Below are 139,857 nucleotides of genomic sequence, written 5' to 3'. Positions count from 1 at the left end.
TTGATTTAAGTGTCAGGAAGTCGTTTCTGAAAGTATTTGTATGGAGTGTAGCCATGTATGGAAGTGAAACATGGGCGATAAGTAGTTTAGACAAGAAGAGAGTAGAAACTTTCGAAATGTGGTGCTACAGAAGAATGCTGAAGATTAGATGGGTAGATTACATAACTAATGAGGAAGTATTGAATAGAATTGGGGAGAAGAGGAGCTTGTGGCACAGCTTGACTACAAGAAGGGATAGGTTGGTAGGGCATGTTCTGAGACATCGAGGGATCACCAATTTAGTGCTGGAGGGCAGTGTGGAGGGTAAAAATCGTAGAGGAAGACCAAGAGATGAATACACTAAGCAGATTCAGAAGGATGTAGACTGCAGTAGGTACTGGGAGATGAAGAAGTTTGCACAGGGTAGAGTAGCATGGAGAGCTGCATCAAACCAGTCTCAGGACTGAGGACCACAACAACAACAACACTGACCAGGTTGTCTCAGAGTGGGATAAAGAGATATAACAGTTACTTTTGAGACAATAAACAGTTTACTTACTTCTTTTGCCGGCCGTAGTGGCCGAGCGGTTCTAGGCGCTGCAGTCTGGAACCGCGTGACCGCTACGGTGGCAGGTTCGAATCCTGGCTCGGGCATGGATGTGTGTGATGTCCTTAGGTTAGTTAGGTTTAAGTAGTTCTAAGTTCTAGGGGACTGATGACCTCAGAAGTTAAGTCCCATAGTGCTCAGAGCCATTTGAACCATTTGAACTCACTTTTTTTCATCTGTCTCATTTTCACTTGACTGTCACTTAAACATTAAAACAAGTGATATCAGTCAATACGCAGGACCATCTTCAGGTAATAAGTGGTACCAAAACTCCGTAATCACGCCCTGAAGACAGACCACGTTATGTCGACGCGTGGCCGTGTCATACTCTGCCATGTGCTTTGGCTCTGAGCACTATGGGACTTAACACCTGACGTCATCAGTCCCATAGAACTCAGATCTACTTAAACCTAACTAACCTAAGGACATTACACACATCCATGCCCGAGGCAGGATTCGAACATGCGACCGTAGCAGTCACGCGGTTCCTGACTGAAGCTCCTAGAACCGCTCGGCCACCGCGGCCGGCTCCATGTGCTGTCATGTGGATGCAGGGTCAGCACAGCACTCTCCCAGATGTTGTCAGCTTATACCTGGTAACCAATAATTTTCAAGCAGCTCCTCAGTTGGCATCAGAAGGCTGAGTGCACCCCATTCCTGTCCTCCTTGCAAGGAAAAATCCATGGAAGTTCCAGGCCCTGGGGCCTTCACATGAGGTCAGATGTGCTGACGGCGTGGTTATTGAGAATGGCCACACGTGTTGACTAAAGAGGAAAAATCATAGAATTAGCAAAATCTGGAGCTTATTCAGCGAATGAAGTCTGCTTAACTGCTATTTGTTCCCACGCAACACTGCAAACATTCTGTATGTAAAATATTTATTAGTAACCTCCAACAGTGCCACAGTAAATAAAATCTAAGAAACGTTCTGAAGAGCAAGCGGCATATTCAGTTATGTTCTGGAGAAACAAAGCTTTCAAAATGTTCTGGAGCATTTGGTACGTGCTATTTTGTCAAAAACTGACATTTTGAGCCCGTGACTGTGTACAAACTATAGGTTGACTCTTACATAGAAGATAACAGCAACTAGCCACTTCTTACAATGCTATTTATTTATATAAAAAGCGCCGTTACCGGTTTCGAACTGACAAGTGCACCTTCAGACGGCTAGTTCACGTTTTACATTAGCTTTCGCATTTTTTTCCCCAACTGACGAAATTACATCACTTAAAACTGTTGTGAGGCACGATTACAGTTAAAAATACGTCTCACATCTTGTTTTGGTTCTAGGGCACCACAACCCCAAGGAAATTTCGTCAGTTTGGAAAACAACAGGCGAAAGCTAATATAAAACGTTTGAAGATGACCCTGTCTGTTTGAAACCGGTAACGGCACGGTTTATATAAAAAGTGGCTGGCTGCTGTTATCTTCTATGTAAGCATTTGATACAATTTCATAATCTACAATACCCAATTACCGGATCAGAATTCGTATCATGCTGCTTATTTTTGTAATTGTTATTGTTGTGGTCTTCAGTCCTGAGACTGGTTTGATGCAGCTCTCCATGTTACTCTATCCTGTGCAAGCTTTTTCAGCTTCCAGTACCTACTGCAGCCTACATCCTTCTGAATCTGCTTAGTGTATCCATCTCTTGGTCTCCCTCTACGATTTTTATCCTCCACGCTGCCTCCAGTACTAAATTGGTGATCCCTACCAACCGATCCCTTCTTCTAGTCAAGTTGTACCACAAACTCCTCTTCTCGCCAATTCTATTCACTACCTCCTCATTAGTTATGTGATCTACCCATCTAATCTTCAGCATTCTTCTGTAGCACCACATTTCGAAAGCTTCTATTCTCTTCTTGTCTAAACTACTTATCGCCCATGTTTCACTTCCATACATGGCTACACTCCATACAAATACTTTCAGAAACGACTTCCTGACACTTAAATCAATACTGGATGTTAACAAATTTCTCTTCTTCAGAAACGCTTTCCTTGCCATTGCCAGTCTACATTTTATATCCTCTCTACTTCGACCATCATCAGTTATTTTGCTTCCCAAATAGCAAAACTCCTTTACTACTTTAATTGTCTCATTTCCTAATCTAATTCCCTCAGCATCAACCGACTTCATTCGACTACATTCCATTACCCTCGTTTTGCTTTTGTTGATGTTCATCTTATACCCTCCTTTCAAGACCCTGTCCATTCCGTTCAACTGCTCTTCCAAGTCCTTTGCTGTCTCTCAAAGTTTTTATTTCTTCTCCATGAATTTTAATACCTACTCCGAACTTTTCTTTTGTTTCCTTTACTGCTTGCTCAATATACAGAGAGAGGCTACAACCCTGTCTCACTCCCTTCCCAACTACTGCTTCCCTATCATACCCCTCGACTCTTATAACTGCGATCTGATTTCTGTACAAATTGTAAATAGCCTTTCGCTCCCTGTATTTTACCCCTGCCACCTTCAGAATTTGAAAGAGAGTATTCCAGTCAACATTGTCAAAAGCTTTCTCTAAGTTTACAAATGGTAGAAACGTAGGTTTGCCTTTCCTTAATGTTTCTTCTAAGATAAGTCGTAGGGTCAGTATTGCCTCACGTGTTCCTACATTTCTACGGAATCCAAACTGCTGTTCCCCGAGGTCGGCTTCTACCAGTTTTTCCATTCGTCTGTAAAGAATTCGCGTTAGTATTTTGCAGCTGTGACTTATTAAACAGATAGTTTGTTAATTTTCACATCTGTCAACACCTGCTTTCTTTGGGTTGGTTGGTTGGTTTGTGGGATTAAAGGGACCAGACTACTAGGGCCATCGGTCCCTCTTTCTTTGGGATTGGAATTATTATACTCTTCTTGAAGTCTGAGGGAATTTCGCCTGTCTCATACATCTTGCTCACCTGATGGTAGAGTTTTGTCAGGACTGGCTCTCCCAAGGCTGTCAGTAGTTCTAATGGAATGTTGTCTACTGCTGGGGCCTTGTTTCGACTCATGTCTTTCAGTGCTCTGTCAAACTCTTCACGCAGTATCATATCTCCCATTTCACCTTCATCTGCCTCCTCTCCCGTTTCCATAATATTGTCCTTAAGACCATTGTCCCTGTATATACCCTCTGTATACTCCTTCCACCTTTCTGCTTTCCCTTCTTTGCTTAGAACTGGGTTTCCATCTGAGCTCTTGATATTCATGCATATCCAAACTGTTCCTTTACTGTACGCAGTACACACTGCTGTATGCTGTCTCCATATTCTTCATCACTTTGCATATTCTTAAAGTACAACAATGGCACCACGTGGCACCACCCCCTCACCACAAAAAAATCCCTATACTATAGGACCACCTCCTCATGAACTTCAATCTACCAGCCAACGAACCAATCACCTCCTTAGTAATTCACTTTTCATGATGGCATGTAACTTCTCCAGGCATTTGCGAATCCAAACTCTTACATCGAATTGCTATAAGGTATAGAGTGATTCATCGCTCCAAACCACTTTTTCCAGTCATCTGTTGTCCAGTGGTTTCGCTCTTTACGCCACCTCTAGCGTCGCTTAGCACTGTGTACAGAAAATTGTGGTTCATGAGAAGCAGCTCGACCATTGTACTGCATAGCACTCCTCAGGTATAGTCATTGTGCTAGCTAGACTGTTAGTAGCACTCTTCCGCTGATTTCATGCGATTTTTTACAACCATCCACTGCAATTGTCGACGGTCTCTGTATATGGGGTCTGCCTGGTCTTGGTTTAGCCGTGGTTGTTCCGTCGCGTTTTCACTTTACATTCACATCACCAACAGTCAATGTGGGCAGCCTGAGAAGGGTTGCAATGTCCCCAATGGATTTTTTACTCAAATTACGTCTCAAGACTAGTCCATGTTCAAAGTGATTGAGGTCTCCTGACCGACCCATTCCGGTGTTACTGATTCTCTGCTAGAACACAAAACTTTCCACCTCCCTCTTTATAATGCCGGGTCCGCCTCTCGTCATGTCTAGTGGTCAGTTCCGCACTAGATAGGACTCTTCCGATAATTCTGATCAGAAAGTGTAACCTTTTGATTAGTTAGGAAGCTTCAGAACACCGTAAACCCAGCTGCAGAGTGAAACGTCAATCATAAATTTAGAAAAAATTGTCTATGGAGAGCAGCGAGCTGATGCCATATTTAGGTTAAAATGAACAGTAGAGATCGAAATAATATTTCTTTATTTATCGGTGTCAGCTTATGTTAAAGCCATCTTCAGAATTTTGTGGCCCCTATGGCTGCTGCTGTCAGCTCCTCGGTTTTCTCGTGATATCACGATGGTACATTCAAATCGTACGATCGTGGTATCACGAGAAAACCGAGGAGCTGCCAGCGGCAGCCACAGGGGCCAAAAATTCTGAAGATGGCTTTAACATAAGCCGAAACCGATAAATAAACAAATATTATTGCTATCTCGCCTGTTCATTTTGACCTCAAAAGTCAATTCTCGGAGAATGTATGAATTATCTCCCAAAATAGATAAGGTTTTATCCACATTATACTATTGTGGAAGTGCATGTTGAAATTGAGCTAAAATGTCACAAACGTTTTTCAAAAATATTTGTGGCTAATTGACAAAAATAAATTTTACTATAACTACGCAGAGACCTTATTATTCTGAAATCAGCAGGTATTGGCCTCACAAATGCTGATTTGCTGAAGTCCACCCTTCGATTAACTGAAATCCTTTGTTTTAAAATTTCGGCTATTATCAGCAAATTCATGCCATACTGGTGCAAGATGAAATTCTACCAGTTTATAAGTGCATGTTTGCCTTTCTCGTGTCTTTGAAATGATGTATATAACCATGGGTAAAAAAAATTCAGGGTGATACAATTACTTTGTTTCCATCCCTAGACTAGAAATTCTAATATAGTCGTTCTTTTGAACATGAACTGTACTTTCCTCGGCCAACTTTTTCACTGTGTGGCTTTGACGTAAATTATAAGTTCGAATTTACAGTTTCATGATTTTTACCTCTAGCAGTATAGTTTAAAGAAATTCCAAGTTCAAAATTACAATACAGGCCAAAAAACTTCACAAGAACTGATTTTTTGACTGTCGTACATCCGACCTTTGTATCTGCACAGTGAATGTACCAATTTGTGCAAACTTAACTTACCACTTAGCGCGCAAATGGACGAAATATCTGAACTGTCTTCTCAAGCCCAGGGTGTCAAACAGGCATGTCAAACAGACGTCCTAAATAAATATGAACTTGGCTCTGTAAGGCAGCTAGTATCAGGTGAAAATCATAATAAAAAGCATTAGAAATGCTGCTGTCACATACCTAGAATGCATGAATTAATAAAAGTGAAAGTTTGGGGTCTATCCTAGAAAGACAAAACAGCTATTCCATTTTTTATTCTACATATAATTTATCAACTGTTGCTTTCAGGGGTCAAGTGATAAACAACAATCATGTTCAATTACCTTTGACACTCAGTAACAAAATATTTACGTCTTGGACATATTGAAATGACGATGATTAAAATCGTTATCTCTATACATGAAAATCTTTTATAACAGGAAAGAATGATTATGAAAAATCCTCATCAGCTCATTTAAATCCTCGTTGTCGTAGCTGATCAATGCACTGAGTTGGTGGAGAATAAATTTACTTTTTGAACCAATGAAAATCTCTCATGTACTCAATGTGAGGGTAGGTTAGTATCCTAGCTTTTGATATTCAATGGTCAAAGCGTAAGCAAGTTGGAGTGAGCAAAATCTAGACTCAACATTTACTGCGGCCTAATGTGCGATGGTACTTTACCAAGTGGGATCTGCAACGGCGTTATCCATGTGCTGGATCTGAAACACTAATTCCCTACTCTGGCCTTGACTGAATTCTCTCAGTCGCAACTTTCCTGCATTCCGTAGCATGTTAATCTTTTCCTAGTCGAAATAATGGCTATTGCACACTCGCTATGGGTTGGATCGACGTGCACAATTTCTTTGCTCGCAAAAATTCCTGCAGGAATAATTAACTACCGCTTTGCTGTTTGTCGCCATGATACATGAAGCGTATCGTCCTCACTTTGCAGAAAGCAAACTCACAATGCCTTCGATTATTTCCACACACTTGTGCAGTCTGCCGCGAGACGAGAGAGAGAGAGATAGAGTCTTAAGGTCTCGAAGTGCTTTTATATAATGGGAATCTCAACAGCGAGTTGCGTCTGCATTGCCAAGTATGGCTTCATCCAATCACTGTCTCGCTAGAGGTGGATACATTTTTAATTTTCTTACTGGGTCGCAGGCTAGCCCTGTTAATGACATGCAGACACTTACCTTTGGTCCCGGCCTTACTGATGTTAAAAGGATTAATGTATTGTTCTGGCCTTATCCCTTTCTGCGCTGAAGCTCGCTGTTCTCTTGCTAAATGGGAGTTTTACGGTATCATTAACCATCTGCTTGCTTCGTCTCCAAAATGCGTTTCACTTTAACTTGTTTGTTCATGCCAGTCCATATACTGGTAGATTGTTAGTTTTCGTTACATGAGATTAACTGCAATTGCCTTTTGTTCATGTAATATAATTATTTTTTTCTGAGTATCTCATATTGTATCGTCCTGTCGTTATGGATCAAGCTTATGTAAGGTTTGTAAAATCCAGATGCCTTAAAGGATTTATTATCTTGCATTTTCATGACATTTTAAGTTCAATAGAACTTGCTTTGCTGTCCGTGGAAGTGTTTGTTAAATATACTTTCCTTCTTCCCGCTTTGGAATTGCTCAATGTTTCTGCATGAAAATTTCTCTTCGCCTACCCCTTACCTTTGTTAACTGCAGTCCTCAGTTTTTCTTCAGTAATTTACCTTCTCTTTCAAGATCTTGAGAGAAGTATTCCTCAAATTTAACAATGTAGTATATTATGTCTCTGGTTTTTATGTTCTGAAACTATACCCTTTTGCAACAAATTCGATCTGTGCATGAATAACAACACAATATAACTGCTTTTAGTGAAATTTGAGGTAGTGTCTTGAAGATCACTGCAACTCGCACTTACCTTAATTTGCTGAAAATTACCTAGAAACAGGAAAATAACATTGCTTCTGAAGGCAGTTTCTGGAAATGCTGTCTCTGCTGAGGGAAGATCAACAAATGTTTCAAATAGATTGCACCTGAACAACCATCTTTCGTAAACAAAACATGATTGAGCATATGTGCTAATGAAAATTAAACACTGTAAGATTAAAAAATTATTTTGTAGAAAAAGAATTCGTGAAGGTATAGAATTTAAACTTTTATTGTTCATAAGTAAGACATAAAATCCCATGAATAAGACACAAAACGTCCGCTTACGAGCCATGTCGCTGTACTGAATCACACTTTTATAAAGGACTTAAAAATAAATCCACATTCGTGATAATTGCCTTACTATTACTTGAAGAGTGGGAAATTAATGTGCAAAGCGACCAAGATGCTCAGATGATCCTGTGAAAAATAGATATTGATCTTCACGTATTCTACCAAAGACATGAATCGAACAAAGAGCTGTTACGGTTCAAGGGAATTCACAATTGAAAAGCACGTCCTGTAAATGAAACTGAAAAATCATGTAACATAGAATTACGCCGATGCAGTACGAGCGAGCAACGGTCTCACCAAAAATTCTAGACTACATAGCTTTAAAATGCCCATCTCAATGTTACAAGACAAATGTTTATACTTTAAAAGCCGGCGCTAGCAGGGCAACGATCATTGTTTCAGACGGAAATTAAGTGCTTTGTTTGCCCCCCAGGCTGCCCTATCGAACTCGAAACTCGGCGACAAACAATACAATTGACCAGCTAGACCTCACGTTCAAAATACTGTCTATATACACTGATCAGATGAAACGTTATAACCCACCTATCTAATAGCCGGTTTGTCCACATTTGACACGGATAACACTGGCGACGCGTCGTGGCATGGAAGCAATGAGGCCTTGGTAGGTAGCTGCATCTGCACACACAAATCACCTTATTCCCGTAAATTCTAGGGAGGGGGCATTGAGCTCTGATGCCACGCTCAATCACATCCCAGATGGGTTCGATCGGGTACATATCGGGCGAGTTGGGGAACCAGCACATCAACTGGAACTCGCTACTGTGTTCCGCGAACAAGTCCATCATACTCCTGGCCTTTTGGCATGGCGCATTGTCCTGTTGAAAAATGCAACTGCCGTCGGAAAACATGATCGTCATGAAATGTGTACGTGGTCTGCAAGCACTGTACGATACTCCTTCGCTATCATTGTGCCTTGCACGAACTCCAGCCCTGGAGACCAACATGACTGTTCCCCAGAGCATGAAGGAGCCGCCGCCAACTTGTCTCTGTCCTGCAGTACAAGTGTCAAGGTACGGTTCCCCTCGAAACGGCGGATCCGCGCCCTCCCATCGGCATGATAAAGAGGGTATCGGGATTCATCAGACCATGCAATGCTCTTACACTGCTCCAACGTCCAATGCCAATGATCACATGCTCATTTCAGTCGCAGTCGCCGATGTTGTGATGTTGACATTGGCACATGAATGGGTCGTCGGCTGCGGAGGCCCATCGTTAGGAGTGTTCGGTGCACTGTGTGTTCAAAAACACTTTTACTCTGTCCAGCATTAAAGTCTGATGTTAGTTCCACCACAGTTCGCCGCCAATCCTGTTTTACCAGTCTGCCAGCCTACGACGTCCGATATCTGTAATGAGGGGTTGGCTGCCCAATGCCACGACGTCTGGACATGGTTTCTCCTTTGTTTCGCCACGTGTTTAAGGCACTCACCACAGCACTCCTCGAACACCCGACAAGCAGTACAGTTTCCGAAGTGCTCGTGCCGAGCCGCCGAGCCGTCACAATCGGTCAAAGTCAAGACAGATAGCGCGCCTTCCCCTTCTACTCACGGACATCGCGTTCACTGATGCTACATGCACCGTGCGTGTGTCTGACTAGCAGTCATTCCTCACCAGGTGACGCTGCTATCGCCTGGACGGGTTATCGATAGCAGGTCGGTGGTGGTCATAATGTTCTGGCTAATCAGTGTACATGCCTTGCACTACTCATCAAAGATAAGGCTGCTCTAGCAAACGAAAACATTGACTATAGAGTACTTTTGAGTCATCAAAGTGCTGTGCAACACACGCATCGAGAGTAACACTCATCTCACAATACTTCCTGCAAATGTCACATCATTTTAACGTCACGTGCAATATCAACAGCCGCAGGAATTGCCATCGAATTTGTGACAAGGGAGAAAATGAATGTTATTGCTCCCTGTTTCGTTTCGATGAATTTAAACTGTCCCCTTAGTTTCCCTCCTAACCGCACACTCGGAAATAGATACGTATTCGGAAATAAAGAGCCAAAAATTTGTGAGGAAGAAGAATGTTTATTTTATTGCTCTTCGTTTCACCTGCAGCAATTTAAGTTACCCTCTTAGGCTCCTGCCTAACCACATACTCGAAAATCACCAAATATTTATATCATCCTTCATTCTCTAATCAGTCGGAATTGTAAATAACATCGAGTACTGCAGAACATGCATGTATTACATTCGTAAGAAAGTCCCAGAAAGTGTTAACAACGCTAAGATGAAATAAAAAAAGGATATAGTACGATGCTAACCCACAGCCTTAGACTTCATGAACCGTGGACATTATCCACACAGCGACACCATTTTAATCTCCTGTCTTGGTTATTAACGTATTTCTTGAAGGCTTATATCGTAGATGCGTTAATAACTGACATTTAATGGTAATGGGATGTGTGTGTGGTAAATTTTCAATAAGTCGTTGCTCTGAAGCAGCGTACTGCAAGCTATAATACAACTATCTAAATATACCAAAATGAAAATGGTGCCTGCCGCATCGATTGTCGATACTGCGTGTGACATCAAGATTTCACGTTTACAGAAAGTCTTGTGAGATGAGTGTTACCCACGAACTGCTATATATCATGAGAATCGCTTATATGGCTTCCAAGTTGATCCCATGCTCATGCGCACTTCCATCTGTAAGGAAATAGGCTGCGTCAGAGTCATTGGATAAAAGGTTTCCAGTGAACTTGCCCCAACAGATTCGAATAAAATTCCAATATTTCGCTGGCTACCTCGATTATCGTCATCAGAAACTATGTCTGACTATCGTGAAACTGACGAGGCTCCCACTTCTATGCCCAAGCGATGGCATCTAATTGGCTGGATTACGTCATGGTGGTATCACTAAAATGGCACGAACATATGCATAGATAATGTTTGCTCATTCTATCTAACGTCGACAGCAGCACCATCACCTGCATTAGCGGTAATCTACGAGATGTCTTCCTCATTGAAAGCTTAATATATTATCCGAACTGGACGCAGCATGTTTACCAGGGACTTTTTGTCCAACAAAATAGGTGGTTTTTCTTTAATATTTATGATGGAAAATTTCAGTAAACGTGGAATCACTTCATAAGGACCTTTATATGCTATGACTGTGTGAGATCGCTCTTTACCTTGCCAGTTTTGACAATCAAATCATTTGTGCTTCAAAGACTGTTGTGAACGAAAAGAGCTTCCTTTTTCCTGTGGGGCTAATCTGCACGTTTCCGAAATCATGCTTTTATTCCATTCGGTAACAAAAGTTGGAGGGTCAAAGTCCATTGCAATTTTAGGTTCCTGAGAACACTGTAGACCTACACAATATTTTCGCTACTACATAGCTGCTTTTACTTCAGAAGGAATAAGGAAGCTAAGTAGAATCGCTGGTCATTCGTTGCAGCATGGGTTGTATGACACTCTTCAGTGTACGGTACAACCATTCGATTTTTCCGTTAGTGTGACGTAGCAGTTCTTGTTAGTCGGAGCCAAAAAGCTTTATAAGGCTCAGAACATATTAGACTTAAATTTCGGTTTGATTTGTCACTATCTGTTGCGGCGTTCCAAATCTGCTAATTCAAGATTTAAAAAACACAGGGTGAGCGTGAAGTATTCCCCTGATTACAAGGAACTATGCTAGATACAGCTGTGTGATTTGTCGCAAATGGTAGTTTAACTCTTGCTATTTTTATTGATAAATTTCTACATGTGTTCTGACAGCATCTGATTTCTGTTTTCTCTCTCTCTCTCTCTCTCTCTATCTTATTACTCTCTGGTTACAAGTAACATAATTTAGGAGCGCTGCTGTCACAACGACATCTTATGCAGGAGAGATCGCATGTGTTTATTGGTTTCATGGAACATAGTCGCCTACTACAGTTCAGCGACAGTGTCTATGTTCGAGTTCCGTCAGATGTGAAGAGCATCAAAGGATGACATGAAAAGTTGAAAGAGATTGGTAGTCTTGACGATAAGGCCAGAAGTGGTGGACCTGGAGTGAATGACGACACAGTTGATTCCGCGCGTGTAGCATTTCAGCGCATTCCACGGAAGCCGACACGTCGTCTTTCCAGAGAAAAATGCGTACCTCGGGGCACTGTGATGAAGGTTTTGCACAAACGGATGCATTTCGATGCATACAACGTGCAACTCCTGCAAACTTTGGAGCCAGTGATGGGCCCTGACGTGCAGAATTTATGTATGAACATGCTCGAACGAATCGGTGCAGACAATATAAAATTTGTTTTTGTAATGAGACGACTTTACATATCTCCGATAAAGTAAGCAGCCATAGTGTTTTGATATAGGGGTCGGAGAACCCACGTATCGTGGTACAGCAGATAAGGGACAGTCTGAAAACGAATGTGTGGTCGCGCCCGGGTCCCGGGTTCGATTCCCGGCGGGGTCAGGGATTTTCTCTGCCTCGTAATGACTGGGTGTTGTGTGATGTCCTTAGGTTAGTTAGGTTTAAGTACACTCCTGGAAATTGAAATAAGAACACCGTGAATTCATTGTCCCAGGAAGGGGAAACTTTATTGACACATTCCTGGGGTCAGATACATCACATGATCACACTGACAGAACCACAGGCACATAGACACAGGCAACAGAGCATGCACAATGTCGGCACTAGTACAGTGTATATCCACCTTTCGCAGCAATGCAGGCTGCTATTCTCCCATGGAGACGATCGTAGAGATGCTGGATGTAGTCCTGTGGAACGGCTTGCCATGCCATTTCCACCTGGCGCCTCAGTTGGACCAGCGTTCGTGCTGGACGTGCAGACCGCGTGAGACGACGCTTCATCCAGTCCCAAACACGCTCAATGGGGGACAGATCCGGAGATCTTGCTGGCCAGGGTAGTTGACTTACACCTTCTAGAGCACGTTGGGTGGCACGGGATACATGCGGACGTGCATTGTCCTGTTGGAACAGCAAGTTCCCTTGCCGGTCTAGGAATGGTAGAACGATGGGTTCGATGACGGTTTGGATGTACCGTGCACTATTCAGTGTCCCCTCGACGATCACCAGTGGTGTACGGCCAGTGTAGGAGATCGCTCCCCACACCATGATGCCGGGTGTTGGCCCTGTGTGCCTCGGTCGTATGCAGTCCTGATTGTGGCGCTCACCTGCACGGCGCCAAACACGCATACGACCATCATTGGCACCAAGGCAGAAGCGACTCTCATCGCTGAAGACGACACGTCTCCATTCGTCCCTCCATTCACGCCTGTCGCGACACCACTGGAGGCGGGCTGCACGATGTTGGGGCGTGAGCGGAAGACGGCCTAACGGTGTGCGGGACCGTAGCCCAGCTTCATGGAGACGGTTGCGAATGGTCCTCGCCGATACCCCAGGAGCAACAGTGTCCCTAATTTGCTGGGAAGTGGCGGTGCGGTCCCCTACGGCACTGCGTAGGATCCTACGGTCTTGGCGTGCATCCGTGCGTCGCTGCGGTCCGGTCCCAGGTCGACGGGCACGTGCACCTTCCGCCGACCACTGGCGACAACATCGATGTACTGTGGAGACCTCACGCCCCAGGTGTTGAGAAATTCGGCGGTACGTCCACCCGGCCTCCCGCATGCCCACAATACGCCCTCGCTCACAGTCCGTCAACTGCACATACGGTTCACGTCCACGCTGTCGCGGCATGCTACCAGTGTTAAAGACTGCGATGGAGCTCCGTATGCCACGGCAAACTGGCTGACACTGACGGCGGCGGTGCACAAATGCTGCGCAGCTAGCGCCATTCGACGGCCAACACCGCGGTTCCTGGTGTGTCCGCTGTGCCGTGCGTGTGATCATTGCTTGTACAGCCCTCTCGCAGTGTCCGGAGCAAGTATGGTGGGTCTGACACACCGGTGTCGATGTGTTCTTTTTTCCATTTCCAGGAGTGTAGTTCTAAGTTCTAGGGGACTGATGACCATAGATGTTAAGTCCCTTAGTGCTCAGAGCCATTTGAACCATGTTTTTGAATGTGTGGTGTGGCTTAACGCATAGCAAAAATACTGAAACGTTCTTTATTACTGGGCCTACTACCATAACGAGAATAGTTTTCCAGGACAAGTTGGAACTTTAGGGGTTGTACTTCAGGTACAAGAATTTCAACCGTGATAGTATTTCGACAAGATTGTGATCCGCCACGTTCGGGTTCATTTGTTCATAAGTTCTTGGATGGATCCGTAGAGATGGTCCAATAGCCAATAGCATGGCCATCACTTTCACTAAACATAACCGCTCCTGATTCTTTCTTATGGCTACATTACTGATAGTGTTCATTAACTGAATTTTCCGTCGGTTCAACGAAATTATATTTATTTGTCAAACTAAACATCTTTCAGCAGTCTAGTTTAAACTATTTTATTTGGCAACCAGTTTCAGCGTTCTACTACGCCATCTTCAGGTCCCTGACCGACGTGTAGGTAGATTCTACCTCGTTTGTGATAAAAAAAAAGGGGCCAGTAATACTGGTGTAAGTAAATTTTTGCAATAGCGATCACTTCAACCTCATCTGAACAGTCGGCTGGTGACGGAAGAAGTGATCGCTATTGCAAAAATCTACTAATACCAGTACAACTGGCCCCTGTTTTGATCATAAACGAGGTAGAATGTTCCTATACGCCCGTCAGGGGCCTGAAGATGGCGTAGTAGAACACTGAAACTGGTTGCCAAATAAAATAAAGTTGAAAACTAGACGGCCGACAGGTGTTTAATTTGACATCATGTATCGAACAGCCGAGTCCCACTTCCATCTCTAAAGAAAATGGACATACAGAGACTTATATTCGTTTGATCGCGAACCGACTTCCGGCTTGTTAGACCATCTCCAGGTGACAACTGAATGTCGCAAACACAGGTAAGATGATGTGTGACTTACATAGATGTTAAGCCCATCCGGTTAGCCGTGCGGTCTAACGCATTGCTTTCCGGGTGGGAAGGTATGCCGGTCCCCGGCACGAATCCGCCCGGCGGATTAGTGTCGATGTCCGGACTGCCGGCCAGTCTGTGGACGGTTTTTAAGGTGGTTTTTCATCTGCCTCGGCGAATGCGGGCTGGTTCCCCTTATTCCGCCTCAGTTACACTGTACCTTAAGAACTCTACCACGCAAGCATTGGGATTACACTCGTCTGGTGTGAGACGTTCCTCGTTGAGGGGGGGGGGGGTCCACTGGGGGCCGAACCGCACACGGCGGGGACGAAGCCTCTCCGTCGTTTCTAGATCCTCAGTTCACTACAATACAAATACATAGATGTTATCTGCATAGAAGATACAAAGATGACATAGAGTGATTTGAGACTTTCTCGGCGTATTCCATTCGTGAAATCTTCTCGGGTGATCAGCCGAGTAAAGGCGTCGTCTTCTCGCAACGTTTCGAAGGGTTTCGTACCCATCATCTTCGCTTGAAGATGATGGGTACGAAACCCTTCGAAACGTTGCGAGAAGACGACGCCTTTACTCGGCTGATCACCCGAGAAGATTTCACGAATGACATAGAGTATTTCACCTGAAGACGCCATAAGAAGCTGAAAGCCGCTTCATGACCAAATAAATATAATTTTACAGAACATTAGGATGTGTTTCCTATTACGAGGAGAGTAACTGAGACATTCTATGGACAGCAAACGGATCACGTGTGGAAGTGTGTCCATAAACTATATGAGTCAAGCTATCATTTACAACAAACCACTTAAGTGGGTGTAACATAGTTCCTCATAAATAAATTTTTATAGTGACGGGAGCTTTACACTGACCACGTATTACTGCTACCACCTCTGCTTCGAAATTTCAAAGGGACACAACTTCTGTTCAGGTGGAGAAACCTTCAGTACAGGGACAGTAAACGCAAGCATGTCCTGTAGTGCACACAGCGACCTGTGATGGTTTATCTGTACATTAAGTTCAGTACATGCAAAACAGCGAATCCGCCGGATTCTATTAGAGGAACAGCTACGCCAGCATGTACCGCCCGAAAAATTTTCATTAGCAACTGGCAATTTTCCAATAGAATTTCTGGAACGCCTTGTAATTATTAATTTGGCGTTCTATATATGCCATAGTGCGTAATTACACTTCTTTCAAGTTTGGCAAGACAGTACAGAAGGCAAGCTTTGACGGCCAGTAATTGTGATACGGGTGATATTTGCCTTATGGGCATTCGGCCCTGGTCAAAGGCATAAATCTCAGATTGACGTTTCGTCTTTCAGTGCTGGAGACATCATTAGAAGCTTTTACGGCGTAGGAGGCAGTTACAGACTCGAACAAGCTCACAACAGCAAGCTGATCTGTTTGTATGGGGTGGTCAGAAACAGTCGGAAAAGCTTGTAAGGGTGTTGCAGGGTAGATTGTGCTGAGAATTGTTAAGAAAAAAATTAGATACGTTGAGCCGCTTCCGAGTAAATTTTCGTTGAAGTTAGCCAGTCAGGCAGGCCGTTGCGCACACAAATTCAAAGGGCCTGCCAGAGACAGTGTCGACTAACGTGTTGCTCGTTTGGTTTCGTAAAACCGAACAAGAAAGCGATACAAGAACTGGATATGGGACGGTAGTAAGGATCGAATTCGAGCCACAGGCTGAGCAGTACGGTGCGCTTTCATCTACGCTACGAGAACAGCTGACACTAACTGTATCTCTTCAAAAGAACTCGCAATTTCGAGTGAGGACTACCATCAGCGGTAGAGTGGAAGGACGACAATGAAAATTTGTGTCAGACGGGGATTCGAACCCCGATTTCCCACTTATCGCGTGCAGTCGCTTTACCATTCAGCTGCCCGTGCACGATTCACGGCCCGACCCAGTCTTCCATACGCCGTCAACCACGCGTCTACGACCTGTACTCGTACATCCGTTATGTACATTCCCGTACAGGTCAGACGTTGTACTTGAAAGTCGCTTGCCCGGTATCGGCAGATAAATACGATACTGCAGCGCCTGTGTTTTTCCGATTACGATGCGAAGCACGCATGCAAGCATGCATATCCAAAGGAACTTTGCATCGTAATCAGAATAATACAGCCCCTGCAATGTCGTATCTAACTGAATCTGGCGATCCGCTTGACTCTGAGTGCGCAACGGCCTGATTGACTAACTTAAATGCTAATTAACTGAGAAACAGCGCAAAATATCGGATTTTTTCTTAACAGTTATTTCTCAGTACAGCATACCTTGCAACATCTTTACAAGCTTTCCAGACTGTTTGTAACCACCTTGTATATAAAAGCTGTTGCAATGGCTATTTCCATCTGACGATGTCTCCAGCGTCAGAAGACGAAATGTTAGGCAGGGAATTATGCCATGGACCACGACCTAATACCCATAATGCAAATATCAGCAACAGTGTAAGACAAGTTTGAAAGATGTGGTCTTGGCTGACGACCTAATATCTTGACATGCCATAACTTAACCATGCTCCAAAACTGGAATCCTAAATTGTTTTGAGTATGTGGACGACTGTTATCAATTAAGTCACTCCAGTATTTTCATCAACTAGGAGTAAATATGCTTCCTCAATGAAGCGCTATTTCTTTGAGATAGCATTTTCGTCGCAGTCTGTCATCTCTACACAGATGAATAGCTATGCCAGACATATAACGCACGAAAATGTACTTCAGGTAAGAAACAATGCTGCAGTCATGTAGTACGCTCACGCTATATTTAAGGAGTCGTGGTCCGTGTAGCTATAAAATATTCTTACTTCGAGCAGATAATTTAAATATTTAATCGCTAAATAAATACTGAGAAGTTCCTGTACTAAGGTGAGTAATTCCTATCGGAAAGAGAAAATTTCTTTCAAAATAAATGAATAAACAATGGGCTTCCAAACTGAATCCTATTTGTGTGGGACTATTCCACATATAACACAAGTTCATTCTTCACATTTCTGTAAGTTAGTAGTACCGACAGTTACAGATTTTACTTACCTTCTTCAAACAGTTATGTTGCTGGTGGCGCTCTGTCGATTTTCCTTTTGCCATTATTTGTACTTGCTTTCGGATTATCGTGTAGAAGAGTTTAGTTTCGTGTAGTGTACTCCAAATAATGACAAAATAAAATGATGGCACTGAGAAAATGATGGCACTGATCAATGTTCGTAATTTTTGCAGTTTCTGGACGATCCGCTTTTACATTACCTTTTGCTCTTTTCAAGTGCATCTTGGTGCCATCTGATGGAATGACATATCCCAGCAAAGAAATTTTCGGAGTACTAAACATAGACCTTTGAAGATTAATTCTCCGACGGTATATTCGCAAAACAACGGAAAATTGTCCCAAGTGTTCCCTTTCTGAACCAGATGGAGCTAGAACGCTGTGTATGGAGGGAAAACAGTAATATAGTCCTCGAAGTGCTTCGTTGAAAATCACTGAAAAATGCTAGGTGCATTCCGTAATCCGAAAAAGCAGGAAATGAAATTCATATAGGCCAAACTGAGTTATTATTATAGATATTTGGTTATCTTCCACGGGAACAGAGTTTCATAACAAGCTTTTTAAGACAGTGTTTTTTGGCACGAAGGATTAAGTAAACAAAATGAACAGAGATATGTCAGCGTGCGATCATTTACACGACAATAATTTCCATGAACAAGTAAACAATCGTATTATTACTGTTGTTTGTTCACGCTGAAGGCAGAGCTTCACAAGGTTGATCTCCAAGTCCTTCTGTCTGAAGCTGTTCTCTACATTTCTAAGAAGCTTCCACTTCCTTTAGTTTCATCCACGATTCTTGTGTCTTCTCTTTCCTTCCAATGCATTTAGCAGTCTCGTCTCAACATGTGACTAAGCTAACTCTTCTTTCTTTTACTTATAACTTACAATAATTCTGCTCTATTCTTTCCAGCATCTCTTTATTAGTCACTCTCTGCACTCATCTAATTCTTACCATCCTCCTCCACTCCTAAAAACGATCTGGTTTTATAACCATATGTAGGAGATGGGCCTACTGCGATTTATACAGTTGAAAGAAATGGTCTAACAAGTATTGTAATTCTACCTTCTCATTTTTTTATTCCTGTGGGTCTAATCCACAAGGCTTGCACAAAAATGAAGGGCTGTTAGATATTGAGACGTAATGCTTAACATCATACGATATTGCAGTGCCTGTTTCGTTCGGATGTACAATGCGATGTACCTACGGGGGGGACGAATCGTACTTCTGAACGACACAGGCACTACAGTATCATGTGGAAGTGTGGGTCTGGTTGTGAAGTGTGCTCGGATAGCGTAATGGCAAGGCAGCTGCTCGTGATAAACGAGAAATCCGGGTTTGAGTCCCAGTCCGGTACAAATTTTCACTGTCGCCATTCCCTTATACAGTTGATACTTACCCATATTCGCAACTGCGAATACATTTCATGTAATGCTTAACATCAGGTTTATTGTCTTGTGGCATGACATAGAGTTTGGTTAAATCTGGATTCTTTCTTTAAAATTTCATAAAATGTACTGGAAATATGAAAACAATTTAGTGTCTCAACTGCTTCAATACATGATACACCCTCTTTCACTTTCAATTGAGTGTCGTTATCAACGTCTTTTGAATTTTGGATCAATAAGAAGGGGAAAATGATAAATGTAGTAGGCATCTAATATGTCTGCGACAATTATAGACATTGAAAACTTGGTTTTAATCCTGATTAAATCCAGTAATTTTCAATCACTACATAATCTGGGAACTATTCTCTGCAAACAGGTTGTATTCAGTGTTTTTTTTTATATATTTTGTTGTTAGTTAGGCAGAGAGCTCTGCCCCACTATGTTCGAAAAACTACTGCTCTGAGTTACGTCTGTGATAAACAAACGATACCGGTTGGCTGCACAGACATACATCGCTAGACTGGCAAAGATGCATCTTTTACTGAAGTCTGAGTTTGGTGAAGTAAGATGGCGGCGTCAGCAAGTTTCTATATTGTACTACCAAGATTTTCTGAGACAAAATGACGTTGTGCCTTTACAAGGTTGTCTAATAAAGTCCTGCAGTTGAGCAAATATTTGTATACTAGTTGAATCATACATTGTAGCATCCTGTTATGAGAAGAAAGTGGAGTTGCATGTGCATGCTTTTAAAGCAGACTATTCAAATGAATAAAGAACTTGTTCTCAGCGACAAATAGCACGTTCTACTTATAGGAGCACTTTCATGAGGAGCATACTACTCGAAGAAGAGCCAAAGTCGATAAGAACTGGTTAAAGGCATATCATTAAGCTACGTCTGTTAATAATAGATTTATGTAACATCCTAAAATGTACATAAACTATTTAATCATTGCCAGTATTTCCGATAAGACAAACTGTAATGTAATTATTTAGGATTACATACAGCATATAAGCAAAAATACGTAAGATGTTTCTAGTTATTCTTCATTGTGACATGTTCCTTTCTTTGTATCATCCGTCTGCTATACCAGAAATTACAACCAAACACGACGCATGTAATAACCATTTTGTCAAAACTCTAAAGGTAACGAGTTGTATCAGTTTATCCCCATTTCTTTATCTCAGTATATAAACTGATTTTTAAGCGTCCTTCGCGCTTGTCGCTGCATTACTAGCCTAAAGTGCTGGCTTCAATAACGCCAATGGTACTGGTCAGTCTGTTACTGCATGTCTGTGGCTGCCTGTGATATCATCTGCGGAAGAATATATGGACGCTATTATATCTGCGTCTTCTAGTTTCCCTAATCAAGCGAGTCTAAACGTTGAACACATTTTCTTGGCCTACAGTCTGCATCAAAAGGACTTAAGCTTCTACTGCAAGAATATGGTCACGTCTTCTTTAGATAACTTTCTCTAGTTCTTCGCTTGACACAGTAACTCGTGCAAATGGGTTGCTGACACATTCATCCACCAGCTGGGGTACTCAAAGGTGCATGCGCGGTGGGTTCTCGCACCTTTTGGCATCCATCTGTTTGGCCCAATGATGGATGCAGTCCGCGGGAAGTAATACGTGGATAATGGGAAGGTTATTCATGCAGCAAGACGTTGGCTCCGATGTCGATCAGTATAATAGTACTGTGCGGGCATACAGACTCTCCCAGTTAGGTGGCGTAAAGCCGTCGCATTGAACAGAGGTCGTGCTGAAAAAATAAGGTTTTGTAGCCAAATGATTCGGGAACAATATGGCGTATTGGAATTCTGAACAAAAACAACCTGCTTTCAGGAAAAAAAGTGTTGCGTTATTTATTGAACGACCTTCGTACATTTTATGGAAGGCCCAACATTGTAGATTGCATCCAGATCCAATGCAATATGGAGAATAAGTAAGTACCTCCTTTCATGTGAGATGCAGGACAGGTTCAGCAATATCACCTCTTCGCTGCAGACGGGAAACCGTGATGGTTATACTGACTTCTGTTCAGATGTAACTGTGGCCACTTCTGTCGCTTAAAACGAACTTTTCAGAACCATGACTTTCGAAATTGTCAGAAAATGTCATTGTTTTCTAAATTCGTGACCAATATTACTGTTATAACCCCACTATTCATTATTACCGGGAAAAGCATAGTACACTTTATTAAAATTACTTTTTTGTCACTGAGAGTAACAAATTATCTATTTTCTCTCTTCCACGGCACAACTGCTGCTGGACACTTTCTTGAAAACTAGCACTCACTTTCATAATCACTCTGATAAGTGATTATGGAAAAACGATTCTATTGAGCGTAGTATATTCTTATTGTGACTGCAAAAACTTTCCCTATGTATTAGTTAATAATATTCTTGTAGAGCTGTAGACCAGACAAGAATATTGTAGTATATTCTTGTTTAGAGTGATAGTGGTGTCAAGATGCTGGTTCGAATGCACATTTGTGAGTGATTCTCTTATGTCTTGTTTCTGTCTTCTTAACTGTTATTCTTGCTGAAACCTGTATTGTAAATGACAGCTGTAAATAATGAATGAGAGCTTTTACAGTCTGGTGCTTCAGTTCCTGTCGTTTCAGTCTGGTTACGAGTCATATGACGTGCTTAGCAAGCTACAGATAGAGCTCGAGGACTCGTGTTATCTTGCACCTTGCTTAGTGAAGGAAGATGATGCGGACTTCAGCTAATAAGAATGTGATGGAGGAAAATAAATATTTTTATTGCCCTAATTTTTTCTTTTTCTTTGTCGCCTCAGTTGTGTTTATTGTTTTCAGCTTTACAAGCTATCGACTTCAAACACAACTAAGAAAGAACCCTCAACATGTAAGACATCGAAATCGTTAACACGTAAAAATGGATGAATAGAAGGAAAGAGCAGAATAAAAAGTGTTTATCTTATTCATTTAGGTATAATGATATCGGTTCAATGCAAGTCGAGCAAAGTAGTATAGACATCAGTTCATTACATGAGGACCGTGCAATAAGTAATGTAACACGTTTTTCTGAAAGCAAGTAGGTTTTATTTAGAATTCCATTACATCACATTATTTCCCAATCTTCTGGCTACAAAACCCTATTTTTCAACATAATCTAAGTTCAATGGAACGGCCTTACCCATCTTGCATTGTTTTGTATTGTATGTTAACTGGGGGCCTAGAAACGACGGAGAGGCTCCGTCCCCGCCACAACCCCATGTTGACTACCGCAGTCCACTTCACCCCTTCACCACCCACACCGAACCCAGGGTTATTGTGCGGTACGGCCCCCGGTGGATCCCCCCAGGGAACGTCTCACACCAGACGAGTGTAACCCCCATGTTTGCGTGGTAGGGTAATGGTGGTGTACGCGTATGTGGAGAACTTGTTTGCGCAGCAATCGCCAACATAATGTGGCTGAGGTGGAATAAGGCGAACCAGCCCGCATTCGCCGCGGCAGATGGGAAACCGCCTAAAAACCCTCCATAGACTGTCCGGCTTACCGGTCCTCGACACAAGTCCGCCGGGCGGATTCGTGTAGGGGACCAGGCGCTCCTTCCCACCCGGAAAGCCGTGCGTTAGACGGTACGGCTAACCGGGCGGGCTACCCTACCTTATTGGAGGGTCTATGTGCCCACATGGTACCACACTACTGGTCGACGTCGGAGCCACCGTCTTGCAGCATCAGTAACCACCCCATCATCGACATACTGCTTCCCACGGATTGCATACTTCATTGGGCCAAAGTGATAAAAGTCGAAAGGTGCGAGATCCGAAGTGTAGGGTGGATGATGAAGAACAGTCAAATGAAGTTTCGTGAGTTCCTCGCGGGTGTGCAGATGTTCAGTTGCGCAGTGCTGTGTTTGATTGTGATTCATCGATCACCTCGAATGAGAGTGTCCGCACGTTCCGATATTGCAAGAGTCACAGCTGTGTGCGGTCGGCCGGCACGCGGCTGATCGGACAGGTATGCGCGACCTAGTTGCGATGATGACAAACATGTCTGCCAACGACTCACCATGCTTTTATTCGCTGCCAGGACTCTGTAGACATAATGCAAGAGCCTATGAACATATGCGATGCTCTGGTTTTCCGCCCAAAAAAACTCAATGACAGCCCTCTACTTAGAACGCACCTCCATAACAGATGCCAGTTTGGAGTCTACGTATAATGCCGCCACCTATCGGAACTTCATGAAACTGCAGGGGTTGTAGCGGGAATATTCCACGATGTTCCACAACGGATTCTGTAATTTTTCAACCGAAGTTGGCTGAGAAGAAAAAGTGTTGCATTACCCATTGAACACCCCTCATATTAACAGGCGAGCCATTACGTTAGAATAAGTACTTCGTCAACTCTCCCAATTTTTCATCTTTGTCGTTGTGAGCTTTCTTTGCGTTATGATAGGGTCAATATATTTTATTTTTTTGTGTACATGTAATTAATGTTAAATATTTGTTCATTGCACCAATGCTACATAAGAGAAATATAATGTAGTCACTGCTAATTGGGCAGTGCTTGACTAGTGATATTTGACGACTGTTTTTTGTACGAGTCCCAGCAGGAGATGAATATAGCGATTGGCCCCTGCGTTTTATCGCCATCACATCCTCCAGGTCCATACAGATGTATTAACATGAAGTCCATACAGTCCACTTGCCCGTCACTGTCGCAGTCCTGACAAAATAAAAAAAATACGTGTCATTATACCAATATTCGTGCATCATCAAAGGTAAATGATAAAATGCTGAAAACAACCAAAATAAAACCTAGGAAGTAAACACAGACATTGCAAAAACAATTCCCAACAGTGCGAAATCCAAGTTTACTAAGTCTAGGAAAGCAGTGACAGTTGACGGAGAAATGGAAAACAACTATCTAGAAAGTACTCTCCTCACTTTCATTTAGGACCAGTGCCAGATAAATAACAGCATAGACCCTTTGGCTTTCTGTCGGCGGATCTTGGCATGTGGTGCCAGTAAGCAGTCCGAATGGCTCCCAGTCTGGGAACAAGATCCCCCTCCCCTGAAAAAGGTTCGTATTTATGGGCAACGATGTGTGCAGTGGAAGCAGGGGAACACTGAATATTGGAGTGGGTCCTATAGGTGTGGACAGATGGACAAGAGGGTACACAGTGTTCGAGAAGAGTAGGTAACCGTGACTGCGTTCCTTCCCAACACATAATCGTGATTCTTGTAGACATTCATAGCAATGTACACCATCAGTTCTTTTCATTTTACGAACGGTCTATATTTTGCACTTCGTGCAATAGTATCACTGGTCTATTACAAAAGTCTCCGTGGCATTACACTAAATCTGTCCACGTACGACACCGTGTCTCTGGGATATGGAAAGGAAGTCAAAGGCGTACATTTTATTTACGTGCAGTATAACTAAATGACTTAACATTAAGAAATGTTATTTCATTACAGTGCTGATGTTACTTCTTATAGAACCGAAAACATTGATTTTAGATATGTCTGTGAACACAATTTTCAAGTAATTGCCCAATTCAGTCGTATCCAAAAAATATCTATAACGGACTATCCAGAGCGAGCTTAAGTAGAATGACTGTATGACACAAATAGAAGGAAAAGCAGATGCCAGGCTGATATTCATAGAAAGAATCTTAAGGAAATTTAACTCATTCACTAAGGAAGTGCCTTACAAGGCGCTTGTGCGGCAGATCATTGACTGTTGTTCATCAATCTGGTATTCTTACGAGGTAGGACTGATAGAAGAGACAGAGGAGATCCAATGAAGAGTTGTGCGTTTCGCCACCAGATCGATTAGTCAGCGCGAGAGCGTTACAGAAACCATCGACAAATACCAGTGGCAGACGCTACAAAAGAGGCATCACGGAGAGGTTTACTATTGAAATTTGGAGAGAGCACGTTCCAGAAAGAGTCGGACAACATATTGGTTCCCCCCCACCATATACATCTCACGAATGACGAGAAAATTTGAGGAATACCGACAGTTATAATTCCCACGCGCCATTCGCGAGTGGAATAGGGAAGGGGGACATCTGTTCGCGCGACCGCTACGGTCGCAGGTTCGAATCCGGCCTCGGGCATGGATGTGTATGATGTCCTTAGGTTAGTTAGGTTTAAGTAGTTCTAAGTTCCAGGGAACTGATGACCTCAGATATTAAGTCCCATAGTGCTCAGAGCCATTTGAACCATTTTTTTCGTCTTGACATTATATCTGTGGTTTTCACATTCTTTATAGAAAACGGAAATATTTACGAAATTTCAGCTTCTCCCAGGATATCGAATGTTCAAATAACTTACGGAAATGCAGCCGAGTAACGTCCCCGAAAACCGCCGATATTTCGATAGTTAGTTAGTTTCATGTTTCCATGGATCGTTTCTACGAGAAATCGTAATGATCAGGAACAAGTCTTTTCCATTCACATCGCAAATTAATTTGAAAATGTGGCAAAATGCTGGTAATTTAGAAGTTTTTCTTTTCTGTTATTATTATTATCAATAACATATGGATGTGACTTAGTAATTCCTACCCGTTACATTTTAAACATTATAATGACAGAAACTCTTCTACGTAAAGAAGAGAGTGGTCAAGGAGCAACTTCTTCAGTTTGTTTCTAAATATTACTTTACTTTCTATCAGACATTTTATATCACCAAGTAAGGGATAAAATATTTTAGTTTCAGCATTTTGCACCCCTTTTTGTGCTAAAGACAACCATAACTTACAGTAACGAATGTCATTTTTTCTTCTGATACTTTAATTATGTACATCATTTTTCCTTTTGAACTGCAGTGGGTTATTTACAATAAACTTCGTGAGGGAATAATACAGTGAAGCTACAGTCGGAATGCCCAACTTCTTAAGCAGAAGTCTACAAGACGAGCGTGGCTGATCGCCACATTTTATTCTTACAGCACGTTTTTGAGCAATGATGGCTTTCTTTCTTAAAGATGAGTTACCCCAGAATATTACTCCATAGGACATTATTCAATGAAAATGTGCAAAATATAACTGATTTGTCTTTCCTCAAGATATGCAATGATTTTAAGTGCAGACGTGGCTGAACTAAATTTTTTAGGAGTTCCAGAATGGAATTTTTCCAGTTTAAATTCACACCGATATGGACACCCGAAAATTTTGGAGTTTCCTCCCTGTTTATTATTTCCTCGCCGTGTATTACACATATCACTGGTGTAGTAGCGCTAAATGTGCGGAAATGAATATGCTGTATCTTTTTAAGTCTGAGAGTGAGATTATTCGCGGAAAACCATTCAATGACATTGTTACGTACGCTTGGACTGACAACGATACTGGTGTTATCCGAAAAAATCTAATCCTGTTTGTTATAAATTAGATGGAAGATCGTTTACACATATACCGAAGAGCCAAAGAACTGGTACACCTGCCTAATACCGTGTGGGACCCCGCAAGCACGCAGAAGTGCCGCAACACGAAGTAGCATGGACTCGACTAATGTCTGAAGGTCTGAAGTAGTGCTGGAGGGAATTGACACCATGAATCCTGCAGGGCTGTCCATAAATCCGTAAGAGTACAGGGGGGGGGGGGGGGGAGGTGGAGATCTCTTGTGAACAGCGTGTTGCAAAGCACCCCTGATATGCTCAATAATATTCATGTCTGGGGAGTTTTGTGGTCAGCGAAAGCGTTTAAACACGGAAGAGTGTTCCTGGAACCGCTCTGTAGCAATTCTGGACATGTGGGGAGTCGTATTGTCCTGCTGGAATGCACAATGGACACGAATGGATGCAGCTGATCAGACAGGATGCTTAAGTACGTGCCATCTGTTAGAGTCGTATCTAGACGCATCAGGGTTCCCGTATCGCTCCAATTGCACACGCCCCGCACCATTACAGAGCTTCCACCAGCTTGAACAGTCCCCTGCTTACATGCAGGGTTCATGGTGTTGTCTCCATATCCGTACATGTACATCCGATTGACAGAATTTGAAATAAGACTCGTCCGACCAAGCAGCATGTTTCCGGTCATCAATGTTCCAATGTCGGTGTTTACGGGCCCAGGCAAGACGTAAAACTTTGTGTCATGCGGTCATTAAGGGCACACAAGTAGGCCATTGTCTCCGATAGCCCATATCGATGATGTTTCGTTGAATGGTTCGCACGCTGACACTTGTTGATGGCCCAGCACTGAAATCAGCAGCAATTTGCGGAAAGGTTACACTTCTGTCACGTCATCGTTGGTACCGTATTTGCAGGATATTTTTCCGGCCCCTGCAATGTCGGAAATTTGTTGTTTTATCGGATTCCTGATATTCACGGTACACTCGTGAAATGGTCGTACAAGAACATCCCCAACTCACCATTATCTCGGGCCGCGCGGAATTAGCCGAGCAGACTAGGGCCCCGCAGTCATTTACTGTGCGGCTGGTCCCGGCGGAGGTTCGAGTCCTCCCTCGGGCATGGGTGTGTGTGTTCGTCCTTAGGATAATTTAGGTTAAGTAGTGTGAAAGCTTAGGGACTGATGACCATAAGATTTCACACACATTTGTCACACTACCTCGGAGACACTGTGCCCCATCGCCCATGCGCCGACGACAACATGCCGTTCAAACTAACTCATATCTTGATAACCTACCATTTTAGCAGCAGAAACGGATCTAACAACTGCGCCGGACACTTGTTGCACATGCTGAGAGTTTGTCAGCTGAGTTAGCCCACTTCAGTCATCTTTTGCCAGCATGTTGCGCTATCGGCCAACCGTTAATTGGGTGAATGATGAGAATAACGAGCTGGTGGTTTAGTCTACAATATTTTTTGCCGTATTCAGGAAGCATTTCCAAGATTGGTCGTATTCTGAAGAATCACGGAGTGTAGTGTATTTTTCGACCACCATACAAGATTAAGACCCTTGGGGGGTCTGTGAAGGATGATGTTTGTTTGGGTACGTAAAGTGTCTACCGTACCACAGCAGCTGTGGCAAGTATACTTTGGGCAGGCCACCGGGATCATGGTGGACCCGTTTGTAGAGCATAAGCGTCACACATGGTTACAACAGCCGAGCAAATCTGCAACTGCAGAATGTTGTCTTGCTATCGGTCAGCCGACGGAAGGTAAAGACACAGAGATTCTTGTGTGCATCTCCAGTTACACGGAAAGTGTTATTAATGAAGACGTCACGATTAAATTAGTAAGTGATCTTAGAAATAGAGACGGAGGTTTTTACTTAACTTCTACGAGGACTTCTGCTCTTTGATAAAACAACACAAGGACAAATTTAGTGGCATTTGCGCATTCGTTGTTAATTAATACTTCACTATCGAAAATATCTGCAGTGGTTAGAACTTCGTGTTAGCATAGTCGAGTTTGACGGTTCGATTCCGTATCTAGGTATATCTTTTATTTTATAATCTTAGATTGGGAGATTTGATATCTGGCTTCATCATCGTTACAGACAAATTACACCAGGTCTTATACGAAACACTTCCAATTACTTAATGTTAATATAGGAAAGCGAAATATTTTTAATATTCCAATTTATAAATGAATTTTGCGTTTCAAAGCTTCCTCTGTTATTTTCCACGCGCCATACCCCTCCATTGCTTCTCTTTCCTTCAGTTAACCCCTGCCCCCTAAACTAAAAAAATCCCTCTCCTTCTTCCCCCATACCTTCTTCTTTTGTTCCAGGTAGTTCCCCTGCAACAATACGAATCGGAAAGCCACATTGTCCAAGTGCATTCTTTCGCGTTACTTCATCAACCCAGTTCCAGTACACTCTCCCCTGCCACTTGTTCTAACAATTAGTACCAACGTTTACCCCTTTCATGTTCATTACAGTTCCATAGGACATTACACAACCAGTAGAGCTAGCATACCGATTTCCAGGTAACTGCCAAACTCTGCTACTGTAATCACTATCATCATCATGTAACAACTAATTACGCCTTTCACCTTTCAGTCCATTAATATTGTCTACATTGATCGATACGTGGTAAGATCTTGTCTTTTACCCCTGGGAAAACGGCGTAGTTTGAATCTTACGCCTTTCACAAATGGGAAGTTCGACTGATTAAAACCCGCTAGGTTAGCCGACTCAAGTAGGCGCGCCAGTCCCAGATCGAATACATCTGGTGGATTACCGACGAAGGCTCGTGTGCCGGCCAGCCTGGATGTGGTTTTTAGGCGGTTTTCCAGATCCCACTAGGTGAATACTGGGATGTTCCCCACGTCCCACCTCATTTACACGACTCGCAGACATTTGTAACACGTTCGCACTATTTCATGATTTACACTAGACACAGACGCCTGGGGTACACTGATACCATCCCTGGGGGTACAGGGTGGTGGCAGGAATGGCTTCCGGTCACCCCTTCAAATTAACCATCCCAAATCCGATTGTAGCCATGCCGACCCTGTACAAACTGTGGGATGAAGGCATAAGCAAAAGAAAAGAAGTTCGATTGATTAAGGCAGGACAAAAACTGCGTTTCTATTATGAAAATCTTTATATCGTTGACATTGTCAAAGAATGAGCTGCTACTTGAAGTCTAGTTGGAAAAACTCAGAATTGATCTCCATAAATCCGTATGTAAGGACCCGTCCATAAAAACCTGCAACAAGGTTTAGGCGCATTAGGAACGACGGCCTGCTTCGACGAATGACGCGTTTACATGCAATTTCCCCCTGGTAGGGTATACGATAGTGGAGAGCAAACTAACGCGCAGTTAACATATTCTACTGTACATCAGCACACGTATCATACTTTCTTCGTCAGTTTCTCGGTAAACAGTGGAGGCGGTAATATAACATACACATAAGTACACCACTGGCCATTAAAATTGCTACACCACGAAGTTGACGTGCTACAGACGTGATATTTAACCGACAGCTTTTCAGAGCATTCACACTAGGTTGGCGACGGTGGCGACACCTACAACGTGCTGACATCAGGAAAGTTTCCAACCGATTTCTCATACACAAACAGCAGTTGACCGGCGTTGCCTGGTGAAACGTTGTTATGATCACTCGTGTAAGGAGGAGAAATGCGCACCATGACGTTTCCGACTTTGATAAAGGTCGGATTGTTGCCTGTCGCGATTGCGGTTTATCGTATCGCGACATTGCTGCTCGCGTTGGTCGAAATCTAAATGACTGTTAGCAGAATATGGAATCTGTGCGTTCAGGAGGGTAATACGGAACGCTGTGCTGGATCCCAACGGCCTCGTATCACTAGCAGTCGAGATGACAGGCATCTTATCCGCATGGCTGTAACGGATCGTGCAGCCACGTCTCGATCCCTGAGTCAACAGATGGGGACCTTCGCAAGACAACAACCATCTGCACGAACAGTTCGACGACGTTTGCACCAGCATGGACTATCAGCTCGGAGACCATGGCTGCGGTTACCCTTGACGCTGCATCACAGACAGGAGCGCCTGCGATGGTGTATTCAACGACGAACCTGGGTGCACGAATGACAAAACGTCATTTTTTCGGATGAATCCAGGTTCTGTTTACAGCATCATGATGGTCGCATCCGTGTTGGCCACATCGCGGTGAACACACATTGGAAGAGTGTATTCGTCATCGCTATGCTGGCGTATCACCCGGCGTGATGGTATGGGGTGCCATTGGTTACACGTCTGGGCCACCTCTTGTTCGCACTGACGGCACTTTGAACAGTGGACGTTACATTTCAGATGTATTACGACCAGTGGCTCTACCCTTCATTCGATCTCTGCGAAACCTTACGTTTCAGCAGGATAATGCACGACCGCATGTTGCAGATCCTGTATGGGCCTTTCTGGATACAGAAAATGTTCGACTGCTGCCCTGGCCAGCACATTCTCCAAATCTCTCACCAGCTGAAAACGTCTGGTCAATGGTGGCAGAGAAACTGGCTCGTCACAATACGCCAGTCACTACTGTTGATGAACTGTGGTATCGTGTTGAAGCTGCATGGGCAGCTGTACCTGTACGCGCCATCCAAGCTCTGTTTGACTCAATGCCCAGGGATACTGATTTCTCAGGATCTATGCACCCAAATTGCGTGAAAATGTAATCACATGTCAGTTCTAGTATAATATATTGTCCAATGAATACCCGTTTATCATCTGCATTTCTTCTTGGTGTAGCAATTTTAATGGCCAGTAGTGTAGAATATGTACATCGACTTGGTTTCGGTCCTTGGTGCAAGTGATAACAGGAATATAGTTGCTGCTCTTGAATATGCTGCCAGTATCCCGATCGAGACCATCATTGAGTAGAGGAAGCACACTAACTAGTACACGAACTAGCCGCACTCTGGCTGACGGATTAGCCATTCCAGATGCTACGCAACACGACCCTCTGCGGAGTAAACGTGAAGTAGCAGGGCATGTCTCGCAACAGGAGGTCGTTGACGTGTTACTCTATGAAGGGCTGTGGGCTGTACGCGTTTCATTAGTCATTAACGCAACATCTACATCCTGCGGTTTGGGAGTGGTTGCAACAACAACAAAAAACCATTGTTGACACCATAAAAATTGTAATACTGTCTGATGAAGCTGCATGCATAAGTGAGGGCGTCTCCAATATACAAATTGTCCACAGTTAATGGGAAGTTAGCCTGATCGTTTCCCGCGATCGTGGATATCAGACTCGCGTTGGCATCAACTTACAGGCGGGAATATTGAGAGACAATGTCTTGGGTGTCCACATGTTGCCGGACCAGTTAACTGAGCAAAGATGTCATGCCTTTCTCTCAAACAATCTGCCTGAAGAACTAGAAGAAATTTCTCTTCACGTTCGGCAGAGGTTGTGGTTCCACCATGATGATACAGCCTAATTAACACCTACAGTCGCGACCTTCTCTGGTGCGAAAGCTATTACGTTTGACGACTCGAGCGGCAGGAGCGCTCCAAGTGGTGAGGAAGCAGACATTCACATGCATAGTAAGGATGCATTTGTTTTTAATCACATTTCTACTTAAGTAACGAAGTAATTGTTATATATTGGCGTTCTATGCATTAATAAATTAACAAGAGACATGAATACCGCGAAATAAACATAGAAACAGCCGAATCTCACTGATTCAGTGAAAAAAATCAACTTATTTATGAAGAAATATTTTCGAATATGTGCGTAACCGCCTCTTACTTTGCTGACAGCAACAGGCTATAAACACATATTTTAGGCAGGAAAAGCATTCAATATGTGATCAAAAGTATTCGGGCACCCCCAAAAACATACGTGTTTGATATTATGGTCATTGTGCTGCCACCTACTTCCAGGTACTCCATATCAGCGACCTCAGTGATCGTTAGACATCGTGAGAGAGCAGAATGGGGCACTCAGCGGAACTCACGAACGTGGTCAGGTGATTGGGTGTCACTTGTGTCATAAGGCTGTACGCGAGATTTCCACACTCCTAGACATCCCTAGATTCACTGTTTCCGATGTGATAGTGAAGTGGAAACGTGAAGGGACACATTCAGCACACAAGTGTACAGACCTATCTCGTCTGTTGGCTGACAGAGACCACCGATAGTTGAAGAGGGTCGCAATGTGTAATAGGCAAGCATCTATCCAGACCATCACACAGGAATTCCAAACTGCATCAGGATCCACTGCAAGTACTATGACAGTTAGGTGGGAGGTGAGAAAACTTGATTTCCTGTCAAGCGGCTGATCATAAGCCGGTAAATGCCAAGCGACGCCTCGCTTGGTGTAAGGAGCGTTTGTGGAGTGACGAATCACGGTACACAATGTGGCGATCCGATGGCAGGGTGTGGGTATGGCGAATGCCCGGTAAACGTCATCTGCCAGCGTGTGTAGTGCCAACATATTTTCGGAGGCGGTGGTGTTATGGTGTGGTCGTGATTTTCATGAAGGGGGCTTGCAACCCTTGGTGTTTTGAGTGGCACTATCACAGAACAGGCTTACATTGATGTTTTAAGCACCTTATTGCTTCCCACTGCTGAAGAGCAATTCGGGGATGGCGATTGTACCTTCCAACACGATAGAGCACCTGTTCATAATGCACGGACTGTGGCGGAGTGGTTCAAAAAATGGTTCAAATGGCTCTGAGCACTATGGGACTTAACGTCTGAGGTCATCAGTCCCCTAGAACTTAGAACTACTTAAACCTAAGTAACCTAAGGACACCACACACATCCATGCCCGAGGCAGGATTCGAAGCTGCGACCGTAGCGGTCGCGCGGTTCCAGACTGACGCGACTAGAACCGCTCGGCCACTCCGGCCGGTGCGGAGTGGTTACACAACAATAATACCACTGTAATAGATTGGCCTGCACAGAGTGCTGACCTGAATACTTTAGAACACCTTTGGGATGTTTTGGAACGCCGACTTCGTGCCAGGCGTCACCGACCGACATCGATACCTCTCGTTAGCGCAGGACTCCGGGAAGAATGGCCTGCCATTCCCCAAGAAATCTTCCAGCACTTGATTGAACGTATACCTACTAGAGTGGAAGCTGTCATCAAGGCTAAGGGTGGGTCAAAACCATATTGAGTTCCAGTATTACCGATGGAGGGCGCCGCAAACTTGTAAGTCCTTTTCAACCAGGTGTCCGGAAACTTTTGATCACATGGTTTATGTTTCTTTTCTTATTATGATATGCACTTTCCTTGACATATAAATTTTTATGGAGTCTAACTGTCATAGCAGTGATGCAGTTTGGAATTCCTTTGTGATGGTCTTGATAGATGTCTGCCTATTACACATTACGACCCTCTTCAACTGTCGGCGGTCTCTGTCACTCAACAGATGACATCGGCTTTCTAACACACGAATACTTTTATGATATAATTATTTTTATTTCAAAAGCGAATAAGCTTAAGATTCTTGCCGTTTGTGTCTCAGATAAAGCGACAATTGTAGAAATGCTACCTTCTACGGTTGGAAACACTTTTCTTCCTTTTGAGGTTTTGTTATAGGTCTTTTTTTAGTGTTTTTCTCTTTAGCTACAGTTGTTGTGACTTATTTGGTACGCTAAATAATGTAAACATTACGTTCTATACATGTTTCTTACGTTGCACGTTCGCTGATTTTGCTGTAAGCGTAACGAACAAAAACTGGCGTTATTGGGTAGATGTAAGACATCTTTATGCGAGAGGCGAGGTTTTCTGGTGTTTAAGAGAAATTTTTTGTTGTTATAGGAAAACGATATTCTTCAATGACTGCATGAACTTTACAATAGAATCGTTAATAAACTTTTCCGTAACGTACCGTTTCATACCTCTGAGAGACCTTAGGCAAGTCAAGAATCAAAATGTGATGTCGTTTTATTGGTTATTGTCGATGTTATGGCAATACGAGGTGCATTCAAGTTCTAAGGCCTCCGATTTTTTTTCTAATTAACTACTCACCCGAAATCGATTAAACTGGCGTTACTTCTCGACGTAATCGCCTTGCAGACGTACACATTTTTCACAACGCTGACGCCATGATTCCATGGCACCGGCGAAGGCTTCTTTAGGAGTCTGTTTTGACCACTGGAAAATCGCTGAGGCAATAGCAGCACGACTGGTGAATGTGCGGCCACGGAGAGTGTCTTTCATTGTTGGAAAAAGCCAAAAGTCACTAGGAGCCAGGTCAGGTGAGCAGGGAGCATGAGGAATCACTTCAAAGTTGTTATCACGAAGAAACTGTTGTGTAACGTTAGCTCGATGTGCGGGTGCATTGTCTTGGTGAAACAGCACACGTGCAGCCCTTCCCTGACGTTTTTGTTGCAGTGCAGGAAGGAATTAGTTCTTCAAAACATTTTCGTAGGGTGCACCTGTTACCGTAGTGCTCTTTGGAACGCAATGGGTAAGGATTACGCCCTCGCTGTCCCATAACATGGACACCATCGTTTTTTCAGCGCTGGCAGTTACCCGAAATTTTTTTGGTGGTGATGAATCTGTGTGCTTCCATTGAGCTGACTGGCGCTTTGTTTGTGGATTGAAAAATGGCATCCACGTCTCATCCATTGTCACAACCGACGGAAAGAAAGTCCCATTCATGCTGTCGTTGCGCATCAACATTGCTTGGCAACATGCCACACGGGCAGCCATGTGGTCGTCCGTCAGCATTCGTGGCACCCACCTGGATGACACTTTTCGCATTTTCAGGTCGTCATGCAGGATTGTGTGCACAGAACCCACAGGAATGCGAACTCTGGAGGCGATCTGTTCAACAGTCATTCGGCGATCCCCCAAAACAATTCTCTCAACTTTCTCGATCATGTCGTCAGACTGGCTTGTGCGAGTCCGAAGTTGTTTCGGTTTGTTGTCACACGATGTTCTGCCTTCATTAAACTGTTGCACCCACGAACGCACTTTCGACACATCCATAACTGAATCACCACATGTCTCCTTCAACTGTCGATGAATTTCAATTGGTTTCACACCACGAAAATTCAGAAAACGAATGATTGCACGCTGTTCAAGTAAGGAAAACGTCGCCATTTTAAGTATTTAAAACAGTTCTCATTCGCGCCGCTGGCGGTAAAACTCCATCTGCCATACGGTGCTGCCATCTCTGGGACGTATTGACAATGAACGCGGCCTCATTTTAAAACAATGCGCATGTTTCTATCTCTTTCCAGACCGAAGAAAAAAAAATCGGAGGCCTTAGAACTTGAATGCACCTCGTACATACGCTCCCTGTTTAAAAACTATGTTACAGATCAATATAAGCGTTAGTATTCGCACTCATCTGATGTCCTGTTATGTTAGACTGTGACGATGGTGCACTTTGAAAGAAATGTGCGATAGCACCTAAGCAGAGCCATTACCAGGAAATGGAGGTTCTATTTTATGGCCTACGCTTTCGCCTCACTTAAGTCCCCCGCATTTCTTCCTGTGGAACACTTGAACGAAGGCGTTTATTCTGCTACACCGATGCATGTGGAAGATCTGGTTGCGAGTGTATATGGTGCTCTTGTAACTGTGGATTCAGCTATGTTGCGAAGAATTCAGAGAAGCATGGTCCAGCGAGTTGCGAAATGTTTGGATTTACAAGTAGGTCGCTTTGAGCATCTGCTATGAAGACTATATGCGCTTTGTGAAAGTACATGCTGTCACTGATAGTGTATTTAAAATTTTCAAGCTGGCTGTTCTTACTGAATGTGGTACATAATTTTAACATCTGCACATTGATAAGTATTGTAGTTATTTCTGTTCTATGAAAGTTAATTTATTTTTAACTTTTCATGAACATCGCTGACGTATCTGATGATAACTGTTACGTTCAATGTTAAAAATGTTATAGCTTTTGGGTTGGTATCGTTTAATAAGCAGTGGATACTATAGCGTTATTGGGTATATCAAAAATAGTAAAAAAATTACACCTATGTAGATCCAGAATTGAACACTCGAACTCAAGTATTCTAATGCAAATCTCTAGCCACTGCGCCAACTATACAGTACTACTTCACAGCACTGAATGAAGATACCTATCGTACTTGTTACTACAGTAACGCCAAACTGCGTGTCTTCAGACACGTACGGGATAACATTTTGCTACAAATTTTTCTGTACTTTTAGTATGCATGGAATCGCGCCGGAGGTCCGAGTGTGCCCATTTCGGTCCATGCTGTACATACATGATGACTAATCAACGTGTACGAAATATCAAACTATTTACGAATAATGTTGAAAGGAATCGAAATGTTATGTATCATTTTTCATGTAACCCAATATTTATTAAGCTGTCGCTACTTTTCCGTGGTTCACAAACGACATGTGTAGTATGACCGAATTAATTCATAAGTGAAATGATGACATTATAAAGCTTTCAAGGAGCTCCTTTGTCTAAATGAAGTGCGTTGGTTGCAAAATACCGATAAGTCTCGATCGTGAGACAAGAGAATGCAGAATCTGATCTCCATGTTTCCATAAGGCTTGATTTGTATGAGAACTTTCTGTGTGCCTGTTCCACAATTTGCGTTGTTCTTGCCACAGGAAGTTACCAAATGTCGCAGCAATATACGAGAACCTTTGACATTATTTATTAACTACACTTTTGTCAATCAAAGAACTGAAGAGGTATTTTCGGCTGAAAATTAACGATACTTTCTGCAAGGACTAATCTACGCATTCAGAAGTCAGTATGTATCGTGAATCAGTTGTCAGAATAAAGCTTTTTTGAAGAGGTCTCTGAAAGATGCTCTAGACCATGGACAGCATGCACGTGAGCCGGACAAGCGGGCTGAGGGTCGGCCTTCTCGGCTTTGCTCGGTCCTTCTCGAAAATACCCAGTACAGCGCGACTATTCATATTAGCATTGCGGTGTGGAATTTTCGGTTGGCACAACTGTTTTCCGTTCGGCAAAATGGCGGTATCCGCGCTGTTTACCCTTCGCTACTTCTTAGTGGTGTGAAGGACGTTCACAGGTTAAGTGGCTGTTTGCGGTCCAGCGATCAATCAACACAAGCCCTTAAAACTGAGTAGGAATGACGGAAGAAAGGGGTTATAATTTTCAATATCTATTATGTAGTCGCGCAATCTGCTGGTACTGAAATTTGCTATTAAACGACGTTACAACGAGATTTAGCAGCAATTAAAAGATATACAACTACATGGATACTCTGCAAATCACACTTAAGTGTCTGGAAGAGGCAATAATAATCTATTATTCCAGTCTCGAACGAACACCTAAATCTTTCATTGCGAGCACTGATTTCTCTTATTTCGTTATGATGATCGTTTCTCCTTTCGTAGATCAGCGTCAACAAAATATTTTCGCGTTCAGAGGAGAAAGTGATGATTAAAATTCCACCAGAAGATCCCGCTGCAACGAAAAACGCCTTTGTTGTAATGATGTCCGTCCCAAATTGAGTATCATGACACTCTCTCAACTATTTCTCGATAATGCAAAACGTGCTGCTCTTCTTTGAACTTCCTCGATGTGCTTCATTGATCCTGTCTGGTGAGGATTCCACATTGCGCAGCAGTACTTCAAAAGAGGACAGACAAGCGTACCGAGGCAGTCTCTGCCAACAAAACGCAATCTTTGGCTCGCCTTCCATGCAAGCTTTTCCGAGAGTTCTTTCCAGTTTAAGTTGCTCGTAATTGTAATTCCTAGCTATTTTGTTGAATTTGCGGCCTTTAGAATTGACTGATTTATCGTGTAACCGACTTTTAAACGATTCCATTTAGCACTCATGTGGATGACTTCAGACTTTTCATTATTCAGCGTCAATTGCCAATTTTTGGGCCATACAGATATCTTTTCTAAATCGTTTTGCAATTTGTTTTGATCCTCTGATAACTCCACTACACGATAAACGACAGCATCATCTGCAGACAACCTAAGAGGGTGCTCAGATTGTCTCGTTTACATAGATAAGGAACAGCGGAAGAACTGCAACACTACCTTTGGGAACACCAGAAATCATTTCTTACTCGATGTCTTTCGGTCATTTACTACGAACTGTGATCTCTCTGACAGGAAACGAAACCAGTCACATAACTGAGACGATGTTCCATAAGCACGCAATTTGACTGTAATCCGCTTGTGAGGTGCAGTGTTAAAAGCCTTTTGGAAATCTAGAAATACGGAATCAATTTCAAATCCCTTGTCAATTGCACTCAACACTTCGTGTGGGTAAAGAGCTAGTTGTGTTTCACAAGAACGATGTTTTCGAAAACTGAGTGGACTGGATCTCAATAGACCGTTCTCTTCGAGGTAATTCATAATATTCGAACACAATATACACTGAAGGGCCAAGGAAACTATTACACCTGCCTAGTACCGCGTAGAGCCCCCGCGAGCACGCATAAGTACCGCAACAAGACGTGACATGGACTCGAATATTGTCCGAAGTAGCGCTGGAGGGAACTGACACCATGAACACTTCATGGCTGTCCGTAAATCCGTAAGACTACGAGACGGTCGAGATCTCTTCTGAACAGCACGTTGCAAGGCATCCCAGACAAGCTCAATAATGTCCATGTCTAGGGAGTTTGGTGTCCAGCGGAAGTGTGTAAACTCAGAAGAGTGTCCTGCTGGAATTGCCCAAGTCCGTCGGAATGCACAGTGGACATGAATGGATGTAGGTGATCAGACAGGGTGCTTACCTACGTGTCACCTGTCAGAGTCGTATCTAGATGTCACTCCAACTGCACACACCCCACACCGTTACAGATCCTCTTCCAGCTTGAACAGTCCCCTGCTGACATGCAGGGTCCACGGACTCACGAGGTTGTCTCCATAACCCGTACACGTCCATCCGCTACATAAAATTTGAAACGAGACTCGTCCGTCCAGGCAATACATTTCCAATCATCAACAGTCCAATGTCGGTGTTCACGGGCCCAGGCGAGCCGTAAAGCTTTGTGTCGTGCGGTCAACAAGAGTACAAGAGTGGGCCTTCGGCTCCGAACTCCCATATCGATGATGTATCGTTGAATGGTTCGCACTCTGACACTTATTGATGGCCCAGCATTGAAATCTGCAGCAATTTGCGGCAGGGTTGCACTTCTAACACGTTGAACGACTCTCTTCAGTCGTCGTCGGTCCAGTAGTGTAGTGGTCCAGTTCTTGGAGGGTCTTTTTCCAGCCGCAGCGATATCGGAAATTTGATGTTTTACCGGATTCCTGATATTCACGGTACACTTGTGAAATGGTTGTACGGGAAAATCCCCACTTCATCGCTACCTCGGAGATGCTGTGTCCCATCGCCTGTGCCTCGACTATAACACCACATTCAAACTCACATACATCTTGATAACCTGCCATTGTAGCAGCAGTAACCGATCTAATAACTGCACCAGGCGCTTGTTGTATTATAAAGGCGTTGCCGACCGCAGCACCGTATTCTGGCTGTTTACATATCTGTGTATTTGAATGCGCTTGCCTACACCATAACCTTTGGCGGTTCAGTGTATGTTCCTAAATCCTGCTGAATATCGACGTTAATGATATGGGCCTGTAATTTAGGGGACTTCTCCTACTACCTTTCTTAAATGTTGGTGTGATCTGATCAACTTTCCAGTCTTTGGGTGCGGTATGGTTGTTAAGTATGGAGCTATTGCATCAGCATACTCTGAAAGGAACATAATTGGTATACCGTCTGGACCGGAAGACTTACTTTTGTTAAATGATTTAAGTTGCTTCACTACTTCGGGGATATCTACCTCTAAGTTACTCGTGTTGGTAGCTGTTCCTGATTCGAATTGTGGAATATTTACTTCGTCTTCTTTGCCGAAGAAATTTCGGAAAGCTGTGATTAGTAACCATGCTTTGGCAGCGCTGTCATCCGTAGTATTTCCATTGCTATCGCGCAGAGAAGTCATTGACTGTGTCTTGCCGCTAGCGTATTTTACATATGACCAGAATCTCTTTAAATTTTTTGCCAGGTTTTGAGACAAAGTTTCGTTGTGGAAACTATTAGAACCTTGTCGCATTAAAGTCCGCGCTAAATTTCCAGCTTCTGCAAAAGATCACTAATCTTGGGGAATTTGCGTTCGTTATAATTTGGCGCCGCGCGGGATCAGCCGCGCGGTCTCAGGCGCTGCAGTCATGGACTGTGCGGCTGATCCCGGCGGAGGTTCGAGTCCTCCCTCGGGCAGGGTATGTGTGTTTGTCCTTAGGATAATTTAAGTTAAGTAGTGTGTAAGCTTAGGGACTGATGACCTTGCAGTTAAGTCCTATAAGATTCACACACATTTGAACATTTTTTTTTTTTAATTTGGCATGCTTTTTTAGTTGTTTCTGCAACAGTGTTCTGACCAGTTTTGTGTACCAAGTGGGTCAGCTCCGTCGTTTATTAATTTATTTGATATAAATCTCTCAATTGCTGTCGATATTATTTCTTTGATTTCAGGCCACATCTGGTCTACAGTTACATTGTTAATTTGGGAGGAACGAAAATGGTCTGTCAGGAAGGCGTCAAGTTAATTTTTATCTGTTTTTTTTTTTTTTTTTTTTGGTAGGTACAGTTTTCGTTCATTTTTGGAGGATTCGGAAGTTACAGTATTCAGTTTCGCTACTAAAGCTTGTGTCCACTAATCCCTGAATCGGTTTGATGCTCGTTATTAGCTCAGGATTATTTGTTGCTAAGAATTCAACTTGTTTTCGCAACCGTTTAATATTCGAGTGGGTTCAAGAACTAATTGCTCAAAATAATTTTCAGAGAATGCGTTTAGCACATTTAGGAAAGATTTTTATGCGTGGCTAAGGATTTAAACATGTATTTTCACGAACATATCGAGGATAAATTGAAGTCACCACCAAGAATAACTGTGTGACTCGAGAACATGTTTGAAATTAGACTCAAGTTTTCTTTGAATATTTCAGCAATTGTATCATCTGAGTTAGGAGATCGGTAAAAAGATCCAATTATTATCTTATTCCGGTTATCAATAATGACCTCTACCCATAATAACTCACAGGAAGTATGTACTTCAATTTCGCTACTGTATTTAACCTATCCTTTCTGAACACCATTATGTCTTTCGAAAAATTTCGACTGAACTTACGTCCGGCTTTAGCCAGCTTTCGGTGCCCATAGCTATTTGAGCAGCAGTGCTTTCTATTATCGGTGGAACTAGACAATTTGCAACTGTTATATCGATGTTTCTTGGATCTACGTCCTTATTGTGTCCGACCTGTGCGCTTTGAGACTGAAACCATTTTTATGTGTCCCCGAGACCCCTCTAACCTTAAAAAACCGCGCAGTGCACGCTACATAGCCCCTGCTACCCGTGTAGCCGCCTCCTTCGTGTAGTGGGCTCCTGACCTATTTAGTTGAGAATGAATGCTGAAAAGATTACAATCATCAGATGGGATTCGTTGTTCTGTACATCAAGAAGCACTTTGTGCTAAATTTGCAAGCATGGAGCACATGAAGAAATTGGTGGTACGAGTAGTAAAATTTATAAACTCGCACGCATTATTCCAGTCTGTTGCAACAGTTGTCGAGGGAACTGAATGGAGAGTATGGAGACTATATACTGCTGCAAAGTACGGTCATGAAGTTAAGGGGCATACCTGGAACAATTTTTCGGCTAAAAATTCGCTATTGTTGAATTTATGAAGGAAAAAGGAGTCCTGAAACGAAAATTAGAACATCCGGGATGGATTGCAAACCTCGCATTTTAAGTGGACTTGACTGCACGCTGCCCACAGTAGGATATTGCAGGGTGAGAAGCAACTTATTTCTGATTTGATGGAGATGCATTTAAAAAGGAAACAGTACTCTACAAGGAACAAATTCTGGCAAACACAGTCCAGTTCCCCAACCAACTGGCGTTAAATAAAACGGAGAGTTTGAAGAATTTGTTGTGGCCTTGAAAGAATTACAGTAGTGGTTTTCTTAACGTTTTGAGGACGCTGCCAGTCTTACGCCTGTGTTCGAGCTGTGTCCGAGACCGCTTGTGATCTGTGTTGGTGAGAAATACAAAATACAAAACAAAATCGTATGCAGTGTGACTGCGTAGCCATCTAAATATCGTGCGTTCGCAGTTCCCCCTCTTGCCCCTCCACCCACTCAATGTGGTGTCGTGGTCATGTGCAGACAGGCTGAAAGCTAAGGCATGTGAGCTAGGTCACATGTTTGAATGCTTCAGATTTTGACTGCCTGATATTGTGTCATCAACGTGGAATAGATGCAGTCTGCTTTCTATCATGCAGACAAGATAAAAGCCATGAAGCTGCTGTTTATTAGTCGACACTATTTTAAATTTTTAACAAGAATGTCAAATACGAAATTTTCCCTCTGCAGCGGCGTGTGGGCTCATATGAAACTTCCTGGTAGATTACGACTGTGTGATGGACCGGGACTTGAACCCTGTCAAAAGACTTAGGCACGTGTTATGATTATATCAACATTCACGAATCTTACAAATTAAGACACCACCTACCTTTTGGTATCTCGTCATGTAAGCTTCTACGGCCTGAGCAGAACAAAATGGATCATCAGCACATCTTTCAAATGCTGTAAAAACAAAAATGACAATTGACATCTCAAACAAAACAGAAATTTAAGGAAGAAATTTACGAACAAGTGCGGAGAGAGCAGAGTATGAGGATTTCGTTATCAGGTAATCGGAAGTGACCTGTAATTCATAGCACTGAAGTATGTGAGAAGACTTGGAAGTATTAAAGGAAAAGAATAAACGAAAGAAACAAAAAACAAACAAAAAGGCAAAGAAGAAGAAGAAGAAGAAAACCGATGACTGTTTTTTTTCTTTTTTGGTGAGTGCAGCTTTCACTCATATTATTATATGAGTTACCATATTAAGCTCGGTCCTACATAAATATTTTAACTACAGCAGGGAAAATTACAGAGCGAATCCTGTGATACAGAGTCACTAGCACTTGGGCCGGCCGGTGTGGCCGAGCAGTTCCAGGCGCTTAAGTCTGGAACCGCGCGACCGCTACGGTCACATGTTTGAATCCTCCCTCGGGCATGGATGTGTGTGATGTCCTTAGGTTAGTTAGGTTTAAGTAGTTCTAAGTTCTAGGGGACTGATGACCTCAGCTGTTAAGTCCCATAGTGCTCAGCCATTTTCGTTAAACAGTACCGTCACCCTCTCCCCCCACCCCCCCCCCTCGAAGGCCAGACATCCATGGACGTGGAAGAGCATCAAAAGATATCCGTCTGGATTAATATAAAACTGCTCGTCCTCTAATTACGTAGTAACGGAAAAAGGTTCTCGGTGCAGCAGGGAAAGACTGTGAATTTCTGGTCAGAAATGCAGTTGTGTTTCGAAATATGCCCCTTTCAGATAACATTTTATCCAATGTTGCTGCTGCAACTGAGTAAGTGTTTAAGGAGACCAAACAGCTGAGGTAATCAGTCTCCTATTCACCCCCCAGGACAGAAGTAGTATACACAATCTGTCTGCGTTCAGAGTAAGTTCTGTGTACAAGTGTGAGAAAGTTTTCTAACTGTTTGTGTAAGTTGTATCTGACGCAGAACACGGATCGAACCCGGTATTCGCCTAAAGGGATGAAGGAAACCACCTTACAACCACACCCAAGATGGCCTGCACGACGACCCCTCGTCTGTTAATCCGCCGAGGAGGTGGAGTGGGGGGGGGGGGGGGTTCCATCTGGACCAGCATACCTCCCCATTCCAGAAGCAGCCACGTTAACATGCAAGGCTACCTGAGTGGGTTTTTATTCCGTGAATAGAAGGCTCGGAGGCAGTACTGTAGCTTCTGACCATTTTTTTCTACTGTTGTATATCGAAGAAGTAAATGAATGAATTGAAGACAGTTTTGGAAGGGCAAAAAAAGAAAAAAAAAATACTGATACGAAGGTTCACAGAGGACGTAGCATATCTGGGCTGATGCAGGAAAGGCGGGTGGAATGGAAAGAACAGTAGGCTTAGCACAGTAAATAGATCGAGGGTAAACAAAACAAAGACGAAAAGTAGTACAGAGCGTAGTAACCACTTGCTTAACATTAAACTAGAACTGAAACAGTATTAGAAGAAGAGAAACAATTGCTTAGCTCCGGAGCCGGAATGGTTCCTCTGAATATGAAACGACCTTCACCACACTTCCCCAGTTCGAGCTTTTTCTCTGTATCTACTGATCTAAACAATAACCTTCCTTTCTTCCACCAAGCTCTTCATTTGAGTTAATATCTACAATCTGGTATAACTGTAAAAGCCAAGCGAAAGCAACTAAACAAAAAAACTGTTACGCCAATATCGATTTTGCTGCGAGTGTATCATGGGCCCAAAGAGTATTCGCTCGGTCCTGAAGAGGTACAACATCGGTGGGCTTTTAAGCAGTGCAGATCGCTGAGATGGGCTCTCTAGGAAGTCTCGGAGTGAAGCAGAGAGGGCGCTGATCGAGAATTGTGTGGACGGCCATCACTGTGACAGTTGCGAAGGAGACACCTGAGGGGAGCAGAGTATACTCGACTGATGGGCTACTCGGTGGAAATGTTGCTATCTGGCAGAGATACAACGCGACCAGCTTTGACCGAGTTGGTGTTTGAACTCCATTTTCTGGTGGCCAGACTGCTCGTTTAATTAGTGGCGGGTTTTGACTGTTAAAGTGTCGGATCATTTGATCGAATTATCTGGTGCCATGCGCGTCTGCTGAGGGAGTGAAACTTGTTCTTTAATGTTCAGGGGTTTAGTTAAGACAGTTGCGTTAATATGTGCCATGGTTAGTATGTGCCATGTGGACGGCTTGAGATTACCAGTTAACGAAAGATGTTGTCCACATTTCATCCCTAATTGACGTTGTCCAGGGTTGCTCTCACCTTAGCAAATTTTTATGCCTAGAAGCCGGCCCCGCAGCAGTCGGGGAACCCTTAATTGGCATATTGTTAACTGGACTTTTTCTTCTGTAGGAATTTACACGTGGAGTCGATGTAACACTGGTCTTCACGGGAGACTATGCAGGAGTGGGCTAGGTTTGGACCCTGTAGTCGTGTGAAACGTACCAGCCGTGAAGCAGTGGATGTATTGCTTCAGCCCCAGGGCAGCTCCAGAACACTACTGTACAAGGGGTAAGACCAGATGGGTAAAAATATTAATCTATTTATTAAAATCAAGTTGTTCTCGTTTGTGTTTTAGAATGATTGAGCCTTGTGCGGCTCGTGTTCGTGACGTTATTGCTTGACATCTTGTCTTAGCGGCACTCCCGTCTCGTTTCTTATTCGATTTACTGGCGTCACTAAGTTGCTGCCTTGCCTGCCTGTGAGTGGCAGCAGCAGCGCTTATCGATAAAGCACTGTCATACTATCTTTGGAGCGACCGCTAGTATTTCCGGGTAGTCATGTGTCGGCAGTTCAGTTGGGACGGAGCAGCAGTGAGGTCCGGACAGCCATGACTCGCCCGACCATTTTCGGCACTCATGACTTGAGTGGGGACGACCTTGGTTGGTCGTTCGGTCGGTCGTCTCATCGGACGGCGTGTATTTGGTCGCCGGCCGCTTCTGGGTTCTCTGTGTGTGTCGACTTGTGATTCATCCTTGTTGTTCCAGATTCACTGGCTTTAGTATTGTTAGAGTTGTTTGTGGAAGTGTTTTTGCGGAACCGTGTGTAGTCTGTGTGGTTTTGACTGAGCAGCTGTTTTAATGCTGTGTGCGTGCTGCAGGCAGTCAGTCGGTTGGGGGAGCAGTGAGCAAGTCTCCGCGGCCCAAGGTCAGGCCGGGACCGCTTGCGGTGTGCACGCGCTGTCGGATCATGGGGCTCTAGCTGTGAGAACGACAAAGTTCGTTGCCCACCGAATCTGGACACTGAAGTTGAGTGATCAGTTAACCTGTTGTTGCTCCCTGGGGCGTTCGGGGTAGCAGGAACGTATGATGTGTTGGAGTCGGCGAAATCTTGCAGCCGTCTTCCTATATTGTGATTAATTATTAAACTGACTGTTACTTGCCAGTGAAGTGCACCAGCCGTATTTTCTGCCCTGTGGCCGTTAACACCCAAGTTACCTGCCCTTGTCGTTAGCGTAGTTTCCTGGTAGTGTGCCTTTCCTCGTCATGTTGATGCTGTCTGGCACGGCATGTTGTTGACAGCCTTTTAAGTCGTTCGGTTCATATTTTGGTTAGAGTGCTTATTGTTCCCTTGGCTGTTTTTAGAAGCCAATTTCTGAAGGCATAGTGCTGTTCGTATCCTCGTCCTCGGCCGATATTTTTTCCATTGTTGTGCCGTTGGCTGGACGGAAGGGAATTGGCTAAATTGTTGATCGGTCCTTAGCTGTCCCTAGTTTGGGTTGCCATCTGATTATTTAACTTCAACTCTTGGCTGCCTGTCTCACCTCACCTTACGTTTGAGCTACCTTCTCAGATCAATCCTTGGAATACTAATGAGCACCACTTGTTCTGTTTGTTTTAGATTGTGATTTTCATTATAGTTTGAAGTATTGTGTGAGGCCTTCGGCCACGTATTAATTCAGTTCTTTTAAATTTTACATAAAGGCCTTCAGCCATGTTACATTAAAATTTTGAACATTGATTTTATTTTTAAAAAAATTTCCTTAAAATTTGTTCTATCTGAAATTGTTTGTAATCCAAGCCCTAAGCCGTTAGGTGTTCGATGTGTTATGCGTGGCCTTCAGTCGAGAATTTATGTGAACCCCTTTTAATAAGGTCTTCAGCCGTGTGTATTCTTTAAAGGAAAAATTTTATATGAAGGAAGGGCTTTATTTTAAATTGTTTGTCTGACTTGTTGTTCAGGCCTTCAGCCGTTGTAGTAAGTTAATATTTCTTTAATTAGGCTATTGACCGTTCTGTTGTAATTTTAAAAAGAACTTTCTTGGTTAGAAAAGCTGTTTATTAATGTGTTTTAATTATAGTTGTCCTTCAGACGTGTAGTGTATGCCTTCAGCCTCTAATTGTTTTCAATTGCATGTTTTTTTTCAAAAAAATTGACCTATTTTTAGTTCCTTTTGATTTCTAAGCCAGGCCTTCAGCCGTTCTTGTTTTTGGTGATGTTTTGGGCCTTCAGCCCAGAAAGCATTTCAAGTTTCCTTGTTTGCTTTAACTAGGCCTTTAGCCGTATTGTCTAATTGCGGTCTTTTAAAGCAATGTGTAAAAAAGTGGTTCTTAGAAAAATAAAGTTGTGTGTTTGATTGTGGAACTCACAGTAACTATTTACGGCCCCATCCACAATCCTAATCTTATCCTGTGCGTTCTCTGAGTACCTACCACCCAGGTTTCAATTATGTGTGGCTGTTTTCCACACACAGCTGAAAGGATAGTTTGACGCATGAACGAGTTGAATTCTTGGGTTTTGATCTGTATCACGCTTGCAGCTTGGAAGAAACTGTAGCTATTGTCTTTAGAGGTTTTTTTTTTTTTTTTTTTTTTTTTTTTTTTTTTTTTTTTTTTTGGGTAGCTTTGGTCTACTTTACTTGCAACTGATGTTTGTGATGCTGCGGTGCCCGAAGTCTAGGTTATTGGTGCTATTCTCCAAGGACAAACTTATCTGTTAAACTGATTGGGCTTGGTGTAGTACTTTCAAGAAAATTATGGAAGAGAGATTTCAAAGTACTGAGATATTTTCCAGATGTAAATTAAATTAAAGTTGGTTAGTGTCTTCACCTTATATACATAATGTGGTATTGGTTATGGTCTGTATCTCTAGCCCTTCTAGTTACACTGATGTTTGGAACGTCTCAGTGGAGCAGAAATTACAATGCTGTGTGTGTTTAATCTACTGAAATTTATGAGCCTTATCAGGCGAACTAAGTAAGGGCTTTAAAATTTTAATTAATTTACCACTATTTTGCTGGAACGTAAAGCTTTACTTCACGAAACCGGAGTGGGTTGTCTTATGTGTTTTTAAGACTTAAAGCAAATTCATGTTATCTTTTTTTGAGTCATCAGTCTACTGACTGGTTTGCGACCCGCCACGAATTCCTCTCCTGTGCCAACTTCTTCATCTCAGTGTAGCACTTGCAGTCTACGTCCCCAATTATTTGCTGTATGGGTTCCAATCTCTGTCTTCCTCTACAATTTCTGCCCTCTACAGCTCCCTCTAGTACCATGGAAGACATTCCCTGATGTCTTAGGAGATGTCTTATCATTTTGTTCCTTCTCCTTGTCAGTGTTTTCCACATACTTCTTTCCTCTACGATTCTGCGCAGAACCTCATAATTCCTTACCTTATCAGTCTACCTAACTTTCAAAACTCGTCTGCAGCACCATACCTCAAATGCTTCGATTCTCATCTGTTCCGGTTTTCCCACAGTTCAAGTTTCACTACTATAAAATCCTGTGCACCAGGCGTACATTCTCAGAAAGTTCTTCTTCAAATTGAGGCCTGTGTATATTTTTGATACTAGTTGACTTCTCTTGGCCTGGAATGTCCTTTTTGCCAGTGATTGTCTGCTTTTTATGTTCTTCTGCTCCATCCGCCATGGGTTATTTTGCTACCTAGTCAGTGGAATTCTTTCATGTACTTCGTTATCACCAATCCTGATATTAAGTTCCTCACTATTCTTATTTCTTCTTTCTCTCATTACTTCTGTCTTTCTTCGATTTACTCCTATTCCATGTTCTGTACTCAGCGGAGTGCTCACCTCCGTTCTTTCACCGAGGATAGCAATGTCATCAACGAATCTTGTCATTCATATCCTAATATCACGAATTTTAATTCCGCCCTTGAACCTCTGTTTTATTTCCTTCATTGCTTCTTCGAAATATATATATATATATATATATATATACGTCAGACCATTTGAGAATCGACGGGCTTGTATGTCGTCCACACCGCAGTGAACACACAGGAATGTATCAGCGAAGCGGATGTTGTGCAAACGAAGTTGGTTGACCTGTTTGTGATTGCCGGTGATATATCCCCCAAATAGGACGCCCGTATCGAGAAGGCATGCTTGCACCGCTTTCCATACACGAAACCATATGACTGGGGTAACTTTTGTTCGATGGGATTGGGGAGCCAATGCATTTGTAATGTGTCATATTCATCTAAAAGTAGTTCGGTGAGGCTCGTCAGGCAACAGCGCCGGACTTCCAGTTAGGAGCTAACAAAATGTGCCGTAACTGTGTCCGGCACATGGAATAAGCCAACTCTCGTGGGAGGCCAAGGGAGCCTTATTTAACTTTGAATAACGTCCCAGTACAGACAAAGGATCCCATCGCCATCAACATATGATGGGTGAGGGTAATCGGGACAGGCACTCTTGTAACACATTACGGAACGAGAGGCGTGGCAGACATTCATGTATCGTGCACGCTGTACAAAGTCAAGTGATCGAACTCAGTGATAAATTAGGCCATCCCTGATCATTGGAGGAGATGTCTACTGCTTGTTATTACCAAATAATAAAGATTATTCGTAAAATCAATGTCAAAGCAGTGGACAGTGGTGACACGCTTAGAGGAAACATCTCTAAGGTAGGCCCTCTCCAGTGAGCAGACCCTGCGATTTGGAAACGTTAAGAGAATTGCCCAACGCCTCACTATATGTCGCCACCCTCGTCAGTGCCATACGAACACCATCTTCACTGTGTAGGCATAGGACGAGATCATCAGATAATATGTACAACAGAAGTGGTGTGCTTGCAATGAGACCCACCAGGCGTTAGCGAAGTCCGTGGAGTAGGAGTTATGCCAAAGCATACCATATCGTGGAAAAACCCTGTCGGACGGAGCGCACAAATGCTAGAGGCGCATTGAAGCGTCCGTTATATTCTTGAAGTCGCGTCGCTCAAGAAGCGTATTATCACTGTTAATATATGAGCTAGAAAACCGATGTACTGGAAGACTGTCATCAGGAGGATGTGATCGACACGGTCGAATGCCTGACTGAAGACATCAGGTAGATTTCGCCACCTGGCCAGTGCGATCATGTCCCTTTAACGGCAAAGGGCCGTATGAATGTTATTGTCATCACACAGCGAAGTGTGGTCCAGGGACGTGACGTACAGTGCTGCCTTGTTTGGCCATGATGCCAACAAACAGGTGAAAACTATTATGTTGCTGTTGAGTAGATTGATGGGCTGGTAATCACAGATCCTCGATCGCCCTTGCGGCTTAGGGACTGGGATAATGACCTCATTAAGGAAGGTGTCTGAGATTGTCATTGTCGGGGACACCACAATAGATGAACATCTAAGTAGGAACCAACAGATAGTTAAAACATTTTAAATTTCTAAGAGAGGCCGTCATGTCCTGGGGACTTCTTGGCAGCTTCCGCCCTGATAGCATCTAGGACTTTGTCCATGACCACGTCTCCTTGAAGTTCTAAAGCGACGTACTCTGGTACGGTGTTTATGGTGAGTGCCGCTAACTCCTCAGTTAAGGTTGGGTTATGCAGGATGGCAGCATGTAACTGGATAAAAGGAATGGAAAGTGCGACCAATGGCACATTGTACAGTATGTCGTCATCCTTCTGCATGGGAAGGTTGGGCATGAGAGCTCGATGACGCCGCCTCCATTCTGTAAGGAGGAGGTACATTGACAGCGTTTTGTGAAGCATACAGTCACTGGTGTGGGACCTAACAATGGTCTCTTCCAAGCATCATCGGAGCAGTGGAGTGATCCCTGCTTTAGCTTGATGCACTAGCACCTGACAGGTGGAACAGAACGCCATCGAAGTGCAATCATGTAGAATCGTGTAACAGACAATAATGTCCTCACATGCTAAGCCTTGACGTCGTTGCCATATCACTGGCCTGTGCAGAGCCAGTTTCACACAGCTTAGCCACCAGGATAGGGCGGATATGTAGGTGAGGCGGTGTCGACGACATAGGGTCCATGCGTCCTCAGTTATCTGTCAGCAGTCAACGGCAGTCAGGTGGGCAACATTTAATTTCCACAGGCCACGACTCTGCCACACCCGTTGGCGGGCGACGCCGACATCGCAGATGTAGACCCCATGTTCGGATGAAGTCTGGGAACACACTTTGGCATATCGAGTGACGTCATCAACGGAGCTTGTTAGATAGATATGGTTAAGGTGACTGGAATAGTGCACTGTATATTATGTGAAACCTGAAAACCTGCGCGGGTGCTGTGAATCTTCGTTCATGTGTCAATAAGCTGACAGGGGGCCGCACATGGGGATTGTCGTAGGAGTTGATCAGTGGGTCCTTGTGTGGAGCTGAGGGGTCCTTGCATGGACTTGAAGTCCCACCGAGGACCAGATCATCCCATGGACCCTTAAAAAGCGGCGTTACCGTGCTAGCAAAGAAGGTGTGTCGTTTGCAATGTCGACTGGAGCAAGACAGTGCACATACATTTAGGACGCAGACGCCGAACCGACTGAGTTACTCACATACAACTCACAACCCACCCTCACAGGCTTGCTTCCACCAGTACCTCGTCCGCAGCGATAGCTGAGCGGTCAACGTGACGGACTGCCGTTCTAGGGGCCCGGGTTAGATTCCCGGCTGGGTCGGAGATTTTCCCCGCTCAGGGACTGGGTGTTGTGTTGTCTTCATCATTTCATCCCCATTCGGCGCGCAGGTCGCCCAATGTGGCGTCGAATGTAATAAGACCTGCACCAAGGCGGCCGGACCTGCCCCGCAAGAAGCCTCCCGGCCAATGACGCCAAACGCTCATTTCCATTTTACCAGTACCTCGTCTCCTACCTTCCAAACTTCACAGATGCTAGGTTGTGAAACTTACGAGACTACCTTTCCTGGAAAAAAGGATTCTGCAGAGACACGGTTTTGCGCAGTTTGGGGGATGTTCCCAGAATGAAATTTTCACTCTGCAGCAGAGTGTGTGCTGAAACTTCCTGGCAGATTAAAACTGTGTGCCAGAACGAGAATCGAATTCAGGACCTTTGCCTTTCGCGGGAAAGTGCTCTACTGACTGAACTACACAAGCACGACTCACGACCAGTCCTCACAGCTCTACTTCCGCCAGCAGTCTTGCAAGTTTCGCAGGAGAGCTTCTGTGAAGGTTGAAGGCAGGAGACGAGGTACTGGAAGAATTAAGGCTGTGAGGACGGGTTATGAGCTGAGCCTGGGTAGATCAGTCGGTAGAGCACATACCTACGAAAGGCAAAAGTCTCTAGTTCGAGTCCGCGGTTCGGCACACAGATTTATTCTGCCGTGAAGTTTCATGCCTTAAATAGTTACCGAGGAAATCATATGTCTTTAAGTCAGCCTTTGAGTGTTTTATCTTCTTCTGCGATTACGCGACGCATTTGCAGTCGCGCACCACTCAGCAGTTGGCGTCGTTGCCTCCCACGGCGGTAGAGGGCGCGCAGAGCATCAAAGCTGTCGAACAAAGCATTACCGGCGTTGTCGAGCGGGCAACGGGGACAGCGTTAAGGAGCCTTGTGTCGGGCAGCGGACGGATTAGAGTTTGAAATCAACTCCTTGGAAGAAGATGGGCAGCTGCTGGCCAGCAACACAGGGATAGCAGCGTGAATGCTCCAGTGGCACGCTGGCTCGAGCTCGTTCAGGTTCCCTGCCGGGCTGTTCCTGGAGGATTGCTACGAGCAGGACAAAGGCCGAAGGTTGGAGAGCTTGCAGCTAGCTACTGTCACATGGAGTGCTGCGCCAAGCGCATAGAGACCGCCCGTTTAATGTTGTTTGTTTCTGAGAAGTATGTATTGGAGTTTATTGGGCAGCTGTAGCACAGCCTAGTCTGGAGATGAGGGCCTGTCAGAGTGGCACTCGGCGGCTGTCAACACCGAGAGAGCGGCACCAGACACACGAAGATTGGCCATCACAGTGTTTTACTGCTCCCTGGGAGGACTGCGTGAACTGCAACTAGTGCTGTATGCCCTCTACAGAAGACTGCTCAACGGAGCTTTCAGGTCTTGGAGTGTTCAGTTAACAGTCCTTGATACTTGTTGTGGATTCCGTGGCGTGCCACGGTGACTTTGTTCATTTGCATGCTAGGTGTATTTTGAAACTGTGAGCCTTATTGCTCTCCATTCACAGACTGGCGGCTGCAAGCGCAATATTATTATTATTCAGGTTTCCCGGTTCGACGAATTCGAAAGTCCGCTATAGTGCATGGACCTAGACGACGGTCGCTAGGCTGCGCTCCTTATATTTGCGAGCGCTGCTGCGCTGCCTCAACTATGTGCGCGAGCTACGCCCTTTGCGCCAGCCTATCGGCGCCAGTGGCCACGCTATTAAGCTCGCAGCGCAGGGGCCCTGGCCTCAAAGTGGATGCCTCGCGTGACACGGTCACTGGCTTACACCACACTGGCACCACGACTTCCCGGCATTGGCACCACCACCCTATCCCTCTTATCATACTCGAGAAATCAGATTCGAACCATGGCTAACGACAGCCCTGTTACGCCCACTAATAAAGTGTCAGGCTTGATACGACCACTCGATATGTGACGTCCATAATGCGACCACCAATATCAATACCTATGTAGTTGTGTTCCCTATTACTTGCCACCTAGAACTTCCACTATCAGAGCGTGGTACACGACTTCAAGTCCCAATGCCACACCAACGTTCACTCAAATGATGTCATTGGATTGATGTCATCGTAGGATAGAAAAATTTTACACGTATATCAAGACAGTAAGACCGAGATCCAATGGTGGCCCTGACCCCCACCTAGGACACAAAAAAAGAAAAAAAAAAGCAGATATTAGTCGTGTCCCGACTGCGGTCTCGTATTGTTCACTGTACTCAGCGTTGTTTGGTTTCTGACATTATTACATGCAGGCTCTCGATTTGGTTTACTCTCTATAGTTGTCCGTCGTGTTGTCTTCGTTTTCGTCCGTCACGACTGCTGTCTTCCCGTGGTTTTCGGTGACTCGCCGTCGACGCCCTCGGCCCGTCGGCCAATGTTTCTTTATCGCGTCCGACTCCGACTACTACAGTTATACAGTGACCTAGCCTAACTTGTTTTGTCTCATTCCAGCTTGTTTGTGGGAAGGCCTTTGAGCAGATTCTTATTGGTACTTTTAAAACATTTCTTAATTTGCTACGTTTTGGATTTGGTATCACAATACCTTTCCGGATTGATGTGCAACTGAGCTACGGGCTTCTTGTAAGCTTACTATCTGGTAATACACATAGTTCTGGATGGCGTGTGTGTGCGAGGACAAAGGTTTTCAATTAGCGTAACAGTCTGGCTCAGCATTGTGATGTGCGATGTGGTTTTTTCTACATAATTTTAGTACGATATTATCTTAGGGCTCTTATGTTAGAATTTTAGTGTTAACTTGTTGACTTATTCTGTCACTGAGGATTTCTCGTATGATTGAGCCACAATTATGAATTGTGAGATTTTGCGAAATATGTTGAAGGATGATGTAGTTTGACTGCTAACGAACTATTGGTAATGCTAAATATCTTACTTAATATTTTTGTCCTTTTGTTTTGGATATTATTGTTATTGATTCTGAATCAATTAGATTTTTCTTGTAATTATTGTGCTGGTTTAAAATAATTTCTGTGGAACAATTTTCTTAACGTTTTAGTGACTGTGTCTGATAGCAGTATTGTGAATAATCACAGCTGTATTATAGCTTTGACTTCACAATGGCCAGTCATGTCCACTTCACAGCCTATGTTGCTGCTAAATTCCATTTCCACTGCGCCTATCTTTATAGATTTTGGTTTATTTCTTCTGGTAGGAGTAATATTATATTTAATACTAACAAGGGGAGGCCGCCAATTGTGAAATTCAGATTCGATTCATACTGCGCATGATAAAAGCTCATGGCTAAAGATGTAATGTGGCAGAGGACCAAGATGCACTTCTCAGGCGTTGTCGAGAAAATCGACAGTTAAAAGAAACCGTTGCGGTGAAATACTCTCTACGACTAATAATTTTGTACAGCGTCGTGGCGCAGCGGTAAGCGCTCGGGTTAGTAAATCGAAGGTCGCCGGATCGAATCTCGCACCATGCAATTTTTTTTAATTATTAGTTTTTTGTAATTCAAATATATATATATATATATATATATATATATATATATATATAAACTATTAATGAATTGCTTATGCATGTTGGTGAAGGCGGATCGCTCTCCAATTGTACCGCCTCCATTTTTCCCTTTGTTTAACAGGGTGTACCAAAGCTCTCCCGTCCGCACTGATTTTCGACGATGTTATAAGTTGCGCTAGGGAGCGCATCTACCTTCTTTCGAAGTTAGCAGGCAACTACGCTGTTATGCGGCGGCTCGTTTCGGCCCATTCAACATCTGTCCTTCAAGTTAGCAACGTCAACAACCATCAGTTTTCGTGTGGTTCTCGAGAAATATTGAAAAATACAGATAATTTTGTGTGTGTTCACCTACAAATTAGTGTTTCCGTGTGTTTTTTCGGTGTCAACGAGTCGCCGAGCAGCGCCAAGTCGTGCTTCGGTGGGCGGGCTGTGCGGACGGGCCTTGTCTACGTGCTCGCTGCGGCCGGCCGCGTGCTGACAAGTAAGTGGGCGCTCTTGCGGCTTACACGCCAATTGTATATTTGAAAATGAATCGAACACGAATATGATGCAACCGCTAGGCAAAGATACTTTGAAGTTCACGTTCGATGAACGCTTTGCACGACCTAAAGCATTCGAAGTAGAACAGTTCTTGCGCGATGTAGTAAAGCTCAGTTCCACTGATATAATTGGGATCCACTTATCGATTGTGAGTAGCACAGTTTATGTAAAGATGGTGAATGCTAAATGCTGTGATAGGATTATTGAAGGATGTGGAGGATCTTTTAAATTTAATCACTGTGATGGAAACGTCGGTGATGTCAAAGTAGATCATGCAGGTTTCGGGATAAGAACAGTCCGTATTTTTGAACTTCCCTTTGAAATAACTACGGAACAAATTAATTGCGTCCTCAAAGCATATGGGAAGGTCATTAGTAATGTTGCGGAAAAGTGGACCACCTTTCAAACGTTTCCAGTTTTAAATGGTGTCAGGCAAATAAAAATAGATCTTCAGCAGCATATTCCCTCGTATGTTTACGTATGCGGTTATAGAGATGTATGATGGACAGCCGCGTACTTGCTCCGGCTGTGGACAGACTGGACACGTACGTTCAGAATGTATACAGAGGAGAGTGACGCAGGTACCGGCGGGGGAAGTAGTCCCTCCCATGACGATGACGACCTTACCAGTGACATATGCTACGGCCACCCGTGGCCACACTGCTTCGACATCGAGTTTCGCTTTGGAGAGCAGTGGCGACAGAAAAGACGACGACCAAAACTTGTCAGTGACCACTAGCTCTACTGAAGTAACGACTGTCGTTCCGTCGCCTGAAGCGGCGCCCATCACAGAAGCAGGATGTCTTTCCAAAAATGACGGAACTATTGAGCAAGATGTACAGAGAGACGAGAACGAGGATGCTGCACAAGATCCCAGCACGGCTTCCGAGACTGAAGAGCGACAGAAATCCGGATCTCTTCCCAAAAAGCATAAAAAACGGAGGATAGCTCCACTTGACGCTCCTCAAAAGGTACAATCAGTGCGTGAAAAGGCACAACAAATTGGTCGCAAAATCAGTGGTATGACATCCGTCAATTTTGACGTAGACCCACAGACCCCGCATACAGCGGGAAAAGACGAGTTTCGAAAAGTGAAAACGCAGACGCAACAGGATGGCGAAACGAAACGGTCCACAAGTAAAGAAACAAAGAACAGAACTCCATCTCAACGTGGGCCAGAGATAGAGTTGTCTCAACGCAGTGATACGAAAAATTGGGCAGATGACATTGAAGAATTTCCCGCAGGTGAGGAAATGAAGGAAGTGTCACACCTACCAGGAGCAAAGATTCCAGTGCAGAAAGACAAGCAAATGAGGGACGAGACATCGTCTCGGCCATAACATGGAAAACTTTAGGCTTTGTCGACAGTGGGTAATAACGACTTGTATACTTACTTAATTAATCATGAATTCGTTACAAGCTTATAGAATCGGGACTTTGAATCTAAACAAGATCCGTAGCGAATTAAACTTTAAGAACTTGCAAGACATGCTCTACGCCGCTGATATTGATGTTATTATGTTACAAGAAGTAACAGATATTAGACTGGATGCCATCACAGGTTACAATGCAGTCGTAAATCCAGGGAGCGACAGTGACCTCGGAACTGCGATACTCGCCAAAGAAGGAATTATCATCAAAGATGTCGAGAAACTCTTAAACGCCAGAGGTCTAGCTGTCACCATTAACAATACGCGTTTTATAAATATTTATGCACCATCTGGCACCGGGAACAGGAGGCGAAGAGCTGAATTTTATAAAAATGATATAGTTCCCCTTTTGACGGTGGCCGCTACGAGCATATCATTTTTGGAGGTGATTATAATTGTGTGCTGTCTCCAAAAGACCAGACGCCGCATTTTAATAACTGTGCAGAACTCGGAGCCGTAATTACAGAACTCCGCTTAATTGACACCTGGGAGCTCAAGAACGGTGCATTGCCGGGTTTCACTCATATTACGAATCATTCCGCTAGTCGCATCGACAGGATCTATGTAACAGTCGACCTGGAAACGCACGTTCTCCAGACAGAGTTATGGCCCACTATCTTTTCGGACCACGCTGCATACATATGTACGATGAACTTAAAACGGCAAGAAACGTACAGGGGACGAGGCTTGTGGAAGTTGAACGTGGAACATCTAAAAGACCCTGAATACCACGAAATATTCAATAACGTATGGAACGCGTTCGAGAACAAATTCACTTCATATACCTCGGCACTGGCATGGATGAAATGTGTGAAACCCGCGATAAGAAAATCGCTGATGAATTACTCCCGCGAGAAAAGTGTTTAGCAAAAACGGACGATAGAATATTACTTCCAAGTCCTTCGTGACCTATATCAATCTGATGAGTCGGTAATCGCCAACTACGTGGAAATAAAACGGATTCAGGCTGAACTTCTCGGACTGAAGCGGAAACAGCTGGAAGGTCATCAAGTAAAATGGCTCTGAGCACTATGGGACTCAACTGCTGAGGTCATTAGTCCCCTAGAACTTAGAACTAGTTAAACCTAACTAACCTAAGGACATCACAAACATCCATGCCCGAGGCAGGATTCGAACCTGCGACCGTAGCGGTCTTGCGGTTCCAGACTGCAGCACCTTTAACCGCACGGCCACTTCGGCCGGCTCATCAAGTAAGAGCAGGACTTCACGATGCTGTAAAAGGAGAGCAAACATCTATATATCATGTGATTAATGAGAGGAAGGGGCAACGCAGGAAAATAATAACCGAACTAAGATCTTCTGACGGCAGGTTACTGACGCTGCAAAGTGACATTAAGAACGAAATTCACAAGTACTTCGCAGAGTTATTAGGCAAAACGACAATGGATATCCCGGTGGACAATGACATCATGACGGGATTCACACGCGGGCTCGACCCGGTAGAAGCAAACAACTTGTTAACTGAAATTACAGAAGAAGAAGTCGCAGACGCTATAACACCAAGCCCGAAAAATAAGTCTCCTGGGCCTGACGGAATACCGGCCGAGTTCTATCAAATGTTCAGAAGGCAGTTGATTCCCAAATTAGCGTGTATCTGTAACGAATTAATGAATCCCGCCAAAGCGAGGGGAAAGATCCACCGTGGTATAACAATCATGTACGAAAGGTACTACGGAAACAAAGAAAGCTTCATCATAGGTTTAAGAGTAGTCGAATCATAGCTGATAAGGAAAAGCTGAACGAAGCGAAAAAGAGCGTAAAGAGAGCAATGAGAGAAGCATTCAACGAATTCGAACATAAAACATTGGCAAACAATCTAAACAAGAACCCTAAAAAGTTTTGGTCATATGTAAAATCGGTAAGCGGATCTAAATCCCCTATTTAGTCACTCGTTGACCATGATGGCACCGAAACAGAGGACGACCGAAGAAAGGCAGAAATACTGAATTCAGTGTTCCGAAACTGTTTCACTGCGGAAAATCGTAACACGGTCCCTGACTTCAGCCGTCGCACGGACGCCAAAATGGAAAATATTGAAATAAACGATATCGGAATTGAAAAACAACTGCTATCACTTAGTAGCGGAAAAGCATCCGGACCAGACGAGATACCCTTAAGATTCTACAGTGATTATGCTAAAGAACTTGCCCCCTTTCTATCAGCAATTTATCGTAGATCGCTGGAAGAACGTAAAGTACCTAGCGACTGGAAGAAAGCGCAGGTCGTTCCCATTTTCAAGAAGGGTCATAAATCAGATGCGAATAACTATAGGCCTATTTCGCTTACGTCAATCTGTTGTAGAATAATGGAACATGTTTTGTGTTCTCGTATTATGACGTTCTTAGATAATACAAATCTCCTTCATCATAACCAACATGGATTCCGCAAACAGAGATCATGTGAAACTCAGCTCGCCCTATTTGCCCAAGAAATTCACAGTGCCGTAGACACTGGCGAGCAGATTGATGCCGTATTCCTGGACTTCAGGAAGGCATTTGATACGGTTCCGCACTTACGTTTAGTGAAAAAAATACGAGCTTACGGAATATCGGACCAGGTTTGTGATTGGATTCAGGATTTCCTAGAAGAAAGAACACAGCATGTCATTCTTAACGGTTCAAAATCTGCAGATGTAGAGGTAATTTCGGGAGTACCGCAGGGAAGCGTGATAAGACCTTTATTGTTTACAATATACATAAATGACTTAGTTGACAACATCGGTAGCTCCGTGAGGCTATTTGCAGATGACACGGTTGTCTACAAGAAAGTAGCAACATCAGAAGACTCGTACGTACTCCAGGAGGACCTGCAGAGGATTAATGCATGGTGCGACAGCTGGCAGCTTTCCCTAAACGTAGATAAATGTAATATAATGCGCATACATAGGGGCAGAAATCCATTCCAGTACGATTATGCCATAGGTGGTAAATCATTGGAAGCGGTAACGACCGTAAAATACTTAGGAGTTACTATCCGGAGCGATCTGAAGTGGAATGATCACATAAAACAAATAGTGGGAAAAGCAGGCGCCAGGTTGAGATTCATAGGAAGAATTCTAAGAAAATGTGACTCATCGACGAAAGAAGTAGCTTACAAAACGCTTGTTCGTCCGATTCTTGAGTATTGCTCATCAGTATGGGACCCTTACCAGGTTGGATTAATAGAAGAGATAGACATGATCCAGCGAAAAGCAGCGCGATTCGTCATGGGGACATTTAGTCAGCGCGAGAGCGTTACGGAGATGCTGAACAAGCTCCAGTGGCGGACACTTCAAGAAAGGCGTTACGCAATACGGAGAGGTTTATTATCGAAATTACGAGAGAGCACATTCCGGGAAGAGATGGGCAACATATTACTACCGCCCACATATATCTCGCGTAATGATCACAACGAAAAGATCCGAGAAATTAGAGCAAATACGGAGACTTACAAGCAGTCGTTCTTCCCACGCACAATTCGTGAATGGAACAGGGAAGGGGGGATCAGATAGTGATACAATAAGTACCCTCCGCCACACACCGTAAGGTGGCTCGCGGAGTATAGATGTAGATGTAGATGTAGAATGGCGTCCCACGCGACTTCCTAGAAGGAACCATTGTTCTAATCCCGAAACATCCTGCAGGAAAATCTGTAACAAATTTTAGGCCTATCACTCTCCTAAATTCGGACTATAAAATATTTGCCCACATCATAAACGAAAGATTAAAATCAGTATTGAACATAGTCACTGGATCATATCAATCGAGCTGTGCGACTACAGAGATATTATTTCCATTGCCGCAGTCTGTAAAATAAAATGCGTCATCGTATCATTGGACTTTGAGAAAGAATTCGATAGAGTCGAACATGCTTATCTTTTTCACACCGTGCGTGCCATGAACTTCCCGCAAGGTTTTATCAACATTATTACAAATCTTCTGCAGAAGTCAACATCGATAGTTATGGTAAACGGTCAGCCCAGTAGACCCATTGTAATGAAACGTTCGGTGCGACAAGGGTGCCCGATGTCTATGTCACTCTTTGCAATATCAATCGAGCCATTGCTTTTTCGCGTGAGCCACAACCTACAAGGATTCACTACACGCGGCCGTAGGATTGTCTGCAGAGCATATGCCGATGACGTTGCATTTATTGTCAAAGACAACGACGAGATAGAGAAAGCACTCGACATAACAAACAGTTATGAACAAGTATCTGGTGCGAAACTGAACAGAAATAAGTCTGGCATAATGAATATTGGAAGCGGATTAGGAGTTCCCATTCATGGGCCAATAAAGGAAGTTGTCACCATGACATGTCTTGGAGTGGAGTACACAAGGAATATTCGGCAGACCATCGCAGTTAATTACAGAAGAATCCTCAACACCATCCGTGCCTGTATACGTCAGCACAATCTCCGTACTCTTGATGAGATACAAAGAGTGGCTCTCGTCAACATCTATTTGTCCTCTAAATTAAATTACGTGGCTCAAGCCCTGCCAATGCCGAGGGAAGTGGCGAACAGGATTTTGGCTGCTTTTGGCCATTTCGTCAGCCGCGACCACATCTTCAAAGTCAAGTACCAAACATTGACTCTACCGACTGGGAATGGTGGATTGAATCTCACAGACGTGTACAATAAAGCACAAGCATTGTACGTCTGTAAAACATATAAACTGTGGAAGCGGTCAGTCGACAGTGTCACCGCATTCTTGTTAAACGAAATAGCGCCGGCCAGCCAGGACGTCCCAATAGACGTTCACCACATCCCAAATGAACTTTACCACCTAAAACATTTCTTCGTGGAATATAGCTACATTGGACTAGGAACGCCCGAGAAAGATGTCATCAAAGTCAAGAAAATATACCAAAACTTAATGAACTTTCAGACCAAGAACATCATAGAACAAAAATACGTCGGTCACTCTTGGCATGATATCTGGAGGAACATACACCACCCGTATTTACCAACAAAAGTGCGGTCATTGTGGTACTACTTTGTGAATAGGAAATTTCCAACGAACTCCAGACTACATTCCATTCACCTGGCTGATTCCCCTTTGTGTACCACTTGCAACCTGATTGATACAGATGAACATCAATTTGTCTGTGGAAATGCGAATAATATATGGTTGTCAATCAGAAAAAAATTAGCAACTATGCAGAGAAAACCGCCGTATTTGATAACGCCAGCATGCCTTTTATATCCGGAAGAGGAGCTATACCCCACCTGGAAGAAAAATGCCGTCAACTGGTTGAAGGGACACGCGGTATTTTACCTGCTGTCCAGTAAAGAAAGGAGCGAAGGAGATTTATGGACGTACATTTCCGACCAGCATCACAAGCTACTACGCATGAATAATTATTATGATACATACGCCAACTTCCTCAGAAGAACAGTCATGTGAACTCCATTTTCGATGATGCGATTCAGAACATGAAGAAACGAGAGACAATTTGATCTTTGAAAAACAAATACGATCAAGTGACGAACATCACTATCTGGCTTAGGCTTGAATTTTTTTTTTTCTAAAATGCCAAGGAACCTTTGTTTTATTACTTTTAAATGTCAGTTGAAAAATATGTACTACTGTGGAATGTTATGACTAAAAAAAAAAAAAGTAAGCGCTCGGGTTCGTAATTCGAAGGTCGCTGGTTCGAATCTCGCGCTTTGCAATTTTTTTTATTATTAGTTTTTTGTAATTCAAATATATATATATATAAACTATTAATGAATTGCTTATGTATGTTGGTGAAGGCGGATCGCTCTCCAATTGTACCGCCTCCATTTTTCCGTTTGTTTAACAGGCTGTACGAAAGCTCTCCCGTCCGCACTGATTTTCGACGATGTTATAAGTTGCGCTAGGGACCGCATTTACCTTCTTTCGAAGTTAGCAGGCAACTACGCTGTTATGCGGCGGCTCGTTTCGGCCCATTCAACATCTGTCCTTCAAGTGTAACGACCGAGTAAAGGAGTTTATATTTCATACCTGCCACAGCAAGTTTGTGTTCGTGGGGTCTCTATTCTAATTCGAACGTTTGACTTACGCTGTACGTATTCGTTTCGGAATATCGTTTCTACGTCTTCCGTTAACTATACGTGGTTAACATTATGAAGATAATTAATAACATTTGTGAAATACAACTTTGTTTGCAGAAAACATAATGATGTTCGAAGTCGCCAGTTTTTCCACGACAAACGACTTTCAACAACTTATTATATACATAATTGTTGCAACTGATTGCTGGGAATTAAAATATATATATATATATATATATATATATAATTACAAAAACAAATACTAAAAAAAAGGTAGCATGGAGCGAGAATCGATCCGGCGACCTTCGGATTACGAATCCGACCGCTTACCGCTGCACCACGACGGTGTAGAAAATTAGTAATCGTAGAGAGTGTCACCGCAACGGTTTCTTTTAACTGTCGATTTTCTCGACAACGGCTGAGAAGTGCATCTTGGTGCTTTGCCACACTATACCTCTGGCCATGAGCTTTTATTATGCGCAGTATGAATCGAATCTGAATTTCACAATTGGCGGCCTCCCCTTGTAAATGTATTAATTTATAAAAGATGCAAAATATAGTTAGAATCAGCCATCCAAACATTTATCCTCCACTTCAATAACCATTCCTAATATCCTTTCTCCATAATTCTTCTTACAGCTGTAACTACTATTTTTTTCCATCTGAAACATATGTGCTGTACAGTCTTCCTGCTGTTTTAACTTATAACTTGTTATCTGCTTTATGATTATGTTCCATATCTTTATGATGACTCTGTGAAATATTATATCATTTACTTTCTTAGCATAATTTTTCTTCTAATTTAGTTCTGAGGCCACAGTAATTATAACCAGAAATAAGCATTCAAAATCAAGTTTATTGACCATGTAATTAAATAATTATTTGTCACATTTCTTTGATTTCCAAAGTATGTATGGTAACTTATTTAAGAATGTAATCAAATATGGATCACTGTTAAGATTACTGATAATGAATTCACTGAAACTGATTGTTAAAATTTTAGTTATTCTCACCTTTTCATTCAGGTTATTTTTATTTATATCTCTTCATTCTCCATCAATAACCATAAATTTATCGATTAAATATCTAACATTCATCCAAACAAATTCAGTTCTTATTTGTGTATGCATTTTGACAAATTCTTCTCGTTTCTTCTGTTTATGCAATTAATTATTGGATGTCTATTTGAGTCTGCTTACTTTTGGGCTGTACTAGTCAATAAATTCTTTTATCAAAATTTTGTTTTATCACGTTTACTACACTTAATTCTGCTGGGAATTTTGTCAGAACACACTGAATCTGAATTGAGTAATGTACTTATATAATTTGATAACCCACAAGGGTTGGATTGGGTTGGGTTGTTTTGGGAGAGACCAAACAGCAAGGTCATCAGTCTCATGGGATTACAAAAGGATGGGGAAGGAAGTCAGTCATGACATTTCAAAGGAAACATCCCAGCAAACCACAAGCACCAACTTTTATGTACAGGTCATGCATGTCATCCATCAATCCAATATTGTCTTGAAAAGATACTCTACCAGTTGTTAATTTATCTCTATTGAGTGCTATTGGTAAACAACAAACATATTAGAAGTATCTGTTACGACTTGTTTCAGGATTTTAAATGCATCAGAGAATTGACAAGCCATGTTCATGTGCATTTTATCACTAATTATAGTATTTATATTTATAACTGATAGGAAGAGTGTTTTAGCAACCCACAAAATGACTATTAAACTATGTGTTCTTTTCAGTAATAAGATATCTAATACATTATTTTAAATAATTATGTATGAGAAACAAAACTTCTCTTATAATTCACAATGTAGGATATTTACTGAAAAATTGTAAGTAAATAAATGAATGAAATTATTCTGCATTTTGTATGTTGAGAAAAATAAAAGTGAATGTAAAACTAAAAAATAAGTCCTCTATAAAGAACGCCCAGTAAGAACAAGGAACTGTCCACTAAGTTAAATAACATATGAGTTTGTAAAACAAATGAACATGACTTAAAAAATAGTATGAAGCTACCAACTTCAATGTTGGCAGTACAAATTTACCTTAAGAAAGCAAATCATATTTTGGATTATGGATATAATATTTCAGTGTGAAACAAACATTTACAATTTTTGAGTAAAGGTGCTATCAAGACGATTGATACAGAAGAAAATATTTCATTTCCACACGAAGGATTGAAAGAAAAAAAGTGAAAAATCAAAATATGAACTTCAATATGTTAACATGATAGCTAATTTAAGAGTAACTTATATTTGTCTCATTGTAGAAAACAAGTGCAATATTGAGAAACTGATAGATTTTAGACGTACTTTTTCTTCCCAGCTATTTTATACAGGTTCATCTACTTGAAGATTTTTTTAGAAATATGTAGTTACAATACATTTTTAAATTCGTTAGTTGTAAATATTTTGTTCAGGCAGATTTTTGATGGTTTTTGAAAAATATACATCAATTCAATGATTTTGCACATATTTTAATGCACATTTTTTTAAAAAATTTTGAAAACATTGTTCAGGTTAAGTTTTAAAGATCAATTAAGTCTTTTAAAATATTTGGTAGCTAGTATGAAATATAGTAGTTACACGTGCATTTTCGAAAAAAGTAAAGGAAAATACATAAGTGTACCAGAACTCCCATTTTATATACAGAGTGAGTCACTAACTATTGCCACCTAGAATAACTCCGGAAGTATGATAGTAGCCAAAAAGTTTGTGGGACAAATGTTGCATGTGACAACGGGGGGCATTATATGACGTTGGTTTCTTGTAGCTAGGTAGAGTCGCTTGAGAGATATGAAGGTCAACTTTGTTTTCTTTTAAATGGGACGCTATAGTTTGGTACTTATTTTCTGATAGCGGCTATCGAGTCGAATCCAATGATGTGTAACAGCAAGGTCTTTGAAGGTCAACGAAGGTCAAAAACGTGGCATGAACGTCCATTTATACGAGGTGTTCGAAGTGATGACCATTGGTATCAGTGCAATGCTGCAATCTTCTTATCATGGACTGAGTGGTATTCCGTATCACTTCGGCACTTACCGAAGCACATGCTCTGACAACTCTCTCTCGTATATCGTGCAAATAGTAAATATTCGCCGAATATGGCGTATCCGTCTAACGTGCCATTGACAAGTAAACACCATTCGACTGTTTCGCAATACGACACTAATGGGAACGGTAAGACTAGTATCGTCGAATCAACCGAATGTGAGTGATGTATTCCTTCGAAAAACAAGTCGATATGCTTCTCATTTATGGAGAATGTCAACGAAATTCAATGAGAGCTAGAAACTTATTCGCTGAAAGATATCAACTTACTCATCCTACACGTCGTACATTTAAATATGTGTATCATAAATTTAGAACAACTGGATCTTTAACGCATCGGAAACATATCCAACAAAGGAAAGTTATCAACGAGGAAACGGAAATTGATAATCCTGCCACTGTGGTTCAAGATCCTTGTGTTAGTTGGTGTCAAATTGCAAGGGAATCTGGCATGAGCCAGAGTAGTGTTGTTCGCGTTCTGCACCGCCATAAATATCATCCTTACCTATCAGTCTCCACCAAGAATTAACTGGTATGAATTGTATGCGTCGCATTGAATTCTGCCGATGGGCTCAACTTCAGATTCAGAGGGATGACACATTTATTAATTTCATTTTATTTACTGACGAGTCTACATTCACGAACGATGGAAATGTTAATTTGCATAACATGCATTATTGGGCAACTGAAAATCCATGTTGGCTGCGGCAAGTTGCACACAAAGAACCGTGGTCAATGAATGTGTGATATGGGATTCTGGAGGACAGAATTAAAGGCCACTATTTCATCGAAGGAAATCTTTATGGTAGGAAGTACACCACATTCCTGCAAGGAACATTAGGCCTGTTATTGGAAGAAATACCTTTAGGAACATGGAACAGCCCGCATCTCGTGGTCGTGCGGTAGCGTTCTCGCTTCCCACGCCCGGGTTCCCGGGTTCGATTCCCGGCGGGGTCAGGGATTTTCTCTGCCTCGTGATGGCTGGGTGTTGTGTGCTGTCCTTAGGTTAGTTAGGTTTAAGTAGTTCTAAGTTCTAGGGGACTGATGACCATAGATGTTAAGTCCCATAGTGCTCAGAGCCAATTGAACCATTTGAACATGGAACAGAATGTTGTATCAACACGACTGGTGTCCAGTACATTTTTCTCTCGTGGCTAGGAATGTGTTGCAGAGGCATTTTCCTAATCGTTGGATTGGACGCGGAGGAGATGTCTAGTGGCCGGCTCGTTCGCCAGACTTGACGCCTCTGGATTTTTTCTTGTGCGAATTCGTAGAAGACATTGTTCATGAAGACGTTCCAACTGCAACTGAAGATTTGCGAGAGAGAACTGTCAGATCATGTGCTTCGATAAGTGCCGATGTGATAAGGAATACCACTCAATCCATGATAAGAAGTTTGCAGCACTGCACTGACGCCAATGGTCATCACTTCGAACACCTTGTGCAAATGGACGTTCATGCCACCTTCGTGACCTTCGCCGACCTTCAAAGACCTTACTGTTAAAAATCATAGGTTTCGTCTCGATAGCCGCTATCAGAAAATGATTACCAAATTATAGCAACCCGTTTAAAAAAAAAAACAAAGTTGACCTTCATATCTCAGACGCGACCCCACCTAGCAACAAAAAACCATGTTGTGATAATTTCAGTTATTTCACTTACTTCCAGAATGAGATTTTCACTCTGCAGCGGAGTGTGCGCTGATATGAAACTTCCGGGTGGATTAAAACTGTGTGCCCGACCGAGACTCGAAATCGAGACCTTTGCCTTTCGCGGGCAAGTGCTCTACCATCTTTTTTTTCTGCACTAATTAAAATAACAAAATGCGTACGTAACACAAACGGGCATTTTTTTAATAGCCAGCTATCCTAGCCACTTTTTTTAACAAAAATGAAAAAAAGGAAAAAGGATTTTGGAAGGTTTGTTTTCCTGCTTTTTTTATTTTTATTTTATTTTATTTTTATACAAATGGATAAAAGGAAGGCCGTTCCTCTTCGGCTACATAAACAGAATAATAGGAAGTCGTCCCGTTACCACAAAGGATGCTCCATACTATAGCCCGCTGCGAATTTTTCGATGACTTTCTCGTTGCTGTGTTGTTTCTGTTGTTTTTTCAATCTCATAAAAAAAAGGAACTGGGAAGAGGTGCTATGGTTATCTTCTCATGTAATCGATAATCCAGCTGCGGGGCGGATTATGGAATGCGCTCCAAAAAACATTTTAACAATTACGCTAACGCAGCTCGTCAATCCATCTGAGCTACCGAAGCACGACTCACGTCCGGTCCTCACAACTTTACTTCTGCCAGCATCTCGTCTCCTACCTTCCAAACTTTACAGAAGCTCTCCTGCGAACCTTGCAAAACTAGCACTCCTGAAAGAAAGGATACTGCGGAGACATGGATCAGCCACAGCCTGGGGGATGTTTCCAGGATGAGATTTTCACTCTGCAGCGGAGTGTGCGCTGATATGAAACTTCCTGGCAGATTAAAACTGTGTGCCCGAGGTTCGCAGGAGAGCTTCTGTAAAGTTTGGAAAGGTAGGAGACGAGATACTGGCAGAAGTAAAGTTGTGAGGACCGGGCGTGAGTCGTGCTTCGGTAGCTCAGATGGTGGAGCACTTGCCCGCGAAAGGCAAAGGTCCCGAGTTCGAGTCTCGATCGGGCACACAGTTTTAATCTGCCAGGAAGTTTCATTTCAATTACTGTTTCTCCGTTTTAAATTTGCTTGTGTAGTTGAAGCTTGTTGTGTACATTGATATTTCTCTTGTCTTAAATACTGCCTATGTAAGAGAAACTTGCTGTTCATTATTGTATATCATGTTCTGATTGTTGGCGTATTTTGAGGTAAATGTGTAATTTCTTAGAGAAAAATATGTGCTCAGTCTGGGTTCGCCCTTCTACGTCTCCTATCCTTTTTTCCGTTCTATGTTGGGCCATTCCAGAGAAAATAAGTAATACGTACCCCACAAATCTGTATGTAGATCACCCGGGATGACAGGCTGGTGTCCGTCCAGCCAGAAGGGCCTCGAGATCTGGAAGGGGCCGCAACTTATCGCTGCTTCCGTGCACACCTTTTCCATATCGCAGCCTTGGGCCAAGCATATGCACTGAAGGCACTCAGGGCTCACCAGCGGCTTCTCACCTTCAACAGAAAACCAGGCACTGTGCAACAAACGGTAAAAATCCACAGGCTGTTGTCATACAGGTCCTACTCTCGAAGAACTAGTACCATGATGTACAATTCTAAATCGTTTCGTCATTTCACTAAAAGTAGAAACTATTGGATGGCCCTGTACTTCGAGAACCAGAGTATTTGTTACCCTTGTGGTTTCTGCCGGACTGCCCCTTGCATGTTTCGGCCACCATACTTCGGTGTATGTTCCGCGGGCCACGTATGGCCCCTTGCTCACCTAGGAGGTTGTAAATGTAAGAGGCGCCAGTCTCCCCACTACGTGACGTGCAAGTCGCAGCACACAGCCTGCGCGGTCACGTGCTCACGTGATACCATGCATGCATCGTTATTCAGGCGTGTACTCGGGTCGGAGCTCCGTCTAAGGAGGGCCAGTTACGCCGCGAGCTCGGAGTAACCAACAGCCGCCTCAAGTCAACAGACTCGGCCTACCGCTGCTGCTGCACGCCAAGGTATCGCGCTCGTTCTGAGCCACGTCCGACGGTATGGTTTCAGCAGCTGCTCCTAGAGCACCGCTTCGTAATATTCATTGAGACTGCCCACGATCTCATCGCCTCTTTGGATCGTGTCGATGTGACACCTTACTGCTCTCCAGTTGACTGCCTACGACCTCCCAGGCTCGTGGGACTATATAGTTGTGAATCTCCCCTGCTGTTTGCTGTCCTCAAATTGTGTAGAAATTATTCTCAGAAGTTGTATTTGGCTTCGTTCCTGTGAAAAAAACGTTATTCAAAGAATGTATTTCACTAGGGTCCAACCACACCACTCAGATGGAAGACCTTCAGTGCAAGGTCGCAAAAGGCCATTGATGTTGGGCATTCGACGCCCCACGTACTTTCTGCCATGCAAGCACACTATTTTTTGCTAAATCCATCAGGGGACAGGACTGGAGGTATACCACTGAGAGCACAGCATGAGGCTACAGAATGTAGTTAAACTGCTTAGTCGGCGAGTAACTCACAACAGTGCTAATAGCTTTGATACAAAGCAGAGCAATGGCAACGATAAACAAAGCAAGCACTGCATTATATCTGCAACAGTTGTTACCGAAGTTCGTTAGAAAGTAACTCAAGGAATTTCGCAGGGTGAGAAACAAGTGGCAGATGAAATATGAGCGTTTCTGCAAGATGAGTCATTGGAATGTGTGGTGTCGTTACACTCGACTGTGCAGACGACGTACTTGAGGAGTACAGTGATGACATAACTACTTAACAAGTATAAGCGATACTGAAAAGTGAGTAGAGCTATGCAGTTTACCATCCTTGTCGGACAAGGAGCCACAAATCTCGTCTCCAGCGAAACGCAGTAAGAGACAATCGTTATCCAAGGAGCAGCATAATAAAAAAAGAGTTATGAACAGATTTCGAATAAGTCCGCAGAAATAAGACCGTCTAGTGGATAAGAAGAGCTACAGATATTCACGGGATGACAAGACGCACTAGTTACAAATACTGGCGTTTGCTCGTTTCAAGGATGCTCGATACCGTTTACAGGATGAGCATGATAGTAACCTATTAAATCACATCAAACTGCGTGCAACCTAGATTACAGTGATTTCAAGGCAATCAGTGGATGCTTGCACAACTTCACACAGTGTTACAGAAGTGGAAGACGTAAGATAAAGAAATTTCAAACAAGGCGTTAACATGACGAAGAACTGAAAACTACGGAATCAGCTCGTAAATGAGAGAAACAAACTTATCCCATCGTTCAAAAAGAAATTTATTTTCAATTCCCACCAATCGGGATTTGAAGAACAAATGCAAATGAAAAGAACCATGGAAATTAGAGGTACCAAGAGAGTTGTATCAAGACCACCTAACATCAATGCCTTAACGCATTCTTATACAATTTCGCCGGCTATTAACCTGGATGGTAAATTGGCTGGAAAGTTCTTTATTATGCTGAGAGAAGTTGGAGGCGCTCTGCCCCATACGATCTTTCTCGTGTTCGTGAACTTGCGAGGGCAGTGGGAAATATTTAAGTCAAAGCAAGCAGGAGTGGGAAAATGCGCGTAAGAGAACTAAAACTATAGTATGAACGCTGACTTTGGTCAATAGCTGGTCAAAATAACTTGCGTTTGTTTGATTCCTGGTCTGCGTATAAAAATCGTTCTCCTTCAGAGCAAGCTATCCCTCTTGAAAAGTGTGTTACATTGCAATTCACATCACCTGGAACCACTTAACAAATTCAGCCGCTGGATGTTTGTTTATTTCCTTGCCTATAAAATATATTATCGCGCTTTCTGCAGCTACGCATTAAAGGACAGCCAATTTCACGATAAGCTCCACGACAGACACTTTCGCATTCTGTTGCAAGCCATCACATTCTGTCAGTTCTCATCACCCCGTTACACCAATATGATTTTAGATGCAAGCATTTTTTTACGAGTGGACATCTAGCTGAACGTTGGGAGTTAGCCCCCAATCGTGATGGTGCGAACTTTGTGATCACTGGGGCGCGCAATGTTTCATTCAGGCTCATGGTGTAAGCTAATGGTTTGTTCTGATCATTTCTTGAATGTCTGCGATGTCCATTTTGTGAAGTGTAATGCATACTTCCCATAAAAGGTTGACCTCTGCATCTCCCGGATCCTCATTTTCTGTCTGAACATGTTGAATAAATACCAGTTAATATTTCTTCTGTCATAATTATTAACACAACACTTTCAAATGAACCTTACTAAAGACTGAACTTGCGACCTCGCACTCAAAAGATTCCTTGTTAGTCTCAGTTCGGATGTACTTAGCAGACCTGGCATTCTCAGAAAGTATTCCACCATTTCTAGATCAATTATCTGGGCCGTTGTCACTTACATTACTTATTTTGTTTATGGTTTTAGAAATAAATCACAAACGTTACACGTTCAACAGTCAGCAGTTCTCGCAAAACAAAACGAAGTCTTAAAATACAATGGAATTAAAAAATCGTTCCAATACACGTGTTGACATGGCATTTAAACGAGTTAGCAAACGAACGAAACTGTTACTGCGAAATTGTAGAGAGGAAGTAAGAAGGACGAACAAATAGGAGAATGTGAAACAGACATAGGCAAACAGAGACATGTGGCGCTGTGCGAAGCGTGGGCAGCGGTGAATATCGGCCCCGCCCGGAACTGTCATAGACTGATAGCCGAGCTAGTCTTATCTTCTTGCGGTAAGTGCGTTGATAATAGGTACTTGACAGCTGCAGCGCAAAAGATTTGGCAATAATAACGGAACAATGTTGAAATAAGTGATAGAGCCTGTTTCAGAGGGACATTTTTAAAATTATGCCGGAAATACTGGACGTCCCAAAAAGACGGACGTCTCGCAACACTAGTATCAACTAAAGGATTCGTCGACTCTGTGACGGTCTTGGCTGCAGATTTCTAGACGTGAGATATCGGTTGGGTTTTATAGGGCTCCCCGTGACAGATCAGGGGTACACTAAACAAAGAAAGCAGCTACTTGGATAGCACAGTTCTTGCAGAATGCACAGGAGGGTTTTTTAGGTGAGGCGGTAGTTACAGGTAATCTGATGAACACTCGCCAGTCGATTCACGGCAAGGGAAGTCAGATCGCATTCAGAGCAAAGACGTTTCGACATCAAAATTTTATCAGTAACTGTCGAAGTAACAAAGTTCCTGAATTTTGTGCCCTCCAGGAAAGTTATCGCGCTCAAATTATTCTCGGGGCCGAGAGCCGGCTGAGCGCCAAAATGGAAAGCTCTGAGATATTTAGTGAGTCACAAATGTATCGCAATGACAGATTAGAGGTCATAGGAGGGGGGGGGGGGGGGTGTTCATTGCAGTTGGCAAAAGTATTGTCTCTATTGAGGTCGAAGTTGCGTGAGACTGCGAAGTAACCTGGTCGCGTATAACAGGCCTAGGTGAAATCAAGTTAATCGTTGGATGTTTTTACCGGTCAACCGATTTTGCTGTGACAGTTCTAGAGCCATTCAAAAAATGTCTATGTCAGAAGGGCTTAGATGCCCAGCTCACGCGTTATTAGTTGGAGGGCACTTTCCCGTCTAAGTATAGACTGGGATGTCTATGGATTCATTTCCAGGGCGTGGGGAGACTTAATTGCAATGTAACACACTTTTCTTTAGCATGTTCCCAAAGTGATGAAAACGTGTCTGTCTTTCTGACTCCTTTTATTGAAGAAAAAAAAAATCTACAGAACTGCAAGCAAGGAGGAAGTTCATTGACACTTTTTGAAGTACTGTGTTAAGTTCATCTATTCTTTAGAATACAAAACTTAGCCTCTTGATATAAAACAAAGTTTTAAATTTTTGGAGACATTTTAGAAATCCTTCGGCTTTTGCACAAGCATCATTCTTTCATCTTGCGTATCATTAAGAAACTGCAAAAGAACTTCATAATTATTATCTATGTACAACAGAGACACAACACGTACGCACCATCTTGTTGGACAGAACGATCTTAAAACCTGACCTGCTTCAAATTCATGAGAATCTGAAAGCAACTCTTGAAGATATCAGAATTTTCCTAGCCTCTTGTGTGAACTACGAATAAATGAAATCAAATCGTTGAGAACTGACAGAATATCTCTTGATACAGGAATTTTTGTTCAGTCTTGAATAACAAAATTTAAGAAATGAGCCAAGCAATGAATGTAAACAGCCCTCGGTTCAATTTTTTATCCGCGGCTGAACCCTTTTAGAGAAACGCTGACGTTTGTTACGCCGTCACAGCACTGCCCACGACAATTGTTCACAGAAACAGAATATCGTAATAATATATCCTTCACAGATTTAAACAGGGTATCTGAATCAGTTAATGGGAGCTCATAGAAAACACAAAACAACTCATGAACATCAAAATTCTGGTCTACATTACGAAAACAAAACAGACAACAGCTCCCTAATTGATATATCGGATGTCTCGTCCAACGTTAATGCAAATAACTCGTTTTCTTTCGCTTGTTGAATGAAATTTATCTGAGGAGACATAGTTATCAAGGTTATAATTCCATTAATTAATGTCATTAGACATGCACTTCTAACTAATCTAATTAAGCCATAGTTTCAGTTCGGGTACAATCCTTGGCAAACCAAGAACAATTTTGAAGCAAAATTTTTTCTTAAACAAACAGTAGCGTCCTGCATTTGTTTAGCTGTGGAATCACTAGCTGATGACAGAAAATCTACTTCTTTTTTCATAGAATAATTCGTACCATCTGACAATATATGAAATACGTTTTTACCCAATGTTTTTGGAAAGTCCTGCCTCTGCGTCTGCCACTTTCAGTACCGGTATCATTTTTCGCGGAATTATCAAAAATACAAGTTGTTGATTCGATATCACCATCACGATTATCAGTCAAAGTCGCTTTGTATTTCGCTACATACGTATCCTTTTTAACAAGATATGAAGACATAATATAATGCCAAGCGGACGTAACACAGGTCAAACAGATCACAAACTAACGTCTAGCGGTCTACACGTTCTGACTACTTCGTTGTGCGTTCAATTTCTGAAGTTTGGAAATTCAAATTTAATAGAAGTTACACCATATTCAAATTGATTTCACAAGAGAAAACGCTGTCTGTTGCCTTTCGTAATTGTTGCAGAGATGACAATTAAAGCACAAAGAACTTCACCAAGTTGTTATAAGTACTGCCCATTTACTGAATGTTTTAGTTAGAAGAGATGGGGAACATTTGCAGCAGGTTATGTCGGCTCACTGGTAACGTATGTTGTTGTATCAAAACGTTATCTTAAAAGAAACCGCTAATTAAATTCGTACTTCGTAGTACAAAAGTTCTCACTGTGTCGTACCCAACCGGCTCTATTTCTAGTTATTTTGTACAACAATAATAATTAAAGGTTACCACCTTCAGTTTACTTATGGACTTAATAAGAGTCATTCCCTCATTATTCGGACTTTACAAAACGGTCACTGCACCTACATGTCAACATGGATTTTAATTCCTACGAATTAGCCGTTTGTTTTAAGATAACCTTTTTACGGTGGTGTATTACAAAAGCCAGCCGTCTGCAAATGCGATGAGTGAGTCGATTTTATTTATGATCAAAAATCAAACCTTTATAGTGCAGGTTGGGTACTACGAAAACTTACAGAACAGTAACGTAACGGGAAGATAATACGATATTACAGTTTTCAAAGAGGCGTGCTGTGCACACCGATTCATATTTTGGGGTTTGCTTGAGCGACCGATCATACCTATAGTCGGCGCTTATGCAGAGAACCCGAGAAAATTCTGATCCTGTATAAAATAGCTCATTGGGCCTAAGGCTTCTATCCAGTCGCTTGTTGATTAGTTCGGTGTGACAGCTGAAGACAGGGAAACGAAAGCCGAAGTTGTAAATTTTGCATTCGTGAAATCGTTGACACAGGAGAACCGAACACATGTACCGTTGTTTGACTTCCCGTATGGACTACATAGTAATAATAAGCATCTCTGGCGTTGACAAAGGAGTGAAGTAGTTGAAAACAAATAAATCACCAGGTCCAAATGGATTCCCACTTCGGATTTTCGACGGGTGTTCTAAGGTATGGGCCCCTTGCTTAGCTTGTATTTATCTCGGTTCCACCATACAGCGCAAAGTACCAAGCGACTGGAAAAAAGCGAAGGGTGAAAGAACAGACCCGCCAAATTACAGATCAGTATCCCTAACTTAGGGTTGGTGCAGAATCCTTGGACGTATTATCATTTCGAATATAATAAATTTTCTTGAGACCGAGAAGCTTATACCCAAGAATCAGGATGGTTAAGCATCGCTCGCGCGAAATTCAGTTTGCGCTTTTCTCATATGATTTACTGCGAACTATTGACGATAGGAAAGAGGCAGATTCCATATTCCTAGATTTCAGGAAAGTATTGGACACGGCGACCCATTGCAGTCTGTTCAGGCAGGTACGAGCATATAGACTAGGTCCACAGGCACGTGAGTGGCTCGAAGACTTCTCAAGGTATAGAACCCAGTGTGTTGTCCTCGACTACTAGTGCTCATCACAGGCATGGGTATTGCCAGGAGCGCTCCAGGGAAGTGTGATAGGATCGCTATTATTCTCTAGATACGTAAATGAGTTGGTGGACAGGGTGGGCAGTAATCTGCGATTGTTCGCTGACGTTGCTGTGGTGTACCGTAAGGTGTCGGAGTTGCGTGATTGTAGAAGGATACAAAATGACTTACAGAAAATTGCTAGTTGGTGTAGTGGATGGCAGCTAGCTCTAAATGTAGAAAAATGTGAGTTACTGCGGATGAGTAGTAAAAACAAACCCGAAATGTTCGGATACAGCATTAGTGTTCTGTTTGACACAATCACGCCGTTTAAATATCTGGGCGTAATGTTGCCAAGCGATATGAAATGCAACGAGTATGTGAGGACTGTGGTAGCAAAGACGAGTGGTCGACTTAGGTTTATTGGGAGAATTGTAGGAAAGTGTGGTTCATCTGTAAAGGAGACCGCATGTAGGACGTTAGGGAGACCTACAGGGGATAGGCAAAATAATGTGAACAGTGATAGTAATGGGATGGCTATGTTTGACGGCCAATAACGCACGAAAGGCACGTGTCGTGCTTGACTGCGTGTGTTCAGTGCGCACTAGGAATCAGTGTAGGCTGTTTGCGGGTAGTGCAGACTTCATATTTGCATGCAGAGGCCGAGGTCGACGTGCAATGAAAGACCTAACAGAATTTCAAATTACCTGCAGCATCAGTAACCAAGACAGCCAACTTATTGAATGTTTCAAGAGCAGTTGTTTCAACAGCCATGACAGCCTACACAAAACATGGAAAGACATTATCGTGTAAACGTAATACTGGGAAAAATCAAAACTCTATGACGGAGATCGTCGTATTGTGTCAAAACACAAAACTACGGTGGCTAAGGTGAGTGCAGAGCTCAATAGCTGTCTTAGAGACCCCCGTATCTATCGACACTGTCCCCGAGAACGCCATAAAGCTACTATACCGAAACCATTAGTGACGACAACCAACGCAAAGAAGCTTAAAACATGGTGTAAGGGGGTACAAATCCTGGTCGGCTGATCAGTGGAAACACGTCATATGGTCCGACAAGTCAACGTTTACGTTATTTGCAACATCGGGCCGGGTTTCCGTATGGAGAACGCCAAAAGAAGCCTACAATCCTGACTGCCTTATTCCAACGGTTAAGCATAGAGGTGGGAGTGTGATGGTGTGGGCAGCCATATAGTGGTATTCTGCTGGTCCCATCATTTCTCTCAAAGGTCGTTTTACAACCAACGATTATGAGAACATTTTAGGTGATTAGGTGCACCCCATGATTCAAAAGTTGTTCCCCAACAATGATGCCATATTTCAGAACGATAATGCACACATTCACACAACCAGAGCAGTACAATCGTGGTATGAGGGTCATGGAACTGAACTGCAGCGTCTTTCCTGGACAACACAGCTCCGAACTTTAACATCATCGAACCATTGTGGGCGGTATTGAAGCGCAGAATCTGGAGCAGATTTCCGTCCCCCTTGTCACTACAGGAGTTAGAAGAAGTTATGATTGAAGAGTGGCATAAGTGGACACTATACAATTATTATATGCCAGTATTCCAAGAAGAGCCACAGCTGTATTACGGGCAAATGGGGGTCCAACCCCTTATTAATAAACCTTTCCCAAGTAAGTACAGGTGTTCACATTATTTTGCCTATCCCCTGTATTCTTGAGTACTGTTCGAGTGTTATGGTATGCATATTAGGTCGGATTAAAGGAAGACATCGAAGCAATTCAGAGGTGGGCTGCTAGATTTGTTACTTGTAGATTCGAACAACACATAAGTATTCCGGACACACTTCGGGAATTAAAATGGGAATCCCCGAGGGAAAGCGACGTTTTTCTTTCGAGGAACACAACTCAGAAAATTTAGAGATTTGTTACTTGTAGATTCGAACACCACATAAGTATTCCGGACACACTTCGGGAATTAAAATGGGAATCCCCGAGGGAAAGCGACGTTTTTCTTTCGAGGAACACAACTCAGAAAATTTAGAGAACCGGTATTTGAGACTGACTACAGAACGATTCTGTTGCCTACAACGAACATTGCGCGTAAGGACCATGAAGATAGGATACGAGAAACTACGGTTTACACGGAAGCAAACAGACCGTCGTTTTTCCTTTGTTCTGTTTGCGACTGGAACAGGAACGGAAATAACTAGTACTCATACGGGGTATGTTCCGCCACGCGCCATAAGGTAGACTGTGCAATATTGATGTAGATGTAAATGTGGCGGTATCAACAAACTAATCTCTCGTTGGAAGAAGTGTGTTCGTCGCCAGAATGATTTTGTTGAGAAATACATATGTAAACTTAAAAAATAACTGTGTATAATGTTATTAACATTATACACAGTTATTCTTCGAGTCTACAGTTTGTTTACTTAGGGAGATTTAAGAGATTTCAGATAAAAACTTCTGGGGCATTACTTTTCAGCAAGCCCTCGTAACTTTATAAATATCGCAAGGAAATGTGACAGGGTCGGTACTGTTTTTTATATAAAACGTATTGCGGATAAACAGGAGAAGAATTCAACTGCTGTTGGATTATACTTTTGATAAAAAATTGCTACAAACAGTTTCTAAAGTAAAATACCTAACAATAATCATGCGGAACCAATTAAAACACAAAAAGTGAGATTAAGCTAGTATCGGAAAAGTATACACAGGTTGATTCTGAGGAAGAATCGTAAGTGAATGAAATTCATGAACGTAGGAAATGGTTCACAAATCGATATTTCCACCGACTCTTGACTACTGCGGATCAGTCTGTGACGCTTACGACGTAGGATTGAAAGAAATAGAGAATCTCCAACAATGAACGGCGTGTTTCGTCACGGCATAGTTTGGTCAGAGCGAGAACGTTGTGGAGAGAGACTCTAAAACAGAGGCTTTGCACATCACAAACAGCTTTACTGTTGATATTGTGAGAGTACATTACGAGAAGTGTCGGGAAATATATTACTTTACTCCCACAAACGTCTCGCGAAGTGATCACAAAGAGAAAATGAGAGAAATTTGAGCTAATATGGAGGTTCATCGGTTTCTCACGAGCCACTCCCGAATGGAAGAAGAGAAGAGATGGTGGCACTAGACGCACCTTCCACCACAAATCGCATGCTTCGTAAGTCCGTCGTGGAAGAAGCTTTGCGCCTTCGTTGCCTATCCATTTTTGCATCGCCTTCACAACCTCGTCCTCCGACGACAAGTATTATTCACACAGGCATGCTTCTTCACCTAACAAGAAACTTCGAAATCAATTGGAGCTAAGTCAGGACTGTACGTTGGATGCTCTGTGTAAACGTAGAACTTTTGTGAAGTAAAGTTACTTCCTCACTTCACAAATCGCCATTACCGTGGAATCGGTGGGTGCTTAGAAAATTTTGCTACTAACAGAAATACAAAATTGGCCGATATGTAAAAGAAGGTTAATTACTCCTGCTCTAGAGGGATGCAGGTAGCGTTCGAAGACATCCATAACGACCTAGGATAGACAAATAGACAAGCGTAACTTGCTGTTTAGAGGGAAATGTATTCAAAGAAACTAGATCAACAGGGCAGTGTCTTCTCACAGCACGAGGATTCTTTTTTGTTCACTCAATTTTTTGCACAAATTGGATAGCTGAAACTCCCGCGAATATTCTCCCATCATGAGTCTCATTGTGGGAGGTTTCATTTAGATGGAGGAGGGGAGGGGGTCGAATTTGGCATTATCCGGATTTTCTGGAGCTTTCGGATGTGACGGAAGCTCGATGTAGGTCTGCATGGGAACATGGGGGCAGCCCTACTCGTGTCAATTTCCAGTGACCACGTCTGACTGCCGCCGTAGTGTGTACCAAGCACATCGTAGTCCCTTCACATCTACCATCCGAAAACAAGTAGTGGAATCACTGCAACGTTCTGTGTCATCCCACACTGTTGGTCACTAACTAGCAACAATCGGACTAGGAAATTACCGCACCAAACGTAGGCTGCCGTTAACACCACAACGCAAATGACTGCGTGGAGTGACGCCGTGACTGGGAAGCATGGACTGTCGATGAATAGCGTCGCATTACATTCAGCAAATCTTCACTGTGCAATTCCTCACTATCCTGGATGACCATCGTCGGCGCATATGACGGCAACCTGCGGAGACGTCCCATTCTTCCAATGTTTTGGAGAGGCACACAGGTGTTACTCCTGGCTTCGTGGTGTGGGGAGCCATCGGGTATGACTTCAGGTCGGCGCTGGTGGTGGCTGAGGGAATGCTGACTGCACGACAGTACGTTACCGACATCCTGGTTCCTCGTGTGATACAGGATGTGCTATGGTATCGTGGTGCCATTTTTCAATAGGACAATGCTCGTCCACACTTGGAACGTATCTCTGTGAACTGTCTGCTACGTACTGAGCGAGTCCCATAGCCAGGAAGATCCCCAGATCTATCCCAGATAGAACTTCTGTGGGACAATTTTCGACGTCACTTCCGTCCCAGTGCCAGTATCCGGTATATCAAAGACCATTTACAGCAGTTGTGGGCCAGCTGCGCTCAGGATAAGATACAAAGGCTTCGGAACCCAATCACTGCATGCAACCAAGCCAGAGAGGGCGCAACGTCATACTGATAAGTGGCCTCATACTACCATGGTCTTTGAAAATTTTAATCGGCTTTGTAATCACTGAAATAACACCGCTTGCCCTCTTCACCTGTGAAGTTTCATTTCATTTTTCTCCTTCCCTTTTGGATGATTTACTTTTTTTGTCAGAAAATGTATATTTACTCTTCCAGAGGATGTAGAGGTAACTTTCTGGTTGAAGTTTTACGTAGGAAGATATATGTGTGGAAATGGGCCTTGGCCGTGTTACAATGATACAAAGCCGCCACAGATGTTTACCTATCCCGCTGTTATTTACATTTCTTAGTTTTTCTGTGTGGTAGGCTCAAAGTGTCCTATGTTTACAAGTTCCCTTACAGATTCGATCGTCGCTTGCCCTTCAGTCGTTAGCTTTGGTGGTCTAGTACTGTAGACAGGACACCGGATACATGCAGTCACATTACACCGACCGTGTGAGATGTTCCTCTGCACACCGAAGAAGAAATAGTATTTCAATATGATGGCACGCCAACACATTCTGCAGTGCTGTTCCGAGATTTCCTCAACGCCATAATCATGGAATGTAGATAGGCTGGGACAGACAAAGCGCTTGGAAGACAAGATTCCTAAATATGACTGCTTAACACCTCTCCTCGTTGGTGTTATATGAAGAGTCTTATGTACGAGAGGTGTGTACAATTGGAGGAAAGCTCTTGTACACCCTGAGAAGAAAAAACACACGACGAAGGAGCTATGCAAATTGGTCAGAAATTGATATTCAGACAGGTATCGACGGAAAATGCAAAATTCTAAACTTTGGCAGCCGATGGATGAATGCATGACGCTGCGCCACAATTTCACCACGTAGCTGACAAGGATACTAAACGGGGGACGTGTCGATACCAGAACATAAAATCTTTGCGAATTGCCGTCGGTGAAATCAGATGGACAGTAAATGCGCGTGAACACCATAAGCAGATGTAGATGTATATCGTATATCCCATTTCTGACACCAATTGTAGAGTATACGGGCACTTCTGGCACCAATTGTAAATGTATACATGGTTTGGGAAAGGGGCGAGGCGGTTGTTGCCTATGCCTCGTGGCGGCAGTGTACAGGACGTCGAGCGGTCAGGATTAGAGAGTGGGTATTCAGGGCTGCCGTTAAATGACAAAACAGGAAATGAGGTACAATAAAGAGGATGTATTTCAGTGTACGGTGTAAAAGGGGCGCGCCAAGGGTCGCAAGTTACCAGGTTTAGACCAGTCTAGGAGGTCGAACATTAATTGAAACGATAACGGAAGGGGAAGTGGTTCATGTTAACTTACGTTGGCGGCCGGTCGTGAAAGGCAGAGCCAGAGGCTCTGCCTTCCGAAAAGACGTCTAAAACCAATGGCGTGAATTCGCTAGCGGTTTGAGCAGAGGGCTCAAGGGGTCTCTTGTCTGCAGCTTTAACTGGACAGAACTGCCTCGGTTTTGGAAGACAAGCGACTTGTGTCACGTAGGCACGGCGCAAGTTACTCGGGGAGAACACTTGTAAAGATTTGACTGGGCCTTTGAAATAAATTTTTTAAACCAATTCCCTAAAATATTCCTTGACTGGCTGCCACCATGTACACAGGTGTCAACATTTGAGAGAGGATTGTAGCTGGGCTCCAAGATGCTGGTTGGAGCAATTGGCGAATCGCTTGACATTTGAACAGGAGGGATGTCACTATTCGACGATGTGAACCATGGCCGAACACAGCGTCATGAAGGAAGAGGCCGACTTAGATAGGCAACAGCACATGAGGACCGAGCAATAGTGAGCCCCGGATTCATCATTATCATCGATTTGTCGAGCAACTGGTGCTTCAGTGACCACAAAAACCATTAACTGGCGGCTCAAAGAAAGGGGCCTGAGCTCACGGCGTCCCTTACGCCCATTGCAATTGACCCTTTACACCAACAACCAACAAGCCCGATTGCAGTGGAGTCGGGCACATTCGGCCTGAAATCTCATTGACTAGGTAGAATTGTCTTCAGTGATGAGTCCCTCTTCGATCTGAGCTCCGATGATCATCGAAAATGTGCCTGGAGACGCCCCAGATAACGGTGGGATACCGGGCCGACTATCTTCCGCTATACGGCCCTACAACCAGGATAGATGATCGGTCATGTAAGACTCCTGCGGTTGTCATCCGCGGCACCTTCATAGCGCAACGGTACGTCGACGATATTCTACGCCCAGATTTGTTGCCCTTTATTTCAAGCCACCCTTGGCTTACTTTTTAACAAGATAATGGGCGTCCGCACACGGCGCAAATTTCTACTGCTTGTCTTCGTGCTTGCCAAATCCTACCTTGGCCAGCAAGGTCAGCGGCTCTCTCCCCTACTGAAACCGCTTGGATTGTAATGGGCAGGGCCCTCCAACCAGCTCGGGATTTTGACGATGTAATGTGCCAATGAGACAGAATTTGGCACTATATCGCATAGCCGGACGTCCAACAACATTATCCATCAATTCTAAGCCTTATAACGGCTTGCTTACGGGCGAGCGGAAGAACAGCGCGTTATGGACTTCCTCAATCTGTGAAGCTCTTTCTGCTGAATAAATCGTCCAATCTTTCTAAAACCATAATCATTTGTTTGTCTGTATATGTACATAACGATATTTCCGTCCCATTCAAATAATTCACTCGTTCTGCATCGCCTTTTTTTCCCTTAGACAGTACCACGTGAGTTACACGGCGAACCCGAAGACTAGCGAAATTGTTTGCAGATGGACATGGAGACCGATAAATATTCACTGACGCTTGCAACTCATCACACAACAACCAAATGATTGTATGAGAGTAATTTCACCACTGGATGGCTGACAGCAACAAGCAGAAGTGGCAAAGATTTAGAATTTTCTCCAGCAGTGTCCAAGCAAGCATTGAGCAAAATAACATGCGAATCTATATAAATCATCATGTAGAAGGAGTTCATCAAAGAAAGTAAGGAATCTTGATTATGTAACATATTAATCGTGACAAATTACACATAATATTTTTACATTTTTAGACATGATTTGAACGCCATGTACATTACTGGCCATTAAAATTGCTACAGCAAGAAGAAATGCAGATGATAAGCGGATATTCATTGGACAAATATATTATACTAGAACTGACATGTGATTACATTTTCACGCAATTTGGGTGCATAGATACTGAGAAATCAGTACCCAGAACAACCACCTCTGGCCGTAATAACGGCCTTGATACGCCTGGGCATTGAGTCAAACAGAGCTTGGATGGCGTGTACAGGTACAACTGCCCATCCAGCTTGAACACTATACCACAGTTCATCAAGAGTAGAGACTGGAGTATTGTGACGAGCGAGTTGCTCGACCACCATTGACCAGGCGTTTCCAGTTGGTGAAGATCTGGAGAATGTGCTGTCCAGGGCAGCAGTCGAACATTTTCTGTATCCAGAAAGGCCCGTACAGGACCTTCAACATGAGATTGTGCATCATCCTGCTGAAATGTAGGGTTTCGCAGGGATCGAATGAAGGGTAGAGCCACGGGTCGTAACACATCTGAAATGTAACGTCCACTGTTCAAAGTGCCGTCAGTGCGAACAAGAGGTGACCGAGACGTGTAACCAATGGCACCCTGTACCATCACGCCGGGTGATACGCCAGTATCGCGATGACGAATACATGCTTCCAATGTGCGTTCACCGCGATGTCGCCAAACACAGATGCGACCATCATGATGCTGTAAACAGAACCTGGATTAAGCCGAAAAAATGACGTTTTGCCATTCGTGCACCCAGGTTGGTCGTTGAGTACACCATCGCAGGCGCTCCTATCTGTGATGCAGCGTCAAGGGTAACCGCAGCCATGATCTCCGAGCTGATAGTCCATGCTGGTGCAAACGTCGTCGAACTGTTCGTGCAGATGGTTGTTGTCTTGCAAATGTCCCCATCTGTTGACCCAGGGATCGAGACGTGGCTGTATGATCCGTTACAGCCATGCGGATAAGATGCCTGTCATCTCGACTGCTAGTGATACGAGGCCGTTGGGATCCAGCACGGCGCTCCGTATTACCCTCATGAACCCACCGATTCCAGTCACTGGATCTCGACCAACGCGAGCAGCAATGTCGCGATGCGATAAACCGCAATCGCTATAGGCTACAATCTGACCTTTATCAAAGTCTGAAACGTGATGGTACGCATTTCTCCTCCTTACCCGAGGGATCACAGGCAACGCCAGTGAACTGCTGTTGGTGTATGAGAAATCGGTTGGAAAATTTCCTCATGTCAGCACGTTGTAGGTGTCGCCACCCGCGCCAACCTTGTGTGAATGCTCTGAAAAGCTAATAATTTGCATAACACAGCATCTTCTTCCTGTCGGTTAAATTTCGCGTTTGTAGCACGTCATCTTCGTGGTGTAGCAATTTTAATGGCCGGTAGTGTATTCGAATAAATTACATGATTGACTAATGAGACATCTTTTACTTAGTTTCAAAGAATATGGGTATTTTCTGTTCCCTCCTTGAAGTCTACGACCATTCTGTTATAAACTTTTGCACCAGGCTACAAGGCTTTAGTCTGAATTCTAGATAGGACTGATAGCCTATATGAAAAGTTTTACTTTTAATATTGCAATCGTGAACTGAACAGTCAATCTTTAATTCATTCTTCTTATGAACCACACATCCCATCAGGCAGTATGTGGACGCACGGGTGTAAGAATCCCTATGTCCCTAAGACCCTGTTAAAAGTTGTTTCTTTATTATCTTAACACATTATAATGACTGCACTCTTCTATAAGATAAATAGTTTTATTTTGTCTACATTGTCACAAAAGTTTATAGCAGGTCAACGTAATAGGAAACATTTCTAAGCTCAAAGCAGGTAGAATTAACAATTTTGGTTAATTCCGCAAGTAATTAAAGTTTCCCTGTTTGATACGGGGTAGCTGTAGCTGTCTTCTCTATTTAAAAATTAGAAGCAGCTGACTCCTCATCTAGATCACTTTACTTCCCACTAAGATGTTTTACTACTGCACATTTCAATGAATTAAGCAGTGAACTCTCTAAAGCATTAACACATATCAAGAGTTTTAGAATTCACTGTGTAGCCATAGGAGAGGAATACCAGACTGAACAAATAGCTGACTCGAACAAGTTTCGCGCGCCAGTCTGCAGCGATCTCCCATCCACACACTACGATTTGTCTGCGCAGATGTCAGTTTAGCTCAAAAGTCCTACCCCAACTTCCAGGTTGGCACACCTCTTACCTGCGCAAATCTCACGTCCACGCACTACGATCAGGCAGCGCAGAAGTGATGCGCACAAGATAGATCGTTGTGTGTGGGGAGGCTAACAATGCAACGGTGACAAATACAGCATTCATCTCAAGTCAAAAATTCCCACAGTGAACTGATACGAAAATATTTGAATTAACAAGTGTGTTCAAACGAAATGCAGTGACGCAATTCAACCGGAATTGAAACCAATTAGGCCATCCCAGGCCTCAACGGTCAGTCGAAACCGTCTAAATATAATTTTGAAATACTATGTAACAATCAATATTTTTTTCAGTTTGGCGTGAAAGCTACTTTTTGAAGTATCGCAAACATTTTCTTTGTTTAATAACTAGTAATAGAAAAATTATGAGAAATGTTCTGAGACACAGAACAACTTTTTCACTCTGCAGCGAAGTGTGTGCCGATATGAAGTTTCCTGGCAGATGAAAACCGTATGGCGTACCGAGACTCAAACTTGGGGCTTGGGTCTTTTACCTCAGCACACACTCCGCTGCAGAGTGAATTACTCATTCTGGCTAAGCCATGTCTAAGCAATATCATATCTTCCATGAGTGCTAGTATTGCAAGTTTCGCAGGAGGACTGTGAAGTTTGGAAGATAGGAAATGAGCCACTGCCTGAAGTGAAGGTGTGTGGACGTAACGGGATCTTCAAAAAGTCTCTCCGCAGTGCCGTATGATTGTTAGCCACGAGTGCCGTATGCTTGTTCGCCTGCCTGGGTTACTTCCCTTCAAGTGGACTATCCCAACATTCCATTGTTTCATTTACCTCTGCCAGCGTCAGTAGTATCAACAGTGTGTGTCGTTACGTGTTGACGCGAACATTAAGGTTAGTTCCTTTGTTCGTTTGTTTCGTTTTTGCCGCTGTTAAAATGCTAACCATTGAAGGATGTGTGTTTTTAGTCGACCGAGTGTTCAAAGCTGGCGGTAAATACACAATTTCAGTTCGCCAAACATTTAATTCAGTTTTCCTTGAGACAACACTCCCACATCACGATACTGTGCGAGATTTGATTAACAAATTTCGAAGTACGGGTTCAGTGACAGATGCACCGAGAAGTGGTCGTCCTAGCGTTTTGTCTGAGGATGAACTACTCGATATTTCTCATAAAATGTCCATGAGTCCGAACAAGTCAGTAAGAAAACTCGCCCAGGAAATCGATTTTAGTGTCGGAAGGGCCCACGCAGCTGTAAGGAAAACATTAGAACTTTTCCTATACAAAGTGACAGTCGTGCAAGAAATGAAAAATACTGATCATGGCAAGAGACTGCATTATTGTCAATGGTTCAAAACTTCGTTCAACAGAATGGAAGGGATATTCTTAATGAAACATTTTTCACTGATGAGGTGTGGTTTCATTATACAGGTACATGAACTCGCAAAGTTCTTTTTATGTGGAGTACTGCAAATCCATTGTGTATTCATGAGGAACCGCTTCATCTGTGAAAATAGGAGTTTGGATTGCAATTTCTAGACGTCGGATTGTGGTCCCATATTTTTCAACGAAAGTAGTAAACGCACAACGATACTGCAGTTTGTCCCATACACAGGAGAACTTGTGTTAAGTGAAATACTGAACGGTTATTTTCAACAAGATGGTGCAACCGCGCATACAACTCGCGTTTTCAACGTCACTGCTTGCTAATGTTTTTGGTGATCGCATAATTTCACAGGTTCTTTGGCCTCCACGATCGCCTAACCTAACACCACCTGACTTTTTCTTCTGGCATGCAGCGAAAGCAGCTGTCTATAAAAACCGTCCAAAACCATCGATTGAATTGAAAACTGCAATATCCACTTTCACTGCTTCCATTACAGAAGAAATGTTACAGCTTGTGCGGCTGTGGTGGCCGAGCGGTTCTAGGCGCTTCAGTCCGGAACCACGCGACTGCTACGTTCGCAGGTTCGAATCCTGCCTCGGGCATGGATGTGTGTGATGTCCTTAGGTTAGTTAGGTTTAAGTAGTTCTAAGTCTAGGGGACTGATGACCTCATATGTTAAGTCCCATAGTGCTCAGAGCCAATTGAACCATTTGTTACAGCTTGTGATTGGAAACATGATTAGACAAATTGAATGTGTATTCAACAACAGGGGGGGGGGGGGGGGGAGGGACATGTTTAACATTTAATGTGAAAATTTGTAAGTAAAAACGAATATTCAATACATTAAAATCTTGTATGTCACTGAGTTTCATTTCGGTATATTCACTGTGGCATACAGCACGCGCGGCTAACAATCATACGGCACTCCGGAGAGACTTTTTGAACACCCCGTACTAGAGTTGGGCTTGTGTAGCTCAGTCAGTAGAGCACTAATAAAGTCCTGTGTTTGATACTCGGCCTACTATACAGTCATCTGACGGGAAGTTAACATAGTTATGACCGTCAGTAGTAAAGTATACGTATGAGAAATGGAACACAAAGGGCTGAGTGGGAGTATCTTCTATCATAAGAGGCCTCTACAATTTAGAGTGCAGGCTGACAACACAAGTCCCGTAAATGGTGGCGCACATACTGGATAAGGCATACACATTCTGCCACGTACGACTCTTTGTGAGCCGTGGGTGGGTCTTGCACATATCCTACTAATTGCTGCGTTTGTCAGCAAGAATTATAGAGCACTCTATTAACTCGGGGCTGGTCTCCGTGACGGCACTGACGTACGGTGTGGTACGAGGTCCACAAAAAACTGCGTGCATAGGCGTCCGGAGAAATTTTTCCGCGTGACGGAGGTGGGCGGAGGGGGGGCAGGGGGTAGGCGAGGGCAAGGCTCTAAAATTGCTAGAAATGTGTTGCTCATTTTCGAGACATTTCAACCGATAAATACTAAATTTTGTAGATAAGACATAAAACTTATTACATCCCAGAGAATTGATGGTTATCCCACTCAATATATAGAGATACCAACGCACAGGGGGGCGCATGTACTCCCTCCTAATCGCCCCCCCTCCCTCCCGACCCCGGCCACCTATGGACGCCTGTGGGCTTGAGAGGGTTGTTTTGCACTTTTTAAGCAAATAAGCGCATTGTAATTGTGGCCTTGGCGATTCTATTTTCTAAACATATATAAAGTTTCACTTTTTCTGTTACTATTTTGTGAAAATGCTCAACACCAAGTGATCCTTCAACAACAATGTTCTTTGAGAGATGGTAGCCGCTTGCCGCTGGAAGTTCTTTCCCAGACCGAAAGATAGCTGGCCAACAGTAGACTGAAACTGTGGCGTGTGGAGACACATTTGCAGAGATTTGTTTCACGCGCAGATATCTGCGCAGACTGATAGTTGCACGTGGGCCGGCCTTTAAGTATCTTGGCGAAGTCTTGTGTGTGCAAAATTCATAAATAAATAACGTAACAACTGTGTTTGTACATAAACGTCTGTATGATGTGCATTCGGCAAATGTTTTTACTTCTGTCGTAATTTATACCGTAACTGCCGATTGGACCTACTAGCTCCCTGTCGCGTCTGCTGCCCAGCACCCCCCCAGCACCCCCCCCCCCCCCCCCCCCCCCCTCTTATAGGTCCTCGACCTCCATCGGCTCCTTCCCCCCCTTCCCCCCCTTCGTTTTTCCTCTCATTACCCCCTTTTTATTTTCCCATCATCTGTCCAGGTTCCCCCCCCCCCCCCCCCCACCTGCTCTCGGCTGTGGTATGTCCATATTTGCCAACTTTTCAGTGCAGTGTTCAAGTGAATGTTCAGTGTTGTTCGTCTTTCCAAAGTATTGCGAACAGAAATCATGCTGTCGCTGGGTGTGAATTTTATGTCTCTTGCAATCAGAAACCAGACTGTCGCCGTGTTTTTTGATTGTCTATTATTTTACCTGTCTGCTTCATATGTATTTTATTAGCATCATTATCCCTTTGTTTCTATGTTTTAAGTTCCAAGAATTTTTCCACCATGTTACCATTTAAGTCTCCGATTTTATAGCCTGTTTTATTATTTATTATCTTCCTCTTTTTTAAACAAATTCTTCTCTGCCTCGTGATGACTGGGTGTTGTGTGCTGTCCTTAGGTTAGTTAGGTTTAAGTAGTTCTAAGTTCTAGGGGACTGATGACCATATGTGTTATGTCCCATAGTGCTCAGAGCCATTTTTTTAAAACAAATTCTGTAGGCTGAAGAGCGGCATACTAATCTGCTGCGAGCCTGCCCCATTGGGGGGGGGGGGGGGGGGGGGAATCGAAACTCAATAAAGAAAAAAAATTGGAACTAAGCCCGTAAACACGCCAGTGTTCTGCAGCTCAGTTCCAGCTATTTTTGGTACTTGCAAGCACAACGGCAAGCAACGCCCTCCAACCAGTCATCAAACCCGAACCCTTCCATCGGATTCCCTCAGGAAATACCGTGATGGATCACTGCAGATCATTCGTTTCCAGTTATCCATTGTCCAGTGGTGTCTTTCTTTACACCATCTCGAGCGTCACTTACCATTGGGTACAGAAATGTGTTGCCTATGAGGAACTGCTCGTTCATTGTACCCCTTCCTGTTTAGCTCCCTGTGCACAATCACTGTGCTAGCTGGACTGTTGAAAGCGCTTTGCAACTTAGGAGTGATTGCTTCCACTGATTTCATGTGATTTCTTACAACCACCCTCCTGATTGTTCAACGGTTCCCGTCCGTCAGTATTTAAGGTCGGCCTTGGTTTAACTGCGTTTGTTCTTTCACGTTTCCATTTCACGGTCACAACACCAACAGTCGATTTGGGCGTCTTTAGAAGGGTTGAAATGTCTCCAATGGACACGCTACTTTTTCTGTTTCTATTTTGTTCTCCAATAAAGAATTGTAACAGTCGCAGCGGTCTTGTTTATTCAGATCATGTTTCGCATGGATTGTTAGTCATGTGACATCCAGGGAGTAGTCCACGTTTTTTAACTGTGTCCTTCTGAACGACTCATTCTGCTGCTATTGACAACACAGCGCTTCCCGCCTCCTTTTATACTGGCGAGTCTGCCACTAGTGCATCTAGTGGTCAATTCTGCTTTACATAGGTATCCGTATATTTTAGATGAGATAGTGCAGACCTGGCAGAAAGTAACTAAGACTTGTTGGCAAGAACAAATAGCAAACATTAAAACACAATGCACAGAATATGTGTTGAGGGTAAAAAAGCGAAGACAAAGACAATGGAAACTAGTAGCAAGGATAACTTGGCTTGTTTAACTTCAACGTTAGGAATGACACACTGAGGGAAGAAGTCATGGTATTCCCCTATATAGGAAGTGAGGATGATTGAAGGATAGATCCCCCTCCCTCCTTCTGAGCGGATTTCCCCTCCTACTCCCCCTCCATCTCTTGTGCTTTCTTTCAGTGTCTCTGCGCTCCCTCCTGCCCTGTCTTCCCTTTTCCTCTCCCGCCCCATGTGTCTCCTGCCTCTTCGTGAACCCACGGTTGCCCCTCCTCTCTTCATCCGCCGCTTCCCCAGCTGCCCCATGCTCTTCCCTCCTTTTCCATCCTCTCTGACCTTTCCCTCGGCAGGTCCCACCTGGTAGTTTTATTCTTCGTCGTGTGTGCTCCAAGTGGGTTTTAAGTGTGTTGTTTCAGAGTGTTTTTAATACTGTGGCCAACTTTTAACCCGTGCATGCGCATCCAGTGTCTTCTCTGTGTTTTAAGAATCGCCAATTGTGTTTTTTAACTTTCTGGTGACTTTTTTAACTGTCCCCCATGAACGTCTACATGTCAGTGTATTTTTACCTCCATTTTCTCCCCTTACTCTGTTTTATGTTCCCCTTTTTTTACCTCCTTATGTATGTATTATTTTATTCTTGTTTTAGTTGTCATGTCACTCGGCTGAAGAGCGGCGGATTGTGCTGCTGCCAGCCCTCCCCTGCCCATATGGGGCAGGGGAATGAAATCACAATAAAGAAAAAAAAATTGAAGGATAGAAGAAAGATGTCAAAAGCAGACTGTCACAGGCGAAGAAACTTTTTACGTGAAAAGATATCTACTTTTGTTAGGTACTGGTATTGATATGAGGAAGAGGTGCCCTGAAACCTTAGCTCTGTTGCACAGGAGCTTCAGAACCGTGTACCACTGCAAAACCGTAGGAGAGAAAACAGGGCTCACTTTTCACATAGTGCTGCCGAAGAATATTCAAGTTAAGAGGAGAGATAAATAACGAGAAATGCGGGACAGAGTAGACGACAAAGGAAGCTACATGTTAATGGGGGTTCCAATATTGCTTTTACGAAATTTTAATAGTCGGAACGAACCTCATCAACTATCCCCACCCCCCCACCCCCCCACCCCCACCCATTCGCAACGAAGCCATAAAAATACTAAGTTTCGAGTTTTGAAAACTTGTGATAAAATTTACAATGAGAAATAAATTTTTACAAAATTTTGTTCTGAAATTCATGTTTTTATAACATAATTTCTTATAATCCAAATAATAAAAACACAAAACTTAATATAAAGAACAGTCGCTACCGTCTTTCCCCGTATCGCGGAGTACGGTCACTTTGCTTCCTTGTTCTGCTCGATAAATATCCCCATAAGTCGGCAGTCTTCGCGACTATGACGTCATATTTTCAACTGCTGCCAGCCGCTACATTCAAAGAGTTGCACTGTATCTGTTGTGTGAAGCGGAATTTTCGGGTGAACACGTGTACTCCTAGGTTTTAGAAAAGCTCACCAAGACTTTTCTGGAGACTTTAACTCTCTGACTGAAATATTTCATTAGCTACATTAGTTACACATTACTTTTTATCACGTCCCTGCCCGTTGCATCCCGTTGATCACCCACGGTCACGTTCGCAGTGCCGGCATAGGGGCAAATTATAGTTACGTTTGAATTTAATACACGTGTACTGCTTTAAATCTCCGTTACCGACTTGTTCCTACAAGCTCAAAAAAAAAAAAAAAAAAAAAGGAAAGGATTGATCGGTGCCAGAACGCCGTTCCGGCCGAAATTAAGCCCTGGCATGTAGAGCTGAAAAGATTACGAGCGACTCGAAGAATAATGGCGCAAAAGTGTTAAATTACACAGACAGCCAAAAATTCGCAACACCTAAAAATAATTAATGTAGAGTAATGAAATCTCGGGAATATATTTCCCTAACTAACATTGCAATATCACAGTTTCATGCGAGCGTGAGGTAAGCCACTGAAAATGTGAAATGCTAGTGCGTTAATAACCGGTGTAACCGCCAGAATGTTGAATGAAAGCATGAAAACGTGTATACTTTGTATCTTACAGGCCTCGGATGTCAGTTTGAAGCATGGAGTTCCATTTATGGTGCACTTGGTCGGTCAATACAGGGGCAGTTAATGCTGGTTGTGAACGATACTGAATGATACATCTGATGATTTCCCACACGTGCTCGATTGGTGACGGATCTGGTGATCGAGCAGGCCAAGGCAACATGTTAACACCCTGTAGAGCACGTTTGGTTTACAACAGCGGTATTTGGGTGAGTGTTGTCCTGTAGGAAAACAGTTCTTGGAATCTGTTCATGAATGGCAACACAACGGATGGAATCACCAGAGTGACGTACAAATATGAGGTCATGATGCGTGGGTCAATTACGAGAGCGTTTCTGCTGCCATACGAAATCGCACCTCAGGCCTTAACTCCAGGTGGCGGTCCAGTATGCCTAACACGCAGACAGGGGCAGACAGGGTGTTTGAAAGCCCTCAAGTGGCCTCCTGCTAACCAACACAGGGCCGTCATTGACACAGAGGCAAAACAAACCTTCATCAGAAAACACACCAGATCTCCACCCTGCCCTCCTAAGTGGCGGTGGTTTGGCGTCAGTGAGATGCACGCTACTGTCCTTGGAGTAATCGATCTGTATCAGTTCATTGCGTCACTTTGGTGCTAACTGCTGCTTAAATTGCTGCTGCAGACGCAGTACGACGCCATAGAGCTACACACAGAACACGGTGGGCTTCCCTCTCGGTAGTGCCACGTGGCTGTCGTCTTGTGACTGTACGTTCCCCTGATCATCACTGCCAGCCATCATGTACAGTAGCTACTTTCCCGCCAAGTCTTTCTGCAATATCACAGAAGGAACATCCAGCTTCTCGTAGTCCTATTACACGATCTCTTTCAAACTCAGTGAAGTGTTGATAATGGCATCTTTGTCGCCTTAAAGGCATTCTTGACTAACATCAACTCACCACGTCCAACAGCAAACAGCTTAAGAGCGTGTATTTAAAGCAAACGTGACTTGCAGCCTCATAGTGGCGCTACTAGTGCCATTCTTATACGACTTGCTCGTTTAATAGACACCTTTTTCCAGATGTACAAACACGCCTATCAACTTTCATTCGTGTCGCAAAACTCCTTCTTGGTGTCGAGATTTTTTTCCGTCAGCGTATTTCCAGACAGCAACTGTGATCTCACGACACTCGTCGTTTAAGCGGAATCTATGTTAGGTTGTTTGTTAATTAACGTACCCCGCGTGGCGGCGAGAGCTGAGAGAAGCAGCAGCAGCAGCAGTGGTGGCCAAGTGCGTGCTGTGGTCGTCATGTCCTTCCTGCATACTGACAGACGCTGGCAGAAGCGAAAACGCAGGCCACAGTTCCTGCCTGACACTTGCCCGCATCCTGCTTCCTGCATCCAAGAGGTAGAGATAAATCCCCGCGACGAATTATTTTTACTGCTATGCCAACCGTGTCAGTTCTTTTCAGTCTGCTTTATATTTGCGGTATAAGACTAAACGAAAGTTGATCATCATCCACTGAAGCACATTCGTCATTTATACGGATTAACGTTAAAATTTTCATCGATCGCTGATGTAACGCTGGTTTTTAACTACCTCGTAGTTTATTACTTATTGGCTGATGCGCACTGGACAAGCTAGAGTTGATCAAAGGATCTGGTTACCCGGCGAATATGCCAGAGTTGCGACTAGTGCGCCCCGTCAGGCTATCTCCGCTACTATCGTTAAGAGCGGTCGAGTAAAAGTCGTTCTGTCGAGGCCAACAAGAGGGGTTCGGTCATTCCACAGAGCCACTGTTAGTTATTGGATCCGGTAGACTGGAGCGAAAATCGGAGCTTCTGACTAGTGCACTGTCTCCTGTTATCTACAGTATTATCATAGGAGCTGACGAGGAAACAGATGGAGTCATATGGCTAAAGGCTGCGGACGGACAGTGACACTGTGCGTTTTAAAAAATGTTTCAGATGGCTCTAAGCACTATGGGACGTAACATCTGAGGTCAACTGTCCCCTTGACGTAGAACTACTTAAACCTAACTAGCCTAAAGATATCACACACATCCACTGAAAGTCGCGAGCTCTTTCTTCTTATCTCTTGTTTTCTACTGACAATCTCGTGCTTGTACTCTTGTTAACTTTACTATTACAGAGATCGCCTAACCTTTATTTTTTTTAAATTGGTCCTGTGCGCAACAGATAACTTACTTGGTCTTTCTGCTGCCACTGCTTGATCTGCTGCGTTCCATTACTTAACAAAAACATAAAAAAACCTATTATTCATGCTGAGTGCAATGCATGTTCTGTATGGCGGCTCCTGCTGTTGCTGCGGCTGCTTCTGCTTACTACAACAACATATAATTAAAGAGAAAGGGTTTGGTCAAATATAAACTCGATTTTTTAGAAGCTCTTTGAATAATCGCTTCGTATGTAAATCTGTCTCCAGTGGCATTAAAGCAATATTACAAATTAATCAAACTCTTGAGACAGGCTGAAATACTTCTCAATTAAATACATAATGAAACAATTCCCTGACAAATACAAAAGAAATCAATGACAAAAATCAATACTTAATCTATCAATGGTTTCCCTTAAGAATTCAACTCCTATCATTATCAAAATTACCGTCTGCTACTACGCACATACACAAACCCTTTTCTTTAAATTAACAAGCGCGCTGCAAATTATAAAAATATCAACTCAATACCAAGTCCTGTGTCGCTGCTGGCGGACACAGCAGTACGGCAGCTCGGCGACGACCTCTCGCCCAATACACGTACGCACCACAGCAGGCGGGCTCCTACACCGGCTTCAAAACTGCCACTAGTTAATCCGTGCGCTGCGAAGCACGACAACAGTATCTTAGGACTCAAGCACCTAGAACCACTAGGCCACAGCGTGTCATCCAGAGAAAGAAGTCTACTGAAGTTTATATGTGTCTGTGGATTATTGTAAAAGTGCGTTATCTGGAAGTATTATTACATTTTCAACCCCAGAAAGTAAATATTTTCAAAACATTTCCAGTGGCGGTGTTAAGTTACGTCAAGGCAGGGATCAGGTATGTACAGTTTTGGAAAGAGCGGAGAACAAATACTATAACATGTGCTATCCTATGCCATATGTCGAAGCACGTGTTATGCCACAAGGATTATTAATTATGAGGAGTCAATTAATCAACTTAAAATGGTATAGACCGCATTCTCTTTATGACAAAGTAATAAATATACTCTATGCTGTGGAAGCACATACACTGATGAACTAAAGAAATTCGTACCCCTAATATCGAATAGGGCCCCCGCCAGCACGGAGAAGTACCGCAGCACGACGTGGCATGGACTCGACTAATGTCTGAAAAGTGCTGGAAGGAATCGATACCATTAACCCTGCAGGGCTGTACATATATCCGTAAGAGTACGAGGGGGCAAAGATCTCTCCTGAACAGCACGTTGCAAGGCATCCCAGATGTGCTCAGTAACGTTCATGTCTGGGGAGTTTGGTGGACAGCAGAAGTGTTTAAACCAAGAAGAGTGTTCCCAAAGCCACTCTGTAGCAATTCTGGACGTGTCTGGTGTCGCATTGTCCTGCTAGAACTGCCCAAGTCCGTCGGAATGCAAAATGCACATGAATGGATGCAGGCGATCAGACAGGATGCTTACGTACGTGTCACCTGTCAGAGTCGTGTCTAGACGTATCAGGGGTCCAACATCACTCCAACTGCACACGCCCCACACCATTTCAGTGTCTCCACCAGCTTGAACAGTCCGCTGATGACGTGCAGGGTCCATTGATTCATGACGTTGTCTCCATACCCTTGAACGTTCATCCGCTCGGTGCAATTTGAAACAAGACTCGTTCGACGACACAACATGTTTCCGGTCATCAACAGTCCAACGTCTGGGTTGACGGGCCCAGGCGATGTGTAAAGCTTTGTGTCGTGCAGTCATCATGGGTACACGAGTGGGCCTTCGGCTCCGAAAGCCCATATCGATGATGTTTCGTTGAATGGTTCGCACGTTGACACTTGTTGATGGCCCACCACTGAAATCTGCAGCAATTTGTGGAAGGCTTGCAGTTTTGTCACGTTGAACGATTTTCTTCAGTAATCTTTGGTCCCGGTCTTGCAGGATCTTTTTTCAGCCGCGGCGATGTTCAAATGGCTCTGAGCACTATGGGACTCAACTGCTTAGATCATTAGTCCCCTAGAACTTAGAACTAGCTAAACCTAACTAACCTAAGGACATCACACACATCCATGCCCGAGGCACGATTCGAACCTGCGACCGTAGCGGTCTCGCGGTTCCGGACTGCAGCGCCCAGAACCGCACAGCCACTTCGGCCGGCCGCAGCGATGTCTGAGGTTTGATGTTTTGCCGGATTCCTAACATTCACGGTGCACTCGTGAAGTGGTCGTACGGGAAAATCCCCACTTCATCGCTACCTCGGAGATGCTGTGTCCCATCGCTCGTGCGCCGACTGTAACACCAGGTTCAAACTCACTTAAATCTTAATAACCTATCATTGTAGCAGCAGTAACCGATCTAACAACTGCTCCTGACACTTGTTGTCTTATACAGCCGTTGACGACCGCAGCTCCGTATTCTGCCTGTTTACGTACCTCTGTATTTGAATTCGCATACCTATACGAATTTCTTTGGCGCTTCATTGCATGTTTGTACGTATTTTCCACATCTGCTAAACATGTTATTCATTGTCTCAAAAGAATCGCTGTGAGATAGGAACCATATACCTAATAGTGCGGTTGATTGTGGAGGATACGGATGAGAAAACAGTGAAGCCCACGACGCACAAATAATCGTACTTTACTTGTCCAACATTTGAGACTGAGAGTACTTAGAGACTTCCAAGGAACATTTCGCAAAGTTTCAAACGTTTGCCAAAGTTCTTCTCAGTGATAACCCCCAACATAGTGATGAAAGGAAAAAGTGATCGCTTACTACATTTTTGCTGTTCACGCAGTAAAACTGCCGCATGAAGAACGACATTTTAATATACTGTTACTAGCTCTATTCACAACACTTTTGTAGACAGCATTCACTTACACCGCTGAATACACCAGCAAAATTATATCACTATACAACACATAGTTCAGGAGATATGACGTCATAAACACTGAAACTCGTGAAAACTGCCGTACCATGCGTGCCGTTTGAATTTATTACTTCTTTACTACCAATTCTGTTCGCAACAAATTTCGCATACAGTATTTATACATGCCGCTGAATGTACCGACAAAATATATATGTATAGTTCTGGAGATATACTGAGGTTAGCGAAAATGAAACTGCAGGGCGCGATTCGCTGGAGGTACAGGTGAAATTTGTGCACAAATACGCGTGAAATATTTTAAAGCCATCTGAACTATATCTGACATGTGCGCACGCGGACAAAGCCTGGGGTAAAAAGCTCACGCCGGCCGGAGTTACCGAGCGGTTCTAGGCGCTACAGTCTGGAGATGCGCGACCGCTACGGTCGCAGATTCGAATCCTGCCTCGGGTATGAATGTGTGTGATGTCCTTAGGTTAGTTAGGTTTAAGTAGTTCTAAGTTCTAGGGAACTGATGACCTGAGATTTTAAGTCCCATAGTGCTCAGAGCCATTTTTTTAAAAAAAGCTCACCTTAACCCTTGGAACGATTTCAGTCCAATTTGATACACATATTAGTTACGGAGTGGAAAGATATATTGTGGATGTAAGCGTCATTTCGGGATGTGGGAGTTGCCTATAGAGAGAGACGAGAGGAGGAGGTGGGCAGACGGAGAGGGAGGAAGAGTAGATGGATACAGATAGGGTGGGAGGAGGCGATGAATAGCCAGGGGGGGGGGAGGAGGAGATGGACAGGGGGATGGGGTAGGAGGGGATAGACAAAGAAAGGAGGAGAAGGAGATAGACACAGAGTGGGGGAAGGAGGAGAAGGACTAATAGATGACTGGAATACATACCCAGGCAACACTTGCTGCTAAGGTAATACGTATGCAAAAGCATTCCGAACAAATCATTAGTCGCACCCAGGAGACATCACTTTAATATCATGTAAAACCGCTCTAGCTTTGATAGTAGACTCATCACGCGAAACAACGAGGAAGAGAGTCCACAATGTTGTTTGAAAATGCCACATCCAGGTGAAGAGACTCATTGATGGCAAGTCGAGTCTGATGATCCAGTGTTGACTGTGAAGGATCGAAACCCGGCTGAACCAAGGAAATTTTCAGTCTGCTTTTGTTCTAGCCTTCACCTCTCAACGAAGTGAGGGGTCGCCAGGACCAACAGGTGGTTCAGATTCTACGTTAATCTGTAGATCCCCTATACCCAGTTGGATAAGTGGGATAGGGGAAGGACACACAAGTCTCCGAAGTGGAGTCCGTTTAAAGGTCTTGAAGCCCGCCATGGAGCCACATAAAATTATTATGGAAACTGAAATCTTAGTATACTACGATTTTTATTATTTATGAAATGCACAATTTTACATTTCTATAAACTTGCTGGCTATTTGGCAGAGGAGGTAAAACGCACTAATTAATATATGTTTATTGTTGTGATGCCTCGTGTAAGGAGGAGCCGCGCGAGATTAACCGAGCGGTCTAGAGCGCTGCAGTCATGGACTGTGGGGCTGGTCCCGGCGGAGGTTCCAGTCCTCCCTCGGGCATGGGTGTGTGTGTTTGTCCTTAGCATTATTTAGGTTAAGTAGTGGGTAAGCTTAGGGACTGATGACCTTAGCAGTTAAGTCCCATAAGATTTCAGACACATTTGAACATTTTTTTGAAAAATGTCAATAAAATTAGTATCTGCAATAATCTGCATGGCAGCAATATAGAGAACAACTCTCTGATTTAATTAAGGCTACCTACATTAGCACTCATCTAAATATAGATCTACTACCATTCACATTGCCAACTAGTCACTAAACCAAAGCTCCTACCAACCATCTACCAATGAAGATTTCTCAGTATAGGTTTTCAGTAGAATATGACATACAAAACAGATCACTCTTACAGTGTAAAATAACGAGATTGTTTTCGATACAATGGCATCAACATCAGTCACGTTCACAATATAATAATATCACCTCCTGTACAATGACACATACAAAATAAGTCGCTCTCACTGCATACAAATAAAGAAAACAATGCACCTCTCGCTTAGAGAAAATATCTGCGTTCCCAGCGTGTCACAAGACGCAACGATAACCACCGTATGGACCTTCCGTGGTTACAGATCACCCCGTACCCTCAATGTACATCCTTTACACCATGTTGCATTACTCGACTGACCACAACACTGCTGTTACAGCAAGAGAAGTATCCACAAGGGCAGTGTGATGACATTTGGAGTTCATGGACTGTCAGCCTGGTGACCATTGTTGCGGCTTCCCTTGACGCGGCAGGAGAGAGAGGCAGTCTGACAGTGGTGCGTCCAAGGAAAACAACGGACACAAGAATGGCGCCACGTCGTCTTTTTTGACATCGCGGTTACCCACACGCCATCAAGATGGACATGTCCGTGAATGGAGTTCCGAGGAGAACAATCATTTCCAGATTGCTTTCGTCATAGTCATATGGGCTCAGTACTTGTCCTAAGTGTCCACAGGATACGACTGGGTACACAACACGATCAACTCTGGTTCACATAGCCGGTAATTTGGACAGAAGCCTCTACATTTCTGTTGTGTTAAGCCCTATTTTTCGAGGTCTCCCTGTCGCAACCCTTCAACAAGGTACTGGGAGTTCTATTGTTGCCAGTGCCGCGCTAACCTGTCTCGATACGGTGCTCAACTGTTATCCTGATCGGCGCATTCTCGACATCTCTCACCCACTGAAAACCATGGGTATGGTTTGCCAAGAGATTGCCGCAGCGCCAGTCACCGACCACTATGATCGATGAACTCTGGCGTAGACGTGAATCAGCGTAGAATGCTCTGCCGGTATCTGTCATTCAAGCTCAGGTCGGCTCCCTAAGACGAGCCAGAAGCGAGCCATTGTTGCTCTAGAGGTGGCAGCTACTTACATCATACGAGGGCAGTTCAGTAACTAATGCAACACATTTTTTTATGAAAGAAGGTTCGTTTTATTCAAGTTTCCAATACACCATATTATTTCCCACTCTTTTGGCTATAGGATGATATTTTTTAGCATAATCTTGATTTAATTTGACGGCCTTAAGCCACCTTATGGAGGGTGCTTGTATGGCCACAGGCTACCTGTCTACTGGTCGATTTCGGAGCCAATGGTCTTGCTGCGTCAATAAATTTCTCGTCATCCGCGTACTGTTTCCCATGGAGTTTATTTTTCATTGTGCCAAACTGATGGTAGATCTTTATGGTCTTCAGTTAGGCTGCGAGAAACCCACAGGGCACTCGCCGTCGGGTACCCTTACTGGTGGATGACTGTGAGCACTACCAACAGAGACGCCCAGCTAAGTAGCGAGGTGTTTGATTGTGATCCGTCGATCACCTCGAATGAGAGTGTCCGCACGTTCCAACACTGCAGGAGTCACAGCCGTGTGTTGCCTGCCGGCACACGGGAGACCGGACAGGTTTCCGCGACCTTGTTGTGGTAATGACGGACGCCTCACCGAATGACTCAGTACGCTTTTTTTTTTTTCACTGCCCGGTCTCCGTATACATTCTGCAAGCGTCTATGAATGTCTGCGATGCTCTGATTTTCAGCCAAAATAAAGTCTCTCTTCTTAGAACGCACTCCACAGACGCAAAGTTTAGCGTCGCCATCTATTGGAACTTCATGGAGCTATAGGGGCTGAAGCGTGAATAGTCCACGATGTTCAAAATTCCTCAATTTTTCACCCCAAATTGCCCGAGAAAAAACTGTGTTGCATTACTTACTGAACACCTTTCTTATATTCTTCCTACTATACTGTTCACGATAAGGAGAACTTGGTTACTTATATCCTTCCTGATGTTGCAGTGAACGATTATTAATCATGCTGCTCATCTGAGAATTTGTACTTCTAATAATATTATTACTTAATTACTTGCGCAATAGCTTCGCACAGTAGCTGATTGTCAAACATCCAATACAGCATTATGAACACTATCTATTTGCTTTCATTGCTTCAATATTTGATCAAAGTGTTTTGCGAGCAGCTTCAAACTCGTGCGCTAGCGTAAACACACGCAACTGGGCGCTACTATGACTCAATGCGACTGCCTGTGAACTCCGGCAGCCAATGATCACGGCCTCGCGCACTTGACGGACAACTAATGCCTCTGAAGTCAGTGATACTAGACACTACTTTCAAACGGCCTTCCGATCCTCTCTTAGTTGTGTTTAGACAATCTTAGAAATTATCTTTAGATGAAACAAAACTAATAAGAGTGAAAACGTAACGAAATTATCTACGAAAGATGTTAGTTTTGTTAGCATTTTTGTAAATCAATTTCTCGTAACGTAACGTTTCTGTTGAATGGGCGTAATGTCATTCTAACAAGAAGACGTGATAGCAGCAACGAAAGCATAAGATCTGGTGTGTCAATTAATTGGTTTGGAAATCGAGAATCAATAGGCAAGTGTTTTCAGAAGTGATAACGGAAAAAAAACTTTGTGGAGACGGAAATAAAGGGGTATGAGACAATGTAAAGACGAGGTAATTTGGAGCATATTGACATCTGGATCGGTTTTCTGGTTGACCCTTTAGTGCTTAAGAAGACAGGTAGGTTATACCGAGACGAAAGCTACGCCCATGATAACATGAAAAGCCGGCCGGCGTGGCCGAGCGGATCTAGGCGCCGCAGTCTGGACCGCGCGACCGCCACGGTAGCAGGTTCGAATCCTGCCTCGGGCATGGATGTGTGTGATGTCCTTAGTTAGGTTTAAGTAATTCTAAGTTCTAGGGGACTGATGACCTCACAAGTTAAGTCCCATAGTGCTCAGAGCCATTTGAACCAATAACATGAAAAGCTCTTGCCTCCTCTCGAAAGCAGCGTGGTTATGGATCAGACGTAGGATACTGATTCGTTTTTTTGCGGAAACGTAAGGCTGCAATCGAGTATAAGATGTACGAAGATTTAGTCATGCATAGGGATGTCTCTGACAAAGTTGGCAATTACTAACCTTCTGCTCCATGAGGGAATGGAGTGGAGGAAAACGGTAATACATGGCGTAATAAAATGTCCTTCCCTCCATTTTTTTGAGTCATCAGTCTTCTGAGTGGTTTGATGCGATCCGCCATGATTTCTCTCCTGCATCGACCTCTTCCTCAATTATTTGTTGGATGTATTCCATTCTCTGTCTTCCCCTTAAATTTTTACCCTCTGCAGCTCCTTCTAGTACCATGGAAGTTATTCCTTGATGGCATAAAACGTGTCCTACCATCCCATCCCTTCTTGTCAGTGGTTTTCTACATGTTCCACTCCACGCTCCTTCTGTGGTTAACCTACCCATTTGTTACCTTATCAGTCCGCTTGATTATCAACAAGTTCTCTATAGGACCATATCTCAAACGCATCAATTTTCTTGTTTTCCAGATTTTCCACAGTCCATGATTCACTTCCGTACAGTGCTGAGATCCACACTCACATTCTCAAAAATGTCTTCCCCAGATTACAGCCAATGATCCATATCAGCCAGGAATGTCTTCATTGTCTGTGCTAGTCTACTCTTTTAACTTCTCCTTGCTTCGCCGGTCGTGTTATTTTTCTTCCAAGGTAGCAGAATCCGTTCACTTCGTCTACGTCATGGTCTCTAGTTTTGAGTATAAGTTTCTTGAAATAAAAAGCTTCCTGAACCGACTGTTTTTCAATTAAAATGTTTTTAATTTGTTTACTACTAAATTATTTCATCATAAGTTTTTTGTTAATCTCATTTCTACTGGCCCTCATAACTTTCCATACCACAGAATTTAAGGTGACCTTCAGAGTATAAACAGTTGCAGACGTGGATCTAGGTAGTCATGTGGTTTATACATGATGTGCCACTAGTGCATTTCCTTCGTTGACTGTATTGACATTTAGAGTGTGTGTGGCTACCATGATAGTGTGTAGCGGGCCTGTGGCCGGATTAGCACTAATTGGACTTCAAGCCAGGTGAAAAGAGGGGAGGGGGAGGGAAGGGCACGTTCATAGCATTTCGTTTGATCTCCTCTGATGAACAACGTGGCTGATGTGTGACGTCACATAACTTCCGCGTGTTATAGGATGTAAAGGGTGTTTCACAATTCCTATTACATCCTTGTATGGTTCTGGAGGGGACACCATGTCCGGAAATGTGCCGTCTGGATGTAAAATTTTTGAAGATCGGATCACTTTCAGTTTCACGTTCATAGTACGTACACAATCGGAGAAGCAGATACTGTCGTCAGTTATACACCGGTTTCGTCCGAAAATCGTACGTTCGCAAGTAGGAGAATGCTCAGGAAGCAAAGACAGTTGCACTTGCGGTACAAGAAATATCAGGAGAATGAGGACAGGCAGAAGTTAGTAGTGATTCGTGCTGCTGTAAAAAGAGCGATGCGCGAAGCATACAACCGCTACCACCGTCATACCTTAACAAAAGATCTTGCTGGAAACCCAAGGAAATTCTGGTCTTGCGTAAAATCGGTAAGCGGGTTGAAGGCTTCCATCCAGTCACTCACTGATCAGTCTGGTCTCGCAACGAAAGACAGCAAAACGAAAGCTGAAATTTTAAATTTAGCATTTGAGAAGTCTTTCACGCAGGAGGATCATACAAACATACCGCCGTTTGAGTCTCGTACAGATTCCCGTATGGAGGACATAGTGATAGACATACCTGGGATTTGTGAAGCAGCTGAATGAGTTGAAAATAAATAAATCGCCAGGTCCTGATGGGATTCCAATTCGGTTTTACAGAGAGTACTCTACTGCATTGGCTCCTTACTTAGCTTGCATTTATCGCGAATCTTTTGCCCAACGTAAAGTTCCGAGCAACTGGAAAAAAGCACAGGTGACGCCTATAATAAGAAGGGTAGAAGGACGGATTCTCAAAATTACAGACCAATATCCTTAACATCGGTTTGTTCCAGAATTCTCGAACGTATTCTCAGTTCGAATATAATGAATTTCCTTGAGACAGAGAAGTTGCTCCTGCGAAACGCAACTCGCCCTTTTTTCACATGATATCTTGCGAACCATGGATGAAGGGTAACAGACGGATGCCATATTCCTTGACTTCCGGAAAGCGTTTGACTCGGTGCCCCACTGCAGACTCCTAACTAAGGTACGAGCATATGGGATTGGTTCACAAATATGTGAGTGGCTCGAAGGCTTCTTAAGTAATAGAACCCAGTACGTTGTCCGCGATGGTGAGTGTTCATCGGAGGTGAGGGTATCACCTGGAGTGCCCCAGGGAAGTGTACTAGGTCCGCTGTTGTTTTCTATCTATATAAATGATCTTTCGGATAGGGTGGATAGCAACGTGCGGCTGTTTGCTGATGATGCTGCGGTGTACAAGAAGGTGTCGTCGTTGAGTGACTGTAGGAGGATAAAAGATGACTTGGACAGGATTTGTGACTGGTGTAAAGAATGGCAGCTAACTCTAAATATAGATAAATGTAAATTAATGCAGGTGAATAGGAAAAGGAATCCCGTAATGTTTGAATACTCCATTAGTAGTGTAGCGCTTGACACAGTCACGTCGATTAAATATTTGGGCGTAACACTGCAGAGCGATATGAATTGGAACAAGCATGTAATGGCAGTTGTGGGGAAGGCGGATAGTCGTCTTCGGTTCATTGGTAGAATTTGGGAAAGATGCGGTTCATCTGTAAAGGAGACCGCTTATAAAACACTAATACGACCTATTCTTGAGTACTGCTCGAGTGTTTGAGATCCCTATCAGGTCGGATTGAGGGAGGACATAGAAGCAATTCAGAGGCGGGCTGTTAGGTTTGTTACTGGTCGGTTTGATCATCACGCGAGTGTTACGGAAATGCTTCAGGAACTGGGGTGGGAGTCTCTAGAGGAAAGGAGACGTTCTTTTCGTGAATCGCTACTGAGGAAATTTAGAGAATCAGCATTTGAGGCTGACTGAAGTACAATTTTACTGTCGCCAACTTATATTTCGTGGAAAGACCACAAAGATAAGATAAGAAAGTTTAGGGCTGGTACAGAGGCATATAGGCAGTCATTTTTACCTCGTTCTGTTTGTGAGTGGAACAAGGAGAGAAGATGCTGTGTGTGGTACGAGGTACCCTCCGCCACGCACCGTATGGTGGATTGCGGAGTATGTATGTAGATGTAGATGTAGGAGGGTTGACTGTGGTGCTCCGCGAAAACGCTGCATCTCGACTATGAAGACAACGTCCTTCATAACTTACAAGAGGCGGCCACTACGTTGGGATCACGGATTTACTTTGAACTTAGTACACACTTAGTAGGCCATTAAAACAACATAATGTGCAAGTAGTAAGGTCCTGACCATTTCGAGAAAATCTCAAGAGAAGTTTTACGCGTGTGTTATGTGTCTTATGTATCTGTGCGAAAGAGCCTGCGAAGGAAGTCATTGTGCTTCAGTCAGCTGGCCGTCAGCAACGGAGCGGCTAGGACGCGTGCTTGCCCCCCGCCCGTCAAGTGGCGTACGCGAGTTTGTTAATTTCGCAAGAGCGCGAGACGCTTATTACAAGCTCACTGCAATGAGATGGCGAACTTCTTTATGAAGAACACTATCAAAATGACGTTCCTGCCAAATATTCGAGACCGCAAGCATATGAGGTAGAAAACTTATTGCATGATGAACTACGTCTAGATCCACAGGGCATAACTGGTATTCACTTTTCGATCACGGCCAGTGTAGTCAATGTTATGATGATTAACGAAGAAGCGTGCACGAAGGTGGTTACCGGCGCTGCCGGCAAACGACAGTTTACGCACTCAGATGGACATATCGGCGATGTTACCGTTGAACATGCAGGCCTAGGCATGAGGACCTTTCGGGTATTCGAGCTACCTTTTGAGGTACCCGCCGAGTCCGTTATCTCCGCTCTTAAGCCGTACGGGAATGTCATTAACCACGTGGCTGGTAAGTGTTAAACTTTTACAACGTATCCCGGACTCAACGGAGTAAGACAGATCAAAATCGAGCTAACGAAGCATATTCAAAATGTGGTGTCACCGCCAGACACCACACTTGCTAGGTGGTAGCCTTGAAATCGGCCGCGGTCCGTTAGTATACGTCGGACCCACGTGTCGCCACTATCAGTGATTGCAAACCGAGCGCCGTCACACCAAAGGTCTAGTCTAGACTCCTTAGAACTCGCCCCAGTTGGACAGCCGACTTTGCTAGCGATGGTTCACTGTCTACATACGCTCTCATTTGCCGAGACTACAGTTTAGCATAGCCTTCAGCTACGTCATTTGCTACGACCTATCAAGGCGCCATATTCTTCAAGAATGTATTCTGAACAGATAATATTGTGAATCATGTACCGTCAAGAGCGACGTTCATCATTAATGGATTAAAGTTAAGTATCAAACTAAGTACGTCCGCTTTCTGAATTCTAATTCCTTGTTATGTTCCAGACATCACGTCAGTATAGTCCTTTCCTCCTGACGCCAGCCTGCGTGGGCTAAAACGCGTGCATTTCGGCCTCCTCTAGTAACACGGTGTTGGCTCTTTTGCCAGCACAACGCAAAAAATGGTTCAAATGGCTCTGAGCACTATGGGACTCAACATCTGACGTCATCAGTGCCCTAGAAGTTAAAACTACTTAAACCTAACTAACCTAAGAAAGTCACACACATCCAGGCCCGAGACAGGATTCGAACCTGCGACCGTAGCAGTCGCGTGGTTCCGAACTGAAGCGCCTAGAACCGCTCGGCCACTGAGGCGGGCGAAGCATGTTCCTTCATACTTAAACATTGATAGTTGTCGTGCAATAGTCATGTAAGATGGACAACCGCGCACATGCTCAGGATGTGGACAGGAGGGTCATGTTCGCTCTGATTGTTTGCAGCGGCGTACCACCCAACCCAGATTCCACCAGGAGAAGCGGTACAACATGTTTCTCCAACGATTTTACTCGTTACTTATGCAAAATTGACGGCACCTACGACGTCTGGCGCATACGTGGCGGCTTCTGCAACGTCGGGCGGTGAGGATCGGGCATCGTTACTACCGCAGACAGACGGACATGTTATTCATGATGCACATACCGTCCGCTCTATACAGAGGAAGTAGACAGATAAACAAGAACAGCAACTACCACCGCACAACGAGCGGGTGGATGTTGATGCAGGAGTCGTGCCTACCCGAACTTTCCTCTCTGAAGGCGCAGAGGAGTCGAATCTACACTCACATTCTGACACGGAGACGCAAGTCCGGAAGAAGTGTTCGATCCGCAAGCACAAGAAACGTCTTCTGATGACTGTCTCTTGCGGACAGATACAAACGATTGAACTAAGTACGACAGTGTCGTGGATGTCCCTGCTCCGGAGACGTCGACCGACACTGCTCACTCTTTAAGAACTGAGACGACGGACTTTTCCTCTACTGGACAGCCGTGCGGAGATGGAGGGGGCGATGAAACACCGTCGCAGCCGCGTGGAATCACAAGAAGGGCCTCTTTGGTCGCCAATGAACCACTCCGAAAACGTCAGGGAGCCTTGGGGGTGACCAAACCTGTCACCACTACGTATACCGATGACTAGGGAGTTAAGTAGTCCTCCCCAACTCCTGCGGACAGCATGGTAATAGAAACGTCAGGGAGGCTTGGGGGTGACCAAACCTGCCACCACTACGTGCACCGATGACTAGGGAGTTCAGTAGTCCTCCCCAACTCCTGCGGATAGCATGGTAATAGAAACGTCAGGGAGGCTTGGGGGTGACCAAACCTGTAACCACTACGTACACCGATGACTGCTGCTGCCTTCGACGGCGAACGACAGTCACATCGATTGGCGACGACCTAGTAGATAGTGTCGGAAGTTCCATGCGGCTTTTCGCGGATGATGCTGTAGTATACAGAGAAGTTGCAGCATTAGAAAATTGCAGCGAAATGCAGGAAGATCTGCAGCGGATAGGCACTTGGTGCAGGGAGTCGCAATTGACCCTTAACCCAGACAAATGTAATGTATTGCGAATACAGAGAAAGAAGGATCCTTTATTGTGTGATTATATGATAGCGGAACAAACACTAGTAGCAGTTACTTCTGTAAAATATCTGGGAGTATGCGTATGGAACGATTTGAAGTGGGATGATCATATAAAATTAATTGTTGGTAAGGCGGGTGCCAGGTAAGGAGATTCATTGGGAGAGTCCTTAGAAAATGTAGTCCATCAACAAAGGAGGTGGCTTACAAAACACTCGTTCGACCTATACTTGAGTATTGCTCATCAGTGTGGGATCCGTACCAGGTCGGGTTGACAGAGGAGATAGAGAAGATCCAAAGAAGAGTGGCGCGTTTCGTCACAGGGTTATTTGGTAAGCGTGATAGCGTTACGGAGATGTTTAGCAAACTCAAGTGGTAGACTCTGCAAGAGAGGCGCTCTGCATCGCGGTGTAGCTTGCTGTCCCGGTTTCGAGAGGATGCGTTTCTGGATGTGGTATCGAATATATTGATTCCCCCTAATTATACCTCCCGAGATCACGAATGTAAAATCAGAGAGATTCGTGCACGCACGGAGGCTTTCCGGCAGTCGTTCCTTCCGCGAACTATACGCGACTGGAACAAGAAAGGGAGGTAATGACAGTGGCACGTAAAGTGCCCTCCGCCACACACCGTTGCGTGGCTTGCGGAATATAAATGTGCAAATAGATGTAGAACATCAGTACCATCCGGTCACGCGAGAAGCTGTCATTGCAACGCGACCCACTATATGCGGCAGATATTGACGTGGCCTTATTGCAGGAGATATACGTTCTAGGCTTCCAGGACATCACCGGATACACGATATGCAGTCACACGCGTCGGATACGGGCAGTAGCGTAGCAATACTACTCAAAGAAAGGTTAATAGCCACTGATATACATTACCTACCGAACGCCAGGGGCATGGCGCTTTCGGTCCAAGGGATACACCTCGTCAACGTTTACGCACCGTCTGGTACCAGCAAGAGGCATGAACGTTCACTGTTCTTTACTGAGAAATTAACACTATTATGACAAGGCAGGATAGCTGATATGGTGATCGGGAGCGATTTTAATTCTACACGATCTCCCAAGGACCAAATTCCACAACATTCACCATGCCCAGCACTCGGCGCTGTCATTCGCGAGCTCGGTTTGGTAGACACTTGGGACATCATCTATGCTGACAGACAGGGTTTCACGTACTTTGTCTAGCAGAATTGATAGGATATACACATCCCATTCTCTCAGTGATGCGGTCACGGCAGCCGAGCTGTGGCCAACAGCATTTACTGACCACACTGCTCACAACTGTACCACTACGCTTCGACGCCAACACGTGTGGCGAAGCCACAGCCCGTGGAAACTCAACACCGCTCACCTGGCTTCACCGGAATGTCAAGCGGCAGTGGGAGACACATGGAGACTGTACCTACGACGACGAGGAGCGTATACATCTGCCTTACAGTGGTGGCTGGACTGAGCCAAGCCGAGCTTACGACCTACATTGAAGACTTTTGGTAGGGAAGCTGTAGCATATAGGCACAGCTCTACAGAGTTCTACTACGCCATCATCAGGGAGTGTTCTGTTATGCACCCATCACCGGAACGCCAGATGACTGTCAACCGAGCAAAAGCGAAGATTCTGGATTTGAAGCGTCAACACCTGGAAGGGACCATTATTCGTACACAATGCAGTCACACGCGTCGGATACGGGCAGTGTACCACATAGGCATGGAAAAAAACCGCAGACACAGGATATTGATCTGTGAGATGACAACAGAAGATGTCGTCCGTCACCTCATTCAAAGATTGGTTGGTTGGTTTAAAGATTAAAGGGACCAAACTACAAAGGTCATCGGTCCCTTGTTTCTTAAACACACAGAGATTATTGAAACCATCCACCAGCCAGACTAAGCTCTAAAAAACAAAATTCCGGGGGAAGAAAAGCCCCAAGGTCAATGGTAAGGCAACAGGGAAAATGGAGCACAGCAACAAAAACAACATGTAGAAGAAAGGCAGAAAGAATTAAAAGTGTACAGCAGAGGACCGTGGCTGGCTGATCACGAAAATAAAAGGATAAGCCAGCCACTCTGCAACACGTTAAAACCTCCAACCTAAAAGATTAGGTTGGAGTCGAATTACAACAAAAAACTAAGTAAAATATACAGCAGAAAAGAGGGTGATGCAATAAAATTAGATGGACCTACAAAAGCCGCTTGCGCGAAGAAAACTTAAAACTCGATCTGCCATAGAGACATTGTCACCTAAAAGAAATGATAAATCACCTCCGAGATTAAAAGTTGGCCTCAGGGCGGTTAAAAGAGGACATTCCAACAACGTATGGGCCACCGTCATGTTTGCACCACAGCGTTAATTACGGGGGTCCTCTCGACGCAGCAGATGACCATGCGTCAGCCGAGAGTGGCCAATGCGGAGCCTACAGAGAACAACAGAACCCCTGCGAGAGGCCCGCATGCAGGAACCCCACACAGTCGTGGTCTCCTTTATCCACCGCAGCTTATTGGGTGCAGACAGAGTGCGCCATTCGTCTCCCCACATCCCAAAGACCCGACGGCGCAACACCGATTGGAGATTAGTAGCCGGGAGGCCGATCTCCAACGTCAGTTTGCTGGTAGCCTCTTTGGCTAACTTGTCGGCGAGTTCGTTTCCTGCTATCTCAACGTCTCATTCAAAGAGACAAAAGCGATGCACTCTTTCCCCATTATTCTCAACTGTACACGGAGAAGAGGTCTGACCCATAGATCATTACTGCTGTCGCTGGTTTGACGCACGCAACGCTTACTCCGGAACTCTAATAGCAACTTGTAGAACCGATGACGGAGAAGAAGTGTTGGATGCCGTAGAAAAAGGGGCGCCCAATGAATCACCAGGATCGGATGGGTTACCCTTAGGGGTTTTATAGGACGTTCCAGAGACTATTGGTGCCCTATTGGACTATTATATGTCAAGAGCTCGTGACATCAGAGGTACAACTTCCGGCTGCCTTTGTGGAAGGTATCATCATTCCAATACGTAAGTCTCGAGGCGGTTCACATATTACAGATTACCGACCAATAACTTTGTTGAACTGTGATATGAAAATCTTCACACGTCTACTGGCAGCTCGAATTCGTCGTACGACATCCAATGTCCCACCAGTGGATCAGACATCGATGGGTGGCACGCACAATATCCGCTCCGCCCTGTGCCGCTACAGGGACTCGATTGCCCTCGCTAAGGTGCGTCGCGTACCGGGAGCTCTGGCTGCGATAGGCTTCAATCAAGCATTTTGATAGCGTCAGCCATATGTACTTAACTGCTGTTCTTCAGAACATGCACTATCCAGGAGCTTTTGTCGAGGTGCTACATCGAAAGTGCTTGTCAACGGTAGATTGTCGAACACTTTGCAAGTTCGCCGGTCTGTTAGACAGGGATGCCCATTATCCACAATACTGAACGCTTCAGCATTAGAACCTTTGTTGTGCGGGCTGCGACAACACCTCATGTGTTTGTCTCTTGGTAGCTTCGTTTCTAGGAGCACTACGTATGCTGATGATCTGATGTTAACTCTTCGTGACGAACATGATGTTCACAGAGCCTTGGATTGGCTAGGCACTTATGGTGAAGCTTCGGGGAGCCGTATTAATGTACATAAATCGATGGCTTTGAATTTTGGCACTGGGATGACAACTGCAAGCGTCGCGCCACTCACACTGTGCGATAAAATCCGCTGTCTAGGTATCGACTTAATGGAGGACGTCTCACGCAAGACGACCATTAATTATCGGAGCCTGTTGCAACACATCCGTTCTGGACATGGGGATCATAGTTCAAATGGTTCAAATGGCTCTAAGCACTATGGGACTTAACATCTGAGGTCATCAGTCTCCTAGACTTAGAACTACTTAAACCTATCTAACCTAAGGACATCACACACATCCAAGCCTGAGGCAGGATTCGAACCTGCGACCGTAGCAGCAGCGCGGTTCCGGACAGAAGCGCCTAGAACCGCTCGGTCACAGTGGATCATTGTCTTCGTGCATTGGACCTTCATCAACGGGCTGAATTTGTTAACGTCTATCAGGCATCACGAATTCCACATAAAGCGCAAACACTACCGATGCCTAAACACATAGCTCGGAGTATCATGGCGGCATTCGGTTCCTTTGCCAGAACTGGCATAATGTTTAAGGTTCAGTACGACTCCCTCACTCTTCCTAAAGAACGAGGCGGACTTGGCCATGTCAATGTTCATGATCGAGCTGTATCTCTATACGTTAGTATGCAACTCAAGCTTTGGTTACGAAGCCCGCCCAGCCTCACTGGCCTACTGATGGAGGCACTGGCACCATATTCCCTTGACCCTTACCGACTTCCTTGACTTACCGAGATACCAGTGCCCTTCTACTCTGGGATGTTTGATCTGGACTGTAGCTACCTACGGGACGTTCTCCCCGTTTCTCGCTTACCAACGGCCTATGACATCTATCGCACGCTAAATCGCCGCCGGTCGCCTAATGTCGTCTAACTGACATGCCCTACCATACGTTGGAACATAGTATGGCACACTGCCAACGGTAACGCTCGATTCAGGTGTACGTTCGACCTGGTACTTGACGGTGAACAGAAAACTAGTTACTCGAGAGAGACTACGTAGGGTCTGTGGTGTCAATGCTAGACATCACACTTGCTAGGTGGTAGCCTTTAAATCGGCCGCGGTCCGTTAGTATACGTCAGACCCGCGTGTCGCCACTATCAGTGAATTGCAGACGGAGCGCCGCCACACGGCGGGTCTAGTCTAGAGGGAGACTCCCTAGCACTCGCCCCAGTTGGACAGCCGACTTTGCTAGCGATGGTTCACTGTCTACACACGCTCTCATTTGCAGAGACTACAGTTAAGCATAGCCTTCAGCTACGTCATTTGCTACGACCTAGCAAGGCGCCATATTCAGTTACTATATAATCTAAACAGATAATATTGTGACTCATGTACCGTCAAGAGCGACGTTCATCATTAATGGATTAAACTTAAGTATCAAACTAATTACGTCCGCTTTCTGAATTCTAATTCCTTGCCATGGTCCAGACCTCACGTCAGTATAGTCCTTTCTTCCTCACGCCAGCCTGCGTTAGCTAAAACGCGTGCATTTCGGCCTCCACTAGTAACACGGTATTGGCTCTTCTGCCAATACAACAGGATCCATCTTGCAAATTCGCCTTTATTTGTGAACTGCAACGTCCAGGATATAGATGAACGCCGGCTACATTGTGGGCCGGTAGAAAAGATCTGGTAGTCTGTGCGTCAAATTATGACTCTCTTTTTACGAATGTCGCCCTCTTATGTTGATTCCCGCATTCTGCTTTGCCCGGACGATGTTTATTACCCGAGGACGAAACACAACTCTGTCTCGTGGGATCAGAGGTCACGCAGTTCATTATTAATTTGGAGATGGTGTCACAGAACTCATGGATTTTTGGAACTATTTAAACGATCGTCATTGTGCTATTTTGAAGAACCCTAAGTACAGTCAATACTTTTCGAATTTCTTGCGGAGCATCTTCCACGATCCGCCATGTAGCTGGATTATTCATCGCAGGGGATAAATTTGAAACATAAACACAAGGAGATGAACAGATAAGTAACTAAACGTCATTACAAGAAGACATGCCACGAAAATGGGGCGGCGGCGTCCGTGGAGTATCAACGCCACATGTTCGTGTTACAGAAGTGTAGCTTTTTGTTTATTTTCCTTTCTTTAAGAGAAGAAATATGGAAAAGGCGAGAGTAATCTCCTATGTCCAGTTACCTTTCCATATAATCCTGTTTGGTGACGGAGACATCGTGGCCAGGCCTCGTGGAATGACCCCTGCCCACTTTGCCCCACAAGACCATTCCTTCTATTCCTTAAAAAATAAAAAAAAGTTAAAAAACGTGGTTGGCGTTCGCGACCAATAAGAGTCGTGGCGACGGTTCGAACCCCAGAAACACACTTATTAATCAATATGTGTTTCACGACTAGTCACATCATTTAATTTATGCGACATTTGAGAGGCAATATAATGAAAAGAAACCACATCCATTTTTATGAGGTTGTAGTGAATTTCATATGTTATTTGACTATTTACTATTTGTAATTAAATTTTCAAGTGCGAGGGACAGGCTTGGAAAGGCTAAATCAAACCTCGATAAATGATGCTGCGATTGATATTATTCACAATCAGCAATGTAGTAAGTCACAATGTGCCAGACCACATGAGTCATGTACAATCACTCGTCACTTGTGCTCTCGACATCACACGTTGCAGGATGGTATTTCTGATACAGACATGGAACACATAAACAGAAACTTCATGCAAATACACGTGTTTTTTTTTTTCATTATATTACGTCTCAAATGTCATTAATTAAATAATATGACCAGTGATGAAAAAATAGATTACTAATTAAGTTTAAGCATGGGTCGAACACCGCCTAATACACGTTCGTATTACGAAGCTCGAACGCCAATCACTTGACCACCATGAACCCTTAACTGCCAGCACCTACGCACACATACATAAGCCAAATGACAGGCACGTAAAACTTTTCTTGCGATTTTTTCGGAATTGCCAGAGTAGTGTACCCTACTACTTGCACATTATGTTTTTTTAATGGGCGACTAAAGGCGTACAAAGTTTTAAGTAAATCTGTGTTCGCGATGTCGTGGCCTCCCCTTGTTAGATGAATACATTATTGGCCGTTAAAATTGCTACACCACGAAGATGACGTGCTAAGGACGCGAAATTTAACCGACAGGAAGAAGATGCTGTGATATGCAAATGATTAGCTTTTCAGAGCACTCACACCTAGAACGTGCTGACATCAGGAAAGTTTCCAACCGATTTCTCGTACACAAACAGCAGTTGACTGGCGTTGCCTGGTGAAACGTTGTTGTGATGCCTCGTGTAAGGAGGAGAAATGCGCACCATCACGTTTCCGACTTTGATAAAGGTCGGATTGTAGCCTATCGCGATTGCGGTTTATCGTATCGCGACATTGCTGCTCGCGTTGGTCGAGATCCAATGACTGTTAGCAGAATATGGAATTGGTGGGTTCAGGAGGGTAATACGGATCTCCGTGCTGGATCCCAGCGGCCTCGTATTACTAGCATCTTATCCGCATGGCTGTAACGGATCATGCAGCCACGTCTCGATCCCTGTGTCAACAGATGGGGCCGTTTGCAAGACAACAACCGTCTGCACGAACAGTTCGACGACGTTTGCAGCAGCATGGACTTGATAGCTCGGAGACCATGGCTGCGGTTACCCTTGACGCTGCAACACAGAGAGGAGCGACTGTGATGGTGTACTCTACGACCAACCTGGGTGTACGAATGGCGAAACGTCATTGTTTCGGATGAATTCAGGTTCTGTTTACAGCATCATGAGGGATGCATCCGTGTTTGGCGACAACGCGGTGAACACACTTTGGAAGCGTGTATTCGTCATCGCCATACTGGCGTATCACCCGGCGTGATGGTATGGGGTCCATTGGTTACACGTCTCGGTCACCTCTTGTTCTCGTTGACGGCAATTTGAACAGTAGACGTTACATTTCAGATGTGTCACGACCCGTGGCTCTACCCTTCATTAGATCCTTGCGAATCCCTACATTTCAGCAGGATAATGCACGGCCGCATGTTGCAGGTCCTGTAAGGACCTTTCTGGATACAGAAAATGTTCGACTGCTGCCCTGGCCAGCACATTCTCCAGATCTCTCACCGATTGAGAACGTCTGGTCAATGGTGGTCGAGTAACTAGCTCGTCACAATACGCCAGTCACTAATCGTGATGAACTGTGGTATCATGTTGAAGCTGCATGGGCAGCTGTACCTGTACACCCCATCCAAGCTCTGTTTGACTCAATGTCCATGCCTATCAAGGCCGCTATTAGGGCCAGAGGTGGTTGTTCTGGGTACTGATTTCTCAGGTTCTAAGCACCCAAATTGCGTGAAAATGTAATCACATGTCAGTTCTAGTATAATATATTTGTCGAATGAATACCCGTTTATCATCGACATTTCTTCTTGGTGTAGCAATTTTAATGGCCAGTAGAGTTCTTTAAAGATTGCTGATGCCATGGGCTGCTGTGTCTCCGCTGAAGCAGGAGATTGGAAAGTGATCCGATCTTCGAACTTATTTTACATCCGATGGTGTCTGTCTGAATATGGGTCCCCTATCAAAACTTTATCTACCAAGTCCCCTATATAACCCCTAGAAGCCTGTAACAGAAATTGCGAAACACCTTGTATAACACGCTTGGACTGCTCGAGATATTAGCCTTAAATTAACTGTCTTGGGACGTATGTTGATACGACTTTTTCTTCCTTTCTGTGTCCTAGCAACAGTGTCCGTAAGTGGACACCGTTGACGCCGAGTGTTGCGTCTGTGTACTTTCTGCGCTCCAGTAGTAGGTAAGCTTCCACGTGGAGCGCGAGGTCAGAGGCTGACCGGCGCCCAAAGCGGAGCTGCGGCAGGCCGTACTCGCGATGATATCAACAAGCGGACCGCCGACCAGCGGCTCTTCTTGCGGCCGCGTGGGCGTGGGAAAGTGTGCGGGAGGCTCTGTCGGCAGCCCACTGTGCCATCATCATCCTGCAGACGACGGCTGACGTCAGTCACTGTAGAGCGTCGGGACCGGCCGCTGAGTGCTGCGTCTCAAGGGTTTTCCCTCTTTTTCCTTCCGAGTTTAACGTCCTGTTAACAAGGTCAGTCGAAGAAGTGCACTTTCTTCAGACTGGAATGACAGACTTAAGTTTGATCGAGATTTGTGCAAGGAGCCACTAAAGGGATGAGATGGAAAAACGACTAGTGGGTTAACCCTTTGAGGGGGCAAGACGAGTACTTCTGTTCGTGGCCTGCTCGTTCTCTGTGCATTCCACGGATATATTTGTCCACACTTTCTCTTGCTTGCCATGACTTTCACGCCAATAGTTGTTATAATGTTATTAGTTAATGCCTACTCCACTAGATCCTGCGTCTCGTCGGACACTCGTTCCGGAGCATTTACAACGTTTATTATTGTTCATGCTGGACACGAACTATGGCAGTCATTATACTGCAGAGAAAATAACTTTGCAATTTGTTGTGAAGTTCGCTCGGGTCAAGAGCTAGATCCGATTCCACCAGTCCGCTTCGACCCATGTTGTTCTGTATGACGTCATTTAAGCGAACTGTTATTAAATGTTATCTGTGCTTTTTGTAATTTCTCGTATAATTTATGATGTTTGTAAACAGCAAGCATAGCATAAATTGACGACAGAGAAACAAGTAGCGTTAAATTTTTATTTCTATTGCACAAATACTTGGCTTTTTAATTCTGAATTGGACGTGGTTTCTGAGGGTAAGGTTATGTAGAAACTTTAGACCGGAAATTAAATTGATGCGAGTGAAACAATTAGTATATATATATATATATATATATATATATATATATATATATATATATATATGTGTGTGTGTGTGTGTCTGTAATTTTTTGACTGATTTTGTAATGTTTTTGAAGGATGAGGTTAGCCAGGATTATAAGTGCATTGTTCATATTTGTGGCTGTTTGTGGTATCCCCGTCTTCGTTTGAGCTATATAGGTCGAGTGAAATGTTCGATTTTTATTCTGGAGGAATTTGATTTGTTGTTTCCCGATTATGTGACTCCCTTGCGGTGGCGATGTCTGGTATCATTATCTCCGTTTGAGTTACATAGTTTCAGAGTATTCTGTGATTCGAATTTTTCTTCTATTTTTTCAGTTTTATTATAGACGAATTATTTTCTATTATTATTTGAATAAGTCGTTGGATTTTTACTGCGGACGTGTCTGGCATCGCTGTCATCGCTGGAGCTATAGAGGTGAAGCGAGGATTTCGATTCCAATAGTGCAGTTTTTGTGTTTCTGGTTGCGTTAATTTATTGGCATTCGTGTGTGCAATTTCTCGCTTTTTTGAGGGAATGAGGCGGCGGGGGTCTGCTATCACTGTCTTTGCTTGATGAAGCTGCGATTCGACTTTCTGGCTTTTTGGGGCGTGTATGGTACACTTGTTTCTGTTTGAGCTATGTATATAGGTCAAGGAAAAAATTTAGTTCCAATTATGTGATTTTTGAATTTTTACGTTTGGTTTGTTTTAGACAAAATCGTGTATGTAATTTCTCGATTATCTTGTCGTTTTGGTGAGGAGAGCGTCTGGTATCTGTCTCTTAATTTGAGCTATGTACGTCAAGCGAATTCCAGTTTTGTATTTTCTTTGTATTTTCGATCGGTTTATTCCAGAAGAATTAGTGCGTCGTTTCTTTCGACGTCTTTGTTGCTCTGGAATGATCTTGTCTTCATTAACCTTTTTAGGTTAATCCCCTCCTCAAACCCTCTCATTCCCGCGGTTTCCCCTTTAATCTCATTCTCTTTCCTGATTGAATACTTTCATGTGCTTATTACGTTTATTTTCGAACATAACGCTCTGTGTTACCATCTCCATCTTAAAGAATGTAACGCCCTGTTATAAAATATTATCTATGGTTGTGTTAGCAACTAAGGAAAACAATCGTATTTACGCGTAATATGACGTCATCTGTCAAATCAGACGTGTTGAATCGGACCCTACTCTATTCCCGTTTGCTCATGATTTGTTTGGAAAAAAAATGGTTCAAATGGCTCTGAGCACTATGAGACTTAACAGCTGCGGTCATCAGTCCCCTAGAACTTAGAACTACTTAAACCTAACTAATCTAAGGACATCACACACATCCATGCCCGAGGCAGGATTCGAACCTGCGACCGTAGCAGTTTGTTTGGAAATGGTTACTGTATGATTATGTTGAGAAAAAACAGGATACCTTGTACGACTAGGGACAGGACAATCATATTCACAGGACATGTCCTGTGGATACGAAAGTCCCTTTATCTTGACAAATGGTACGATAATCCCGGTTTGGTTGACAAACTAACAAGGCAGAACACCGATGTTGTCGTCAAAATGAATCAAAGGAGAAAGCAGATCCCAGACTTCACGAAAAATGACAAAACTGTAGAAGGGAAAATACGTAACGGCGTACAGAATAAGCAGATGTTGATGAAACGGGAGGACAAGAGAGATGTCTTGAAGGTCAGGATGTTCCGCATTTCAAGACGTAAATTAAAGGAGGTATCGTGCAAAAGCTATGTGTAGTCATGGGTTACAAGAAGAATATGAGATCCGTAGACAGGAACGGTTTCCAGTCGGAAAGTTACCAAATGACCAGGAGCAAACTGAAAAAAAAATTATCAAAGGACTTTTTTCGGCGTTTATTGGGTGTCGCATGATTCAGTGCTTAGGGTTCTGTACAATAAAAGACGGCGCAGAAAGCAGATTATAGTTTATGATTAGTCTCGGTGAATATTTGACCGTACCTTCTCCACAAAAAGAGGACTCCTACCTAAAACGCCCACAGCGATTCGTCTTACAGGCAGGCATTTTCCAGAATTATTGCCGTGCACAACGATGAAAACGCCAACAAGCATGCGTGGAGTAACCAGGAGAAGAGGCCCGGCAACAGTGTCATCTTACTGGTGTGTAGAATGCGAGGTTTCTCTCCGTGCAGTAGCTTACAAAAGTTTTAAATAACACTGTAAGGGGGAAAAAAAACATGCGCCGCGAAGGAATAATCCGAATGGGACAGAAATCGGTATGTGTGATGTACATGTACAGACAGATGATTACAGTTTCAGAAAATCTCGATGATTTATTCAAGAGAAAGGGATTCACAAAGTGAGCAAGTCAGTAACGCGTTGGTGCACGTGTAGCCCTCACACGAGCAATTATTCGGCATGGCATTGATTAACAGAGCTGTTGAATATTATCTAGAGGCACATCGTGCCAGATTCTGTGCAACTGGCACGTTAGACCATCAAAATCCCTAGACGGTTTCAGGGCCCTGCCCATAATGCCACAAACGTCCTCAGTTAGTGTGAGATGCGGCGACCTTGCTGGCCAAGGTAGAATTTGGCAAGCACGACGACAAGCACTGGAAACTCTCGCTTTGTGCGGGTGGGGCATTATTTTGCTTAAATGTAATCCCAGAATGACTTGACATGGACGGCAGCAAAACGGAGAGTAGAAATCGTCGACGCACCGCTGTGCTGTAAGGCAGACGCGGATGCAGGCAAAGGGGTCTTGCTCTGAAAAGAAATGGCCCCACAGACCATCACTCCTGGCTGTTTGGCTGCACGGCGGGCGACAATCTCGTTGGTATTCCACCCCCATCCGGAGCGTCTCCAGACGCGTCTGGTAATCGGGGCTCAGTTTGAAGTCAGACTCATAATTGAAAACAATTTTAAAGGTATGTGCTAAGGTCGGATCAGGGTAGATACAGAAAATGAAGTCGATAATTGCCAACCGCAAGGTGGAATAAGTATAATATCTTTGAGTAGGATGACCTTTGATGGTTAAGATATATAATTATGTAATATGACGATACAAACCGGAGATCTGTCTAACTTCATTACAAAATATAAAACTTAACTGTATGGGGTAATTAGTCTAAAATGTACATTAACATAACAGCACCTTTACAATAATAGCCACAAATTCATAATGGTGGTGGTGGTAATTCCCTGTGGGACCAAACTACTGATGTCATGGGTCCCTATGCTCACACACTACTTAATCTAAGTTAATCTAACTTACGCTAAGGACTACACACACGTCCATGCCCGAGGGAGGACTCAAACCTCCGACTGGGGAGGGGCGGAGGGGGGGGGGGGGGGGCACTGCGCCAACCGTGGCAAGGTGCCCGAGACCGTGCGACTTCCTAGCGCGGTTTTTTTGTAATGGATTTGTATACGTAAGGATACTTAGGAAAAGGTCCTCAAATAACAGAGTTCTCTTTTCCAAAGACGAATAAAATAATTTTATTTACAGTTAAAAGAATGCCATGACATGCTCCAACATAGTGGAATTTTTCATTCCGTTTGGTTCACACAGTAAAATATCTCTGAGCCTTAGTTGTTGTTTTCTTTCAACTCGTACTGGATGAAGTTTCAAATTGGGATAATGAAAGAGTAATTGCAGCTCAAGGATTTGGCCGGCCGCGCTGGCCGTGCGGTTCTAGGTCGCAGGTTCGAATCGTGCCTCGGGCATGGATGTGTGCGATGTGCTTAGGTTAGTTAGGTTTAAGTAGTTCTAAGTTCTAGGGGACTGATGACCTAAGATGTTAAGTCACATAGTGCTCAGAGCCATTTTTGAGCTCAAGGATTTTTGAAATTTCTGACTAGCCCCGAAACAACGTTTTTGTTACAGACTCTCAGCACCATTTTTCTTTACTGATGCACTTTTTTAGTGGTCTTCAGTCCAGACACCTCGGTATGCTGTGTCCAAAGAAGATTCAAGATACCAAAAGGGAAATACTGAACCTCAGAAACTAGAACGATTTGATTTGAAGTGAGAGACACAACGTGCTGATGCTATAGATGAATCTCCTGTGAAACGGGAACGTTGTAATCCATTTTAAGCGTTTCTCTGTTATGCAATAGTTTTGACAATATAGTTGTGCAAATTAAAGAAAGGTTTGAATCATTGCATTAACTTGAATTCATATGGTTGCTGGACCGAAAAATGTATGAAACGTACAAAATAAATTTTACTACATGTGCATCTAAAAAACTGAAAGAAAACCATAACCATGTGTTTTATTTCATTAACCGTGTTGTGTGCCTGCGGAGACTTTACTAATGAACACCCATATGTGTTTGTGAGTTCACTTAAGAGCAGACAATTCCGCAAGCTGTTGCGGAAGTATATAAGCTAGGTGTACATATTGTTACTCTCACAAGCACAATTGTTTCAGTAGGAAGATCGTTCTCTGCACTAAGAAGAATTACGTCGTACCACAGGTGTACAAAGAGTCAACGGTGTCTTTCGGGTTCGGCACTTCTGTCCATAAAAGCGGATGTTCTTCATAAACTAAGAAGTAGCCATAGCTTCAGTGATGATGTAATCATCACCAGGCAAGAAAGAAGAATGGAGTTTTCATACAAATAATAATTAATATTAATAATATGTGTTTCAATAAATATGATGTTATCTTTGAGTAATAGAATCATTACAGCGATACCTCGGGTACAGTGTTACAGACCTCACAACTTATTCTGCATAACTTGCATTGTTCAGGGCGTCCGGGAAGTAGGACGAATATTAAAGTGCTGTAGAACATACAGAATTTATTGAAAATGTAATGTTTCTTTTACAAACATTTTAAGTAACTTCTCCATTTTATGTATGAAAAATTATATCTTCCATATGACCACCCAAGGCCGCGTGGCAACGAGCAATGCGTTCACTGAAGTTCTCGATGACGCGTTGGCAAACATCTGGTGGAATGCCGTTAATAACCCATTTAATTTCATCCTTCAATTGGTGTGTTGTTTGTGGTTTGTTCACGCACACTTTTGATTTTACACATCCACACAGAAAAAGTCACAAGGCGTCAAGATCGCATGATCTGGCGGGTCATTCCTGGTCGCCACTGAAAGAGATAATTTTTTGACGAAACTTTTCATTCGGCAGAGCAATCGTTTCACGGGATGTGTGACGTGTCACACCATCTTGTTGAAACAAAAAATCGTCATTTTCATCAATAAGACGGAAAAACCAATCAGGAAGCAAGTTTCGGTAATGGTCGCCTTCACAGTGACAGCAGTTCCCATATCATTTTCAAAAAAGCACAGGTCGATCACTCGTCCTGCCCACCCACACACCCACACTATAAATTCGTGCGTTGTGGATGTATCTCATCTTCCACAGTCACTCGCGGATTTTCGTTACCGCAAATTCTGCAGTTCCGCTTATTGACCTACCCAGTGAGGTGGAAGTGCGCCTTATCTGAGAAAATTATTCTTATTGTGAAGTTCTCGTTCTTCGCTTGTCGAGCCAAGAACTATTGAGCAACTCGATGTCTCTTTCCATGATCTGTGAAAGTTGAATTTTGTACGCATGCATTTTCAGATCTTTTGAAAGGATTTCATGCAGTGAACTTGGTGATAAACTAACTTACTCAAAGGACATCACACACACACACACACACACACACACACACACACACACACACATGCCCGAGGGACTCGAACCTCCAACGGGGGAGCCGCGCGAACCGTGGCAAGGCGCCTTACACCGCGCGGCTACCCCGAGCGGCCCGTCATGTTTTCTTAACGTTTGAAACAGAACCCGCGGTCTCAAGCTTCTGTATCAACTTCAGAACTGCTGATGCGTTTGGAACAGATTACTTCCGAGTGTCGCACGCAATTCACGAACTGTTGCAGCGGGACTTGTCATCTGCTCCATGACGAAAATAAACATCAAACGACAATGCTCACCACACAATGGCTATCAGGCTACTAATAGGAAGGATCGCAGATAACAAACATGAAAAACCACGACTGCCAAGCTTCATACGTCAAAATGGCGCAAAATTCAAATTCGTCCTTAACTTCCTGGTCACCCGTTATATCTCCGAACGCCCCTAATAAAATTGCAAATATATTTCGCAACGGACCTGCGCTTGGCAGTTCGCACATGCCCCTTGGACAAGAATGCGCTCGCCGCCGCGGCAAGAGACGCGAGCACGAAATGGCCCGATATTGCTCGGGTTAAATTGAACAAGAGTGGCTGGGTAACAACACTATACGAGAATATAGTTGGGAACAGTAACGCGCGCACACTCTTGTCTATGACGCACGTGCTTGACTTCTTAGGGAGCCGATTAATTTCGTTCTTTTAGTATATGTGAAATCGAGTTCCGGAAAAATAGTGAGTTTCCTCAACCAGGATCATCGTTATATTGTTCCGTCCTACCCTCAACGCTGTTATTTTATTTCTAGGTAGTGGTTTTTCTACAGTGGAAATCCATAATTCTATTGATTAGCTTTCTAACTAGTTGACAGTTACACCCTCAGGTAGTAACTTTCGGTACATTGTTTTTGTTTGATCCTATATCGACATGCTGTTTAACTACATAACCTTGGTTGTTACATGGCATTTTATTGTAGGTCTTACCATTAATTGGGGACAAGGTCGTTACGTGCAGCTTTTAGTTTCGACATAATGCTTCCTTAGTGGTTTAGTTTTATTCTAAATTGACGACGAATGTTGGGTCTTCCACATATCCCCAGTGTTTATCATCTTATGGTTCAAAAATGGTTCAAATGGCTCTGAGCAATATGGGACTCAACTGCTGAGGTCATTAGTCCCCTAGAACTTAGAACTAGTTAAACCTAACTAACCTAAGGACATCACAAACATCCATGCCCGAGGCAGGATTCGAACCTGCGACCGTAGCGGTCTTGCGGTTCCAGACTGCAGCGCCGTTAACCGCACGGCCACTTCGGCCTGCTATCATCTTATGACGTGAGGTATGTGAGTACCTTCTATAACAACCACGTTTAAGATTATTTCTTTATGCTATAGGGCAAATATACTAGTGATGTGTTTCTATGTATATGATCACCTGAGTATGAGGTTGTAATTCAACGAAACCGGTCGTGATTCCAATAAAATGGGTTTTCATACAGGTGAAGCGGTCTGCTAATTTCCAGAATGTAAGTTAACTCTGAAATTTGTAGAAATTACTTTACTGTCAGGCAGCTAATGTTCTGTTATATGAGAATATATACAATATTCACATTGCCTTTAATTCTTGACTTGAGGCTGAGAAAAAACAACGCGAATTGAAAGAACAACGCCGCGGCAAGCTTTTTGGATACATAGCTACCTGGAAAATCCAAAATCCCACAGCTACAATTTTCATAGGAGACAAATGGCAAACTACGAAATACGATGCTTGCTACAACTTTGAGTACCATTAAGCGGACGTATAACAAACTTCAAACTAAAGTGAAATGTGCTACATGCTCTGTTATGCTAATGATTAGCATTGCAGCGCAACCACGCAAGTTCGGAAGAAGTAATGCCCTATATATTGTTTTCGTAAAAAAAGATTATGTAGCGGATTTCTCATTAAGAGATCGCATTTGAATGTTCGCTATTTGTGAGGGTCATTTTCCTGCATATGAAGGAAGGAGAAAAGTGTCAGAATTTCAAAGCGGTAAGATGCTATTGAGACTGTGATCCATCGTATCGTAATACTGCTGCTCGTGATGAACTTAGCCCCACGAGTCATGCCAATACGAAATCGATGGGTTCAGGATGGCCGTCCTTATGACCATGCGGGATCTCAACAGCCCAATGCGATTAGCGCCAGAGAGGAAAGACATCGTTCTCTCGGCCGTGCTGTATCGCACAAACGCCTCACGTACGTGAAGTAGCACAGGGACAGTGCGACAACTTGTGGAGCACCACGGACCATTATAGCTGCTTGCACGACAGCAGACTGACGTGCCGACAATGGCGCGACAACACTGGACACACGAGTGACGCCACGTCATATGCCTAGACGTCCTGTTTCCTGCACACAGCGTCACGACAGACTTATCTGTGTGTGGGAAATGATGCCTGATTACATCTGTCATCATCATTTTAAATTCGGCTACACTACAAATCTTAGGCTAGGACCTCAGTGCAGCGAGGCCGGGAGCGGGAAGAACGCTCGATGACTTCAGAACGCTCGATGACTTCAGAACGCGAGCCGACGCTGTAGGATCTTGAGTAACAATTCTTTCATCAGCAGTGTGCAGTAGAGTTCTCCAGAGATCAGGTAAAATATACACTCATGCTCATTAATTAAGGATAATGCTGATACATGGTGAAACAACGCTCTGGTGGGCGGTTTGCGGGTTTAAATCACCTCAGGGTGCGACCAAGCGGTGCATCTGGCCTGAGGTCGTCGCACGGTGGCGCTGGAAGCAGTCCATATACGCAGACGTGTGTTGGTGCATGTCAGAGTACGGTTCCGTGGAAGTTGTGACTTTTATAAATTGTAATTACATCTTCTCTTGCAATGCGAGAACGACTCCCAGCTGGTGGGAGTGCGGACGTATCATAATTTATTTTCATACCTTTAATTGATAGTCAGAAGTGTTATGCTGCTGCTTGAACATAAAGGTACCGTACTTATGTTCCGACATATCACCAGATGTTTGTGGGAAGTAATCACACTACTATTCACGTTAAAACAAAAAAACAGAAAAAAGTATTGCTAGTCATAAGGGAAGGATATATTTGGCATGGTGAACTAAGATTTCAACGCATTCAGGAGTGTATCCGAAGGTAAGGGGTGACAGATTCATTTCGTAAACAGCTGCACAATATATCAATGCAAGGGCTCAACTGACCCTGCTATAGTGTACAAACAGGACAGGCAGTACAGCTGTAAATAAATGTACCATCATCGGCGCCCCTAAGCATATCCTCGCGTTTTCGTTGTTGCACCATCGACAATCATGTTGATTACAGTACACCAACCCATTTTGGTGACATCTTTCCAACCCTTTGTCCGCAGGAGCGTTGTTGATTTAGAGGCAGACACCTGTGCTTTGTAACACTTGTTTGAGAGAGTCTTGGCAGAATGCAGCACCCTCCAGAAGCACTGAGTGGGAAACGTAAATGTTAGATACTTTCCTAGGACTGAAGAGAATCGAGACACATAGCTGGTGTGAGTCTGGGCAAACCGTAATTTTTTCGGGCACTGGACACATATAAACGATAACTGCACTGTTTGTCTGAAATGCTTACATGTCGCAGTGTAAAGCTACTGTGGCTTATGTACTGGCATGTCCAGAGAAAATGACTGTGTGTCCAATCGTGAGGGAGGTATAGATTCAGCACATCGATAGCTCTAAGGGGAATGAAATATGTTTTTTTAACATGAAAAATTATGTGCGCTATAGATATTGAGATTCGTTCCAGAACCATGACCATCAAGAGGAATCATTTCCAGTACATTGCTTCTTGTTAGACTGCAGCAACAATACTAATATTTAATTGTATTTACATTAATAAATATGTGCTTGGTTCCCAATATTCTTGTGAGTCTGGAGATGGCCGTGGAAAGCACAGAAGGAAGCAAGTAGGTTAGTTTGATGATCTGTAGACCAATTTTGTGGGGTTTAACTGTCAGTGCAATATGGCGATCTATACAAAATAGTTGTGCCACTGAAAGTCTCATCTGCACAAAACAATGGTGGATGGTGCTCCCACACCCGCAGCAGCAGCAGTTTGATGGGAAAATTCAATAAGAGCCAGTCAGAATGCTCCATTCATTCACAAGAAATTCTTTGTGCTAGGACATAGGAGCCCCTACAGACCATTTAGAACAAAATGGGGTTAAGGTATCTATGGAATGTTCTGAGAGTTCCATTTGTGTAACTGTTCTGATTTTCCCCTCTTTGCTTAGACAGTGCTCTCTTTCCAGACAACAAGAATACTTTTATGATTAATGGCGTTTTTGCAAGCTTGCACAGACATGTTGAAGCTTTTAGCGGTGAGAACGTTTACCATTTCTGAGTCATATGTGGAAAGCAAGACATTACATGTGCGGATGGGCTGTCCCATTAGGACCGTCAGGAGGAATGCATTCAGCATTATTCTGGGCTATTTTCATATACAGGTTCTGTTAGGACAGGAATTTCCATTCAGATAAGCTGAGACATCACGAAAGCTACAACTAAAGCGATGATTAACTATTTCTGCAGCACTTTACTATTTCCGAGAAAGAGCTGAAAAGTAATGGATGGGCTGTCCCATTACGTCTCTCTCAGCACTGGACCTGCAGCTGTGCATCATCATGCCAGTAGCGGTGCCGAGGTCAAGGTATTTCTCATGTGTCATGTATGAAGGGGATGATGCTGCATCATCCTTGCGGGACCCAAAGTGACACCGAGCGAGGTGGCGCAGTGGTTAGACACTGGACTCGCATTCGGGAGGACGACGGTTCAATCCCGCATCCGGCCATCCTGATTTAGGTTTTCCGTGATTTCCCTAAATCACTCCAGGCAAATGCCGGGATGGTTCCTCTGAAAGGGCACGGCCGACTTCCTTCCCCATTCTTCCCTTATCCGATGAGACCGATGACCACGCTGTCTGGTCTCCTTCCCCAAACCAACCAACCAACCAACCCAAAGTGACACCTGTACTTTTTACAGCAGATGATGGAGGCCATGTCGTCACTTCGCGGGGTTGCCAGTGGATTCTGACACTTGGCAGCATGTGGGGTCCAGTGGACAGGAGACGGTGGGCGGTGCGTGCTTCGCGATCGATTTTTAACTGTTAATTATGTGTAATGTGTGTTGCACAATGGTATTTCTTGTGCGATCGGAATAAAAAGGATGATCGATTTAATTCCTTCTTACAAGACCTGATCTTTCCAAACAGCAAAGAATGATAAACAAGAGAAATCCAACTCCTGCAAACTGATTATTTATATATGTAAACAATATACCCTTAAATTCCCTTCATGAGATCCTTCCTCTTCACCACAGAGCTGCCAGTTTCCAGGTAGGTGAGAGGGCAAAGGCGATGGGGATGGAGTGGTGAAGGTGGTGATCGATTTCCTGAAAAATTCTTTAAATACATAAATAATCAATATTCCATACATTGCTGTGAATCACCTAAATTGTATAAATAAAAAGTATTCCACACATTTTCTAAATTGTATAACAATATTTCATACAGTGCAATCGATTTATTGACAAATTTTGTAACAAAATAAATAAACTATATTCCATACACTGCCATCAATAATTAAACAATATTTTGTATGTTGTCTAAATTGTTTAAACACTGTTCCATACACTGCAATCAAATTCCCTCCAAATGTCCAATCAGCTGAGTCTTTTTCCCACCAGTTTCCGAGAGGAAGGGTGGAAGGGGAGGGGGTTTACCAGGGGTAGGTTAATTAATTGATCAATTTAATTAAGTGGTTAATCAAATTGATAAGAGTGAGAGAGGCTATTCCAATAATTCAGACCTGAAAGTGTACCCATAGCAGTGAGGGGTGTAGGTTTTCTGTGGGGTGGGGGGACACAGTGGGGGCAGAGAACAATACGTTAATGACGTGTCAATCAAAAGGAAGGATCTTTTTAGAAGAACAATAGGTTAAGGACTTGTCAATCAAAGGAGAACAATAGGTTAATGACATGTCAATCAAAGGAGAACAATAGGCTTGACCCTGAGTGCATACCTGCCCCTGATGTAGGCAACCCGCAGCAACAAAATGCACCAGAAGATAGCTTGTCCCACTACTGATACTGCCATGGCGGCACACAGGAAACCGTTTGAAGCAGTAGAGTGGAAACTGATGCAGACTCTTGAAGTCTCCAGTTTCGAAAGAAAGACGCACATAAACAACTTAAAGTGATGTGACAGGTTCAGGAGTTGAGCCACTATAACTTACCAAAATATTTTTGTTTCTGACTCAACAGGATTTTGACATTTCGAAAGTACTGTCAAAACATTAAGGGAAAATTATGTGCTATGAAAACTATCATCAGAAAACTCACCAGCACGAAATGGGGAGGTCATCCTCAACTTCCGAGAACATCGGCTTCTGCAAAAGTTTCTCTGCAGCAGAATACACAGCACCTGCCTGGTACAAATCTGCACACACCTAATGTGTCGACGTGACAGTTAATGAGACAGTGCGCCTACTGTCTGCTTGCCTAAAACCTACACCAGTTCAACTAATTTACCCCATTGTCGCCATAGATCCGCCCAGAACCAGAAGGCAAGTTGTAGGCGAGTCGGAAAGGAAACAGTCTGACGATCAAGGGCTCAAAATGGTTCAAATGCCTCTAAGCACTATGGGACTTAACATCTGAGGTTATCAGTCCCCTGCCGGCCGCGGTGGCCATGCGATTCTAGGCGCTGTAGTCCAGAACTGCGCGACTGCTACGGTCGCAGGTTCGAATCCTGCCTCGGGCTTGGATGTGTGTGATGTCCTTAGGTTAGTTAGGTTTAAGTAGTTCTAAGTTCTAGGGACTGATGACCTCAGAAGTTAAGTCCCATAGTGCTCAGAGCCAGTTGATTTTTCATCATTCCCCTAGACGTAGAACTACTTAAACCTAACTAACCTAAGGACATCAATGCCCGAGGCAGGATTCGAACTTGCAGCAGCGTGGTTCCGGAATGAAGCGCCTAGAACCGCTCGGCCACATCGGCCGGCGATGATCAAGGTCACCAGCTATATCCCTACAACATACAATACAACCGATTGAAGTCCAAGCGAAGTTGTACATGAATGACCAACCCTATAGACGAGCCGCGTGAAATAAGGCGAGTAAATTTGTAGCAAAACTGTATAAATCAGATGCTAACATAGCCTAAAGAACAGCTTGCCTCCGGCATGGGCCCGCATCTCGTGGTCGTGCGGTAGCGTTCTCGCTTCCCACGCCCGGGTTCCCGGGTTCGATTCCCGGCGGGGTCAGGGATTTTCTCTGCCTCGTGATGGCTGGGTGTTGTGTGCTGTCCTTAGGTTAGTTAGGTTTAAGTAGTTCTAAGTTCTAGGGGACTGATGACCGTAGCAGTTAAGTCCCATAGTGCTCAGAGCCATTTGAACCTCCGGCATGGAGGGAGCTTAACCGCTGAAGAACTAGTGTCATACGGAGCAATACCAACTGAGAATATGGATATAGTATAACGAGAACGCCTCCTATGAATGTGGTGCAATACAAGAACATCAACGTCTACTGGTATGCCCAAAAATAGGCAAAAGTTATACGGTGGCATACTTTACCACAGCCAATGACAGAGCCACACAGTGGCTGATTATTGGAAATATACACTGTAGTTGCTGACCTGGACGTATAGAACAAGTATAAGTAGCCGAACGACTGATGACCATCAGTCATTACTGATGAACTCCGGCATACAATTGAAACAGGGCAGAATGACCTATTCGCATGTGACATCCAATTTCATTTCGGTTTGATGCCCAGTCGGTATACAGCTATTGTTGCTGCCAGACGGGGTAGTCTTGTGTTCTACATTGGCAACCTGTGTACCCTCAATCACCTACGCCGACTTAACCTTCATGCGTTCTTGCGGGCGTTTAGGTGACCGCCTTCTTACAATTTCTCCCCACACTAACTCTCTTCCGAGATATCCTGCTCAAAGTTCACTGAAATCACTCCTCTCTGTCTCTCAGTACAAGTCTGAACAGGTCGAGCCTTGCGAGCGCACACAACACAGGAACTACGGTCAGTTCACCGCCTTGCGAGCGCTTACGACTTTTTTTCTATTTCAGAGTGAAAGTATTTATTTTTGTCATTCCTCCACAATTTCTCACTTTTATAGACTCTTTCCGTTCTCTAACGTCTGTGCATTGCTTTACATAAACTTTTGTTTCACAAATTCTATTTTTCTTCCTTATTTTGCACGTTTTCATTCAAAGAACTTCCCGTTGTGAAAACTAACAGTTGTTATTATTTTTAAGGGCAACGAGGATGCCTTACGTCTGATGAAGTACATCGAATTTTGGATGAATTGGATAGGGAGGAAGCAGAGGGGAAACTCCATGATCAATACATAAAGGTGATATTTCCGATGACCCAGATTATGAACAAGAGAGGATTGAAGAGTATATACATCTAAGTGTTTCAGAGATTAATTTGGAAATCGCTGAAAAAGAAGACATAGGTCAAGAAGAGTTAACAGCAAGTGTTTCTATGTGGGTAAGGATATGGAGACTATTTGAGCGAGCGTTGCCAGTTTTGCTGGTTCAAAAACAAAGCAGAAAAATATGGTCAAAACTTTACCAGGCCCTAGAGGACAAGCTAAAAACCCAAATGGAATGTTTCCAGTGCATGATAACTTCCGAAATGGTAGAAAGGATCGTAAGATATACGAATATTAATATTGAAAGGAAAAAAGTGGCACGTCAAACCCACGCCGAAGGAAGCAATAACCTTGAGATACGCGACAGGGATTATAGGCCAACAACAATGGCTGAACTGTTAGCATTATGTGGTGGTTTGTCTTTGATTGCAGTGAGAAGGGGAAACAGCGCCAATTTAGCCGAATATTTCTGTACTAATGGCAAGGGTCTGACGATTTCACGAGCCAGTTTCAGCCCAAATTGACTCAGACTATTGCTACGGGCTCTGAGATTTGATGATCTAAACATGGTGTTGGAACCTCAAGAAACGAACAAACTTGCTCCTATCCGAGAAGTGTTGTTTCTTTTATTGCAAACAGCCAAAGATTGTTCAGTTTAGGGGAATTTGTTACTATTGGTCGCGTATAGAGGACACTCTTCATTCATCCTGTATAAGTCTAAAAAACCAGCCACATAGAATTTAGAAGTGTGCTGCGGAAAACAAATTCCAGGCCCTAACGTACTATCCAACAAACCGTATGACACGGTGGCTAGATTGGGTGAAGGTATAGAAGGGACAAATAGAAATATAACAACCGATAATTATTTTTCAAGTTACTCGTTGGCTGAATACCTCCTTAGCAAAGACCTAACTTTTTTAGGCACAATGAGAAGAAATGAAAACGAAATTCCCCCCGAATTTGCCACAGTACATAGAAATGCAGTGGCAGGAGACTACATCTTCGGATGTCAAAATGACAGAACTCTAAGGCTGTAGTAGTCCTCTCAACCACGCACGCCATTGACGAAGTTACCAAAAATCCTGTACAAATCACTGACTATAATTCAACCAAAGTAGGGTTGATACTGTCGACCTCATGTGCTCTCGTATTTCCACATCAAGAAAGACGCAAAGGTGGCCAGCGTCTATATTTTTCTGCTTACTGGACTTGACAGGAATAAAGTCGTTACGGATTTTTCAATTCAACACAGCTAATGCGAAAGACATAACGAGAAGGCCATTCTTACACGAGTTAACTTTGGAATTTATGAGCGAAAACCTGACAGAAAGAACTAAATTGAAACATCTAGACTCCGTCTAGCGCGAACGCATGAGGGTTAATCGAGCCCTCTTCCTATCATATTGAATACACATAATAAATAAAGTTTCGTTATTTATTATTTTTCTTGAGCTCGCAATTTTATTGGCACACAGTTCGACGTAGTTACTGGGTTTTTAAGAGAAATGACCTTGGGTATAGTTACTACTAGTCCCTATCTTGCTTTCGCCAAGCTAATCTTGAATCGACACGCCAGCCTGTGTGGTAGTGGGGGCGGCGGTGATTCGTGTTAGGACAAGGAGGGGGGGGGGGTGGAGGGGAGGAGGATGGCAAACCTTTCCCTGCGCCTCGTAGAATACGTCCTTGAATCTCTAAAAGTGGATCGGCAGAGTCTGAAACAACCTTACAGAGACTAGAAAGAGGAAAATGGAATGAGAGACATCAACCGGAAGAGAAAGTGTTCTTTATTTAGGCAGGGGCTGGTGTGAAATCACGGTGTGCCCTGCGAACAGGCGCTTGCGCAACATCCATTGCTGTAGTCTTGCGACAGCGGCTTGTTAAGGTCGTTGCCAGAGGAGTAACGGCAGAGGTGACGTCACGCACAGTCACGCGACAAACGACAGCAGTGCCTTTTATCTGGTGCGTGTTTTCCTCGCTGGGGGTCAAGGTGAGAGCTGTGCGCTAAGATTAGCAAATCAGTGCTGTGCAAATCAAATTGGCTGTTAGCGTTTTTAGTAGCGGAGCGGTGACCCAAATCTTTACCCGGCAAACTGATCTACATCTACATTCGTACGCTATAGATCACTCTTAAATCCATGGCAAAGGGAGGAATGACTGTGTATACGGCTCTATACGCCACGGCCGGTTTAAGGCCCAAGCGACATAATATTCTACTTGGTGTGCCAAGCTAAAGGGGGCGACGGGTGCATAATTGCAAGGTTTGTCTACAGTAGGAGCCGGCCGGAGTGGCCGAGCGGTTCTAGGCGCTACAGCCTGGAACTGCGCGACCGCTACGGTCGCAGGTTCGATTCTTGCCTCGGGCATGGATGTGTGTGATGTCCTTAGGTTAGTTAGGTTTAAGTAGTTCTAAATTCTAGGGGACTGATGACCTCAGCAGTTAAGTCCCATAGTGCTGAGAGCCATGTGAACCAATCTACAGTACGGAAAACTGACGCGTATGAAAGTGTACATGCGAAAAGGGGGGAGGCTGCACCAAATGTGTAGACAAATGTCATCAAACCGGCGCTGCTGTTGGCGCTGTAATTAATCTAATCCTGTTCGCAAAATTTCTACGGGTGCGATACGTAGGTGGTTTAGTATAATTTAAAACTGACTCTTGAAACTTTGTGAGTTGACTTTGTATGGATGGTTTGCGCCCACAAATGTCATGGGAAATTACTTTTTTCGATTTTTGGAGTACTAGGTTTGGCATTTCTAAATATTTAAAACAAGTTGCCAAACTAAGCACCATATGGAAATCTTATCAAGATCCGACTGAACGTCTGTGCAGCTTTTTTACGACTGCACTTCATTAAAGATAACTGAATCATTAGCGAGAAGTCTGAGGTTACTATTAATATTGTTCGCAAGGACATTAATATACAAAATGAACAGCAAGGACCCCAACACACCTCCCTGGGGCACACTTGAAGTTACTTCTACATGTGTTGATCACTCTCCTCCCAAATAAGAAATCGTCAATCACGTCATAAATTTCGCTTGATATGCCATACGATCGTAATTTATGTTATAAACCTAAGCGTGGTAACGAGTCAAATGTTTTTTCCAGAACTCGAGAAATACTGCATCTGCCTGTCTGCCTTGAGCCATGAGTTTCAGGATGCCACAGAATGTTGCGAGTCGGGTTTCACATTGTCAATATTTTTGGTATCGTTGCTGTTTGGCGTACAGGAGGTCATTTTGCTCGAGATACCTCATTACGTTTGAGCTGAGAATATTTCCTAAGATTATGCAACAAATGGATCGGAAGGGTATCGCATGATAGTTTTGTGGATCACTTCTGCTACACTTCTTGTAGAAGGGAGTGCCCTATGCTTTCTTCTAAATACTGGCTACTCTTTTTTGTTCGAGTGATCTACGGTAGAGTAACTCAGCCGCAAACTCGGTGTAGTATCTGATGGGGATTTCATCGGGCTCTTAAGATTTGTTAAGTTTAAGCAATTTCAGATTTTTCTCGACACCACTGACAATGAAACCTGTATTTATAAAGATGGGAGACGTGTGAGAATTAAATTGAGGCAATGCCCCTAGATTTTCATTTGTAAAGGAATATTTGAAACTGGAGTTCGTGGTTTCCGATGTTGCTTTGCTACCATCGATTGCAGTGCCTGTCTCGTCCATGAGTGTCTGGACATTAGCTTTGGTATCTCTATCAGCATTTATAAATGACTAGAATTTCTTTGGATTTTGTGATACATTCTTAGTACGGTAGTAGTTGAAGGCTTCAGATATTGCCGTCTTGACAGCGAAAGCTACAGCTTCTCTCTACCTGTGGCCCTGTGATTTGTTGTACACTGGTAAGTTTCTTTAGAGTGTCTACATACGACGGAGGTTCTCTAGTATAATGAACTGTCCTATTAGGTATAAATCAAATTCATGGTCAAATATTCTTGTAAACATGAGACATAGTTCTTCTATATGCTCCCCTCCAATACCCAATGTTTTGATTTCCTTGCTGAGAGCCGGCCGGGGTCGCCGAGCGGTTCTAGGCGCTACAGTCTGGAACCGCGCGACCGCTACGGTCGCAGGTTCGAATCCTGCCTCAGGCATGGATGTGTGTGATGTCCTTAGGTTAGTTAGGTTTAAGTAGTTCAAAGTTATAGGAGACTGATGACCTCAGAAGTTAAAGTCCCATAGTGCTCAGAGCCATTTGAACCTTGCTGAGATACGACACTGCTGCCTCTTGATGTACTTTGCTAAAAATAAAAACAAACGTTCAAATGTGTGTGAAATCTTACGGGACCCAACTGCTAAAGTCACCAGTCCCTAAGCTTACACACTACTTAACCTAAATTATCCTAAGCACAAACACACACATCCATGCCCGAGGGAGGACTCGAACCTCCGCCGGGATCAGCCGCACAGACCATAAACATATATAATCCCTACCTCTTTTAGTTGCCCTTTGTACTTCAGTAATCATTGTTGCCTTAGAGCCACATAGCAGGTTCTATGCAGACATTCTCAAAGAGAGCAGGTCTGTTTGTTGCTATTTATGGAGCTGATTCGAAGACAGTCGCATTGTTCAAAGACTAACAGTTAATAGTTCTGAAGTAACATTTTTATTTTATTAATGAAGAAACTTTTTTATTTTAAACCAACTTAAGTGAATAACATTTCATTACACAACAAGAAATAAGAAATTGATTTTGTGACGTCTTTTACCGACCGTGAATTTTTGGTGTTTGAGATCTGGCTGATAACGACCGGAGTTCCCAGAAGCTCACCTAAATTTTCATTAGTTAGTTCAGATCAATATTTCGATTTAATGAACTGCAGTACTGAGCTCAGCGAGTCATATACTGGTGCTCCCAGAATTTGAAGTAACTTGGCAGAATCTTTCGTTATTGAGCGCTTTTCTACTGGAACCTAATTCCAAAATTCAGTACCAGGACAACTGTTTTACTTCAGTGCTCTTAGTTCTTCGTCGTTTTGTAGTTCCATTAGCTCCAACTCTACAGTTACTGAATGCTTTATAACTGACGATGAAACGAGACAATCATCTGCTACAACGTCAACATCAAATATTTAAGTGTCTTCACACCGCTGACCGCGCTTAAGAAATAAATTGTAGGTTTAGACCTTTTACACAAGTAATCCTCCACTTGCCCGCCCGGTTAGCAGCTCGGTCTAACGCACGGCTTTCCGGTATGGGAAGGGGCGCCTGGTTCCCAGCACAAATCCGCCGGGCGGACTTGTTTCGAGGTCTGGTGAGCCGTCCAATCGGTGGATAATTTTTACGCGGTTTTCTATCTGCTTCGGCGAATTCGGACTGGTTCCCCTTATTCCCAGCTACACTATGTCGCCAGTTGCTGCGCAAACAAGTTCTCTACGTACGCATACAGCACCATACTCTACCACGCAAACATAGGTGTTACAGTCGTCTGTTGTGAGACGTCCCTGGGGAGGGGGGGGGGGGGGGTCCACTGGGGGCCGAACAGCGCAATAACCTTGAAAGAGTGGTTTGGTGTGGGGCGGCTCAGGGTTGGACTGCGGTAGTCGTCGTGGGATTGTGGATCACTGCGGCTGCGGCGGGGACAGAGCCTCTCCGTCGTTTCTAGGCCCCCGGTTAACATGCAGTACAATACAATACAATCCTCCACTTAAACTTAAACTTCAAAAAGGGTTCAATAATTTGCTTTACACATTTGAGATAAGCGTATGTTTTAGTCTAACAGCCTTTCCGAAACAGTCTCAAGTTTGTCATGGAAGTTAAACACACACTGCGCTAAATCAAAAATACGTTTCCCACTCCCTTATATTTACGCACACGCCTAGCGTTATAAATGAACAGCTTCTGCACTAAGAGCCATATCTAAATATTTGACAGTCATTGTGGCTCATCATGCTGATTCCCGGCGGGGTCATCATTTCATCATCATTGATGAAAGTGGCTTATTTGGACTGAGCACAGGATGGAAATTTCTACGGGCGCTGATAACCGCGCAGTTGAGCGCCCCACAGATCAAACATCATCATCATCAGGCTGAAGGAAACGTTTACCTTTTTTCCGCATAAATTGTTTGTTTTGTGGGGCGGCGGGTTGATTAATATTGTATTCTTGACAATTATTTGTTCGTCGCCGTCTTTTATGCGGTCAGCCAGAAAGCGATGGAGGAAATTCTGACAATAGTTTCCAGTCTGCAAGTCCACATTTTTCTTGTGCTCACTTAAAGAATCGTTTCTACTCTCTGTTTACACAGCGGCATCAGGAACTGTGATTATGAATAAAAGATTTGAGTTCTAACTGATTCATACAGGTATATTCAGCAAAAGTTCACACGCATAAACATAGTTATATTCCTGATAATAATAATTTCTCATAATAATAATAATAATAAACCCCGAGGAGGCCCGGGGAAAGAATAGGCCTCCGGTATGTTCTGCCAGTCGTAAAAG

General features: G+C 43.7%; 1 protein-coding gene across 1 annotated transcript; it reads right to left on the bottom strand.

Moving 5' to 3' along the window:
• Positions 1 to 22,868: 22,868 nt before the first annotated feature.
• LOC124777304 (invertebrate-type lysozyme 2-like) lies at positions 22,869 to 95,161 on the bottom strand. Its single transcript, XM_047252658.1, has 4 exons — positions 95,074 to 95,161; positions 69,563 to 69,742; positions 43,073 to 43,146; positions 22,869 to 23,933 (listed from the first exon to the last, which is right to left on the bottom strand). Exons 1-4 carry the CDS (start codon positions 95,144 to 95,146, stop codon positions 23,760 to 23,762), a joined length of 501 nt encoding a protein of 166 aa, XP_047108614.1. The 5' UTR covers positions 95,147 to 95,161; the 3' UTR covers positions 22,869 to 23,759.
• Between the last annotated feature and the right edge of the window lie 44,696 nt (positions 95,162 to 139,857).

Source organism: Schistocerca piceifrons, chromosome 2 (assembly GCF_021461385.2).
Source record: "Schistocerca piceifrons isolate TAMUIC-IGC-003096 chromosome 2, iqSchPice1.1, whole genome shotgun sequence".
NCBI classification, from domain to species: domain Eukaryota; kingdom Metazoa; phylum Arthropoda; class Insecta; order Orthoptera; family Acrididae; genus Schistocerca; species Schistocerca piceifrons.
Note: the sequence above shows the minus strand (reverse complement) of the source record. Positions and strands in the feature narration are given on the sequence as shown.

What these genes read in the sequence shown, in the direction of transcription:
- LOC124777304 (XM_047252658.1), bottom strand. Translation starts at nt 95,146, where the DNA reads ATGACGACCACAGCACGCACTTGGCCACCACTGCTGCTGCTGCTGCTT. An exon ending in AGCTCTCGCCGCCACGCGGG is followed by an intron (nt 69,743 to 95,073) that starts GTACGTTAATTA and finishes TTTCTGTTGAAG; the next exon opens with GTGAGAAGCCGCTGGTGAGC. An exon ending in TCTACATACAGATTTGTGGG is followed by an intron (nt 43,147 to 69,562) that starts GTACGTATTACT and finishes TTGTTTTTACAG; the next exon opens with CATTTGAAAGATGTGCTGAT.